Below are 138178 nucleotides of genomic sequence, written 5' to 3' on the forward strand. Positions count from 1 at the left end.
GAAGGCGCCCGCACACAAAGAAATAACAAAGTTAAGTTCCGGCGGCTCGACCAGCAGAGTTCGAAACGGGGCCCCCTTTCCCAGCTCGGGTGGAAACGCCTCCACCCTGTCACCCCGCCCATAGCAGGTCTTTTATCCGCTGGAGCCGCCTGGACAGTCCTCTCGGGGCACGCCCGAGGCTCCCCGGAGGAACTACAAGTCCCATGAAGTCCCGGGACGCGGGCGGTGATGACGAAGCCCTCGCGGATTGGCCGCACGGGGCGGGGCGCGCAGGCCTTCTCCGAGAGGAGGGGCGGGGCGCGGGGCGGGGCGAGCAGCGGCGGATTGGCGGGCACGCCCCCTCGCCCGCGTCCCCCTCTCCGCCTCTCTCCACCGCCTCCTCTGGCTCCCCGGTCAGAGGGCCGGAGCGAGAAGATGGCGAAGACGTACGATTATCTCTTCAAGCTCCTGCTGATCGGCGACTCGGGGGTAGGCAAGACCTGCCTCCTGTTCCGCTTCTCAGAGGACGCCTTCAACACCACCTTCATCTCCACCATCGGTGAGGGAGGGGCCGCGGCCCGGGACCGGGGAGAGAATTGGGGGGCGGGTACGAGGGGACAGGGAGAGGGCGGGGGCGCTTGGGAGCCCGGGAGAGGAGACCCCGGGGACTGCAAGGTGGCGGGGGCACTGAGAGGGGCGAGGGCGTGAGGGAGAGGGGCGAGCGGGAACGTGAGGCTAGGGCGAAGGGGGAACTTGGGGGAAAAGGAAGGGGAAGGGGAACAGAGGAACAAGGACTAGGGGTATTGGGGGAACGAGAGGGTTCGGAGACTGACAGGGAGGGGTCTTTGAGGGACAAAATGTGTTGGGGGGAAGACGCAGGAAATCTCATGTAGAGAGAAGGGGATAGTGGACGTGCCAATGATTAAAAGACAGGAGAGGAAGGAAATGTGAAGGGGGAAATGAGGGATGGGGGCAATGAGAGGGATGTGAAGTAAAGGGACAGAGGACACAAGGGACAGAGAGGTGAGAACCAGGCAACTGAAAGGGAATTCAGGGGAATGAGCGGTCAGGAGGTGAGGAAGAAGGGGACGGCTGGCCACAGGAGGTCTGTACTGAGATGTCGTAGGAGGGGGCAGAAGAAAATTGTAGGTGGAACAAGAGTTCAAGGGATCAGAGGGCGGAATGAGGATACTTGGTGGAGAAAGTAAAGGGATCTGGGTGTGAGACAGAAAGGAAAAGAGGAAGCAACATCATAGTAAAGGGAGGTTGAGCAGAGAAGACAGAGGAGATGGAAAAGAGAGAAAATGGAAAGTAGTGGGGCGCAGGACTTGCTATAGTAACTGATTACCATTTTCTCTTTACTTCCTTTGGATCAAGTGCAGGAGAAAGCAAAATGTGACTAATGATGGAATAATGTCTATAGAGCGTTAATTTGTTCTGTGAGTGTTAATGGATGTTAAGGGAATTGGTGACTTTTGGAAATGATGTGGTCAGGAAAATATGGTTCGCCTCTTTACTACCATCTCCTGAGAAGCAAGACTTCTCAGTATTTTAAATCCTTCGGTTTGAATGTTTAACAGCTTCTCAGCCAAGGAATTGATCTTACATTCTACCCGCCTCCCTGTATATTTTGCTTTAGTTCTAATTATTGTTAAATGAATCACAACATGTGATATACCTCTCAGTTACTTCCAATTGATTCAAGAGTTTTTCTGATCCTGGCTGGGAGCTGTCCTTTCTACTTTTGTACTGGAAGACACTGTGTTCAGGTAATAAGATCTCTTAACTTACCATAAACTGAAGACCAAGTCAAAGCTGGTTTTGAGCTGTCTTAGAAGTGATCACCTTAACATCATTTCTCCTGTTAAATAGTTGCAGGTTAATTAAGTACCTTAAGAATACCTCAGCTTTTGGTTGTGTTGGTGATGTTTCTGGCCTCTAATAGTGGCTTATTTAGTCATCTTTCGTATGATTCTTACAGCATATTTCACCATGAATTTCTGGGTTGGGAAATAATAGAGAGCTAGTGCTTTGGTAATACGTGTGTTTAAATATTTGTGTATTTTTAAGGATAATTTATCTTTTTTTAAAAAAAGAGTATTTGGTATAGAACACTCTTTAAGTATTAGAAAAGGCTATGGTTTGTTTGCTCATTCTGGCTTCTTTCATATAGATTGAATGGTCTAAAATCTCCTGGGTGTTATGATGTCTGGGCTTAGGGAAGTTTGAATTGCAAGTTCTTGGCAGTCAGTCTTGAGTGGGACTTTTTCTTTTCTGAAAAAGCAGATTTTAAATGTCATCTCTCAAGTATATTCCTAAGATTTGGTGGTAGCTGCTGGTACAGCAACTAAAGGGCTTTAATTTTTGACATTGGTATTAATTTCAAAGCCTCAAATAATGATTTTTCATTGTTGAATGCATACTGCAGTACAGATGGTAAAGGATAATTTCTAACAAGTTGAGTGGGTGTCCTTTTGTCCATTCTCTATTTGAGCCTCCCAGAAGTATCTCCTGCCTTGAAAGTAAGTGAATCTCACTGATGCTGTTTTTGTTAAGCTTCTTGGACGACTTGCTTGTTTGTAATAGTTTTATTCATTTTCTCTTTTTCCTTTAATTTTTGTCCCGTGTTTCCTGTAAGGGTATCTGCTTCCTTTTAAAATAGTAGCTTTTAAAAATTACTTTTCATTTTGAAGGGTTCAAGTCTATCAGTGTATTTCAAAAAATGATGGAAATGAGGTTCTTTGGAGGGTGACAGCTATGAAGGCATGAAAACCAGTGTCCCGAAACAGATTAGAATAGGAAGTGGACATGAAAAGGAGGTGAATCTCATGTGAGATCTTGGTATTTATATTTTCTGTGAGGTGGATGTGGTAAAAAGAGGCTGTGAGCTGTGTCTTCAGTTGACCTGGAGGAGGGGAAATCCCATACCTCTTATTTAGCCCCAGAGCTCCAACAGGAAGTGGTAGCACACTGCCTTCAAACTGCAGAATTTATATACCTGAAACCTAATGCTCTGCAGTCAAACTTAAGCTGGGAAAATAAGGTGAATGTTAGCACCATTCTGGTTCCACAGACTCTTCACTGATTGCAAGTATAGATTTTGAGTGTTGACATCTATAGCAGCCACTCCCTCCATGCCCCTCACTTCATTCCCAGGTGATCTGAAGTTACTGAGGTGACAGCCCATCTCCTCCTTAGTCATGAAGTACCTAAGTGTGTAAGTTCCTGTGCTTTTCTGACTGGGTTTTGATGAGGTCTGCCACAGCATTGCTGACAACACTTGATAAGCTCTGTGTCATACGGAAAAGATGTATTTCTCAACACCTGGGCTTTGTGTGTATGTGTTTTGGTAGATATGTATGGGTGTCTGTTTCTTCCCATGAAGATACATTTTAAGTCTTAATTTTTCTTTGTCAAAGTTTTAGTAGTTTTAAAAATGGGAATCTGCCATCTTTCTACACTGTTTTGTTAGGGGTTCTGTCATCACGAAGGGAAGGAGACAGTCATTTTGATTCCAGATACAGTTGTCTCAGAGATACTTTCTTCTTCTCACTTGTCTAAGGTCTTGCTATTGGCTGGTTGTGGTGGCTCACTCTTGTAACCCCAGCACTTTGGGAGACTGAGGTGAGAGGATCACTTGAAGCCAGGAGTTCAAGACCAGCCTGGGAAACATAGCGAGACTCTGTCTCTACAAAAATACAAAAATTCACCAAACGTGGTGGTGTGTGCCTGTATTTCTAGCTACTTGGGAGGCTGAGGCAGGAAGATCACTTGAGGCCGGGAGTTTGACACCAGTCTGGGCAACATAGCAAGACCCCATCTCTACAAAAAGTAAATTAAAAAATTAGCCAGGTGAAGTGGTGCACACCTTTAGTACTAGCTACTTGGGAGGCTGAGGCAGGAGGATAACTTGAGCCCAGGAGTTCAAGGTTATTACAGTAGCTATGATTGCACCACTGCTCTCCAGCCTGGGAGACGGCGAGATTCTGTCTCTAAAAAATAGATAAGTAAATAAATAAGGTTTTGCTATCTTTTCTGATATCTCAGGTCCCCTGATTTCCTTTTTGCTCTTTGAGGGGTGGTGGAAGGTAGATTTTCTTTTATCTGACTTTTTGAAGATCTTCTAGTATATCCGTCAATAATTTAGTTAACTGTGAGGAAAGGATGTTTTATCCATTTGAAATTATTGGTCAAGTGCCTAGGACCAACTCGCCTTTCACTCCAAATGTTTGAAAATTGAATTTTTTTTATTGGCTCTAAAAACCCTTATGTAATCATAATTAACATTTAATTGGCTGGGCGCAGTAGCTCATGCCTGTAATCCCAGCACTTTGGGAGGCCAAGGCAGGCGGATCACAAGGTCAGGAGATTGAGACCATCCTGGCTAACACGGTGAAACCCCGTCTCTACTAAAAAATACAAAAAATTAGCCGGGGGTGGTGGTGGGCACCTGTAGTCCCAGCTACTTGGGAGGCTGAGGCAGGAGAATGGTGTGAACCTGGGAGGCAGAGCTTGCAGTGAGCTGAGATCACGCCACTGCACTCCAGCCTGGGCAACAGAGCAAGACTCCATCTCAAAAAAACAACAACAACAACAACAACAAAGAACAACAACAAAATTTAATAAAGTGCCTATAAAATGTAACATAAAGACAACTAGGAATGATAATACAGTTAGCTATAGATTATATTTCCTATGGGAAATGGATGCATTTTAATATTGATATGAGGGCATACCAACATCTTGAAATGGCTCTGGTCAGAAAAAGGTGCTGGTTTAACAAAAAGAAATAACCCAGCCCTGTCCTCTTGACAGGACAATCAGAGCTTCTTCCCTTTGCCTTCTCTCTCCTGCCCTGCCCCCTTCTTCCTGTTAGGTATTTCCTGAGTGGTTTCACTATTTAGTATAGTCATAGTTTAACAGCAGAAAGAGTCTTACATATTACCTACTTTATTCCTGTCCCAATTTTATAAATAAAAAAATGAAAGTTTAATTGACACCCTCAAAATTACACAGCTGATTATAGCAGATCCTGTAGTGGAACCCCAAATTCAAGTCTGTGTCACTTTTCACAACTGAGTTGCTACTATTCCTAATCAGTATGATTATCCCCATTAATTCAAGTCATCACCTTTTCCAGGGAAGAATTAGAGTTTGCACATATGCCTTTATGTGAGGAAAGTTAAGACATTTCCATTTCGATTAGCCAAGTCTGTTCAGGTGAATAGCAAATGTTACTACAATGACTCTGAGTTCTATTGGAGTTTATACTGGAATAACTCAGCACATAGCTGTCCTTTGCCCTTTCTTTCTGTGTCTATAGTTTCACATCAGGAGATCAAAGTGTATCCCGTCATTGAAATTTCTTCCATACGTAAAGTAACTAATGAAATCATATTAATGGGGGTATGTTGGTAATTGTAGCTTAGTCTCATCAGAGTACTTTTAGACATTTTATTCTGTAACACTGGATATTTTTCTTGGGTTCACTTTCCTTAAAATCGGGTTAGCACACTGTAGCCCATGAGCTAAGTGTGACCTGCAGCCTGTTTTTGTGTAGATCACAGGCTAAGAATGGTTTTTATATTTTAAAGGTTATTAAAAAATAAAGCAATATGCAAAAGAGACCATATGTATCCCACAAAGCTTAAAAATATTTACTAACTGGTTCTTTGTAGAAAGTTTGCTGACCCTTGCTTAAAATTAAAAACTGTTTTTGGTTGGTAGCATTTCAAAGCTTTTATCAAGACTTATTGACTGAAAAACAAACTTTGTCATATTTACATTTTTATCCAAGATGATATCAACATTTGGCTGAGCATAATCCAGATATGTAGAGCAAGTTGATTTTCATTTTCATAGTTGTTTTCCTTGGTTTCAACTTCTCAAACAAAAATATGCAAGGAACATGCAAGTTCATATCGAACATTTTGTACATAAGGCCTTATTTTAATGTCATTGTGTTCTTTCAAAGCTGCCAGTGGATTTCCCATCTAAGTGATAGCATCGATAACGACTCTGGTTCAGAAAAAGTAGAATTTAATACTTGATCATGAAGGGTTAAACTCATCTCTTAAATCAATGTTCTAGTGAGTGAAAAAAGCCTTCCTACATATAAAGGATGGGCATGGGGAAACTGAGTCTTGGGTACAAATATGGATCTGTCTGAAGAATGTGTACTTTAATGAAGAGCTTCACCAGCTGTTCTGCAGGCAGCAAGTCAGGGAGGAGGTTCTCTTGGCAACAGCAGCGAGATTGTTTGGATCCACTGAGAAAAGCTGGAGGGAAATAGGTTTAGATATTGTTTTAGAGGTAAATAAGTCTAGTCTTTGAGGACAAAGAAAAATTTAGCAGTATATTTTTGAATTGAATCCAATAACTGAATCTGAAAAGAACCATAGATCCTGAAGTGGACGAGCAGGGAGCTGCCGGCCTCAGGCCAGCTCTAGTCTAGGTCTGCCTGTCTGCACCCAGCTCTGGACATCAGCTCTCCTGTGTGTGTTAGAACTGTTACTTGAGAATATTTTGCAAGAATAGAGTTTTCATAGCATGAGAAGAGGGTTGGGGTGATGATGGGGAAGTAGATTTTAGGTGGCGAGTAATGTGGAGTATGATATTACTAAGCTTCGGAAATGCAAGTAGCCACGGAAACATAAAAAGGGAAATTCGAGGTAAGATTGTAGATTCCTACTACCTAGGTTAGGGGTTGCAAACTCACATGGTTCTGGTGGGAACTATGAATAAGGGGAGTGGACCCAGAATGGGAAGCAGCAGGGTGTGATGTGGACCCTGGATTGTATGTATTCCCTCTCTGAGGGTGTGGCTTTTTATTTGCAGCTTTACCATTGCCATGCTGGAAAATCATCACATATTTCAGGATTTGCTGAAAATTTCTCATAAAAACTCAACTTTATGGGCAATTAATAAAAACAAACAAAAAAAACAATGTGAGGGCCATTACAGTAAGGGCCAAACAGACATGTCTGTGGGCTAGATGAGGCCTGTGAGCTACCAGCTTGCAAAGCAGGCATGGCCATCAAGGATGTATGGTGGTTACAGTACTTTAAAATAGATCCTTTATCAGAGCTGGTATTGACATGAAAAAGCCTTAAATTATTTTCATTTTCCAGGCAGATGAAGTGGACTAGTATATTTGGCATTATGGAGATAGCGTGTTGAATTAAGAGCAATAGGCATCTGCCGTTCTAGCTTTGTGGGCTTTGGGGAGTCAGTTATCCTTCTAGGGCCTTAGTTCCTTATAACAGAGTGTAAGAATACCACGTCTACCTTTCAGAGTTGCTGTGAGCTCCTTAAGGCAAAAATCAAGTCATATTCACTTTTTAAATCTCCAAGGCCTGTATTAAATGCCTGCACATTGGATGAATGAATAGATGAAGGGATGAATTGTGAAAGCCCTGTATAAGCTGTAAAGCATAGCTTGAATTTGTTACTATTCTCTTTCACAGTATTATAGATGATTAGATGATATTTGAGTTAAGATAAAAACTGTTTAATTTGGACTCTTAACACAGGAATGTTACTTCCCCCAGTATAAAATGCTGCATATCTTTCTATAATCAGTTTGAAAGGTTTGTTTTAGAATATCAAAGATATTTCACTTATCTTTCAGTCTCCATAATAAGCTGTTTTAACACCCAGCTTCCAACCCCCCACTAACATAAATACCAAATAGAAAATGAGTGAAATCACTGGGTTTGCATTATAAGAGCCATTTCAGCTTTGTCTCTGCCCATTAGCTTCAAACAATGCAACAGATGCCTGTTAACAGTTTCATGCCCATTTTTAATTAGCAGATGGAGCTGTGTTTGTGTCTGTGTTCTGCCCAGCACTCATTTGAGTGACAGGGTAGTGAGTGGATTAGACCTGGACTGGGCGTTTGGGTTGAATAAGGCCAAATTCTATTTAAAAAAAAATTTATATAAATATTTTTATATAGACCCCTTGTGTATCTTACTGAAATAGCATATGTCTATAGTACTGATGTTTATGGTTATGTTTTATTGTCATCTTACAGGAAAAAAATGATCATTTTATAGTTTAAATAAAGGGTTTTCTTTAGTCTTGAAACTGTCATGAAGTGGCTTTCTTTTCTTTTTCTTTCTTTCTTTTTTTTTTTTTTTTTTTTGAGACAGAGTCTTGTTCTTTTGCCCAGGCTGAAATGTGGTGGTGCAATCTCGGCTTGCTGCAACCTCCGCCTCCTGGTCTCAAGCAGTTCTCCTGCCTCAGCCTCTGGAGTAGCTGGGACCCCAGGTGCACACTACCATGCCTGGTTAATTTTTGTATTTTTTTATAGAGAGAAGGTTTCGCTGTGTTGTCCAGGCTGGTCTCAAACTCCTGAGCTCAAGTAATCTGTCTGCCTCGGCCTCCCAAAGTGTTAGCATTACATGTGTGAGCCACCACACCTGGCTAAAATGGCTTTCTTTAAATAGACCCATTTCAATATGTTGTATGTTGGCATAGTATGTTGAGGAATATGCAAAGCTGGGATGAAAAATGTCAATCCTGATGGATTGGTAGTGGCTGCCAGGAATGCTATGTTCTGTTGAGTTCTGAGGTCCTGTCTGAGCTCAGCAAGGCTGAGGGCTGTGATGGATTCCTAATGTCTGCCATGGACAGTAGGAAAAGAGAGGGAGGGTGGCAACTTCCTACACATTTGCTGTTTTCTAAAATGGATAGGTAGCTATTTGCTGTCCAACATGTTATGGCTAAATTTCAATATTAGTAATATTATTAGTAAATAATTATTGGATATAGTATGTCTGGAGAGGTGCCCTTTTCCTATGTTCAGTTTTGTGTTTGGGGATTTTTCTTGTTTCAAGTTAAATTAATAAGAACCTGAAAGGAGGTAGGTACCTGGTTGTCCTTAGAGGAAGAAATAAATCTGCTTTTCAAAAAAAGTTACTTAGTTGCTTGGGACTTCCTTTGGGAGGCCGCATAAAGTGGTGGAAACAGTTTGTTCTCTACAGCAGCTCAATTAGCTGTGATGAAAGTATTTTCTTGCTGTCCTACTTGTAGCATTTAGCATTAGTTTAACTAGGCATTTTGGTATTTACCTGTTTACTGCAACTTTGGACATTTTCCAGGGAGCTCTCATCTTCCTCGGCCCAGAATTTTAATTCTTGGCTCTCAGGGAAAATGCTAACACTCTGCTTGTTATCATGTTCATCGTATTTAGGCTTGCTACCACTGAGAAAGCCTGGATAATGGTACTTGTGGTCTCGTGACAGCATTGCAGGATTTCAAAGCACTTTGCAAAAGCTCAGTTAGGTATGGAATCCCACTTCATCATGATAAAAACCATCCACAGAGCTGTTAAGCAATGCGTAGTATTGCACGGCCTTCTACTGGCAGAGCTGGGACTGGCGTGGCTTTCCATATCACTTTATAATTTTGCATATTTTGGTGAAGAACTTGGCAGTAATTATTTTAATAAATCATAGATGTTATCCTGATGTATAAAGTGGAAGGACAACTCTGAAGATGTATGGTCAAGTTTTAATGTGAAGTATTGGATGATCTATTTAAAGTTGAATTGTAAATTTGTTTCTTATGCAATATTTGTTTATCTGGAATGGATATTGCAGGATACTCTAATCTCCTTATGCACACATACATATGAATACACTAAATCCATTACAAAAAAAAAGAGTTTGTGTTGGGAGATGTCAGTGACTAAGCCTTCTGTAATTTGTTTATTGCTTATGAATTTGGTTGTGATAACTTTATGGTTTTCAACAAGGAATCGTTTACTTTTTCTCTTTTAAATATCTCTGAGTAAAATCTTGATACAGCATGGAAAACAATTCTTTATTGAGAGTCAACTGTTCCCGTTTTGGAATGACTCCAACCACTTTCTTGTTTCACTGTCTATTAGCACCTCACCCATACCAAGATTTAGGGAGAGGGGATTGGGTTGGGAAGAGAAAAATGAAAACATTTCCCTTCCCCTATCTGTTTCTTTGGCTACTTGGTTCAGTCTCTTTTTTCTTTTGTTAGCAGTTGGAGTAAACTATTGGATGAAGAGTTAGAAATGTCTCTGTAAAATAGTTTGAAAATTAATAGTGACCTTTGACTTCTATTTTTCTCTTACATTGTTTAGAACTAGATAATTTTTTAAAAATTGGTGCCTCTCTCTGCCATAGCCACTAATGAACACAGACCAGGGTGTTATCCACAAACAAAATAATTTGAGTTGTTGCATTCCCTGTTTTGTCTACATCATTTTGAAAATTTCCAACCTTATAGAAGGATGAAAAATTTGTGAGAAAAGTGAAATAATTTCTTTAACATGCACAAAATTCCATTATAATTAAGTTGAAAAACATGCATATATAAATATATATAATATCATCAGAGTTATGTCTTCATTTTGGTCCTTCAGCCTTCAACTTTGGGTTTTTTTTGTTTGTTTGTTATTTGGGTTTTTTTTTTTTTTGAGACTTTGTCATCAGGCTGGAATTAGTGGCCTCCTGTGCACTACCACACCCAGCCAATTTTTGTATTTTTTGTAGAAACTCGGCTTCACCATGTTGCCCAGGTTGGTCTTGAACTCCTGAGCTCAAGTGATCTGCCCGCCTCGACCTCCCAAAGTGCTAGGATTACAGGTGTGAGCCACTGCCCCTGGCCAGCCTTCAACTTTGATAAGCACTATTACATTTTAAATTTATGTTGTGATCTTATTATATGATTTACCATTTTTTGTTCAAGTTATCTCTTAATTCTTATTTTAAAAAGTACGTAGGGCTGTGACAATTGGTTTGTGTTTTGAATTATTCATGGCACAAGCCCCTCCTGAAAATATCAGACTAGGCTGTTTTCTGGTCATGAAGGGTGAGTGCAGGCCTCGATGGTCTTCAAGTCTCTTCTGGCTACAGCATTCTGTGAGTCTGTGAAATCAAACAGTGTCTATAAAAGGGTTTGTCCTTTTCTTTCTTCAGTTAATGATTGTGGATGAGGATTCTTTGCACTGGTAGACACTAGTGTTTTGACGACATGAAGACGGAAAAAGAAGTAGCATTAGTTAATTCAAACAAGCCTGTATTGATCTTCTAAATTGGCTAAAATCTTTGTTGTACTAAAGAGATTGCTTAATGTTGTTGAATCCTATTCTTTAAAATGCTTTGGTTTGAGTAATAAAGCTAAATATCACCAGAAAAATAACTTATTGAAAATTGTAAAAGTATTTCTTTGAGAAGAAATGTATAAAGCATTTTCAAATAGTCTCATTTACTTCCTATAAAACATGGTGAGGCTAGGTGCAGTGGCTCACGCATGCAATCCCAGCACTTTAGGAGGCCAAGGAGGCCCCTTGTACCAAGGAGTATCCCTTGTACCCAGGAGTTCAAGACCAGCCTAGGCAACATAGTGAGATACTCATCACCACAAAAAGAAAAAGCATGACAAGACAAAAAAAAAAAACCTCATGGTGAGGTAGGTGAAAAATAGTCTAAAGTAATAGGAAGCCCTTTGTTGGTGCTAAATTTCCATTTGACAGATGGTGGGCCTGAGGCCTAGAGGCATTGGGGTTGCCCAAGGTCACACAAAGCCTGACATTGAGCATTTGTTTTTTAATTTCAAATCTATTTTCTCTTACACTCCATCTGCCTTCATTTCTCTTGCTATGAAAAGACACTGATGGTTTGGCATACAGTCTGGGCGTAGTCAACATTTTGTGGGAGAAAAGGAAGGAATTGGACTAGGAGATCTGGGATGCAAGTACATATTCGTCCGTTGATTAGCCTTTTGCTTTGGGGTTAAAAGGGAGTGGCTGGGGGTGGGTGAGGTTGTAACCAGATCTCCAAGAACCTGTTTCCTCCTTGCTTATGAAGTTGGGGGTGGGGGTACTCTATTGGTTTGCAGTCAGCTACTCATGCCAAACATTAGGTCATTATCATTTTCACTAAATTCACTCATTCAACAGTTTTTGGTCTGCAAAATTTTGAAAGGGGAAAGAGTTAATGAGTATCCAGGCAATTTTAACACAATGATGAAAAAGGCTACAAAGGAGTAAATCTATGTGTTATGAAAGCATGCAGAGGAGAGGTCGAGGAAAGATTCTAGGAGGGAATTACATCTCAGCTCAGATTGGACCCCGAAGGAGGAGTTAGTTGGGTAGAATGGAAGAGAGTAAGGAAGGGAGGCTCTCAGGGCAGAGCCACTCCTGCCCTCCAGAGAGATAGCATGGCCCTTGAAGGAGGAACTTGAAGACATCTTGTTTGGCTGAAGCCTCAGGTAAATGGGGGATGTGGCAAGAGGTGAAGTTGGGTCATTAGAAGGCAGAAGGGCTTCTAACCTTATTCAAGAGTGTGGACTTTATCCTGGAGCAGTAGGGAGCCACTGTAGGATCATATATGGGGAGGCCAATTAGGACGTTAAGAGACAACATCATTTGCCTATTCCCTTCACTTGGACCTTTGCCGTTTACAAAGTACTTTCACTTATGTTATTACTTTACGTAAACTACCCAATAATCATATAAGGTAGAAGGAGATAGATATCTCCTTGTTGTAGACAAGGAATCTAAAGTTCTGAGAGGGTAGTTCACTTGATTAATCAAGTAAGAAGCTAGAGGGGCCAACACATGAGCCTCGCACTTCAGTTCTGGACTGTACTCTAGCTGCAACAACCTGTTCCTCTCAAAACAGGTACTGGAGTTTTCCACAGGACTCAGTGTGTTGGGCACTTAGCCATAGGACCAGTCCCTTTCAGTGGTCTATAATAATTATTGGCCGGGTGCGGTGGCTCACGCCTGTAATCCCAGCACTTTGGGAGGCCGAGGCAGGCGGATCCACGAGGTCAGGAGATCGAGACCATCCTGGCTAACACGGTGAAACCCCGTCTCTACTAAAAAAAAAAACAAAAAAAAACAAAAAAAAAAACAAAAAAAAAACCAAAAAATTAGCTGGGCGTGGTGGCAGGCGCCTGTAGTCCCAGCTACTTGGGAGGCTGAGGCAGGAGAATGGCGTGAACCTGGGAGGCGGAGCTTGCAGTGAGCCAAGATTGCGCCACTGCACTCCAGCCTGGGCGACAGAGCAAGAATCCATCTCAAAAAAAAAAAAAAAAAAAAAAAAAAAAAGAACTATTAAAACTGACCAACAAACCCTTGAAAAGTATGTTGAGTTGGAAGATGAAATCAACCTCTCCTTGGACAAGCCTGAGTAATAGCTAATGCAAACATGCATCAAGTTCCCTCTTGGCCCCTGGAGGTCAGTGGACTTGTGGTTTGGGTCTCCTGGTTTCTAACTCAGGCCCTTAGGAAGCAGTCAAATATGTGTACAGCAGAATGGGAACGGGAAGGGACAGAGTTTAATTATGAATCTGACTCTTTCGTGAAAAGGAAACCAATTATATCAGAAATCTCAGTGTTGTCTCTCCACATGGGGACTGTTGGTTTGTTATGCTTGTATGCTGTTGGCCTTAGACTACTAAGTGCTAGGAACAGCTACCTTAATTGTGAGCTTCCTTCCTTTGGCAATTTAAGTTTAAACTTCATGTCAGCCTGTCCTTTTATTTGAGAGTGAAATTGTATCTACTCTAGCTTTTGTTTGTAAAAACTTTGTTTGGCAAAGTTTTCCTCACAGACACAGTAGCATTGTAAACTAGATGAACACCTGATTTGTTTAAGTCTCCATAATGCCACTGTGATCCAGAAAGCAGAGAAGCCCAAGCAACTCAACTTTTTATGTAACAAGGTCCACTTGCTAAAACGCATGAGCTTGCCTCATAGGGAAGGCTCTGAGCCCTCTCTTAGCCTTTATACTCTTGATTTATGCAGTGGTCATTGGTTTCTCTATGGCCCAAAAAGATTAGGAGCAGGGCTGAGGGGCTCTGGAGGCAGGCCACCAACATCGGAGAGGAAAAAGTGGCAATGTGGGACTATGGAAGACATTCATTATATGACTTCAGACATGTCAACAGTAAACTTCCTGGGCTTTTATTTCTTCATGTATGAAAAGGAAATGTTGTGCTAGATACACTGTAAAGTCTCTGTCCAAACTCTGATCCTAAGTTATAACCAATGGACTCACTGACAAAATGGAAAAAGTAGACATAAGAACTCAAAATAATGGTGTAGCTAAAAGAACTTGGGCTTTTGAGATAGAAACTCCAAAGTTCAAATTCCTATTTGAAAGCCTTGGGCAAATTATTCAGCTATTTTCTTTATTATGAGAAGGATAGTAACTCCCTTGTAGGACTTTTATTTTATTTTTTGAGAATTGAATGCTGTTACTGTGTGTATGATATGTTTGTCACATGGAAAGCACACACAAAAAGTGTGTAAATGCATATGAATGAAATCAGTCCCTAGTTCACTGAGGGTAGGTCAGACAGCTGTAAGAACCTTGGTAATCTTTGGGGGCTTCATTGTTATAGCACTTGATTTTAATCAGAGCTAACATTTATTGAGTGCTTACTGTATACCAAATTCTAGGCATTAACATTATTCATGGATTGACCCATTTAATTCTTGCAACAGCGTCTTAGTTGTGTTCTGTTATCCCTATTTTCCAAATGAGGTAATTGAGGCACAGAATGGTTGAATAACCTTTCAAGGTCATATAGCTAGTAAACGGCAGTCTAGTTCCAGAATCCATTTTTAACCGCCATGTTGTTTTTCTATCCCAACAGTGACTCAGAAGTATTTTTCTTGATTCATTATCTTTAGGGAGGTGGTATGGTGCAGGGTGAACTGTGGGTGCCACTCCTTACCAGCTGGGTGACCTCAATGAGGTTTTTAACCTGCATAGTCCCTTAGTTCCTCTTCTCTGCAGAGGATTGTCGTGGGGTAGTTGAATGAAGTGCTGTGGTAAAGCATTAATGAAGCACAGGGCCTATCACGCAGTCAGGCTCAGTATAAGGTGAGGGTTTTTTTTTTTTAATCCAGGTAACATAAGAAGCACCTGTTAGTATGAGTTCCATACAAAATATGAGCGGGAGCATTCATTTTGGTTACTTAAAGGAATGTATGTCAGTTTTCTAGAAAATTACTTCTTAATAAAGTTTAGGACTACATGCATTTTACAAAGCTAGAATTGGAAATATTTGTCTTTAAACTCATCCCCAGAGTGATTGTGATTATCCCCTACATCAGCGGGCATAAGGAGGCATTGAAAAATCAGCCCTTGACCTTGGGTGCAGCATGTTAGTGTAGTATCAGGAGCAAGTTCTTCCAATTGCTGCAGACTCTCAGGGCATCTTGAATTCCTACTTTGGGTGAAAACATAAACAAAAAACAGCATAGAACACCCTGTCTAGAAGGGACAAATGTTTCCATTTAAATATTCTAGTTCAATACCCTCTGTTAGGGCCCTGAATTTTAAGTACAGTGAGTTTCTGAGTGAAATCTCCTGAATTTCAATGAGTTTGTTTGCGTACATGAATTCGAACAATACATTAAATCTTAAAACACGGTAGCTGATTTTAATGGAGTAAATTACCCAACTTGAAAGTTAGTTAATAGATTTTTCTTTCCCTAATAATCAAAATGCTGCTTCCATCTCAAAAAAGTCATTAATTATACTTTTACAGTATCAATACATGCTGTTAGTTTCTTTTTCATCTTTAAACGGTCTCAAGAGATTTAGAAAAAGAAATGTGCATAAGTGAGCATAAAGTGTGATTTCCTCCGTTTAACACTTTTTCTCATACAAGGATGAGGGCTGGGTGCAGTGGCACATGCCTATAATCCAAGCACTTTGGGAGGCTGAGGCAGGAGGCTTGCTTGAGCTCAGGAGTTAGAGACCAGCCTAGGCAACATAGGGAGACCTCATCTCTACAAAAAAAAATAAGAAAATTGGCTGGGTACGGTGGCTCATGCCTGTAATCCCAGCACTTTGGGAGGCCGAGGCAGGCGGATCACCTGAGATCAGGAGTTTGAGACCAGCCTGGTCAACATGGTGAAACCCTGTCTCTACAAAAATACAAAAAAAATTAGCTGGGCATGATGGCGGGCGCCTGAAATCCCAGCTACTCGGGAGGCTGAGGCGGGAGAATCACTTGAACCCGGGAGACGGAGGTTGCAGTGAGCCAAGATCGTGCCACTGCACTCCAGCCTGGGTGACAGAGTGAAACTCCATCTCTAAATAAATAAGTAAATGTAAATAAATAAATAAATAAATAAATAAATAAATAAATAAATACAATTTAAAAATTAGCCAGGTGTGATCATGCGCCTGTAGTCCCAGCTATTCAGGAGGCTGAAGTGAGAGGATTACTTGAGCCCAGGAGGTTGAGGCTACAGTGAGCTATGATGGCACGATTGTACTCCAGCCTGGGCAACAAAGTGAGACCCTGTATCAAAAAAAAAAAAAAAAATACGCACACACAGGGGATGATATTTGGTAGGGACAAGGGCATGAAGGGCCTCAAGGCAGTGTAAGGAGGATAGATTTTATTCTGACTATAGTTACGTTCAGGGAGGTGACACATTTTATTTTATTTCTTTGCTCTGAAAACATGTCAGGTTCATAAGAAGTGACACATTTGATTTATAATTTTAAAAGCAGTTTTAAGAGAGTTCATTTTGAAGTTTAATGGCACTGAAAAACCATGCCATGAAACTCTCAGGTCCAGTCTGTTCCCTAAAATTTTGATGTACCCAGAAAAGCATATTGTAAAAGATGTTCAGATGGTAAGAGTTTTACTTTCTAATAAAGCATACAGATTTGTGATGGGGAGTTCAGTTCATGGGCAGTAAAAGCAGTGAAATGTGCCTCCAGGTGGAAGAGCAGGAGCTTTCAGGGCCTGTCATACCCAGTTGGAAGCTCCTGGAGGACAGGAACTATAACTGGCCTCTTCAGAGCTCTTTTATCTGGTGCTTAGGCACACAGTATCTGTTTGTGGAATAAATGAACTAACACCATGTATTTCCTTCTGAGGAATGACTCTTGGGCCCCTGCAATAGTGCTATCTCCTCCATTAGCACATACATACGTTTCAAAGGATGTGTAATTATCACCTATTATTGCCTATGGTCTTTTTCTAGATGTGAGAGCAATAAAATCAGCCCATTTCTTTTTTTACCCAGAGTATTTATCTATAGTAATAAATGCCTGCTAACTTCATTTGTGCCACACATAAATATGTACAGTTCCTGGTGCAGAGAAGGCCCTGAGTAAATGTTTTTTTTTTTTTTAATGACTGTGCAGTTGATAGCCCATAGCAATCTCCTTAAGTCCCAGCTGTTGGTGTCTGTCTCACTGAAATCATAGCAGAAGACTCCCCTCTCCCCCTCATTTTCCTGAAAAGATCCCCTATTCTCTAACAAGTGCTTCCCCAGCATCCTTTCTTACCATCTCTAATTTCTGGATATTTTTACCTTTCCTTGTTTCTTTCGCCCTTCTCTCCAAGGAGCCAGTGCTAACCTGTTGGTTGGTATGCTTGATGAAATAATACCTTCCCACTCTCCTGGGACCTGGCCCTGACAGTCATTCCCCTCCTCACCTCCATCGTCTGTCTTCTCTGTCTAGTTCTCTGCTTGCCCTTTCTGCTCTACTTTCAACCCTATTGAAATCATCCTCATTCTACATAGGATATCCCATAAACTCGCTACTTTCTCAAGTCACCCATCTTCCCTTTCTCCTTCCTTGTTCCTTAATTTCTTGAAAGAGAGAAGTCTTGTCCCCCATCTCCTCACTCATTAACCCCTTAAAGTCCTGCTCTGCCCCTTTCAAAACTGCACTCAGATCATCATGACCTCCTTGTTAACAACTGTCCAGTGGTCCTTTCTCAGTCTTTGTCATCCTTGGCCTCTCAGCAGCATTTCACACTGTTTATTATCTGCTCCTTGAAACTCATTCTTCCTTCGGCTTCCAGGAATTGTCTGCTCCAGCATACTTCCTACTCTTCTAACTGCGCCTCCCCTTTCCGTGGTAGTCTCATTTTGCCTTTTAATGGAAGTCACTTCCAAGTGTCTGTTCTCTAGGTTTTCCTTTTTTTCTCTTTTAGAAATTGGACACTTCAATAAAATTTGTAATTACGCCCGTCTGTGTGATTATTGCATTAATGTCTGTCTCTCCTGCCAGATTGTAAACTCCGCGAGTGCACATACCAGATCTATTAGGGTTCTCATCATATCCGTAGCTCCTGGCACAGTGTGGGGCATGTATAAGTGCTCAAAAGCTCCCACGTGGTGATGGAGCTAAGCTTGCCCCCTTCCATGTGTGACTACCCAACTTTCTGTCTCCTCCTCTTCCCAGCCTCTCTCAGACTCCTCTGTGTGCATCCCACCCCACGGTTGGTTCATTTCCTCTTTTTATCTAGTACCCTTTCATGAATTGTCATATATTTTTTAACCCTTCCATGTTTTTTTTTTCAGGTATTTAGGCTCAAAACCTGGAAGTCATCTTTGACTCTTTCCTTTTCCTCAGTTTTTTTTTTTTTTTTTTGGAGAAGGAATCTTGCTCTGTCACCAGGCTGGAGTGCAGTGGCGCGATCTCGGCTCACTGCAACCTCCGCCTCCCGGGTTCAAGCGATTCCCTTGCCTCAGCCTCTTGAGTAGCTGGGACTATAGGTACATGCCACCACACCCGGCTAATTTTCTTTTTTGGTATTTTATTAGAGACGGGGTTTCACCACGTTGGCCAGGATGGTCTCGATCCCCTGACTTCATGATCTGCCCACCTTGGCCTTCCAAAGTGCTGGGATTACAGGCATGAGCCACCGCGCCTGGCCCCTTTTCCTCAATTCTTATGTACAATTTGTTGCCAAGTCCTTTCCATTCTTTCTTCTGCCACCCTAATTTAGGCCCTCAATACCTCTCTCCTGGACTTTGCCGTATCCTCCTAAGTGACCCGAGCACTTCCAGTCTCATTTGGGCAGTATCCTTCCCGAATTCCATTCTATACACTTCAAGCAAATTAGTTTTAGAGCGTAGCTCTGATTATCATATTAATCCCTTATCCCTCCCTTAAAAGGGTATTCCACTGGAATACATCATCGTTGGCCTATCATTCCAAACTCCCTACAGTGTGGCTTCAGCTATATCTCTCTCTGTTTTTTACAGGATCCTAAACTGTAACCCAGGGACCCTCAACATCTGTGCTGGGTGGACTGTGGCCACATTTTCAGCTGGCCAGTATAAGGGTTTTAGAGGCCCTTACATGAGAAGAAATACCATTTTTAAGTCTCTGAGATGATGTGCTTCTTACATTTTTGGAATTAAAATACTCCTTTACTTATAAAATGCTGGTAGTAATAGATGATCATTATCTCACTGTCATTTGTGAAAGAAAAAGCGATTGTAATAGAATTCTTGCTATTTTGTTTCTCTAAGGGAGGTAAGTTTTCTCCCTAAGCAAACTTTATGGAATACACAGTGCCTGGCTTTCACCTTCTTTTATTCTCACTACCACCACCTTTTATTCTCCCCTGCACATTTTACTATTCACAAAATTAAAAAGTGTGAGATTAACTGCTCTACTGCTCTGCCCAGAATGGCAGGTTCCAAGAACACACCTCATTTCGGCCTGCTGACATCTGTCTTTCCTGATGTTCCTCATATGTCACTTTCTTTATGAGGTCATGTCAAAATTGTCTCCCTTCACCCCCAACCCAACCACCAAGATGTTTTCTCTTTCCTCAGTGGGACTTTGTACTCTGTAGTACTTTGATCTTTCATGTGGCACTTACCATGTTCCTATAAGTAGAACCGTCTTCCTTTGCTTCCCCAATCCTCCGTTCCCACGATAATTTTTTTTTTGAGGGGGAGTCTCCCTCTGTTGCCCAGGCTGGGTTGCAGTGATGGAATCTCAGCTCACTGCAGTCTCCGCCTCCTGGGTTCAAGCGATTCTGCCTCAGCCTCTCGAGTAGCTGGGATTATAGGTGCCCGCCACCACACCTGGCTAATTTTTTGTATTTTTAGTAGAGACAGGGTTTCGCCATGTTGCCCAGGCTGGTTTTGAACTCCTGAGCTCATGCAGTCTACCTGCCTCGGCCTCCCAAAGTGCTGGGACCCATGATAAATTTCTTTAGGACAGAAACATGTTTTGTCTTTGTGTTCTTTGCATTGCCGAATACTGTACTTGGTACCTATTTGGTGCTTGAAAAAACTGTCATTGAACTGAAATTTCAGGATGATATTATGAAATAATTTGATGAGGCTGGGTGCAGTGGCTCACGCCTGTAATCCCAGCACTTTAGGAGGCCAAGGCAGGTGGATCACCTGAAGTCAGGAGTTTGAGACCAGACTGGCCAACATGGTGAAACCCTATCTCTACTAAAAATACAAAAATTAGCCAAGCGTAGTGGCAGGCGCCTGTAATCCCAGCTACTCAGAAGGCTGAGGCAGGAGAATCGCTTGAACCCGGGAGGCGGAGGTTGCAGTGAGCCGAGATCACACCGCTGCACTCCAGCCTGGGAGACAAAAAGCGAAAAAAAAAAAAAAAAAAAAAAAGAAATAATTTGATGAATAAAACCGTCATTTTCTGGGGAAGGGAGCCTTTAAAGGTACCAGCTTAGAATTTTTTTTCTGATGATTCTGAAATTAGAGTTATAGTTGCTTACTGAAACATGTTAGGAATGATTGCTCGTTTATCTTTTTTTTTTTTTAAATTAAAGTTCTGGGATACATGTGCAGAACGTGCAGGTTTGTTACACAGGTATACATGTGCCATGGTGGTTTGCTGTACCCATCAACCCGTCATCTACATTAGGTATTTCTCCTAATGCTCTCCCTCCCCTTGCCCCTCACTCCCCAACAGGCCCCGGTGTGTGATATTCCCCTCCCTGTGTCCATGTGTTCTCATTGTTGAACTCCCACTTATGAGAGAGAACATGCAGTGTTTGGTTTTCTGTTCCTGTGTTAGTTTGCTGAGAATGACCATTTATCTTTTAAAGATAAAATAATCTTAGACTGCAATCCTAGACATCTCAGAGTAGGATTCAGGCCTACTGTGGTTGTGGTGAAGTGGAGAAGTTGGCATGTTTGATTGGCTTTCTTTTGTGAAAAGTTGATTTTTATTTTATTTTGACAGAAGAGGCTCTAAAAATCTTCTTTTTCCCCAGGTAAGAGGCTACAGTTTCTTTGCCTCTGGCCATCTCTAGAGCTGTCAGTGCCCTGTGAACATTGGCCTGATTTAGACAATGAGGCTTTCTCTGTGTCTTTGAGAAAGCCATCTTTGTGCTGCGCACAGTTACTTTCATTCTTCATTACAAAATGTTTCCTTAATGAATTTCTTTTTTCTTCCTGCTTTGTCTACCTCTACTGTCTCCCCTAAAATCTTTTGTTACTGAGATTGAATTGTGTGAAAGCAAACCTGGGTAAGAGATAGGTAGTGCCACAGCTAGGCCTCCTGCTGTCTGCACAAGGGAACCTTTGGTGCTATCCAGGTACCTTCTACCTCCAGCTTCCCAACCTTCTGTGGATCATTTTTCAATTTTTTCCCACCAAAGCACTGAGATAATTTTGGATGTGGGGAATGTGGCAGGGTTTCTGACATGGAAGACCCTGAAAGGAGTAGGAAGTGTGTGCCGTGGCCTCCCCCTGTCTTTTCTATTGAGAAAGGGGTGGGCAAGTAGTGGGTGGTAGCTGCAGCTGTGGGCAAGGCCCATTCTTGGCCTTTTTTTTACTAGGCTGTAGGCTGGTGTTTATTGAGTGGCTGGTATGCAAATAAAAGATGAGAAATGTAATTGTCTTCTGAAGAGAACAAAGAGAAATTTAATTGTCTCTCCTTAACATCACACCACAGGCATTTTCTAGCAGCATACTCAAGATACTGTGTGGTGTGGTTCTAATTAGCTTTGAAGAGCCAGAGCTCAACTCAACCTGAGGAAACCTCTTTTGCCAAAAGATACCACTACACAAGGGACCCATCAGAGCTCTTGCAATATCAAAAGATAAACAGCAGGGAAAGAGTTTGGGGAAGGATTCTATGGTTGGTTTGAGATGTGCGTCTTACCTGCAAAAACCCAAATAAAAGTGAAAGACCAGCTCTGCTTTTATTAGCTTAAGTGTTTTGTGTTAAAATCTCTTTTGGCCTAACTTTTCTTTTTTGACAAGAGAACAAATAGTAGAATATCCTTTGTAGATCGGAAGTATAGAAATTACTGAGAATACTGGGAAATGCTTCACAGATGTTCCTGAAACTACAGCCAGATTGAGTGAACTCTTGTCCCTTTCTGTGTCGGGAGGTTGGGAGATTATTGTCTCACGTACTGGGATATTATAACTGTGTTCTACCCCACGCTGTATATGTTCACCATCTCTCTGATTGAGATTCTTGTTTAACCCTATTATATCCTTAACTGTGATGGCCATTAGAATAGGAAAGAATGTTTAAGCAAGACTTTAGAGAGAGCCATAGTTTGGTATTTCCTTTATAAAGCTTCCTGATACTGTGTTTAGTATTTACTTTCTTTAAATGTATCTTCTTAAAAGTACAGGTAGTGTGGTAGAGTTCAAAATTAACTTCCAGTTAAATCCAGTCATAGTTTTGGTAGATTTTTTTGCCAAGCACTGCATTTTTCTTAGTATTGTCACATATTGACTGACACTAGTCAATTGCGACTAGTGACTGGTCATGATAGACATTGATAGACATCTCATACCTGTCATGGCTGAAGGGGAGTTGCCCCTAGTTGATCATTGAACATCATGAAGAGCCTTGTATTTTTTTCTTTGTTTTAGAGACAGGATTTCACTCTGTCATTTAGGCTGGAGTGCAGTGGCGCAATCGCGGCTCACTGCAGCCTCAACTTCCCAGGCTCAGGTGATTCTCCCGCCTCAGCTTCCCAAGTAGCTGGGACTACAGGTGCGTCCCACCATGCCCAGCTCATTTTATTTTATTTTTTAAGAGAGAGAGTCTCTCTATGTTGCCGGGGCTGGTCTTGAACTCCTGGGCTCAAGCTGTCCTCCTGCCTCAGCATCCCAAAGTGCTGGGATTACAGGCATGAGCCACAGTGCCTGGCCTAAAAGCCCCATCTTCCTACACAGTGCATGGTAGTCTTTCCTTCTGAGTTGATGTAGAGGCATCCTTGGTGTATAACAAGCAGAGCATGCTGAACTAGTTCGCAGCAAAAAACGAACAACGAAAACTTGATATCCGGGTTGTTCTTGGATAGGTCGCCATGTTTATCATTTTTAAACATCTGGGGTTGTGAGATAAAGTTATTAAGGGAGGGATTGCACCAACACATTTTTCTGTTTCAGTTCATGTTCATCTGACTCATATTTATTCTAGTCTAACCTCATTTTGCGTGAAAATTTTTGTACTAGAAAATGTCACTTTCAATTAGGGGAGGGGAAATTCTGATTGGGGATCAGAAGAGTCAAGATGTATTAGTGATAATTTGGCATCAAGGTAAAAACACAGAATCCCTAAAAATGTTGTAAAGTAAAAAGTGATTCACATAACTAGATAGGGGAAAGGAAATGTCACTGCTGAGCTTTGCTGTGGGAAGAGGGGGAGGTGAAGGAAATTATTACAACATTTTTGTATGTGATGAAGAGACAGCCTCTGGACTTCCCCACATATTTCCGTATTCCCTAAAACAGCTCTAGTGAATTGCTTCATGATTGGTGTATGAATAGAAAGACACTAGAACTCTTAAACTTGATCTTGAAAGGCCCATCTTTGTATATAATCATCCACAGATGTCCGTATGTGATTATATATTCCCATAGTGAGGCAATGATAAATGTAAATGAGGACCATGATATAATTTTGCCTTGCTTGCATGCACATTTTCAGAATATAATTAAAAGCACATGCCACTGTCAGTACTTAACTATGAGGTTTGTCTTAGTTTTTTATAAGACTTTGGCAGAGGCCTAAAGCGTGTTTTACTGTCTAAGTCCTCCCTCCCTCCCTCTCTTCCTCCCTTCTTTCCTCCCTTCCCTCCCTCTTTGGAGTCCAAAAGGAACTCTCTAGATTCTGACTGTTCTTTTTTCAGAACTAGGGACAATTTCAGCTTGTACACGGATTAATTTTCATTTTTTGGCTTCTCTGCTGGTACCTGAAATTGTAACTAAGTTATTACTAGATAATTCCTTTCTGACTTCTTCTTTCAAATAAAATCCGATGAGGACAAGTGTCTTCTAGGTACTGTTTCACTACCAAAACCAGGTGGATATGTGTGGAGGGGGACGTGGGGCAAAGCAGAGGATAGGCTAGGGGTGCTATTATAATGTAACTTAGGTCAGTTGCTTGGTGCTTAGTAAATCATAGTTTTCTGTATGGTGCCAACTGCTCAGAAAATCTGTACTGGATAAAGAATTTCTTGTTCAAGTCTATTTAGCTACTGTACTTATGCCTAAAACTGGAATGTGCGCCTCTTTTAAATTCAGTAGGCTGTGCATTTATGACTATAGATGATACCGCTTTCATTTTTAAAATAATGATAAAAGCTTAAGTTGTAAATTTAAGTTGTAATATGGACACTTAAAAAACACCCAAACCAAAACAATCTTCCTTCTGGTTATGGGGAATTCCTACGTGAGTTCTTTCCAACTGCTTTTGTTTATATGAGTGTTGAAACTTAAATGAGTAAATTCTGTCTTCCAAATAATTTTCTACATTTTCCATTTATTTCCATTGCTTATATCTGCTCTCAAGAACAAAACAAAAGTGGTTTCCAGGCCAGGCACGGTAGCTCACGACTGTAATCCCAGCACTTTGGGAGGCCGAGGTGGGCGGATCACGAGGTCAGGAGTTCGAGACCAGCCTGGGCAACACGGTGAAACTCCTACTCTACTAAAAATACAAAAATTAGCTGCGCGTCGTGGCATGTGTCTGTAATCCCAGCTACTCGGGAGGCTGAGGCAGGAGAATTGCTTGAACCTGGGAGGTGGAGGTTGCGGTGAGCCAAGATTGTGCCACTGCACTCCAGCCTGGGTGACAGAGCGAGACTCTGTCTCAGGAAAAAAAAAAAAAAAAGTGGTTTCCTTCTCTATACCAACGTGTACAATGTAGACGTTTCCAGTGTTTAAAAATTCTGATTGGCTATTCCTTTCAAGGTATTACAGTGTGGGAGGTAAAGGATCTAATGCAGTTATCTAAGAGTTTAATTTCACTTTGAAAAAGAATTCACCAATGGTGTTGAATTCCTTGGAAATGGGTATGCTCAGTTTCTTTCTTTCTTTTTTTTTTTTTGAGACGGAGTCTCACTCTGTCACCCAGGCTGGAGTGCAGGACCATGATCTTGGCTCACTGTAGCCTCTACCTCCCGGGTTGCAGCGATTCTCCTGCCTCAGCCTCCTGGGAAGCTGGGATTACAGGCAGGTACCACCACGCCTGGCTAATTTTTGTATTTTTAGTAGAGACGGGGTTTCACCATGTTGGCCAGGCTGGTCTTGAACTCCTGACCTCAGGTGATCCACCCACCACAGCTTCTCACTTGATCTTAGCCAAAAGGCCGAGAAGCCATCCACCACGGCTTCTCAAAGTGCTAGGATTACAGGTGTGAGCCACCACGCCCAGCCCAGTTTCTAACACTTCACAAAGCTTTTGCATCTGACAGTGGATGTGACCAGGGGGGTTCTCTTGCTTCTAATTTCAGCAGCAGTTCATTTCTCTTTTTTAATGTAACCCTTGAGCTGTGGGGGTTAAAATCTGCTTCTGAGAATTCATGTTTCTTATCTTTTCCTCCTAAAACTGCATATAGTGGTGTTCTCCCCACCAAAAGAAACAATAAAAATAATTTCCCATGGAATACACACAGAGTATTTAATTTTATTTTTCTTGTTTACTAAGGTCTTTAAAATTGAATAGGGCATCTAGAGCTCTCTGTCCTCAGACCTTCCACCTCATTCTTATGGAGTCAGGAGTTTGCAATCTCCATAGGATTCTGAGCTCCTTTCCCATTCCAGACACAAGAGATACCTGCTGTTGCTATTTGTGACCAAATACCATATTTGTCAATAACTACCAACAGGGGCTTTGGGAATCTGGAAGCAGAAGACATCACTCTTGATAATTCAGTCCAAGGGCCCTTTCTCCCTCATACCCATCCCTTCTCTACTGGGATTTAGACTTTTGCCTTTCTGCATCTGATCATAGTCTCATCGTGAAATGTGAGTACTTTCACATTAGATCTTATTCATTGATGCATTGATTTTATTTTAAAATTCATTTGTATACTTCTATACTTCTGATTAAAGTGTTCCAAAAATTGTCTTGGTATTTTTTACTTAACTGCTGATTTTTCAAAGATATTAAATGAAAAACTGCCCTCTGGTCAATAACAAGTTTGTAAAGAGTAGGAAGTAATTTTTATGCTTCTGTAAAAATTTAACCAATTAACAGTGTATCTTTGTCATACTGTATTTCTTTGTAGTCTTCGAAGGAATTGAGAATCCCTGTATGATAGACTTCGCTACTTGTAAATGGACTATCAAAAGGAAAGTTCTTTCTAGTTTACTTTGAAAAATGCCTGAGGTCCTCATAATTTTCATTTTTATTTTAGTCAGTTTTAGAATTGTCAACTCAGTCTTATTTTCACAACCCTTTACTTTTTACTGAAAGTTGAAGTGGGAATTGGCAGAAGATTCAGAAGAAAGAGGAACTATATCACATTTGCCCTTAAAATTTTACCCTATAGACCAGGCACAGCTGCTCATGCCTATAATTCCAGCACTTTGAGAGGCTGAGGCAGGATGATTGTTTGAGCCCAGGTGTTTGAGACCAGCCTGGGCAACATGGCGAGACCCCATCTCTGTAAAAAATTTTAAAAATTAGCCAGGTGTGGTGACATGCACCTGTGGTCCCAGCTACTCTGGTGGCTGAGGTGGGAGGATCACTTGAACCCAGGAGGTTGAGGCTGCCGTGAGCCTTGTTTGTGTCACTGCACTCCAGTCTGGGCAACAGAAAGAGACTGTCTCAAAAAAAAGAAAAATTAAAGAAAATTACCCTATTCAAGAGTCCATAATTAGCATCTTAGCACCATATGATGTGTTTTTATTCTCTATAATTTTTCATATATATTATCTACTGTGATTTCTCCTCTCTTTTAACGTCCATATAAATGTTTCAATCCAACTGTTACTTCAATTAATTAATTTATTTATTTATTTTTTGGAGACAGAGTCTTGCTCTGTCTCCCCCACTGGAGTGCAGTGGCACAATCTCAGCTCACTGCAACCTCCGCCTCCTGGTTTCATGCAGTTCTCCTGCCTCAGCCTCCTGAGCAGCTGGGACTACAGGCGCACACCACCACACCAGGCTAATTTTTTGTATTTTAGTAGAACTGGGGTTTCACCATGTTGCCCAGGCTGGTCTTGAACTCGTGAGCTGGAGCAGTCCACCTGTCTTGGCCTGCCAAAGTGCTGGGATTACAGGCATGAGCCACCGTGCCTGGCCTCAATCCAACTTTTAAATGTTCACTACCACTGATTTAAAAGTTCTGACTTGTGGCTGGTCTCGGTGGCTCACGCCTGTAATCCCAGCACTTTGGGAGGCCGAGGCGGGCAGATCACGAGGCAGGAGTTCGAGACCAGCCTGGCCAATATGATGAAACCCCGTCTCTACTAAAAATACAAAAATTAGTCGGGCATGGTGGTGTGCGCCTGCAGTCCCAGCTACTTGGGAGGCTGAGGCAGGAGAATCGCTTGAACCTGGGAGGCAGAGGTTGCAGTGAGCTGAGATCATGCCACTGCACTCTAGCCTGGGTGACAGAGTGAGACTCCGTCTCAAAAAAAAAAAAAAAGTTTTGACTTGTAAAGTATTCCTCCTTTTTTAGTCATAAAGTGGTATCAGTGCCGTAGTCTCTGTTGCTAACACACTGGGGGACTTTTGCCAGAGAGAAGTTGACCTCTGATTAGATGCACATGGGTTAATTACATCTATGTTTCTCTTAGTTCCACTGAATCTAATTTTCTTTCATTTCATTTCCTTATATCCTCTGAGCTCATGGTAGTTTCCTTCATCTTTAGAAAGAATAATCACATATCTCATTAGATAAATCATATATGATTAATGTATGATTAGTCAGATAAAAGGAATTCAAATGTACTTCAAAGAGACTAATGAAAAGATGGTACATATGGGGGCCTAATGGTTTGAGTAATAAGCATAATGGAGTTAGGATTGTTCTATATGATTACTTTCTTTTTGTGTAAAAGATGTAAAAATAAACATCCTTTACATTTAAAAATACTGAGTGGAATATGGGGTTTTTCCATCGGAACTTTCTAATCTTTTCCAGTATTTATTCCAGCAGCAATTTAGACATTTAAGGAAAATGTTTTTCACTATGTGCCATGTTTTTGGGTCAGTGAGAAAGCCTTAACCAAGACGGTTGTTGGGTGGTACTGTGTATAATAACTCCAGATCCTTGACCAAGTTTGGAGAGTCACTTTTGGCCATTTGAAACCAAATGAAGGATCAAAGGACTGATTATTTTGAATACCTCTGAGTGTTTTCCCCAAGCTTGAGAAGAGTTTCATTCAGCTATAAAATGCTCATTGTGCAAATGAGTGGTTTCCCTGCTGTATAATTAAAGCATTGCCTTTAATAATATTTTATTACCTTTACTTTAGCTTGTCTTTTTAATTTGAGGAAAATCTCAACAATTTAAAGTAAAATGTGATAAAGACAGTTTTTCGGAAGAGAGAAGGGTAGATTGCTATGTTTATTCCACTTAGTATCTATATCAAATATTTGTATCAAAAGCAGACTCTCACTTTAAAATTACTCTTCTAGTGGCAAGATTCTTTTCCCTAGATGGAGAGTACAGAGCCCACATCGTAATAACTGCTGTTAAAACGGACACTTAGAACTATAGAGCTAAAGCTTAGGTTCCAAACTAAGAGAAGCTGCCGTTTTCTGAAATAATGTGTCTTTCTTATTTAAAAGGACCAGTTCCTTTTTGCCTCTTTTCCCCTTCCTCGTGTCCTTCCTATTGCTCCATGTATGTTGTACATGTGGTTATCTGTTCTTTTTTTTTTATGCTTCTACCCTTATGTTGGCAAAAGAAATGTACCAATGGGAGGTGAAGGTTTAAAATATAACAGTTGAGTTCATTATCCCAGTTTTATCACTTTGTACAAGTCTAAGCAAGTTACTTATCTGGATCTCTGTTTCCTCTTATGTTAAATGGGGATTAAAGCCCCTTTGCAGACTTGTTATGAGAACAGTGATAAGGAATATTCAGTACCTATCACAGTGCCTGGCCTTAAGTGGGCCCTTAAGAAGTGGTAGCTATTTTTATTAATGATAGCCTATCCCATTATAGCTGTCAGCATCATTATCTGTTAAGCAGGGATCTCAGGAGAGTATCTTGAAGAATATTGTTGGACTCCACTGTATGGGATTATCTAATCTGAAGCTCATTTTGTTTGGCTGCATTTTGTTCTAAGAGTTTGTGCTTTAGACATTCTGGATTGTTTTAAGCTGGAGTCATTGATTTTGCAGGCAATTATTTCCTCATTTAAAGGGCGTAGTCCCACTTCATTCATTTGAAATGAGGTCGGTTGCCAAACTGCTGAACTCTTCTGGCCTTTTGAAATGGGCCTTTCTCTCTTTTGTTTCTTGGCCTTAGGCTGATAAATCAAAGCATCTCAGGTGATAGAGGAATTCCTGGCAATGTCATACTCAAAATATTGGGCATGTTGCTCAAGCAGTATTTCCATTATTGGAATTCTCCTTTTTTCCTTTAAATCTTAGCCTCCCTGCTCCTTAATATGTTACTTTACTCACAAAATAGGAAGAAAAAAAACACTTTAGAATAGCCTCTTAAGTTTAACAAATATTTTAGGGGCAACTATATACAAGACCCTGAAGTTGTCATTTTTCTCTCTCTCACTAAAAAGTGAAACTAAAATGATCTTTTCTTCCACCAGTGGATTTTTTTTTTTTTTTTTTTTTTTTTTAGAAGGAAAGAGATCACCGGGTGTGGGGAGGCTGAGGTGGGTAGATCACGAGGTCAGAAGATCGAGGCCATCCTGGGCAACACGGTGAAACCCCATCTCTACTAAAATACAAAAATTTAGCCAGGGGTGGTGGCACGTGCCTGTAGTCCCAGTTACTCAGGAGGCTGAGGCAGGGGAATCGCCTGAACCTGGGAGGCAGAGATTGTAGTGAGCCGAGATCACACCACTGCACTCCAGCCTGGAGAAAGAGTGAGACTCCATCCAAAAAAAAAGAGAGAAAGAGATCGAGAGAGAGAATGTGACCTTTACTTGACTTCCAGAATGTTCTTTAAGCCAGTGTTTTCAATATGGGTTGCAACCCATTACTGGGTCATGAAGTCAATTTACTGTGTCCAGACCAACTTTTTTTTTTTTTTTTTTAAATGGAGGGAAGGAGAACAGACAAGAACATGAAAATAGATAAGAGAACACAGAGTCCACTGCACATGTAAGAGTAACAGGGAGTAAGGGTCAAGTGCTATTTCATAAAACTTTTGTTTCAGTTAGTAAGTATGTATATATGTGGAATGTGTTGTTATATAAAAATTATTTCTTACCAGGGGGTTAAAAAAGGCAGAAAGCCACTGCTGTGGGGCAGTTTGCCACTGAAGACTTTTCTCATTTTTTAGAAAAACCAATTCTATGGAGGCTGTATTTGATCAGACAGATCCCTTTCTTTCCATGAAAGAAAACTGGGTCTTTTACTGTTGAGCCTATGTTGATGGAAGGCTTCCACTGCTGGCTTAACTGGCTGTGTTTTTGAGAGGGTCACTTGGGTAATGAGTCTATTGTCTCTCTTCTTTTTTGGTTTTCTGCTTTCTACTCTTTCTATGTGGACTCTGGGAGCCATTCTAGTTGTTGGAACAATGGGAGAAGTTCCCACACACCGTAGAGACATCCACAACATTTGGTTTTGTGATTGTTGTCCAAGTGTTAAGAAAACTATGGTTTCTGAAGAAAGTAAGACTTTCTAACCAATATGAAATATCCAATTATTTCCCCCCACTTCAGTGGTAGCCCTTATATCAAGCCTTTTAATATAATTACAAAATTGGTATTTATTTCAGTGTGTTGAATTTTAAAAAATCACCCGAACCCCTAAACCTGTCTAAATTAACATGTGATTAGAATTGAGACAATGGTAGCAGAACCTATTTCATTTCTCTAGAAGAGACTGCATTGTTGCCTTTTCTTCATTCTAAAATGAAGACATCTACTTTATGTATGCTTAGTACTGTTTTGTCATTTGTACTTTTCTTAATAATTTAAGAAAATTATTCTAGAATGTTCTTTAGGCCAGCGTTTTTAATATGGATTGCAACCCTTTATTGGGTCATGAAGTCAATTTATTGTGTACAGACCAACTTTTTTTTTTTAATGGAAGGAAAGACAATAGGACAAGAACATGAGAATAGAAGAGAGAGTACAGTGTCCACTGCACATATAAGAGTAAGGAGGAGTAAGAGTCAAGTGCTATTTTTTGAAACTTTCAGTGGTTTCATATTTTATTTTTTTGTGTGTTTCACTTTTTTGTTTTATCACTTAAAGTTACCCAAATATGTAACTTAATTTGCCAGCCATTAAGATGCATTCCAGTAGGATCAATCTAGACATATGTAAACCTGATTGTATTCCACAGTAATTGATCAGTGTCAAGAAGTGTTTATTGAGTGCCTGTTACTTGCTTGGCAAACAGGAGGGAGGTTCCAAATGAAGTGCTGTAAGTAAAAGATGAGGCTCCTGCTTTTTTTTAAAAGGGTTTATCTTTCATTTATCCCTTTAAACATTTATCAGGCACTTACTCAATCAGCCATATACAGTGCTAAATCGTCTGTTCAAGTATAATTAGGAAGGTAAAACTTACATGAAACAACAAAAATGATTAAATGCCACATGCATAATGATATGCATTCTAAATTCTGTAGGAGTTTAGGGTAGAGAGTGAGCAGAGTTGGCTGGGAAAACTGGAGGACAGAGGAGGTAGAGTTTCTGAATCTTGAGGCACTTTCAGGATTCAGATGGAAAGGATGGAGAATTTTCCAGACAATGGGGAGATCTTGAAAAATGCTTAGAGGCAGGGAATACCACAGAGCATGAAAGAGGCATTTCTGAGGTTGTATGCTGAGGAATTGTGAAAAATAATGTTGGATATGTTGGTTGGGGCCATTTATTTTAAGATGGGTAATTGTAGAGTTACATAAGCTAAAAAGGTATCCAGTATCCTGTGGTGCATACAGTCTACTTTGGGAGAAGGGAGGGATTATAAATAACTAATGAAACTATACTGTATGTATTATGATGGAAGCTAGTACTGTGCTGGAAGTATTATAAGCAAAAAGCTTGAATGGCCATGTCAGTGGTTACCTTTGAGCTATATTAGTTCTGCTCTGGCTTAGGGCTTGGCAACATCGCTGACTCAGTGACAAACTTCCTTTTTGGAAGTCCTGACTCCTCACTTGCCAGCATATGACACTCCCAGTTCGCCAGGTCATCCTGTCCCAAACTGCCCAGTTAATTGTGAAGCTATAAGACGGTACTGCCCAGGGCTCATCTCCACCGCTAGCTGGGGATCCCACCACATTGCTAGACAGGTTCCTGAATGGACTTCTCCTTCAGGACCGGGGCATGGTTGGGGGTCTGTACATGTGCTTGCCTTCTACCCTGGGCTCACAAATTAATAGTGGAAGTGTCTTCAAAGCAATTATTAAAAGTAATTATTGCTATGATTTCACTTTTGATTCTCCATTTATTTCACTTCTGTCTGCTTATTTATTTACCTACTTGATGTTTGTGGAGGTATGTATCAGTCAGCTTTTGCACTTATACAACCCCAAAATCTCAGTTGCTTGTAACAGTCACATATTTGATTATTGCAGCTGAGGATTAACTGTAGCCCTTGGTCAGTTTTCTCTAAGATTCATTCTTCCCTCTTTCTCCACCCAGGCTCCTAGGTCAGCTAGCTTCAGACTGGGCTCAGCCGATTAGAGAAACTGGCAGGAAATAATGCAAGAGGAGAAAGGGAGAAACCAAGATATTTCTCTTTTTCCCCTTCTTGCCTTGAGTGGCTTCTCTAGCAGAGACTGTTACTCTCTGGCTTTAGCTCTCACTGGACAGGACCACCATGGTTCTTGTCCAGTGACCCTATGTCTTCAGTTCCCATAACACCATCTCCTCCTTTTGTCTCTCCGGCTAAGGGGTGGTAGTGGCTTCCTGCTGTTGTTAAACCTTTTACCATCCCCAATATGGTTTGCAGCAATTTAATGGCTTATATAGCCAGTTCCCTCTATTAAATTCCTTCTGTTGTAAATACAGTCATGCACCACATAACAACATTTTGGTGAATGATGGATCATGTATACGATGGTTGTCCCATAAGTTGATGATGATGATGATGATGATGATGATGATGATGATTCTTATTATTATTTGAGACGGAGTCTCACTCTGTTGCCCAGGCTGGAGTGCAGTGGCACAATCTTGGCTCACTGCAACCTCCGCTTTCTGGGCGCAAGCAGTTCTCCTGCCTCAGCCTCCCGAGTAACTGGGACTACAGGCATACGCCACGACAGCCGACTAATTTTTTTTGTATTTTTAGTAGAGATGGGGTTTCACCATGTTGGTCAGGCTGGTCTCGAACTCCTGACCTCAAGTGATCCTCCCGCCTTGGCCTCCCAAAGTGCTGGGATTACAAGTGTGAGCCACCATGCCCGGCCCACATAAGATTATAATGGAGCCAAAACATTTCTGTTGCCTAGTGACGTCATAACTATTGTAACATTGTACTATAGTTACCTTATTTTTTAAATATAATTTTGGTGTAGCTTAGGTGCATAGTGTTTATAGAGTCTACAGTAGTGTACAGTAATGTCCTAGGCCTTCACATTCACTCACCACTCACTCACTGATTCCTTCAGAGAAACTTCCAGTCCTGTAAGCTCCTTTCATGGTAAGTACCCTATATAGATATACCATTTTTATTTTACTTTTGTTTTTTTTTGAGACGGAGTCTTGCTCTGTCACCCAGGCTGGTATGCAGTGGCGTGATCTTGGCTCACTGCAACCTCCACCTCCCGGGTTCAAGCGATTCTCCTGCCTCAGCCTCCCAAGTAGCTGGTATTACAGGTGCCTGCCACCATGCCCGGCTAATTTTTGTATTTTTAGTAGAGATGGGGTTTCACTATATTGGCCAGGCTGGTCTCGAACTCCTGACCTCAGGTGATCCACTTGCCTTGGCTTCCCAAAGTGCTGGGATTACAGGCATGAGCCACTGGGCCCAGCCACCATTTTTTATCTTTTATACCATGTTTTTACTGTACTTTTTCTATGTTTAAGTACACAAATACTTACCATTGTGTTACAGTTGCCTACAGTATTTGGTACAGTAGCATACTACATAGGTTTGTAGCCTAGGAGCAATAAACAGACTATGCTACGTAGACTAGGTGTGTCGTACACGCTATGATGTTTGCACAAAGACGAAACCACCTAACACTGCATTTCCCAGACGTCTGGTTGTTAAGTGACACATGACTGTACTTGGTTGCTAAGTGTCACACGACTGTATTTGATTTCTTTTTTCTGACCAGACCCTGAGTGATACACTGTTCCAAAAAAGGAGTTTTTCTTTTGTCTTTATATTGTTTTCTTCTATAGTGCGGCCTCACATAGAGGAATAAAAACAACCCATTTTATTATCCCACAAAATGTCTCCTAATGAAGCAGTGTGATGTAGTGGACAGAGTATTGGATTTGGAATCACTGTCACTTATAGCACTGTGGTGCTGGGTAAGTCACTCATTCTCTCCGTGTGGAGGTACTTATGATTCCCGTTATACCTACATCTTCAGGGTTGTCTGTGATGATCAAAACAAGAAAATGCTTATAAAAACTATCACGCTTTATTCAAGTGATGCAGGGAGCCTCAATGATGTTGTAGAACAGTCTGCCAGCTGGCCATATTTTATTTTATTTATTTTTATCATTTGTAGTTGTTTCCAACATAGTTTCTTTCTCATTATAAACTCAGAATTGGAAGATGCAACTATAATTAGATAGAGAAAAGTTATAGAAAATACTCATCCCATGTTGGAAGATATTTATGTATATTTAAAAGGTATTCTTCAAATGGCCAAGTACATTTGACCACTGATAATACCCCAGGTATCCAAACTTTTTTAGTTCTTCCTTGCCTTACTGTAGAACCAAGGTCATGTTTCCTGGAGCAGCATGAGTGTCACAGTCCCTGTCACATAGGCTAACATGGGATGGATTTCAATCATATGAGTGGAAAATTACCTGTTGTCCCATCTCCTTAACATCTCTTATTTTGAACCTCGCCTTGGGAGATAGCTTCATTCTGATTCAAAACAGACCTACATAGATGGGGTCTTCTCTAGTTTGCCAGGATGATCAGATCTATTTCAGATTAATCTAGAAATAAGGATTTCATAATAAAATGGCTATGCTAAGCATACTCGAGGCTCAAAGAACTAATTCCTAATATTCAGGTCCACCACGAATGGACCAATTTTCCTTTTGTGATCGCGACATAATCTGGAGTTAGGTTCAGCTTTAAGGGATGTATTGGAAACAGATTCCTCCCAAGTCTTCCATAATCTGAGCTAGTACCTCCTCCAGGGTGGACTCTAAAGGGTGATTCTCCTGTTAGTGTCACTTGAGACACAGAATTCTCATCCTTAGCCCAACGAGGGGAGATCACATATCAGAGATGGGCAGACATGGGTTGAAACCCCAGCTCTGCCACTTTCTTGTTTTGTGCAAGTTACTTAACCTCTTAGAGCTGCAGGTTCTTTATCAGTGAAATGAGGGTTAGGAATGGATATTTCCTATAGTTCTACCTGGCACATAGTAGGTACACAATAAATATAATATCGTCTTTAACGTAATATCATCATGCTTATCAGACAAGGGACTTTGGAGTCAGGATTCAAGACTGCAGCTGCACTACTGAAGTTTGCTGAGCCCCCTTAGCCTTTGTTAATGTAACTTAACTGTGATGGAGTTTTTAGTATTACCATTCCTTATAAATATGTTTGACAATTTTTATTTTTAGCTAGTCATCAAAGCTCTTACAAGTCAGAATTTCACACTTGACCAGGACTATAGTTTATATACTGGAGTGGTAGGAGAGAATGCAAAAGTGATGGTATATTGAGTACTTTTAATTTTTATTGCTGTCGTGTATTTTAAGCCGAATTTGTTTCTAAACAACATGAAAAGTTACTATTAACATTTTTGCCATTTGTGAGAGACAAATGCTGCTTGCTTACCCTCAGCCTTTTGGGTGATAAATGTATACTTGCTTCTGGAAATGACAAAATTAAAGCAGTTTCATATCTTAGGAAATCATGGTTTTGTTAGTTCATCATCTGTTGTTAGTTCCTGCTCCTGAAGAGCGAACCTTAGAATATTGTCTTTAGCAAATACACCAGTATGGAGTAGGATTTTCACATTATGAAATTTTAATGACTATTAGCCTAGGAGCTCCTTGAGACTCATAACTTTTCATTGTTGTATTCCTCAGTGCCTAGCGTAGTGTCAGGCTCATGGAGGTGCCCACTAATTCTTTTTCTTTTTTCTTGTTTAGCTCATTGGCAAGAATAATTCAATATTTTTTTCCTTCTCTGTTTTATTTTTTTCTTTCTGAGAGAGGGTCGTGCTCTGTCACCCAGGATGGAGTGCAGTGGCGTGATCATAGCTCACTGCAGCCTCGATCTCCTGGGCTCGAGCGATCATCCCACCTCAGCCCCGTCAGTAGCTGTGACTACAGGTGCTTGCCACCATGCCTGGCCCATTTTTGTATTTTTTGTAGAGACGGGATTTTGCCATGTTCCCAGGCTGGTCTTGAACTCCTGGGCTCAAGTGATCCTCTCGCCTACGCCTCCCAAAGTGCTGAGATTACAGGTGTGAGCCACTGTGCCCAGCCACTAATTCTTTGTCAAATTAAATCTTGAAATTTTCCCTTTCCTTAGTCAATTTGATTTTTGCTAAATTTGACTTCATTTGACTAAGGTCCCCCATAAACCTTATTGTATCTATCATGTGTGGTTGAGCACTCTTTAGCCATATCTGTTACATAGCTAAAATGAAGCAGCCTCTGTCAGTTTTCTGTTCTACAATTTGATAAATGGATTATACTCACACGTAGGATAAGGAATTGGTTGTAAATCAGATAAGGGGCCAAATCTCCCACTTTTCTGACTTCAGTATCATAATCTCCAAATATGGACGTCAGCCTTCAACTTTGAGTCCTGCAAAGGTATATTAGCTATGCAAAATAGATTAAATGTCAGTTTTTCAGAAGGCACACTTTTTTCTGCTTTCTTCTCTCACCCTCAGAAATTCATGCCAAGATCTGCCGTCTATGGTTGTGATCTGTTCCTAAAATGGCCAGTGACATTTTCCTTCACACTTCTCATTCTGCTGATAGACCATTCGAGGTTAAAAATACATAGTCATTGTGTTTTCACATTTCTTAACTTCTTTGTGTTACAGGAAAGGAGTTCTGATCCAGACCCCAAGAGAGGGTCCTTGGATCTGATGCAAGAAAGAATTCAGGGCGAGTCTGCAGTGCAAAGTGAAAGCAAGTTTATTAAGAAAGTAAATGAGTAAAAGAATGGCTACTCCATAGACAGAGCAGCCGGAGGGCAGCTGGTTGCCCATTTTTATGGGTTTTTTTTATGATATGCTAAACAAGGGGTGAATTATTCTTGCTTCCCCTTTTTAGGCCATATAGGGTAACTTCTTGACGTTGCCATGACATTTGTAAACTGTCATGGTGCTGGTGGGAGTGTAGCAGTGAGGATGACCAGAGGCCACTCTTGTGGCCATTTTGGTTTTGGTGGCTTTGGGCTGGTTCCTTTAGGGCAACCTGTTTTATCAGCAAGGTCTTTATGACCTTTATTTTGTGCTGACCTCCTGTCTCATCCTGTGACTTAGAATGCCTTAGCCATCTGGGAATGCAGCCCAGTGGGTTTCAGCCTCATTTTACCCAGCTGCTGTTTAAGATGGAGTTGCTCTGGTTCACACGCCTCTGACATTTGCATCCACTGTTGTATGTATTTCCTGACCTAATGACAATGAGGACCAAACTGAGAACACCAAAACTGTGACCACCAGATACGGAAATCCTGCCCCAGGCTTGCCTGAGGACATCTTTGAAATAACACTGTGTCTGTAAAGTTATCTGTGAGTGAAAAGTTCTGTTTTTGTTTTTCACGTTAGTAACTTAGGGTTACTGTTAGGGTGCTGCAAAAGTACTTTTGGATCAGTCAGAAACTGGGTAAATGAAGTTAACATTGTAAAATACTAACTTTTCAATTGCAGAGGTAAATTTACAACTTGACGTTCAATTTTGTTTTATTTAGTTTTGGTTGTTTTCCTCAACTGTTTATGTATGGAAACATTCTGGCTCTGTCCACCCAGGAACCCAGAATTCTTCACCCTCTGAACCCCTGGATTTGTTTTTAAAATAATCTGTACATACCTGCTGTTTGTTTTGTTCTTAACTTCATTGTATTATGGGGCTTTATAAACAGAAAGATGAGTTAAAAATATAACAAATCAAATTGTTCACCAAGGCTGCTTTTGCCCTTTATCTGTGTGGAAATTCACCATGATCCTCAGCTGAGCAGCTTTTAAAATCCAGTGAGCACCCTCTTTTCTTTTCCTTTCTTTTCTTTTTTCTTTTCTTTTCCTTTCTTTTCTTTTCTTTTTTCTTTTCTCTTTGCCTTTCCTTCCCTTTCTTTTCTTTTCTTCCTTTTCTTTCTCTTTCATAGGGTCTCACTTTGTCACCCACGCTGGAGTGTAGTCACCCAGGCTGGAGACACAAACATGGCTCACTGCAGCCTCGACCTCCTAGGCTCAAGCGATTCTCCCACCTTAGCCTCCTAAGTAGTTGGGACTACAGGCACACACCACCACACCCAGCTAATTGTTTTTTTTTTTTGTAGAGGTGGGGTCTCCTATGTTGCCCAAGCTGGTCTCAAACTCCTGGGCTCAAGCGATCCTCCTGCCTTGGTCTCCCAAACTGCTGGGATTATAGGTGTGAGTTACCGAACCCTGCCCCAGTAAGCTCACTTTATTAAAACTTGTACTGTTGCCCTCTCCTGTTTTACAGCTGATTAGATTAATTGAATATGGCTAATAAATTATGATATGGCAAACTCAGAATTATCTGTGTTAATTAGGGACAGGGATAGCCTGGAAAAATGAATCCTGCAAATGATGCCTTTCCTCCTGGATTTGTTTCTGCAGATGGTCATAAAACACAGCATGTGAAAGCAAGTTCACATCTTGATCCCTTTCTTTGTCTCCCACATGCTGTCTTGCAGGTGACAAGGAATAAACCGGAACTGCAGTATTAGAGAAAGAGGAACAAATTTGTCTGGGCTCTTTGGTGGATAATGATTGCAGTTCCCACTTCACACTAGCTCTTTCAGATGGAGTGTGTGAATTAATTGTTTGGTGCCCTTTTTTGTGCTTTTTTTTCCCATAGAAACAACATTATACTAAATGCTAAGATTTTGCAAGGGCAGCCCCTAAAAGCTTCTTTAATTCAGAATTTGAAGTATACTTACAGTGAGTACTATTTTCACTATTGTATGTATAATATTTTCTTCAAAAATTATTAATGCAAAAATAATATGAGTAAGTGAAAACTTTAGTTTGTAATTTTGAAAATCATCTCACATTAATATACTTAGCCTAACATAGCTACATAATTGTTTTACATGTTGCTTTTCATATGTACATGTATTTTCTACATGGTTGCAGACAGTGCATTTTATATTTTGCCATGTTTATAACATGATAACATAAATATTTTTGAGATCTCTATATAACCTTGGTAACAATCAAGGATCACTTTTAATAGCTGCAACCTATTCTTTCATGGTAAATAAGACACAAAGCCTTCAGTGGCTACCCCAGCATTGGGAAATAAGGGGTCGGGGAGAGGAGGAAAGCTATTTCCCAGGAAGTATTTCTATGCATGCCTAAGAGAAGGCATATCTTTTGGTTGCTCACTCCCAGGTATTCTGCTATTGAAATAAAGGTCATTGCCCTTCAGGGCTCAAGGTTAGGCTAGAGATTTCCAAATGAGTCTTCAGTATCTTACGTGTCAGTCATTTGGGGTGACTGCCTGATAATGACCTGTTTAAAAAGCATTTTGTAACTTTGAAAAATATGCCTGAGGAAGATAGGTGCTCACAGACATTCAGTGATCCTTAATGTATTTCTCCAGTATTTGAAAAGAAGGCATGGTGGCTCACGCCTGTAATCCCAGCACTTTGGGAGACCAAGGCGGGCAGATTGCCTGAGGTCAGGAGTTCAAGCCATTCTGGCCAACATGGTGAAACCATGTCTTTACTAAAAATCCAAAAATTAGCCGGGCGTGGTGGCACGTGCCTGTAATTCCAGCTACTCGGGAGGCTGAGGCACAAGAATCTCTTGAACCCTGGGGGCAGAGGTTGCAGTGAGCCGAGATCACACCAGGGCACTCCAGCCTAGGTGACAGAGCAAGACTGTCTCAAAAAAAAAAAAAAAAAGAAGAAGCCAAACCAAGGAAGTAATAGAGGACAGAATCCTTTGGCACCCTATAAAGTTAGAAGAGTGTCTTTATTTTAAGGTGAATGGCTACATATATAGATAAGTGTAAGTGGCCATGAAGGTTATAGAGTGTTGTCACCTTCAAACTTTTGTATCATAGAGGATTGTGCTTACAAATCAGGAGGATGTAGTCACTGGTAGTTTTTCATTATTGATTGGGAAAAATATGCCATTTGTGCCAAAATGTTGATTTTTTTACTCATCCTCTTACCTGCATTACTCTGTTGGTTGTAACGTTACTCATCAGCAATAGCTTATTATAATTATCCTTCCATCACACCAGCTACAGTGAGCTGTAAGTGCTGCTTAATTTTCGTACACTTTTGTGGCATTGATGTTGGTTTTGATCAAGGAAAGGCTCTTGTTAACTAGATTCAGAACACTGGAAGTTTGCAGTTAAGTTTGTTTATTTTATAATCTCTTATCACTTTTTTTGTTGTTGTTGTTGTTGTTGCTGAGACAGAGTCTTGCTCTTGTCACCCAGGCTGGAGTGCAATGGCTTGATCTCGGCTCACTGCAACCTCTGCCTCCTGGGTTCAAGGAATTCTCCTGCCTCAGCCTCCCTAGTAGCTGGGATTACAGGCGCCCACCACCACACCTGGCTAATTTTTGTATTTTTAGTAGAGACAGGGTTTTGCCATGTTGGCCAGGCTGGTTTCAAACTCCTGACCTCAGGTGATCTGCCAGCCCGGACCTCCCAAAGTGCTGGGATTACAGGCGTGAGCCATCACGCCTGGCCTCTTATCACTTTTTATTTAGAGAAAAGTCAGTGGGATAAGAGGATGAGAGAAGGAAGAGGCAGGCCTGCAGGAGAGAGTATGATTTTACTATTTATTATTATTATTATTTTAGAGACAGGGCCTTGCTCCGTTTCCCAGGTAGGAGTGCAGTGGCACAATCAAAGCTCACTGTAACCTTGAATTCCTAGGCTCAAATGATCCTCCTGCCTCTGTCTCCCGAGTAGCTAGGACTACAACATGTGCCACCATGCCCAGCTAATTTTTAATTTAATTTAATTTAATTTGTAGAGATGGGCTCTCACTATGTTGCCCAGGCTGGGCGAGTATGACTTTAGATTTTTCTCTACTGCCTCTAGTAATTTGGTAAAGACCCTTACTCCTCCCCTCTCTGCTAAAATGTTTATTTGTATTAATTGGGTGGGAAAATTACCAAATTTTACAGTTCATACCAATATAAGCTGAAATATTTCTGAACAAAGTGACTTGGGAATTTTCCTGGGAAGTAAAAATATACATATAGCTAAAATTTGTTTTAACCCTGGTTATTATCTGATATATTACATGGATAACGTTCTTTTTAATTTTTTCTTTTTAAGAATTCATTCTAAAAGGGAAAAGATATCATTTGTTTTTAGTTAGTTGTACTATGTAGTGTTATTACTTAGTTCTATTAGTTTATTTTTTTAGTTTTCATTTACCTCTAAATGAATGGAAAATATGATACATGGTCAATACTCGGAAAGAGCCAAATAATCAGTTTCACTGCATTTTTGGTGCAGCATCATTGGAATGTAGTTGTAATTTTTTCCAGTGATAATTCCAGTGATTTGGCAATACGGTCTTCCCATAGCAATAGCGCCTTAGTACCTAAAATCAGGGATTTGCTTCTTTTTTTTTTTTTTAACTTCAGTTTTTGAATGTCTTCAGAGTATTCACCTCACCCTTAAATGAAACAGACCTAACTGTGAGTTGTCAGAATTCAAACAAGGAAATTCTAGGTTTAGGAAATAATAGAGATTCATACTAGAGGGGTTTTCCTGCTACAAAGGTACACTTTATTGGAAACAATGGATGGAGCAAGAGAGACGCAACCGGTTTTGTTTTGGAGCAGTTTGGTTCTTGAGATAATGATGAATTAATAGTGGGAAAAGAAATGGAAGCTCAGAGGCATTCTGAACTTTTATTCTTTAAGAAGGATTAGCTCATCAGTTAGCCCCTTTATGAAACGAGACTTTATTGAAGGTAAAACATCTATTCACTGAGAATCTCTGAAATCCACATTTTGACATCTTCGAGCTTATTGCTACTTCTAGATTGAGTAACACTTGAAACACATTTCCTTTTCAAAGTGCAAGATTTGCAAAAGAGACTTGTCATGAAGTCTTCTGGCCTGGCTCAAATGGTGAGCTGAATGCTGGATAATCTCTGCTGGCTCCTTAATCAGATTTAAAATTCTCAATGTTTCCTAATTGTTTCTGCATACTTTATCTGAGTTGTAGCTGTGTTATTATACTTTATTTGCTATTTCTGTCTTTCTTGACTTTTGGTAGTTCTAGCATTTAGAAACCTTTTATTTATGATTCAACACATAGTTATATTTTAGTAGTTATCACTTGATATATAATTATTTATTTTGCTCATTTGTTTCCCAGAGATATATTAAGGGTTAATTAGATCATTATATTTTAATCTTACAAATTAAAGCCCTTCGAGACTCAAACAGAGACATTATTTAAAACTATTCTTAATTGTACTATTTGTATATCGGTAATGCATGTTTATGGCTCAAAGAGAAATTAGTAAATTCTTCCTAATTTCTGGAATTAGTTTATCAGTTTGTTATATTTTGTTGGTATGATTAGATCTTATGGGTACAGCTGTCATATGAAGAATGCCAAGAATTGAATTTAATTTAGTAACAAATAGAAAATTCTGAAACAGTGTAAAGCCGTTCAGCTTTTTTAGCAGGAAGTGGTAATGTGTGTCACTGTTGACTTATATATAACTGCCATTTAATTTGCCACTTCCTATTCATAGGATGGAAGAACCAAACATGTCAGAAAATTCTAGTCCATCTTCTTAGTTTATCAGGTTTTTTTTTAAGGGGAAGTTATATTTGCTGACCATTTGTCCCCCTTAAAAAAATGCCCCCTTTTCCTCTGTTGGGTTGAACAAAGCTAAAATAAACATATTTGGCTGCCAGTGATCATTTCACACTGTTGTTAAATGTTTCCTAAACTTACTTTTATTGTGTTTTTCCTCCTAAACTTTAGACCTCCTAATTTTCAAGCAAGAAAACAATTTTAATACAAATAAACAAAAATTTAAATAGTTCTAAATATATCCAGCAAAATAACTTATACTTGGTGAAAATAGCTTTATAACTTGTGTGACGTATATTTATGAAAGAACAATACCTTGACCTCTTTTTTTTCAATCTAAGTAGCATTCTTTTTTTTTTTTTCTTTTTCGTTGAGAACAGTCTCATGGCATGCCAGGGCTGGGGAGTGGTGGCGCAATGATCATAGCTCACTGCAGCCTTTAACCCCTGGCCTCAAGCTATCCTCTCACTTCAGCCTCCCAAGTAGCTAGGACCACAGGCACGTGCCACCACATCCAGATAATTTTTAATTTTTTTAATTTTTTTTTTTTAGAGATGGAAAACTCCTTTTCCTCGAGGTGGAGAAGAAAAGTCCCCAAACCCCCTGCTTGAAATCAGAGTAGCTAGCATTCCTTGCCACCCCACTTCCCTACTCTGCCCCTCACTTTCTGAACTTGATCCAATCTGAACTTGATCCAGTATTAGTTATCTGGAAATCTGACATTTGAAGGCATGCATTCATTAATGGTAGTGGAAAAATCAACCAAAATTTCAGAGATAAAATGTACCCTAGAAGATTTAGTCAGGGAAAAAGCAGGCACTACCATACCATCCTTGTTTGATATAAAGAAGGACTGTAAGCCATTGGTGACCAGGCATGGATGGGGTGGGCTACCAAGGGTTCACAGGACCTCTTTATACTCTTTTGAATAAGAGCGATAGAGCCTGTTTTTCCCCTGACTAAATCTTCTAAGGTACCCCTCATCTCTAAAATTTGGTTTGGTTTTTTAGAGATGGGGTCTCACCATGTTGCCCAGGCTGGTCTCCAACTCCTGGCCTCAAGTGATCCTCCCACCTCAGCCTCCCTAAATGCTGGGATTACAGGCATTAGCCACTGTTCCTAGCCTCAATCTAAGTAACATTCTAAATTTATTTCTACCTTTACATTTTCTCCAAGTCCTTTATTTTGAGAAAAAAAATATATTTTAAAGCTTCAGTTTATGACTCATTTTTTATTTCAGTAGTCCATTTTTCTAATTAGAGATTTCAACTAATTATCCTAAAATCAGCTACCGTAAAATTTCATTAATCTAAATTCACACCAAAAAAGCATAAGCAAAATTTGATTGTCAAAGAAAGTTTCAAAACTGGCAAGAACAGTATCTTTATTGTTAATCAAAATCTTAAAGAGGTGAATGTAGCATTTCTTTAAAGTAGACTTCAATATTTGGGAAACTATTTTTCTATTTCTGGAAGATCTCTGAAATGTAAATAGACAAACCACATAGCCCATATTCAGATAGCCTGGGATCACACATGTTTCCAAATGTACCTTTGGAACAAAGTCCTGTTTTTTTTTTTCCTTTTTAATTGTAAAAGCACAGTACTTAACTTCTGCTTCTTAAAGTGGGTCAAAGGGGATAGATAACCTTTGTAGAAAAATGTGCAGTGCTGTGAGTAAACCCGGCATTGAAATCTTGCATTGTTATGATTCATTGAAAGGCTGAATGACCCAGAAGTCTGAATTTTTTTTTAAGGTTCTCATGACTTCAGCCAAATTAGTCTTTTAAAAGAAATTCAGTGGGAACCAGGTATAGAAAACCTTAGTTGAAGGTCCCTGATGTTTTTCTACCCCTGATTTTTCTGGACCAGGCAGCAGACTTCCCCAGGGGACCCAAGATAGTACTCAAAGCAGGAGAGCTGTGTGTGTTCTAAGCTGCAACACCCACCAGCCAAAATGCATCAAGTCACAGCTTATGCTGAAAGTCAGGAGAACTAGCTGGCCCTAGAGAGAGAGTTCCGAAGGCCAAGAAAACTACTCTTTCCCACACTCCAGCAATGGTATTCTTTCACCCATTCACAAACCCAGGGGCAACCTCCCTATTCTCTTGAAACAGAAAAGATTATGTTATTAATATCTGTTGACTGACTAATTTAACTTTGGTGTAAAAGAGTCTTGTCAATCTGTCCCTTTCCCATGTTCAATTATATCTAATTTGTGGAATGAAAAGTGACCCAGTACTGCTCGTTCCAAGTTCCTTTTCCCTGTTAGATCTGTTAACTATGGACTTGGGCCAGGTTGAAAGTTTCCTTCGTTCTGTTTTGCTGGCCAAGCCCTTCCCCTCAGCTGCCTCCAGCGACATCACTGGTTGCTGAGAAATATCTGGTAAGCAGTACTCTGGGTAAGTGCTTGCTCCTTACCCCTCACTGGTGCCACGTGGTGAGGTATCTGCAAGCTCTGGTGCCCTGTGGGTTGCCCTGGACAATGCAGAAACCTCAAATACCACACTGCCTTCTCCTCAGAGGTGCAGGAAAGAGCCTCCTGGCCCAAACCTCCACCCCGAGGGTGGGGCAGTGGCTCTCCGCCTTCTCCCATTGAATGGAAAATTAGAACTCCTTTGTTCTTCCTGCCAGAGTGCCACTCCCAACAGTGACCCAAATGTGTATTCTTCACTTGTCCTTGATCCAAGTCAAAACTCCTTTTCCTCGAGGTGGAGAAGAAAAGTCCCCAAACCCCCTGCTTGAAATCAGAGTAGCTAGCATTCCTTGCCACCCCACTTCCCTACTCTGCCCCTCACTTTCTGAACTTGATCCAATCTGAACTTGATCCAGTATTAGTTATCTGGAAATCTGACATTTGAAGGCATGCATTCATTAATGGTAGTGGAAAAATCAACCAAAATTTCAGAGATAAAATGTACCCTAGAAGATTTAGTCAGGGAAAAAGCAGGCACTACCATACCATCCTTGTTTGATATAAAGAAGGACTGTAAGCCATTGGTGACCAGGCATGGATGGGGTGGGCTACCAAGGGTTCACAGGACCTCTTTATACTCTTTTGAATAAGAGCGATAGAGCCTGTTTTTCCCCTGACTAAATCTTCTAAGGTACCCCTCATCTCTAAAATTTGGTTTGTTTTTTTACTGCCATTAATGAACATACCTCCGTATATGTCTTCCAGGTTACTAATATTTGCTTTTTAAAAGAATTTCAAAAACTTTTAGACCTATTAAAGTATAGCTAATATAAAACATTCTCATGTCCATGTACCCACCACTCAATTTTAGAAATAATAAATTACAGAGTCAAAGTCCCCTATGAATCCCTCCTCTTCCATTTCTCTCTAGAGGTAACATTGAGTATTATCCTTAATTTGTTAATAATCATTCCTATCCATCTTTTATACTGTAATTATACATGGAGATATATATATATAAATATACTATATATATTTTATATAGATGAATGATAATACTGTTGTTTTGGCATTTTAAATATTTTTTCAGACATATACAAATTGGTTTGACTATATTTCTGCAACTTGTTCTTTTCATTTACCATCATCTTTTTTAGATTAATCTATGTTGATAAGCATGGCTTTCGTTCACTGCTCGAGTATTCCTTCTCTACTTGTATACCAAGGCATTCTCCAGTTGGTGGACATTTCACTTGTTGCCTGTGTTCTGTACTATGACCCTTAAAAAGAGGAGGTTTCCCCACCAAGATGCGGACGTTCTTGTACGTATCCCTTTGGGAAGGCCTGATCTTTAAAAGCCAAAACTTGATTTTAACCTAACCTTTTTTTATTGGTCTTCTGAATCTGAGTAAATTGCTGCATCTCTCTTGGCCTCAGTTTTCTTAGCCACACAGACAGGACTGAACTAAATGATCTCTAAGGTACTTCTCAAGTCTATAATTGTGTGATGCTCTTTCATACTTACTTCCCTGCCTCCTTATGTTATAAGCAACCATTTAGCATAAGAGTCAATTCAGGAAAGCAAAATCTATTAGAGAGAGAGAGTTTTTAAATTCAAAATGAAAATGCCTTTGAGTCATTCCCTTGGGAATGTTTTCTTACAATTTATATTTCCTATTGTATTGACTAGATAAATATTAATGAGGAAACTGGGACTACTTTAAAACCATCAAAAAATGAATGTTGAGGTATATTTGAGCAACATGGAAATACCTTTGGAATCTTGCTTCCTAAACTCAGATGTTGGATTATGTTTCCAGCTGGGTGGGCTGCATGCCTCCTGGTGGGGCATGGATTGCTCATGAGTCAGGATGACTCAGGGTCATCATTTTGAACATGAATTATTATATTATGTGCTGCCAAAAAATGATGTTCTCAAAAAGACTTTTGAAATACAAAAAGGCTTTTAAAAAAATTGCGGGTACATAGTAGATGTATATATTTATGGGTTACATGAGATATTTTGATACAGGCATGCAATGAGTAATAATAATCACATCAGGGTAAATGGAGTATCCATTACCTCAAGCATTTTTATCCTTTGTGTTACAAACAGTCCAATTATACTTGTAGTTATTTTAAAATGTATAATTGGCCGGGCACGGTGGCTCACGCTTGTAATCCCAGCACTTTGGGAGGCCGAGGCGGGCGGATCACGAGGTCAGGAGATCGAGACCACGGTGAAACCCCGTCTCTACTAAAAATACAAAAAAATTAGCCGGGCGTGGTGGCGGGCGCCTGTAGTCCCAGCTACTCAGAGAGGCTGAGGCAGGAGAATGGCGTGAACCCGGGAGGCGGAGCTTGCAGTGAGCCGAGATCGCGCCACTGCACTCCAGCCTGGGCGACAGAGCGAGACTCCGTCTCAAAAAAAAAAAAAAAAAATGTATAATTAAATTATTTTTTATTGTAGTCACCCTGTTGTCCTAGCAAATACTAGGTCTTATTCTATTGTTTTTACCCATTAACCATTACCACTTTCCCCTACCCCCCACTACCCTTCCCAGCCTAACCATTCTTCTACTCTGTATCTCCATGAATTAAATCATTTTAATTTTTAGCTCCCACAAATAAATTAGAACATGAGAATTTTGTCTTTCTGTACCTGGCTTATTTCACTTAATATTAATGACCTCCAGTTCCATCTATGTTGATGCAAATGACAGGATCTCATTCTTTTTATGGCTGAATAGTACTCCATTGTGTATATGTACCACATTTTCTTTGTCCATTCATCTGTTGATGGATGCTTAGATTGCTTCCAAATCTTGGCTATTTTGAATAGTGCTGCAATAAACATGGGAGTGCAGTTATTTCTTTGACATACTCATTTCCTTCCTTTTGGAGCAGGATTGCTGGATCATATGATAGCTCTATATTTGATTTTGTGAGGAACCTTCAAACTGTTCTCTATAGTGGCTGTACTAATTTGAATTCCCACCCACAGTATACAGGGGTTCCCTTTTCTCCACATCCCTGCCAGTGTTTGTTATTGCCTATCTTTTGGATAAAAGCCCTTTTAAATGGGGTGAGATGATATCTCATTGTAGTTTTCATTTGCATTTCTCTGATGATCACTGATGTTGAGCACCTTTTCATGTATCTGTTTGCCATTTGTATGTCTTCTTTTGAAAAATGTCTGCTTAGGTCTTCTGCTCATTTTAAAATCAGATTATAAGATTTTTTCCTGTAGAGCTGTTTGAGCTCCTTATATATTCTGATTATTAATAGCTTGTCAGATGGGTAGTTTGCAAATATTTTTTCCCATTCTGTGGGTTGTCTCTTCACTTTGCTCATTGTTTCCTTTGCTGTACAGAAGCTTTTTAACTTGATGTGATCCTGTTTGTTCATTTTTGCATTGGTTGACTGTGCTTGCAGGGTATTACTCTAGAAACATTTGCCCACTCCAATGTCCTGGAGAGTTTCCCCAATGTTTTCTTTCAGTAGTTTCATAGTTTGACGTCTTATATTTAAGTCTTTAATCCATTTTGATTTGATTTTTGTATATGGCAAGAAATAGGGGTCTAGTTTCATTCTTCGGCATACAGATACCCAGTTTTCCCAGCACCATTTATTGAAGAGACTGTCCTTTCCCCCAGTGTATGTACTTGGCACCTTTGTCTTTTTTTTTTTTTTTTTTTTTTTTTTGAGACGGAGTCTCGCTCTGTCGCCCAGGCTGGAGTGCAGTGGCGCAATCTCAGCTCACTGCAAGCTCCGCCTCCCGGGTTTACACCATTCTCCTGCCTCAGCCTCTCCAAGTAGCTGGGACTACAGGCGCCCGCCACCACGCCCGGCTAATTTCTTGTATTTTTTAGTAGAGACGGGGTTTCACCGTGGTCTCGATCTCCTGACCTCATGATCCGCCTGCCTCGGCCTCCCAAAGTGCTGGGATTACAAGCGTGAGCCACCGCGCCCGGCCGGCACCTTTGTCAAAATGAGTTCACTGTAGATGTATAGATTTATCTCTGGGTTCTCTGTTCTGTTCCACTGGTATATGTGTCTATTTTTATGCTAGTACCATGCCATTTTGGTTACTATAGCTCTGTAGTATAATTTAAACAAAGGACTTTTTGACCTGAAGGATAATGCCCTTCAAAAACTATGTTTTTTGAGATTGTATAGTCCTTTTAAATTAAAAAAAAAAAACAGTTGCTCCCTTACTGCCAGGATGACCTCTGGTTCTTGCTGCTGTTGCTGTGATAGCCCCCTCCTTCTTTCTAGTCTCCAGTCATCTGGGGCTAGGGGATAAGCCAAGTCTTTGGAGTTGTGGGCTCAAGGACTCTCCTAGCAGCTGTGGTCACAGTTCAGCACAAAGATGTTGTGGCAGCTACTTGGGCTGCTCATTGTCCCCTTTTTCTTTCTTATTTTCTAGTGCGTAGCCAAACACTACATGAAATTGCCTTCAGAGAAGTACTACAGTGTCTCATTAAATGTAGTAACATTCATGACAGGGTAGTAGTGCAGCTCTTTCATATAGATATGAATATAAAATTTGTCCTTTCATATAGCTATGAATATAAAATTTTATTAATGAGATAGGTTTGAGTATTATATAGAGGATATATAACATGTATATAATATAGAGGATATTATGATTTTTCTCAATAGCCTTTCTATTCTATTTTTAGCAGCCTATGAATTCTAGGAGTGACCCAGCTCCAGGGATAGGCCTTGATTAATCTAAATTTAGAGAATGGATTTAGATTAATCCAATCTTGGCAATTCCCCGTGGCAGTGATTAGTTCAGGAATTCAGCCTTAGCCTGCCAGAACATGACATTCCCATGGTTATAAGTCCAGAAATGAGACATGAAGGAAAACTCGTTGGAGGCTTTGGGGAAACGCTTTCTCACTTTTGAGAGGAAGAGGAAAATAATCTCTTTTCTTCTGGTATTGCTGTTGTAGTCAGGAACTGCTATCAGTCAAGAGTGTGAAATTGATACTCCCTGGAGGGCAGAGCCCAGGGAGGTGCAGAGAAATGAGCTGGAGCCCTAGATTGAGCCATCTCTGAACCCCATCTCACCATTGGACTTGTTGTAGATGAGTCAACAAATTACCTTAAGCTAGTTTGATTTGGGGTTTCTGCTATTTGCAGCTGAAAGCATCCTAATTATATTATCATTTTACAGCTAATTATTCTTTTAATCCCTGGAGTAGCATCAGGAAATTATCTTTGCTTTAAATTTTAACATGAATGTTAATCCACTACTGATATTATCGTCAAGCTAATTGTAATGTGTCTTCATTTTCTTATTGGAATAAGATTTCTCAGCATCCTAACTATTGTAACTGTAATATATTAAGAAATTTCCAGGCCGGGCACGGTGGCTCACGCTTGTAATCCCAGCACTTTGGGAGGCCGAGGCGGGCAGATCACGAGGTCGGGAGATCGAGACCACGGTGAAACCCCGTCTCTACTAAAAATACAAAAAAATTAGCCGGGCGTGGTGGCGGGCGCCTCTAGTCCCAGCTGCTCGGAGAGGCTGAGGCAGGAGAATGGCGTGAACCCGGGAGGCGGAGCTTGCAGTGAGCCGAGATTGCGCCACTGCACTCCAGCCTGGGCGACAGAGCGAGACTCTGTCTCAAAAAAAAAAAAAAAAAAAAAAAGAAATTTCCAAAGTTTTTAAAGCCATCTTCACCCTTAGTAGTATATAATGTTTACTTAAATATGTAAGAGTACCTACCCTTTAATTTAGTTACTTTACACATGTTTCTGTGCACAACTTAACTGGCAAACAGATGATCGAGTCTTTGCATGATCTGAGAGCAATTGCAGGGCACTATGTTAATAAAACCCAATAACACAGGATTAAATCACTGTGCAAAAACCAGGCTTTGAGGCAGAGCTGAGGAGAGAAGAGAGAGAACTACATGGGTGAAATTGCATCCTCAGAGAAGGCTGCAAAGTGAGGTGGTCACGCAGGAGTGGAGGAAAGGAGGTATGGGGCCCACTGAGAGAAGCAAAAGGCCTCATTTGGAGAAACTCTGAGGTTTGCAGTGTCAGGAGAGCGGTGCATCTGGTGGGAAAGGCTATATCACCAGGCTGAAGAAGTTGGCTCCACGGCTTCTTAAATAGTGCAGTGACATTACCACAGGGATTGTTGCAAGTTATTCTAGAAGTGACATGTAGGGGAATTAGACCAGGGAGAGATGTTGGCACAGTATCCTAGAAAGCTATTACAAATAACCCATGCATGAAGTGACAAGAGCTGTAGGGTTATAGACTCTGAATAGTCTATAGACGGGACAATCACTTGAACCTGGGAGGCGGAGGTTCCAGTGAGCCAAGATTGCCCCACTGCACTCCAGCCTGGCAACAGAGTGAGACTCCGTCTCAAAAAAACAAAACAAAACAAAACTGGAGTTAATGTTTAAGTTAATTTAGAGGATATGTAATTTACATGTTTTCCTGAAATTTCTTGGAAACCACTTTAAGGGGTTCTGTATAGCAGAAGTCCCCAATCTTTTTGGCACCAGGGACCAGTTTCATGGAAGACAGTTTTTCCTCCAGGGACTGGAGGTGGTGGTGGTGTGGGGATGGGGGTGGTTTAGGAATGATTCAAGCACATTACATTTGTTATGCACTTATATTCTATTTTTATTACATTGTAATATATAATGAAATTATTATACAACTCACCAATGTAGAATCAGTGGGAGCTGTGAGCATGTTTTCTTGCAACAAGATGGTCCTATCTGGGGGTGATAGAAGACAGTGACAGATCATCAGGCATTAGATTCTCATAGGAGTGCACAACCTAGATCCCCCTATGCTCAGTTCACAATGGGGTTTGCACACCTATGAGAATCTAATGCCACTGCTGATCTGACAGGAGGCTGAGCTTAGGCGGCAATGCAAGTAATGGGGAGCAGCTGTAAATATAGGTGAAGCTTCTCTCACTTGCCTGCCACTTACCTCCTGCTGTGCAGCCCGGTACTGGTCCGTGGCCCAGGGGTTGAGAAACCCTGCTGGACGGAATGCAAAAGAATAGAAAAATCTAAACAAAGCTGAGTAGCCAGATGATGAGGATTTAGTAAATTGCAACTAAGTTGTATTCACTAACTGGTCTCCTCAGAAAGCTTATTGCTGATATATGATAGAGCTTGCTGACATTTGTCAAGGGCTTTGTGGTTCCTTGTCGTTGAAATTGATAAATAAGTTTTGAGCTACCATAGTGGGGGGAAATATGTGAGGGAAGGGTTGAACTTTTGAAGTGCCAGAGCCCTTCAAAAGGTATAGCTCTTTGAAAGCCAAAACTTTTGGCTTCAGGTTAGAATCATCTGGGAAACTTTAAAAATTACCAGTGCCCAGGTCCCACCCTTGACTAATTAAGTCACAATCTCAGAATTTGGGGAAGGGGCAGGCCTAATCATGAGTATTTTTTTTTAACATTTCTCAGTCATCTTAGTCCACTTTCTGCTGCTATGACAGAATACCTGAAACTGCATAGTTTATAATGAACAGAAATTTATTTAGCTCATGGTTCTGGAGGCTGGGAACTCCAAGGGTATGGCATCAGCATCTGGTGAGGACCTTCATGCTTTATTATCTCATGCTGGAAGACTGGAAGGGGAAGTGCACTCATGCAGAAGAGAATGTAGGAGGAGCAGGACTCACTTTTATAAAAACCCACTCTCAAGATAACTAACTCACTCCTGTGATGACATTCCATTCATACAGGCTCCACATGAATCAGCAGTGGAAGGTCCCACCTCTTAGTACTTATTATCTCTAAGGTCCCACAGTGGCAATCTAATTTCAGTGTGAGTTTTGGAGGGGACTTTCAGATCATAGTACCAGGCAATTCTAGAGTACAGTCAGGCCTGAAATCCATTCTTCCTGTTTCAGCTCTAGCAAGTAATCTGTGGGGAACATTTATTAAAATGTGTATAAAATACTTGCTAACTGTTTAAAATAGATATGCAGGCTTTCCCTCCCTTACTGTCAAATAGGCAGATTTTTTTTTTCCTTAGTCAATTGCAGAATCGGAAGAAAAATGTGGAAGGAGATGGAGGAATATTCTTTAAAGAGGTCCTGTAGCCTTCTTTAGGGAAGGATTGGGGTTGAGGAGTAGGTAGGAAGCATTGTTTATATGTACTTCAGGAAGTAGGAAATATGGCATGTTCTCAATCTATCTAAATTATATAACTTTGCAGGATGTGATCCATTTGTGTCAGAATAATGAGGCATATAATACGTTGCATTTAACACGTGTGGGAATTCTTTGCTGAGTAATTAGCATTCCTTTCTCCAGCCTGTATTCAGAGGAAACATACCATTCACACCCTCTCTGTGTTCACATTTTCCAGTGCGTTGGAGAGCTTTTTTTCAATAGAAATCTTTGTCCTCCTAATGAGACTTGGATTATATCTGAGGAAACTTAACATATCTTTCTTTGTTTTTCTGGCAGGAATTGATTTTAAAATCAGAACGATAGAACTAGATGGCAAGAAAATTAAGCTTCAGATATGGTAAGTAAACACACACACAGAGTTTCTGGTTTAATAGGGAATTGAAAGTAGGAATTAAATGTGAATTGTAATAAGTTAGAGGCATCTTGTGATAGCTAAAACATCTTTTCTTTATCGGAACCAAGGGGAAATAAGTAAGCACTGGGAATCCTTCAAAGGTATCTCCACCAAGAGTTGGGAAGGTGAGAGAGGGTACTAACTGTTGAAGCCAGAAGAGATCCGATAGCTCATCTTTCCAAAACTATAATTTTTGAGGGGAGGAAACTAAATTCTAAGGAACGCAAATTACTTCTTCATCACAGTTTGTTGTAGTTTTGAAATCTGATAAGACAGAGTAGTCACGTCGCAGGAACCCTTGGCAGGAAGTACAGATCTAGGTTCTAGCCACGATGCCTCCAAATTGAGGGCTTTCAGCCAGTTATTTCCCTTCTCAGGGTCTCACCTTTTCCTCGCTTGTAAATTGGTTGGATTGATGACATTGGAGTTCCCCTCCAGCCATGATATTTTATGATTTATTTGCATATTTCTTATTAAATAGAAAAATGAAGACTGAGAAAAAAAATCATGTCATAGTTCAGACTGCTCTGTAAGATATTTTTAAACATACTTTTTTTCTCATACATAGCACAGTACTTCTGACACCAGATATCAGGGGGTTCCCACCACCACCACCAGGTAATTCTCCAGCAGATGCCAGTTGGGTGTCCTATACTTTTTTCTTCTTCTTTTTTAAATTTTCTTTTTCTTTCTGGGTGTCCTATAATTTAAGTGAGTTCTGATGCTGTCTACCTGGAGATAGCATCAGATCCCATAGGTTGAGGGCTGGGTCCCGCAGTGTCCCCACTTCAGCTGCCAGTCACAAGTACAGGTTAAGTATCCCTTATCCAAAATGCTTGGGAACAGAAGTGTTTCCAATTTTGGATTTTCTTGGATTTTGGAATATGTGCATATACATAATGAGATATCTTGGGGATGGGACCCAAGTCTAAACACGAAATTCATTTATGTTTCATATACAGCTGGTACACATGAAGCTAAATATAACTTTATACAATATTTTAATAATTTTTTTTTTTTTTTTGAGATGGAGTTTCGCTCTTGTTGCCCAAGCTGGGGTGCAATGGCGTGAGCTCGGCTCACTGCACCCTCCACCTCCTGGGTTCAAGCGATTCTCCTGCCTCAGCTTCCTGAGTCGCTGGGATTACAGGCGTGCGCCACCACACCTTGCTATTTTTTTGTATTTTTAGTAGAAACGGGGTTTCTCCATGTTAGCCAGCTGGTCTTGGACTCCTGACCTTAGGTAATCTGCCCGCCTCGGCCTCCCAAAGTGCTGGGATTACAGGCGTGAGCCACTGCCCCCGGCCAATAAAATTTTTTAAATAAACTGTGTTGTGTGTCTACATTTTGACTGTGATCCATCACATGAGCTCAGGTGTAGAATATTCCACTATGGCATCATGTTGGCACTCAAAAAGTTTTGGATTTGGGAGCCTTTTAGATTTTGGATTTTCAGATTAGGGATACTCAACTGTAGTAGGTTGTCACCTCTACTTCTGACCAACTGGCTATAAATTGGGGTTCTGATGACCCCCCTCCTCTTATTCCTTTAATTTACTAGACAGCTCACAGAACTCAGGGAAACACTTTATTTATGTTTACTCATTTATTATAAAGGATATTGCAAAGAATACAGATGAACAGCCAGATGGAAGAGATGCACAGGGCAAGCCATGTGGGAAGGAGTGAGGAACTTCCACACTTCCTTCCTTGTGGGAGGGGTCATCTACTCTCCAAGCACATCCAGCACCTCCATGTGTCCCACTGTCCTGAGGCTCTCCAAACCCAGTCCTTTTGAGTTTTTATGGAAGCTTCCTTATATAGCTATGATTGATTACATCGTGGGCCATTGGTGATTAAGTCAACCTTTAGCCCCTCTCCCTTCTCCAGAGGGTTGAGTGGTAGGACTGAAAGTTCCAGCCCACTTATCACTTGGTTGGTTCTCCTGGCAACCAGCCTCCTATCCTGGGGCTGGACAGGAGCCCCAGCCACCAGTTATTTCATTAGCACACAAAAAGAACTTAAACACTTTGTTGGAGATTCCAAGAATTTTAGTATCTGTGTGCCAAGAATCAGGAGCAGAGACCAAATATGTTTCTTATTATATGTGTTTCTTACTGTATCACACTATCACAGCTGCTATAACAAAAATACCATAGACTGGGTGTCTTAAACAATAAACATTTATTTCTCACAGTTCTGGAGGCTGGGAAATCCAAGATCAGGGTGCCATCAGATCCAGTGTCTAGTGAAGGCTTGCTTCCTGGTTTGTAGAGAGCTATCTCACTTGTATCCTCACATGGCCCAGAGAGAGATCATCTCTATGGTGTCTCTTAGAAGAGCACTAATCCCTTTCACAACGGCTCCACCCTCATGACCTAATTACCTCCCCAAATCCCCCTATCTAAATACCATCACACTGAGGATTAGGCTTCAACATATAAATGTTGGAGGAACACAAACTATTAGTCCTTAGGATGTTTCCCAACTCTAATGTTGCAATATGCAAGGCAAAGATCTTATGATTACCCAACTCTGGTTCATAAACTCCTGGAGAATCTGTCCAACTACAGTGAATAAATATGGTTCCTCCAGATTGCTAGGTTGAATATTTTTGATTTGAACTCAGAAGCTCTTCTTAGATTTTTTTTTAACCTCCTAGAAGCTGGTTTAATTTCTTTCAGTTCAGTGCCTTGCATGGAGCCATATAGATTTGGAGCTTTTGAAAGGTTGTTGGTGATGTTTGCTGATCTAATGTGTATTGATGACAGCAGTAGACAAAACGTAGAATTCAGAGCAGCACTGACTAAGAACGAGGCAGGGCTAAAGAGTAAAGTTATACATATTAGCTTTTGCCTTAGGCTCTATTTCTTTTTTGAATCTCAGAACTGGGATAGAAGAAGAATATCCCCCAGCCCTTCTTTTATAGAGAAGGAAACAGGGACTGAGAGTGGTTAGGTCCACTTGAGGGCATATATGATGAAGCTGGGACAACTACTCAGCTGCCCTGGAACATAGTGATTGGCTTCCTAGTGGTTTCCAGTGTACTTCACTGGCAAATGTTATGAAGGTTACTATAGGCTGCTCTTTCCATCCACTGGTATTGAACAAGATGCCAAATATTTTACAGATTTAAAAAATTACATCTTTTCTCATGATCCCCTCCTTGGGTTTCTCAGAGAAATATGGTTAGTCTGCCAAAAAGTGCTTGCCTTCCATTTCCCCATGATTTGTTAGCTGTGCATCAAGCAAGTGCCCCACGCATCTAATGCTGATCAAAGAAAATGACAGGATAAGATGGCTTTTTTGTAAGGCCTGGCCCAGAGCTGAACAGCTGAGACCTGAGATGCTTGTCTCCTTCAAGAGTATGAGCTGGGCTGGTGCAGTGGCTCACACCTGTAATCCCAGCACGTTGGGAGGCCGAGGTGGGTAGATCACAAGGTCAGGAGTTTTGAGACCAGCCTGCTTAATATGGTGAAACCCCGTCTCTACTAAAAACACAAAAATTAGCCGGGCGTGGTGGCGGGCTTCTGTAGTCCCCGCTACTTGGGAGGCTGAGGCAGGAGAATCGCTTGAACCCAGGAGGCAGAGGTTGCAGTGAGCCAAGATTGTGCCGCTGCACCCCAGCCTGGGTGACAGAGCGAGACTCCATCTCAAAAACAAACAAATAAAGAAAGAAAGAAAGAATATGAGCTGTTTAGTGGCAGAGCTGGGGCCATAGTTCCTCTGAGCCTGTTTCCTCATATGCAGAACTTGGATGCTGGTAACACCCCCAGCCAGTGGCCCACCCTAATGGTCTGTGGTAGACATCACGTGAGTGCAGTGTGAAAGTATTTTGTAAGGTGTATGTCTATGTTAAGGTGCTTATTGCTTTTTAACTTATGATATTCCCATGGGCCTTCATCTTTTATTAGGATTTGGTATATACTAGATTTCTAGTATATTTCCACAAATGCCTGTTTCTCTCCTGCAATTAAATTGTCTTAGTAGCACAGGGAATGAATTAGTTCTGGCTGGAAGTGGAAAATTTGAGAATATTGATTTTCTCAAGTATCAAGGAAATTTAACTTCCTTTATAGGATTGCTTCTATAAATGAAATCAGAAACTCTTGTATTTTTCAGAATGCATTTTAATGGTATGCCATCAGCTAAAAAGCAAAAATATATGAAAGTTTGTATAGTTTTGACATGTTGTTTATGTTTAAAAGTCTTTGAAAACATTGTCAAGATTTATGTGTTGAACTCCAGGTCCCCATGAAATCATGGGCTCCATAGCTGAACAAGTTCTTGAGGAGATCTATTTTATTGTGCTCTGCTGAGCAGAATGCACACAGTAATAAGTCCAGCTCGATTGCTTGCTTTATACAGAAATCAGACATTCAGGCAAGAAAGCAAAAGTGCTTTAATTATTAAGCACTTACAAAAAGGATTATAACTATCTCGGGGAGTCCAAGAATTTAGAACTATTCTCTATTCCCTCCCACGTGTGTTTGACTAATATAACACACCAGTTCCTAGCAGGATTTTTCTGTGTATTTTTCTGTTGCTGCTTTTATCAAGGTCTGAGTTTTTCACCCAGGTCATTGTGAGCTCTTGACAGGCTCCTGTGGCCCCACCACCTCCAGCTTGCAGATGTGCAAAGGGCTCCCTTTGTGTCTCATTCTCCTTTCCCCTGTGACCACTGCACCCTGAGCAGACTAGAATTACATCTCCTACAGCAGGGTTTCTCCTCAGTGATGCTGGTGATGACTTTAGAAACCACTCTCCTTTGTTTCATATTTTAGGGACACAGCGGGTCAGGAAAGATTCCGAACAATCACGACAGCGTACTACAGAGGAGCCATGGTGAGTGTGTTGTAGGGTTCTGTAACGCTTCAGGTAGAAGTAAAGCATGAATGTTTGTTTGCCAAGATTATAGGATTCAAGCTGGAGTCTAGTATGGAGAAAAATAAATTTTCTGATGGGGAAACAAGACATTTAAAAGGTTTTTTGGTTGTGTTTAGCAACTGTATACTTTGCCAGTGGTCTTCATCGTAATAATCAGGTGATTAACTTATAGATGTTCTAGAACTCCTCCACACATTCTGATGTGATTGTATATTTTCATTATTTTTCCTTTTATTAATACCTTATGGCAGTCGTAACAAACCACAAGTCCTATGACTAAGTATTCCTTTCTTATACTCTCTTGTCATTCAGCCCTGCCACCATTATCTCTTACCTCACCACCTCCACAACATCCACTGCTGTGGCTCATCTCCCTGTCATCCCCCTGACCACCATTCTGCCAGCTGGCTGGAAAGAATCTGGTGAATCTTGACTACCAAGTTCTTTGCTGAATCCAGGCATTTTCCTTGCTGTCACAACTTCATCATTTGTTATGTTCTATCCTAAGATGCTTCATCTATTCAGTACACTTTCATTGCTTTTTGGCTCTGGGCAGTGTGATGCTGGGAGTACAGTGGTGAGTAAGTGGTGAGTAAGGCAGCTTGGAAGCTGCCTTACTTCCATGAGCTGTGCTTAACCATGCCTAGAATGCCAGGCCCAGACCACGGCTTTGTCTCTGGTGTTTAGGCCTAAGCCAAGCACAAGTTGGAGTCTTGAATTATGATGAAATCCAGTATGCTCAGAGAGTCTTTGAAGGTTGAACAACTGAGGTCATGAACCCCAACCTGGTAGATCGTAGGGTACCAGCTGTCATCATTCCCAACTCATTGCTTAAAAGATTCTTGTATTCCTGGAAGTGGTGCTAGGATGACAGAGCTGAAGGGGTGATAGCTGTCCCCACACCTCCAGGAAGATGTGGTCTGAACCCACAGATCCCCTCACTGACATGCTGCCCTTCCTCCTCCACCACCACTTGCTCTCCAGTGTTGGAGAGTAGCATCATAACTCATCCCCACAAAAAGATTAGGGATTCCTTTTTAAGGCTGAAGTGTACCACTGACCATTTTATGTGTATTTGTTCCCCACACTCCATCCTGTAATACTTTTAAGATTGTGAAGGGTCATCATTTTAATAAAAATAGCTGCCAGCCACTTTCTATTTTGCTTAGACTGGAATCAAAGGGAAGGGGCTTATTATATGTGCCAGGAAGACATTTGTTTGTTGTTTGTTTGTTTCCCCCAGGAAGGAATTTTAGGGATAAAAAGAACATCATAACAGGGATGATTTGGAATAGTTTACAGGTAATTCTGATTAGAGGCATCTTAGACACACATGCCTTTCTGTTAAGCAGTTTTTTGCATGCTAGGAATGATGTGCTGACACCATTTGCATGCTCATTTTCACTGGAGGGTGGGCAGGGGCACTTAGAATATGAGAGTAAATGTTTCACTTGGATGTCTGGCTCTAGTTCATTGTATGAAGAAAGAGGGCATGGAAATGTATTAAATAATACATTTAGATTTGAGGATTGTCTTAATTTATTTACTGCCTAGTCTTTCCTCACATTCCTTCAGATAATTAGCAATTGTTGCTATTCTAAATAGTATTACCTTCCACATTTTGAAGGTAGAGATTTCTGTCTTTGTTCTGCTGTATACAATGCCAGCGTCTGACACATAGTAGAGGCTCAATAAATGCTGGCCGGGCGCGGCGGCTCACGCTTGTAATCCCTGCACTTTGGGAGGCCGAGGCGGGCGGATCACGAGGTCAGGAGATCGAGACCACGGTGAAACGCCGTCTCTACTAAAAAAAAAAATACAAAAAATTAGCCGGGCATGGTGGCGGGCGCCTGTAGTCCCCAGCTACTCGGAGAGGCTGAGGCAGGAGAATGGTGTGAACCCGGGAGGCGGAGCTTGCAGTGAGCCGAGATCGCACCACTGCACTCCAGCCTGGGCGACAGCAAGACTCCGTCTCAAAAAAAAAAAAAAAAAAAAATGCTTGCTGAAGGGATGAATCAGGGGGAAATTTTAGACCTAGACACCATCTTGGATAAATCTTCAGGAAATCCTGCTGTGCCTGACTCTTGGATCTCTCAAGTCATCTATTCCAGTGGGTTGCCGGGCCCACCATTTTCAGCAAGTGGTGGTTATGGCAGGTTTAGTTTGGTTGATTCAGGTATGTGGCATGTTGACAAGCACTACACTGGAGTCTGTCACCATGGCATTTCAAACACATCAGCAGCATTCATAGGCATAGCAGTGATCCTGATGGACATTTAGGCTTCGGGGAAAAACAGGACCATATCATTACATTATTAATGTTTCTCATAGACCAACACCATCTTCTGAATTCTTAGGAAGCTATTCTTCTTGTAGATATATACTAGATACATAAAGTTTTAACTGATACACTTGAATTTGTATTTCTAACCAATTCATAGTATTGATTAGCTTAAAAACATAAGAAGTAGGTGAATGATTTCTGCTATTGAAACTGAAGATATAAATTAATAATAGCTGCCATTTATTGAGTCCAAGCTATGTCCCAGGCTCTAGGTGAAGTAGTTTACAAATATCTCAGTAGATCCTCAAAACGATCAAGCGTGGAAGATGTATTGTCCTCATTCTGTAAAGGAGGACATGGAGACTGAGAGGAATAAAACAATGTCTCCAGGATCTCCCAGTTAATATGTGGTGGAGCCTTAAGTTAGAAGCCTCAGACTCTAGCTTGTGTTCTTAACACCACACCATGTTCACACTTTCTGTGCTAACCAGTGAAATGAAACTTCATGATGACATGGCATGTAAATGATCTGGGTTGTTCATACAGTCCAAAGGATGGTAGAGCTAGGGCAGTTATTTGGGTGATTTTAATATTGTAGGCAGCCAAACACATTGCATCAGGAATTATGCAGAATCCACTTTGAATTGTTTTTATTGTGTTTTAAAATATACATAATAGAATATTTACCATTTTAACCATTTTAAAATGTATAGTTCTTTACTTTGAACTTTTTTTTTTTTTTTGAGATGGAGTTTCACTCTTGTTGCCCAGGCTGGAGTGCAATGGCATGATCTCGGCTCACTGCAACCTCCACCTCCTGGGTTCAAGCGATTCTCCTGCCTCAGCCTCCCGAGTAGCTGGGATTACAGGCATGCATCACCATGCTCAGCTAATTTTGTATTTTTAATAGAGCTGGGGTTTCCCCTTGTTGGCCAGGCTGGTCTCAAACTCCTGACCTCAGGTGATCCACCTGCCTCGGCCTCCCAAAGTGCTGGGATTACAGGCGTGAGCCACCATTCCCGGGCTGACCTTTATAAAATAAAATTATTTACATTGAGACAATTGTAAAATTGCCTTTACAGCGTGTAGCCAAAGTGAAGCATTTGTATTTGAGGCTGGAAGAAGGGAGGATAGAGGAGTTGTTTGTCATTTAAACAATAATGTATGTTTTTCTGCAAAGGATACATATACTATAGGAAACTTTGAAAATCCCAAGAAATCATCTAAAATCCCACTACTCGGAGAGATATATTCTGTTAACATTTTGTTTCATGTATTCTTTGTCTATGTGTATATGTATGTTTTATATGATTTATATTTATTTATATTTTATATGTACTTACAAAGTTGGAAGCCAGACCTGGAAGGACTTCCCCTACCATACTAAGGAACTTTAATTTAATTCTGAGTATAAAGGAGAGGTGCTAAAGGATTTTGATCAATGAAGTGATAGCTCTAGTGCCCTTACGGAAAGTGGATTAGAGGAGGCTAAGAATGAAAGCAGGGAAGCTGGATGTGGTGGCTCATGCTCGTAATCTCAGCAGCTTGGGAGGTGGAGGTGGGAGGACTGCTTGAGTTCAGGAGTTTGAGGCCAGTCTGGGCAACATAGCGAGACCTCGTCTCTAAAAAAAAGAAAGAAAGAAAAAAAAGAATGAAATTAATCAGGGAGATCAATTAAAGATGATGGGAATCCAGGTAAAGACTAATTTGTGAGAATCAATAAGGCCGTGTGTGTGGTAGGTAAGATTCTGGAATATTTAGGACATTGAGTCTCCAGGACTTAGTGACTGATTGGCTATAGAGAAGAAGATAACTCCCACATGTGTGCTTGGGCTGGCTGACTGGGTTGTATTACTTTCACCAAAATGGTAATACAAGGACAAATAGAAGATTCAGAGGAGACAAGACAATCTCATGTTTTACTTTGTTGAATTTGCCGTGATCACAGGGGATATCTATTGGCCAATGTCCAGACAGTGGTCTCCCGAGTACCCCAGCGTAGCCCTTCGGCCTCGTCTTGTGCCCTCCGCCCATTAGATCTGTGCAGCCTTGCCAAGCTGACTTTCATTCACTCAATCCAGTGGTCTCTGGTTCAACATCAGCAAGAGATTTACAATGTTTCTGCTATTTGCCAGGTGCCTGGGCTTCCCCTCTTCACCCCAGCTCCTAGCCCTTTGCCTAGTTTAAGTCTACTAAGTTCCCAGGCTTTGGCTTTAATGTCATTTCCTCAGGGAAGCCTCCCCTGCCCACTCCAGCCCCTCAACCAGATTCAGTTACACCCCTAGCATATGAGTTCCCCATGCATCTTCATAGCAATTGTCAAAATTACAATTAGTTGTATAGATAATGGTTTATTGTCTGTTGTCTTTGTTAGCCATCTACAAGAGGAAGAGACCTTTTCTATCTTGTTCACTGCTAGTAGGATCTAGTATAGTATCAGGCACACAGTCGGTGCTCACTAAATATTTGTGTAGTAGATGGACAGATGAGTAGTTCTAGCAATTAGTACAGAAGTGTGGTCTGGGGATATAGATTTTGCAGTAGCATACAGGTGTTAGTTTAAACATGTGGAAGGTAAACCTTTTAGAAATACCAGACATGGGCTGAGCGCAGTGGCTCACACCTGTAATCCCAGCACTTTAGGAGGCCAAGGCGGGCGGATCACGAGGTCAGGAGATCGAAACCATCCTGGCTAATATGGTGAAACCCTGTCTGTACTAAAAATACAAAAAATTAGCTGGGTGTGGTGGCAGGCGCCTGTAGTCCCAGCTACTCGGGAGGCTGAGGCAGGAGAATGGCGTGAACCCGGGAAGTGGAGCTTGCAGTGAGTGGAGATCGTGCCACTGCACTCCAGCCTGGGTGACAGAGCGAGACTCCGTCTCAAAAAAAGAAATACCAGACGTGGAGTCTTTAAAAATATGGCGAGAATGGCTTTCATTAAACCAGTATGACAAATGCATTGGATTTTAAGTGTCTGTGATGTACTTAGATAGTGACAACTATTTTTTGATCAACCTATATAAAAAATAATTTTAAAGCAGTGTGGTCTCAATCTTAGTAGAAGAGTAGAAAGCAAGATAGTTTCTACTTGGAATAAACAAGTGCACAGTGGAAGTGATTAACTCTTACTCTGAATGTTATCGCTGTTTTGACTTAACACTCAGCCCCAGTTGGGGCTGATTGTTATCATGTGAGGTCAGGTAGAAAGAGTGTATCACCTTTACCACAATCACTAATTCATTAAAGGTTAACAGTGAAAATGTTAAAAGGGTTTTTATTTACATGGTGAGACCAGTGGAATAAGTATTTATTGATTTTTATTTCTCTGTACTTTTCAAATTTATTATGAACCCTTTTTTAAAGGGAAAAAATGGACAAACAAAAGGTTTCTGGAGGGTAGGATTACATTGACATTATGTACTATAACTTTAAATATATAAAGTACTAAATAAAGGTATTTTTCCCCCTTATAGGGCATTATGCTGGTCTATGACATCACAAATGAAAAATCCTTTGACAATATTAAAAATTGGATCAGAAACATTGAAGAGGTATGTGTGGAAAGAGAATGGTGACATTGGAGAAGAGTCCTGCTGGGTGCTTGTAAAAGGCTCCTCTGTCTCTGCAAGGCAGCTGAGCAGGGCATGGGCAGGTTGGGCCCTCTCTCTCTGAAGAGCTCCATAAATCTCTGGTGCTGCCAGTCTGACTACTGGGGGTTAGGGGGACAGAGAAGTAACGTCACAAGATTTTAAGCTTGGGCCAGATATGGGAAATAATTTAATCCTAAATCACATTTTACACATGAATAACAGAACAGAAAGAAGTGATTTGCCTGTGCTCATACAGCCTTTAAAAAGAAGAGCCAGGATTAAAACACCTGGTTCCCAGCTTCTATCCCACCATGCTGTTTGGCTAGCAACAATTATCTCTTTACCCTGGCAACTTTTTGCCCTTCTGACATTTTCCCCATCTTAGATATTTGAAGATTGTTTTAATTCCAGGATAATTGGTATTAAGATTTTTTAATGTCTTTGTCACTTAAGAAAGAAATCTGACTCTGAAATAATTTTGTACACGTTTCTATTAACTTAGTTGAATTTCTTTTTTAAATAGTACAGAATCCAGAATGCCTTCTCCACTGGTTCACTCAGTACCAAGTTTTTGTCCTTCTTTGCCCCAAATCTTTGGAAATTTTGTCATTAGATCACTGTAAGCTTTATTTGTGTTTGTTCCACCTTCTTTCCAAACCTCGGGAAGAAGGTTTGCACAGGCCCTGTGAGGGCTCTTGTACCGTAGCTTTGCCCCTCTTCCCATCTTTAAACTTTTCTCTGAATTAGGCCTTGTGTGAGTAAAAGATTATTTGTCTTATTAAATTCATGTGTTTCTGACAGGTTGGATTTGTCCATTAAGTATGGGTTTTTCTCAGGCTGTTTTTATAGCATGCTGTTTTCTCCCTGCAGCATGCCTCTTCCGATGTTGAAAGAATGATCCTGGGTAACAAATGTGATATGAATGACAAAAGACAAGTGTCAAAAGAAAGAGGGGAGAAGGTAAATGTGAATGGAATGGATAAAGGTTGGAATCTACTCATATTAAGTATTTCTTTTCTTCATATTATTTATTGATTTAAGTTTTTTTTAATCTGTGTTTTAATCCTTTTAAATTGGATATCAACAACAAAGAGATGTAATCCATACTTGAATGGTGTGAATTAGTATTCGAGATCCAGCTCCCTATACTGTGTGGTCATGACTCATTCCTAAAGAATTTGCTAACGTTTTCTGGGAGATACAAATTGGTCCTTTCTCAGATTCCTGCAGCTTAGAGTTCAGACTGTTTCTTCCAGATCTGTGTGAAAATGCCCAGTTTTGAAGTTATTCATTCTTTTTGAAAAAAAAGTTATAGGATAGGTGAAGTTTCAACAGGAATCATTTTCCAATTCATTTTTTTCCCTAAGAATATTTTACTACACATTAGCTTTAGGTTTTATGGATAAATTCCTTGTAACTGATCAAGCTATGGATGTCATTTATACGTTGTTTATGGGCATTTCTCTCTTTTGTGTCCTGTAAAGCAAAGGAATATTTTGTGCACATATTTACTTCTGTGACAGATTCTAAATTGACTTAGAAGCTTCACTTTTTAAGTCTTGGAATTTTGCTTTAGCCTTTAAAAAATTTATATATGCAAAATGCATTTTCTTTTTTTTTTTTTGAGACAGAGTCTTGCTCTGTCTCCCAGGCTGGATTGCAGTGGCATAATTTCAGTTTACTGCAACCTCTGCCTCCTGGGTTCAAGCAATTCTCGTGCCTCAGTCTCCAAGAAGCTGGGATTATAGGCATGTGCCACCACACCCAGCTAATTTTTGTATTTTTAGTAGAGATGGGGTTTTGCCATGCTGGCCAGGCTGGTCTTGAACTCCCGGCCTCAAGCAATCCACCTGCCTCGGCCTCCCAAAGTGCTGGGATTACAGGTGTGAGGCACCATGCCCCGCCACATTTTGTTTTTCAATCTGACTGTGAACTTTTGCTGCAAACTTTTTTCCCCTAAAAACATTTACTTAATTTTAGCATTGTAAATGAACTAGGAACTTTTTGAGGAATATGTAAGAGTTCGCAATTTGTCTCAATCAATAGAAATCAAAGCATGAATACTTTAGTATTTAAGTTTTTGTTCAATTCTGGACTCATTTATTAAAATTAATTAAGGCCTGGCACGGTGGCTCATACCTGTCATCCCAGCACTTTGGGAGGCCGAGGTGGGCGGATCACGAGGTCAGGAGTTTGAGACCAGCCTGACCAACATGGTGAAACCCTGTCTCTACTCAAAATACAAAAATTAGCCGGGCATGGTGGCGTGCGTGCGTCTGTAGTCCCAGCTACTCAGGAGGCTGAGGCAGGAGAATCACTTGAACCCAGGAGGCAGAGGTTGCAGTGAGCTGAGATAGTGCCACTGCACTCCTCCAGCCTGGGCAACAGAGCGAGACTCTGTCTCAAAAAAAAAAAAAAAAAATAATGAAAAGTCAGTATAGTTTTTTTTTTTTAATTTGAGATGGAGTTTCACTCTTGTCACCCAGGCTGGAGTGCAATTGCGTGATTTCAGCTCACTACAACCTCTGGCTCCCTGGTTCAAGCGATTCTCCTGTCTCAGCCTCCCAAGTAGCTGGGATTATAGACGTCCGCCACCACACCAGGCTAATTTTTGTATTTTTAGTAGAGACGGGGTTTCGCCATGTTGGCCAAGCTGGTCTCTTAACTCCTGACCTCAGGTGATCCGCCTGCCTCGACCTCCCAAAGTGCTGGGATTACAGGCGTGAGCCACCACACCCGGCCTAAAAGTCAGTACAGTAACTGTTGGAGAATTATACTTTGGGAGCAGATAAAAGGAGTGAATGAATCCTAAGATAATGGTAGTTTTACCAGTGGAGGGTCTTGACTACAAGTCAGCCAGATTCTTGGCATTTTGAGCAAAGAATTGGACAAAATGCACACACACACACACACACATACACACACACACACAAAACAATGAAAGGATGAAGCCAAAAAAAGCACAAATTTATCGAAATGAAAGTACACTCCACAGAGTGGGAGTGGGCTCGAGCAAGCAGCTCGAGCACTGGTTACAGAATTTTCTGGGGTTTAAATACCCTCTAGAAATTACCCATGGGTTACTTGGTTTACACTCTGTAAATGAAGTAGTGGCCCATGGCCAGTCTGATTGGTTGCAGAAGGTGACCAATCAGAGGATGAAATGAAGTTACAAAGTTATACCCTGCGCAGACATCTGATTGGTTGTGGGAGGGGACCAATCGGAGGTACTTGCCATTTTTAATCTGTGAGTCAGAAAAGGGGAGGAGGTTGCAAAGGGAGTAACCCCTGTACTTTTGTTACTTGGGTGTGGAAGGCTGGGGTTTTTCTTTTGATTTAGTTCTAGGAAGTCAGTGTGAATTGGCCTTAGGTTCCCTGCCTCCAGACCCTATTCTCCTACCTCAGGAGGGTGGGTATTTATCCCATCTTAGAGAACTAAAAGTACAAAAACAGAAAAAAAGAGAAGTACTTAAATTATTATTATTATTTTATTTATTTATTTATTTTGAGACAGAGTCTCGCTCTGTCACCTGGGCTGGAGTACAGTGGTGCGATCTTGGCTTACTCCAACCTCCGCCTCCTGGGTTCAAGTAATTCTCGTGCCTCAGCCTCCCAGGTAGCTGGGACTACAGGCGGGTGCCACCACGCCCGGCTAATTTTTTGTATGTTTAGTAGAGACGGGGTTTCATTGTGTTAGCGAGGAGGCTCTCGATCTCCTGACCTCGTGATCCATCTGCCTTGGCCTCCCAAAGTGCGTGAGCCACCATGCCTGGCCTTAAATTATGTTTTAAATGGAAGTTGTGCCATCCTTCTTATGATGATTAAGTTAAATTATTAAATTCCGAATACAGTAGAAGAAAACAAAGAAATTTGAGAGGAGTTCTGAAATAGATACCCTACCTTTGAGACTTTGAAAAACCTAAGAAATATAAATGCATTATATGTTCAAGTATCTTTTGTTAAATTTAAATATTTCTGTTTACTTTTCAGCTAGCAATTGACTATGGGATTAAATTCTTGGAAACAAGTGCAAAATCCAGTGCAAATGTAGAAGAGGTAAGAAGGAAACGTTTGGTGACTTGTTACGGAGCAGCACCAGTGCTTAGGGGCCTGTGTTCAAACAGCTCTCAAAGCTTTGGTATTTTCTGACATAATGAATGCCTTTTGTTGACCCAACTCCACTTTGTACACTTTTGTGCTTCTGATTTTTTTTTTTTTTTTTTGAGATGGAGTCTCACTCTGTCGCCAGGCTGGAATGCAGTGGCATGATCTCGGCTCACTGCAACCTCTGCCTCCCAGGTTCAAGCGATTCTCCTGCCTCAGCCTCCCGAGTAGCTGGTACTACAGGTGTGCATCACCACGCCCAGCTAATTTTTGTATTTTTAGTAGAAACGGGGTTTCACCATGTTGGCCAGGATGGTCTGGATCTCTTGACCTCGTGATCCACTCGATTGGCCTCCCAAAGTGCTGGGATTACAGGCCTGAGCCACCGCACCCAACTGCTTCTGATTTTTATGTAGACGCTGGTTGTTGAATTTCTAGCATCTAGCCTCCACCTGGGTTATATTAGATTGCTCAGTTAAGATTCACAGAATAGAATATGGAAGTTCAGTTTTGCCGTTTTTTTGGGTAGCTGGAAATCCTGGACTAGAAGACCAACCAGTGTCCTGTGCTCATTCATGTCACCCTGTATGCCTGCAGCAGAAGAGTTAAATAACTTTCAAGGCTGTACTCTCTCAAGGGAGAATTAAGCTGTTAGTTTATTGGACACATTCCTTTAGTGTACACATTTGAGGTAGATTAAGCACAATAAATTGTAGCAGTGGCATTTAGTGGAAATAAGAAAGTGTGTTTATCAGGGAGTTGCTTTAATAAATTTTCATTAAGTTAGCTGTTAAGGAAAACCAAACCATCTAAAGTCTTATGAGAATAGGTTTTCTTCAATACCTAACGTAGATGACCAGTTGATGGTTGCAGAAAACCACCATGGCATGTGTATATCTATGTAACAAACCTGCACGTTCTATACATGTATCCCAGAACTTAAAGTGTAAAAAAAAAAAAAAAAAAAAGGTTTTCTTCACCAAGAGAACTGTTGATATTTTCTTTTTTAAAAAACATTTTTTCAACTGATCATAAAAATAATACATGTAATTTACATGTGATATGTGTTAATACATGTAATTCTTTTAATAATACTGATAGTTTCGTAAACATTTAATTTCCTAGGTTATTCATTGTTCGTCATAACATGATGGTTAAAAATCGAGACCTACATGACTTTATTAGCCAGTGGACACTGATCAGAACTTTTTCTTTGTTTTAAATAACGTAACAGTTATTTGTTTAGGTTGGCTGATAGGTGTTAGGAAACAGGAAGCCTCTACTGATTTATTTACACAAGCTTAGATAAGCAGAAAAATGCTTCCCTCTGCTTGATACAAAAGGATTTCCCGCCATCAGAAATAATCCAAGTTAAAAATGGACAAAAGATCTGAATAGACATTTCTCAAAAGAAGACAAATGGCCAACAGGTATATGAAAAAATTCCCGACATCAGTAGTGATCAGGGCAATGCATATCAAAAGTACAGTGAGCTGTCATCTCACCCCAATTAAAATGGCTTTTATCAAAGAGATAGGCAATAACAAATGCTGGAAAGGATGTAGAGAAAGGGGAACCCTCATATACTGTGGGTAGGAATGTAAATTAGTACAGCCACTATGGAGAACAATAAAAAAACTAAAAATAGAACTACCTTATGATCCAGCAGTCTCACTACTGGGTATTTACCCAAAAGAAAGGGAATCAGTATATCCACCTAAGTGTCCATCAGTGGATGAATGGATAAAGAAAATGTGGTATGTATACACAATGGAATACTATTCAGCCATAAAAAGAATGAAATCCCATAATTTGCAACAGTATGGATATAACTCCCTGAACTGGGAGTTGCCTGAGCTGCTTATTCTAGCCAGGCATACAGATGGTAACAACTTTGCCAGAGCTTTAAATCAGTGTGGTTAAGCTCATAGGTGACGAGTTTGACAGTGAGACACTGACAATGAGTAATAATAGTAGTCATATTGTTTTTATTTGATTGGATTGGAAATAATCCTTTTCCTGAACAGTTTTTGGGAATCAGGAGTGTTGGGAACAAAGAGGCTGATTTAACAATAGGTTTAGCATGGTGACAAATGAAGAATCTTTAACAGTTCTTGGCTTCATAGAAAAAGTGATGATGGGTTTAAAAAATATTTGGTTTGTATCAAGAGACATTATGGATAAATTATCACAAAGATTAATCAGATTTGCCCTGCTTCTATTTGAACTGACTTCCACGGTGGGGAATTTAGCCAAGAGCTCCAGGAACTGGTGGGATTTTGGAGTAAGACACGGAAGATTATACATATTCAGCTATAAGAGTGAGAGCAATTTGAAAGAAAAGGTCAGAAATAAAAAGTAGAGATTTTTGTGAAGACAGATTTTAGAGCTATAGGGTAATACATAATTATTTATTCACTCACTAAACCAGATATTCAGCATTTCCTAGATCAGCACTGTGCCCTGCTCTAGGGAAGTGCGGTAGCTTAGACAGAGCTTCTGTCCTGTTCTTGGTGTACTGAAGAAGTTACTCGTGACTCAACAAGGGTGTTATTGTGATATTATATCACATGAAGAAAATATTTGATGAATGAATGATAGTTTGATAACATTGGAAAATGTTTATGATACAATCTCAAAAGAGTAAACACTCACATGCATACTATGATTACAGTTATTACTTTCTTAATGTAAAACTTTAAAGTGGTATATTTATATTGAAATAATGAAAAATTCTATATTTCTATTTTAAAATAAGTCAGGCATGGTGGCTCACACCTGTAGTCCCAGCTACTCAGGAGACAGGTGGGAGGATTGCCTGAGCCCAGGAGTTCCAATTCAGCCAGGGCAACATAGCAAGACCCCATCTCTGAGGCAGGGGGAATATATATATGTGTGTGTGTGTATATATATATATATATATATATATATATATATAGTGAATATATAATAATGAAAATGTTTTGTTTTACCTATAGGCATTTTTTACACTTGCACGAGATATAATGACAAAACTCAACAGAAAAATGGTTTGTATCACTTATAATTTTTATTTCCATTATGCTGTCTGTTTGGCATTTGATGAAAAGAATAGGTCTAATTATAAGATACTCAAATTAAACTCATTTTTTTCCTGACTCAGATACTCATTTGGTTCAACTCTGATTCTTAGTTCTGTTTGTTTAGGATTCTTATTTCTGAACTGCCACTGTTTCAGTTCTTTCATCTGGCTCTTTAAGTGATCTTTAATTGAATTTTGATCAGAATAATGAAAATAATAATGGCACAAATTAGATTTTTACCATAAAATTATCCAGTTTTCATGTGACAGGTATTTATATCTACATAACTATGATTTTGAAGTTGCTAAAGTTTGCTTAAATTTGAAATCATTAAGACAACCTTGAAAGTTTGTTTTATCCTGAGTCCTGAGTATAATTGCATACCTTATACTACTAACTCTTCTTACCTCTAACAGAATTGTCTATGCCAGTATCTTAACATTGTTTCCATCATTACCTTTGAAACTTTACACTCCATTGGAACAAGAAATAGAAGCTTCTTATCGAATACATTATTGATATAAAAGCTGCTATCGTGAGGGCATTTTCCTCTTTTCAATTTACCATTTCCAAAGAAAAAGACAACATTGGTGCTTAACTAGTTCCCGTTCTAATAAAATACTCTAGTGAATACACATTTCACTAGAATACACATTTCACATGGTGTGGTTAGTTATTTTTATTTTTTAGGTAACTGAGGTCAAACTATGAAACTTTTATTTCCTTGGTAACTTCATCTTCTATTTTTTAGAATGACAGCAATTCAGCAGGAGCAGGTGGACCAGTGAAAATAACAGAAAATCGATCAAAGAAGACCAGTTTCTTTCGTTGCTCACTACTTTGATGAACTCTTTCTGAGAGACTGCAGCACACCTAGAGGGCCCTTTCCTGCTTCTCTGAAAGCACAGGTCACCCAGCCTCAGAATCACACCTCCCGGCTGCTGCTGAGAGCACCACTGAACTTAGACCTCTCAACACAGAATGCCAAGTGGATTCCAGCCTCATGGCCTAGCAAAAGAACAGGCTCCTTTTTTCAAACATGGAAGCAATGAAGTGGAGACACATGCAGGACCTAACTCGTTTTTTCCTTGTTTTATTACCTGTTGCAGAAGCTGTTATCTTTCTTTTTTACTTTGCACATCAGTGTTAGCCTTTCCCTATTTCAGCACAATCTTAGACTCATATTTGCACACTTTTGTGTCATGAAGTTCTAGACAAATTTGTACATGTGGCAATGTTAAAAGAGCATTTACAGCAGAGGTTAATATACTAAAATTAAAGGGTATTTGGTCTGGTTCATATGGTCAAATATTACTGCCTTGGTGGCATTTATTTAAGGGCTTTTTCTTAAATAAGAATCATTAAAGTCATTTAAAAATTTACTGAAATGCCCATCTTGTCATCAAAGGCCACAATTTCTTTATTTCTTCAGATTAAGAGCTTTGCCTCATCCCTGACCTGTTTGCCAGAGTTTGGGTAGCTGAATGAATCACTTTTTAAAATGATTACCTCTGCCTAATCTATAGAAACTGCTTTTGGAAATCACCATAATCTCATTTTTCCCTGGGGTTTGTATTTGCTATTCTTTCCCATGTTTGACTTAACTGTAATCACTCAGTTACCTAAAACTAATAACATATTTGAACATTATTATCTGTTTCTATCTGTGAACTTCTTGAGCTGAAATTTTGCGTGGGCTGAGAGATATACCATTTAGGGTTTTAGTGCAGCATCTAACTGTGATTCTGTCAAGAAGGATATGTAATACATTTTTTCTTAGGTTCACTCCTTAGCTGGCTGGTTTAGTTGTAATACCAAATTCCTACCATAATCCCTGTCTACAAAAGTTAGGTTTAGATTTTAGTTTGTGGAAACCTTCCCTATATAGAGACAGATTAACTTGTTGATATAAATTTAATAGAGCTAGTTCTTGGTAATGGTGAAAATAATGATTTTTGGTTGGTTTTATTTGGGAGATATTTTTAGAAATAAAAGTACTTAGACCTAGTGCAGCCTCTAGGACAAGTCTTGCCTTTTCATTAGAGAAAACAGGACCAAGGTTTCAGTTTTCAAACAGCTGTTGTTGAATGTGTGGAACCCAGTTCCATCTGTTTTGGTTCATTGTTACAGAACTTAGTCCAGTCATTTGGGCTAAAGCCAACCAAAAGCTTAGTTGCCTTTCTCAACAAACACTGGTACTGGTATACTTTTGTAGATGAAACCATCACAAGGTATTTAGTGTTAACTTCTGTGCCAAATTCAGATCACTATGTCATTGCTGTTGCTCTAGCCTTCAGTGTCATAACACAGAGGGGGAATGAGGGAAATGAATTCTGTTAATAGTTATTCTCCCTGGTATGCCTGTTTTGCTTCACAAAGGCTACTATCATGCTGGATAGTTAAGAACAGGAGATGGCAGTGGAAAGGGATTGCTTGTTACCACAGAGAATTCTCTTCAAATTAAGATATGTCATTAGAATGCTTGGACCAGTCAATCTTTTGTACTTATTTGAAAATATAGGAACAATTTAGCAGCTGCAAATATGCCCAAGCTATTTTTAATAGATATACTAAACTTATTGTTGACAAATTTCAGCCTCCTTAATTTTTTTTTTTGGTAATTACCTATAGGCTTAAAAGTCATTCATTGCTGTTCTAGTATAATTAGTAGTTCCATGATTGAAAGTTTATTGTAATTCTACTATCTTCAAATTAGATACATTTTCAAAAGGAAAAGATGATTTTTTAGAAACATCTTATATTCACTATTTCCTGAAAAAAATCCAAGCAGTTAAGCTTTCTGGATGGTAACAAAGTACCTTCTAAAAGATAAGTGCTATGACACCATGTATGAATGTAATTCTCTTAGTAATTTACCTCTGACTATTTGGTGTCTTAACGCTTTGGTTTATATAATCTCAGGGGTTGTCTGTAAACCAAAACTGACATATTCTGTGGTTAGCTTTTATTACTTTTTTTTTTAACAGAATGCTTTGCTCTGGTTATATTTCTTCTTTCTTTCTTTGTCTTATATGGATTAATAACTAGTCTCCGTGAACTTCACTTGAAAGAGCCTGTGAAAGTTAGATGAGCCCAAAAGTGCTCTTTGAAGTAGCAGCAAATTGGGAGTATATGCTCTGTTATATAGAAATAAATTGTCCTTGCTATTTTCTTACATTTAGCTTTGCTAGATTGTATATACATTGAGCTAAGACCTTAGGAAATTCACTTTCTGCATGATAAAATGACCCAATAAATGTTCCACTTTGCTTAATAATGTACATACAGTGCATTATTTTTTCTATTTGTAGATGAATTTAATGACAGATAATTGTCTGTTCCCTGCTGAAACTGAAGAAATCTAGTTTTTTTGTGAACATTTTTGTGGTCTTATGGATAAGGTACATGAAGATTTTTGCAGCAGTATTAGTTGTTCAGTGGCTGCACTTTATTATCAGTGTGTTAATTTTTGACAATGATTGGACTAGACCTTTTCAAATAGAGTCTGAGGGTATCAGACAGTGAAAATGTGCTGTAACTAAGTAGCATGTAAATCAGTTGATTGTAAAACGTTTCGCTGGGAACTTATTTTAGCTATATTTTACTTCAGACAGATTATGATACAATAATCTACCTGTGCATCAGTTAGTAGGTGCTGCAGGGTTTCTTACTATTTACAGAAACATTTTGTGCCGTCTTCGTTATACTAATTTTCAGAAGACTATACTCTTTACTTTGAAGGTCTATTTTTTAATTATACCTCATTTAGCTAACTTAGTATTCTAATACCTGGTAGAAAAACAGTGAGCCAGCCTTTAAGCATCTAACAAAATTTAGACGCTTTGTTTTGTTTTGAACTGAAGACATCACTGGGAAAGGTAGGAAATATTAGTTTAGAATAGAGCATACATGTCATATCCAGTAGCATAAGAAAGGTATTATCTCCCTGTCTCCATTAATAAATTTAGCTGTGCAATATAGGTGCGTTTTTGCAGAAGTTTCTAAGTAAGAGATTGTAACTCCATTTTACAGGTTCTGAATGCTCAGAGTCTATATTAAGGCTTATAAAGTTTTTCCTGTGATCAGTAAGTGATACATTTAAGCAGACATTCTTTTCAAGTTCATGACTTAGATTCCTTTACAAATTTAGTTCTCAATCTTTAAAGATGAGCTTCTAAGCTTAAAATTTAAAAACCACATTTCATTATGTTGGTTTACTTATTGTAAATTTTAAGCACTCATTTCTGCAATCAGGTTTCTTAGAATTTTTTTTTTTTTAAACAGAAGAGACATTCCTTTTTCCTTGTTACATCCAAGGGGGGCACAGGGGTAGGTGGAAAGGAATGTCTAAAAATGAAATCCCTTGATACAGAGGGACCTAGACGGACAGGATATGCTAAAAGAATTTCAAATTCTAGCACAGTTTTAGAGCAGAATAAGTCATTTTTTAGACTAATAAAATTAATGGCTGTCATGTTCACTCTGAAAAAAATCTAAATGACTGAAATGTACAGAAATAAAAATTAGCAAACAATTATTCTAGGGATATTTTCAGATTTTATTTCATTTCTTGAAATGCGTGTGCCATATGCAATTGCATTTCTTGTGCCAAGAAACTAATAGAACTTATTTCCCTTTCTTACCTTTTTTTAAAATGTGAATTTAGTTATTATAGTTCAATGTTATGGCCTTACAGATGGGTTTTATTTTGTTTGCAGCTGACACTGCAGTTCCTTTCATGCAAAATACCATAAACTGTTTGATGAAAATCATGCCCCAATGGAAACTCTCTAGTTTTTCCATATAATTATCCTACTGTACATGTTTAAACATATTTTATTTTTGCCCCAATGGCTTAATGTGAAAAGCTCCTGCAGATAAGTGGACCTGTCATGTGGTTAATCTTGTTTAAGCCAATTCATTAACTGTGTACTGATACCGATGCTATGTTTTTTTTTAATGGATTTTATTCCAGGTGAACTTTTTTTTTATAATAATGTTCGTCTAAAATAAAAACTACATAATGAAAATGAAAATGTTAATGGCTCTCTGAAATGGACTGCATATTTTAAAAATGTTTCTGCAAATTTGGGCCAGACGCAGTGGCTCACGCCTGTGGTCCCAGCACTTTGGGAGGCTGGGGTGGGTGGATCACTTGAGGTCGGGAATTCAAAACCAGCCCGGCCGGCATGGTGAGACACCCATCTCTACTACAAAATTACAAAATACAAAAATTAGCCCAGCATGGCAGGGCATGCCTGTGGTCCCGGCTGCCCAGGAGGCTGAGGTGGGAGAATCGCTTGGACTTGGGAGGTGGAGGTTGCCGTGAGCTGGGATCGGGCCACTGCACTCCAGCCTGCACAATGGAGGGAGACCCTGTTTCACAAAAATAAATAAATAAAATAAATTAAAAATGTTTCTGCAAATTTGATAGGTATATGATTCAAACCATGGCAGACTTAAGATATTTTAGCAAACTTTATAGCTGACCCAGAGTTGTTCAAAGATCTAGAAAAATAGCCAGCTCCCCTGTTCATCATACTTAGCTCAGCATACATTGAGGTCATTCTGTTGTAGAACCTGTAGCTTTATACTGATCACCCTTCCTTTCTTTGTTCTTGCAAGTTTAGTTTCTGTTGTTTTGTTTTCACTTGAAAATAATTTCTTTTGTGGATTTTTTTTTTTTTTTTTTTTTTTTTTTTTTTTTTTAGACAGAGCCCCACTCTGTTGCCCAGGCTGCAGTGTTGTGGTGCAATCTCGACTCACTGCAACCTCTGCCTCCTAGGTTCAAGCGATTCTCTTGCCTCAGCCTCCCAAGTAGCTGGGATTACAGGCACACACCACCATGCCTGGCTAATTTTGTATTTTTAGTAGAGATGGGGTTTTGCCATGTTGGCTAGGCTGGTCTTGAACTCCTGACCTCAGGTGATCTGCCCACCTCGGCCTCCCAAAGTGCTGGGATTACAGGTGTGAGCCACCATGCCCGGCCTTGTAGTGTTTTCTGAGACAAGGTCTACTCTGTCACCCAGGCTGGAGTGCAGTGGTGTGATCATGGCTCACTGTGGCCTCTACTTTCCGGGTTCAAGCGATCCTCCCACCTCAGCCTCCTGAGTAGGTAGGACTACAGGCACTACCCAACCCAGCCAATTTTTTTTTTTTCTTTTTTGGTAGAGACAGGGTTTCACTATGTTGCCCAGGCTGATCTCCAACTCCTGGGCTCAAGTGATCCTCTCACTTTGGCCTCCCAAAGTACTGGGATTACAGGCATGAGCCACCGCGCCCAGACGGAAAGAACCAATTTGATGGCACCAGCACTGTCGATACTCTCCTCCATTGCACATATTCCCAGTCTCAGCCTTTCCCATTCATCCCACAGCCATTTCAAACCTTCACTATTCTTCTCAAGCTTCCTACCTCTTCCCTGTCCGTCTTCATGGACTGATCTTTCACCTCCCTCCTTCCAGAGAAAAGCATCAGTCACAAACCACATTAGCCTCCTCTCCCTCCCTAACCTATAGGCCACCTTCATCCTCACCTCCTTCCTCTTGGTCTCAGAGGCATTCTTAACCCAGGCTCTTCTCTCTGCCCGTTATCTGAATTCATCCTCCCACTGCTATCCTGCTTTTCAGGGAACTCACAGCCCTTTCTCTTGTACCTTCAAACCCTTATCCTTTCTTAGCCCTTTCCTTCAGCCTCTGAGCATCCTCAACCCTCCTACCCTGTGACTTGTGGCCCTCTATCAGCTGTTCTTTTTCCTCTTCTTTCTGTTATGCTGAAGGCATCTGTTTTCAAAGAGGTACCTATAGTTACTATCCTCACTTTTTCATTTTCCATTTATTCCTTAACCTACTCTGGTTTGTCTTCTACCTCCCCGCAACCACCACCACTTCGCTGACATTGTGCTTACGACAGCCTAGCTGTTAAAGTAGTAGAGAGTTTTTCAGTTCTGTTCCTAGCTAACTTCTTGGCAGCATTTCACCGGTATATTTCTCCCCCACCTGAGAAATGTTCCTTCCTTGGCTTCTGTGACAATATTCTCATGATTCCGACTTGTGCACAATAATTTCACCCTTTTTCGTGGCTCTTTAAACGCTCATGACTTATGTGGTAAGGCTGAATAATGCCCCTCCCCCCCTTCCCTTACCCCCTCAAGGATGGTCATGTCTTATTCCCTGGAACCTCTGAATGTTACTTTATATGGCAAAAAGGACTTTGCAGAGGGGATCGAGTTAAGGATCATGAGATGGGAGATTATCTTGATCCAAGTGGACCCAGTGTAATCCTAGGGGTCCTCATGCGAGGACAGGAAGAGTCAGAATTAGAAGAAAGCCACGTGATGATGGACACAGAGGGAGAAAAGGTGCTGTGATGCTGTGCACAGCCATGAGCCAAGGAATGTGGGCAGCCTCCAGGATCTGGAAAAGGATTCTCCCCTACAGCCTCCAGAAGGAACCAGCCTGCTCTGACACCTTGATTTTAGCCCCAGGTCAGACCCGTTTTGTACTTAAGACCTCCAGAACTGTAAGACTAAATTTGTGCTGCTTTATGTCACTGAGTTTGTGGTAATTGAGCACAGCAGCAATAGAAAGCTAAAACAGTTTTCAAACGTGTATCTCCAGCCATAACCACTTTCCAGAGGGCCAGACCTCAAAGTTACCTGCCTACCGGACATCCACCTTGGATCTACTACAGGGACATCACACACCATGTCAGACTCGACTCTGTCTTTTCCTTCTCCCCAAGCAAACCCCACTTCCGAAGTGGGGGAGCAGCCTGTCCTTTTTCCATCATAATAAGTAGCACCATCATCTGTGTTGATCCTTAGTCAACCTCCAGATTTTATGGGTCCTACCCCTATCTACTTGTCAATGATTACTGCCACTGTCTTTGTTGAGGCCCCCTCAGCTTCCGCCTAGATCACTGTAATCTCTCCGAATCAGTCTCCCCACCTCTAATTTTATTTTCCTCCAATCCAGTTTTCACAGTGCTGAGTTTTACAGGTGGCATCTTATCCTGTCCCTGCCACATATAATGCTTTAGTGGTACTGCCTAACCTTGGGATAAAAACTCCTTTGCATGGCAAACAAAGTCCTCTGCCATCCCCACATCTTTCTCCCCAGCCTTAAATCTCGTCACGCCTTAACTCATACTCTTCCTTTGAACCTCATGAGTAATTGCAGTTCCCCAGCACATCATATCATTTTATTCCTTTGCTTACATTGCTCCTTCTGCCGACTTCCTGCTTCTTTACTTGGCTGGCCTCCGCTTACTTTCAAGACTCACTGCTCAGGGCAGGGCACGGTGGCTCATACCTGTAATCCCAGCACTTTGGGAGGCCGAGGTGGGCAGATCACTTGAGGTCAGGAGTTCGAGACCAGCCTGACCAACATGGTGAAACCCCGTCTCTACTAAAAATACAAAAATAGCCCGGCATGGTGGTGGGCGCCTGTAATCCTAGCTACTGAAGAGGCTGAGGCAGGAGAATCACTTGTACCCGGGAGATGGAGTTTGCAATGAGCCAAGATCACGCCACTGCACTCCAGGCTGGGCAAAAGAGCAACACTCTGTCTCAAATAAAAAAAAAAAAAAAAAAAAAGAGTCACTGAGGGTTTCTCTGGCAAGATTTTAGCTACAACCCACCCCTGCTTAGAAGCCTCTGTGTATACCCAAAGTGTCACTCACCACATGGATTTGAGTTGACTATTTACTTTCCTTCTCTACTAGATAGACTTTAGGCTCCTGAAGGGTGGGAGTTGTGTCTTTAGTTTTTGTATCTACCATACCCAGTAAGGGGCTTGGCACATGGTAGGTGTTTAATAAAAGAAAGAATCGCCTGGCACAGTGGCTCACGCCTGTAATCCCAAAACTCCAGGAGGCTGAGGCAGGTGGATCACTTGAGCTCAGGAGTTGGAGACCAGCCTGGGCAACATGGAGAAACCCTCTCTCTACAAAAAAATACAAAAATTATCCAGGCGTCGTGGCACGCACCCATAGTCCCAGCTACTCAGGAGGTTGAAGTGGGAGGATCGCTTGTGCCCAGGAGGTTAGGCTGCAGTGAGCTGTGATAGTGCCACTGCACTCCAGCCTGGGCGACAGAAGTGAGATTCTGTGTCAAAATAATAATACATAAATGAAAGAATCAGTACTTCAGTCATCAAAATTAACATGCCCATGAAGTAAGTGAAGTGTAATTTGGGAGCTAAGTGTAATTTAGAAGTTTTGTTCTCCATTTACCTTCAGACAGTTTCACTCTGTCATCCAGACTGAAGTGCAGTGGTGCAATCTTAGCTCACTGCAGCCTCGACCTCCTGGGCTCAAGCAATCCTCCCACCGCAGCCTCCTGAGTAGCTGGGACTGTAGGCATGGGCCAGCACGCCGGGCTAATTTTTTTTTTTTTTTTTTTTTGAGACAGAGTTTTGCTTTGTCACCCAGGCTGGAGTGCAGTGGCGCGATCTTGGCTCACTGCAACCTCCGCCTCCCGGGTTCAAGCAGTTCTCCTGCCTCAGCCTCCTGAGTAGCTGGGATTACAAGCGTGCGCCACCAGGGCCGGCTAATCTTTTTGTTTCTTGGTTTTGTTTTTTGTTTTTGTTTTTGAGACGGAGTCTCGCTCTGTTGCCCAGGCCGGAGTGCAGTGGGGTGATCTCAGCTCACTGCCACCTCCACCTCCTCAGTTCAAGCGATTCTCCTCCTCAGCCTCTGGAGTAGCTGGGACTACAGGTGCCTGCCACCACGCCCAGCTAATTTTTTGTATTTTAGTAGAGACGCGGTTTCACCACGTTGCGCAGGCTGGTTGCGAACTCCTGAGCTCAGGCAGTCCGCTCACCTCAGCCTCCCCAAGTGCTGAGATTACAGGCATGAACCACTGCATCCAGCCAATTTTTGTATTTTTAGTAGATGGGTTTTCCCCATGTTGGCCAGGCTGGTCTCAAACTTCTGACCTCAGGTGATCTGCCTGCCTTAGCCTCCCAAAGTGCTGGGATTACAGGTATGAGTCACTGCACCTGGCCTGATTTTTGTATTTTTTTGTAGAAATGGGGTTTCACCATGTTGCCTAGGCTGGTCTTGAAGTCCTGGGCTCAAGCAATCCTCCCACCTTGGCCTTATATGATCTTTATTCTGGTTCTTATCTTTTAATCTTTGTTAAATACCTTACAGGGGTCCCCAGTTCCAGGGACATGGATAGGTACTGGTCTCTGGTTTTTAGGAACTGGGCCACACAGCAGGAGGTGAGCGGCAGGCCAGTAAGCATTACTGCCTGAACTCTGCCTCCTGCCAGATCAATGGCAGCATTAGATTCTCACAGGAGTGTGAACCCTATCGTGAATTGTGCATATGAGGGATCTAGGTTTTGTGCTCCTTATGAGAATCTAATGCCTGATGATCTGAGGTGGAACGGTTTCATCCTGAAACCATCTCCATCACCCCAACCCACAGTCCATGGAAAAATTGTCTTCCACGAAACCAGTCCCTGCTACCAAAAAGGTTGGGGACTACTGCCTTATACTATCTTCATCTGTGTTGTGTCTTACACTATATTAATCTTTATTAAGTATAGAAGGATTTGCTTTTAATAAGATCACCCAGAATGTTGTTTAGGTATTGATAAATTCAGTAAACCTACTCTCCCACTTCATGATTCCAACCCTCAAGATTGGTGTTCCGATATTTGTTCCAGGGATATACGAGAACGCACCATAGCAAATAAAATAAATAAATAATAAACTAAAATAAATAAATATACATTTGCCTAAGGTGAAAGTAGTTGGGTGATGACATGAAAGAAAAACAGAAATTGCTGTGGTTAAGAATAGCAACTGCTAAATACATGAAATGAGTTTTTGTTCCTTATGAGTAAATATTGCAATGAAATTTTAGGGAAATATTTCAAATAGGTAGTCACATTAGTCAATAAATTATCAAAATGTCTCAGGCTTCAACTGAGGCAGCTGGGTCTAGCAAAAAGAGGCCTGAACTAGAAATCAAGACTTCCAAGTTCCAAACGGGTTCTGCTGCTCAGTAATGGAGTTATTTTCTAGGCTTGTTGTATCCTGTTTGCTTTTTTAAAAAAAATTACATTGGATAATCTCTATGTCCTTTCCTAGCTCTAAAATTCTAAGAAAACACTGGTAATTTCTCTAATACAGATCATTTGATACTCTACCATCATTGCAATTTTCTCTCTGATATCTCAATGAAGGTATTTAGTTTTATGGTTTATAAATTTGGAATATAAATTAAATCAACTTGGCATTATAAACATGGACACTTAGTATAAACTAGGTAGTAATTCTTTATCTGATTTCTTATGACCAGTATTTGCCCTCCTTGTTTTTGTTTCTTAAGGTTTCTTCCTCTTGCATTGCCCTTATTTATTTATTTACTTATTTACTTTTGAGTTGGAGTCTCGCTCTGTCACCCAGGCTGGAGTGCAGTGGCATGATCTTGGCTCACGGCAACCTCTGCCTCCGGGGTTCAAGCAATTCTAGTGCCTTCACCTCCTGAGTAGCTGGGACTACAAGTGTATGCCACCACGCCCAGTTAATTTTTGTATTTTTAGTAGAGACAGGGTTTCACCATATTGGCTAGACTGGTCTCAGACTCCTGACCTCAAGTGATCCACCCGCCTCAGCCTCCCAAAGTGCTAGGATTACAGGCGTGAGCCACTGTGCCCAGCCACTTCCTCTTGCATTGTCTTTAAAAAAATTTACTTGTGAATATTGTTTGCAAGCTGAAGTTGAAAAAACTCTTAAGAGAATGTAGTTAAGACTCTCATCTTGTACCATCAACAAAACCAATGCTGCTTGAAAGTTGGGTCCTAGGGTTGACTCTTTTAGGGCTGGTAACTTCACTCTGACCTTCAGCATCACAGCAGGATCAAAATTGCATCACTTGTTACCAAGAAAACTGGGTGGAATACTCTGAGGATCCCTCCATTTCCTGTCTTCCTTCAGCTGGTGTCCTGTCTCCTCTAAAGCTAAATTTCTCCATTTTCTCCTCTTTCCTTTTTTTCTTACCACACATTCATGTAAGAAGATTTTACAGACTGCCTTTTACCCCTTTGTCTGGGTCACTGATGACCTCTGTAAGGCTAAATCCAGTGGACATAATTCTCTGGTAGCTTGTTTTTTTGTTGTTGTTGTTTCGTTTTTTGTTTGTTTTGAGATGGAGGAGTCTCACTCTGTGGCCCAGGCTGGAGTGCAGTGGCACAGTCTTGGTTCACTGCGACCTCCGCCTCCCAGGTTCAAGTGATTCTTCTGTCTCAGCCTCCTGGGTAGCTGGGATTACAGGTGCCTGCCACCACGCCCAGCTAATTTTTGTACTTTTAGTAGAGGCAGGGTTTCACCATGTTGGCCAGGCTGGTCTCAAACTCCCGACCTCAAGTGATCCACCCGCCTCGGCCTCCCAAAGTGCTGGGATTACAGGCGTGAGCCACTGTGCATGGCCACTTGTTTAACCTCTCGACAGCCCTTCTTTCTGAAATGTTTTCCCCTTGGCTTCCACAGCACCACATTCCCCCAGTTTTCTTACTACCCTCTTGGCCACTCCTTTTCAGTTTCCTATGAGGTTCCTCTTCTCCTCATACCTTTAATGTTGGTGTTCTGGCATAGGCCTTGTTCTGGCTTTACTAGCTATCTAGGTGATTCTATGTACTCTCACGGCTTCAGGTATTCTGGTCTCAGCTCTGATGTTCAGTCCATTTCTCTCCTGATCCTGTATATGTAGTTGCCTACTGAACACCTCCATTTGGAGTGCTACAAGTATCTCAATCTCAAGGCATCCAAAATGAAGGCCGGGCATGGTGGCTCATGCCTGTAATCCCAGCACTCTGGGAGGCCGAGGTGGGCAAGTCACTTGAGGCCAGGAGTTTGAGACTGGCCTGGCCAACATTGTGAAACACTGTCTCTACTAAAATACAAAAATAACCCAGGCATGGTGGTGTGTGCCTATAGTCCCAGCTACTCGGGAGGCTGAGGCAGAATTGCTTGAACCCGGGAGGCGGAGGTTGCAGTGAGCTGAGATCACGCCACTGCACTCCAGCCTGGGCGACAGAGTGAGACTCCGTCTCCAAAACAATAACAACAAAATAACAAAATGGTACTCATTATCGTGTCTACTTTGCCATATTCTCTCCTCCTCCTGTCTCCACAGCATCCACTTAAGCCCAAACCCTCTAGAAGCCCTCATCCTTGACTCTTCCCCCATCTCACTCTATGTAGCTCATTAGTCACTAAATTCTGTTTGTACAATTCCTAAACTTCTATTAAATTTGTCTGCTTCCCTCCAGAGTCCTGCTAATTCCCTGATTCAGGCCACTGCCATCTCATGCCTGCATTGCGCCGAGGACCTCCAGTCTGGAATCTCATTTTCCATATCTTTACAAAGCAGATGTATCACTCTGAACTGTTGTCTCGACCTGAGTTTTGATAGGTATTGTGCTGGGATCTGACCATTCAAAATACAGTCACTGGAATCTGAAGAAGTATTCTGTGGGAGTGAATGGAAATATATATGACTTTTAAATGGGCAAAGGTAATGTTTTTCTGTAGGAATTAAATACCTGCAGTTGTATTATTTGAAGGTCCATTTTCAGGTGCGAGCTGCAAAATATCTGTCAGGTCCCAACACTTGTCTACTGGTGTTTTTTTAAATGTGGATTGCCAAAATCTTTATTCATGATGGGCATTATGTAGGAGTGGTTAACACTTACATAGCACTTACTTGTGTTAGGCACACTGATCAGAATAACCGACGAAGTAATTATTATTCAACATAAAGAAAAATCTAACTTGGATGTGATCAGAGAACTTAAGTTTTAATTTTTAAACCTTTCAGAAATGGTTAATATAGATGTTTATAACTTCCACTTTTTAAATTATTTCACGTATTGAACAGATATTAGTGAACTTCTAGATGCTGAGGGAACAACAAAGGGCAAAGCAAAGTCCCTGTCCCCCAGGAGTTCGCATTTTAACGGGGACGAAAAATAAGCAAGTGAAATGGACGACTGTGAGAAGACGGAGCAGGGAGATGTTACTATTGCTTGTAGGGTGGTCACAGAATGCCTGCAAAAACAACTTTTTTGAAGAATTGAGAAGAAAATAAAAACCATTTGGCTAAAACAGCCCTGAGAAGGGCAGCTTCTTCCACCACTCTTTCATCATTTTACCATCTGTGGGTTATCCGGGGTCACTGCTATCCCAGCCTAGGTTTTATACAGGATGGAGTACCAAGTTCCCGCAACTATCCAAACGGTAAAATGTGCTTAAAAAAAAAAAAAAAAAAACTATTTAAAAAGGAATCCTGCTTGTGCCTGCGCTACATTTTTCTTCAGTCTCTTTAGTTGACTTGGAATCTCTGCCTGTTCTCGGTGCATGCGGCTCGAAGGTGGGCTAGGGAGCTCCCCTTCTCTTAGCCACCTCGCGGCCGGCACTGGAACCCGATCGGAGTGTATCTGTGGGGGTGCGGCGATGGCTCGGGCCCTAACGTTGCCGAGGACGCCCGCCTTGAGAGCAGGAGCTGCGGCGCGGCCCTGGCGCTTCCGGACACCCGGTAGGGCGGAGGGCCCAACGGTGGGGTCCGCCCCTGCGCCCGGCGCCCTCAGCCCACGCCCCGCCCAGTCCCCACGACCCTAGCGTTTACCCCCCACGCCCCGCCTCGCCCGCAACCCACGTGCCCCGCCTCCGAGCCTCGCCCCCGCCCCCACGTGCCCCACCCCCAAGCCCCGCTCAGCCCCGCCTCCGAGCACCGCCCCCGCCCCCACGTGCCCCACCCCCAAGCCCCGCTCAGCCCCGCCTGCGTCCCCGTGCCTGCCCCCGAGCCCCGCCCCGCCCCCCGCGTCCCGGTTAGCCCCCCACCCCGAGCCCCACCCACCGAACCCCGCCCGCGCCGGGAGCATCTCGCGTCCCCAGCGGGCCCCCGAGTCGGTTTCCGCGGTGGCCATGACTGCGGCCGTATTCTTCGGCTGCGCCTTCATTGCCTTCGGGCCTGCGCTCGCCCTTTATGTCTTCACCATCGCCACCGAGCCGTTGCGTATCATCTTCCTCATCGCCGGGTGAGGCGGTCGCGTCGGGAAACCCGGACGCCGGGGCTCCCCTCCCCCGCCGGGGTTACCTGCGACCCTCGGCGCCCCCACCGCGCGGCTCGACCTTGTTGCGTTTCGGACGGGAGGAGGGTTGAGAGGGGGAGAGCAGAGATCCCGCTCCCCAAAGGCGCCTCCTCCTCTTAGGAAGAAGCGCACACTGGGGGTCAGGGCCTTTTCCCTGGGGCCCATGGGTGGGGTTTAGTGATCCGTGAAGCTACTAAAGTTGTATAAAAAAATTATGGATAAGTTCATATATGCATCCTTCATTTTCTGGAGGGGGAGTCCCTAATTTCCCTGATTCTCAAAGGCATCTGTAATCCCCAAAGGGTTAAGAGCCACTGGCGTCTAGGATAGTAGTGCGCGACCTCTGCCAATTAGAATCACCTGTGGCCAGGTGCTTTAAAACATGCCTATGCCCACCCCTACCCCGATCCGTTGAATCAGAATGTCTAGGGGATGGGATTCGGGCTTCAGAAAAAAAAATTTTTTTAAGCTCCCTTTGGATGGTTCCGTTGTGCGGCCGAAGGGTGGAGACCTGTAAAAACACCGAAGCACCTGACTGTGCATCTCCTTCTGGGAGCTTAATACCGGACTCTGGTGTCCCATCTCCCTGGCTCATACTTGGACATACCATATCCCCCGTCCCCTGATGAGTCTCTCTTGGCACCAGACTAGGCCAATGATTCCCGCTTTTCTGCGTTCCTTCACCTGCCACAAACGTATTGAAAGTGCTTCGTTGCATGTCATTTTAAAAATAATAGAGATTTGGGGAAAGGTCTGTAAAGCTTGCTATAATCATTAGAATCCCCAGGGGTGCTGTAAGACCTGGAGGGCTTGGATATTGATCCAGATCAGAACACAGGTTTTCAAGTTGAATTTTATACCAATCACCTTATTAATAGAGATGTAGATATTTTTCTGGAAGAGATACTCATCTTTGCAGATATCTGACCAGTAAATCCGTAATTTCTTGTAAGTTTTAAGAATATGAAAATTGCAGTAATCAGGATTGTGTATTTTCTTGTTTTGGCTCATCAATGGGTAGAGCATTGATTAGAAAGAGTAGCAAATAACCAAGTTTCTAGCTAGGCAGTCTTTGGCAGATAGAGTCTGCAGATGTACTTGCAAGTAGCAGGGTCACTGAACAAAGTAATTGTTGGGAAACCTCAGCCTTCCTCTTGGACACGTTTGTCTCACCAAGGAAAATGCACCGTTAAGAACAACTGATCAGAGTATGACTTTATGAGGACTTTTTTTTTCCTTACTAAAACGTCAAGAAATCTCTTCCTTCTCAAGCAGGTTTTTTTTTTTTTTTTTTTCTGCTTTTAAACATTATTAGTCCTGTACTGATGTTCACTTGTAACTTTTTTTCCTGTATTTTTCAGAGCTTTCTTCTGGTTGGTGTCTCTACTGATTTCGTCCCTCGTTTGGTTCATGGCAAGAGTCATTACTGACAACAAAGATGGACCAACACAGAAATATCTGCTGATCTTTGGAGCGTTTGTCTCCGTCTATATCCAAGAAATGTTCCGATTTGCATATTACAGACTCTTAAAGTAAGTTAAATACCTGCCTTACCTTTTTTTTCCCCAGTTAGATTTTAGTTATGATTTGGTCATTTGAAACATGGATATAGTATTGTATCTGTGCCTTCGTACATAGTACTAAGCCAAGACATTGGTATATTTCCAGCCTGAAAATATTGAGTGTTCTTTTATCTTGTAGAAATTTCTTATTTCCTTCCTTTCTTCCTTTATTCAAAAAAATATTTCTTGAGAATCAATCCCAGACACTATCCTAGGTACTGGGGATACATCAGTGATTAAAAGACAGAGTCTCTGGCTTCATGGAGCTTATATTATAGTAGAAAGAGACAGACAACAAATGAATGAACAAGAAATACACTGTTATAGTAGGTAAGTGTCATGGAGACAAACAAGCTAGGGAAGCATTAAAACAACTACAGAAATCATTCCAGCTTAGAATGTATATGTTCTCCTCTTTGCCACCACCTAAGATAATTCTTTTTTTTTTTTTCGTGACAGAGTTTTCGCTCCTGTTGCCCAGGCTGGAGTGCGATGGCGCAATCTTGGCTCATGGCAACCTCTGCCTCCTGGGTTCAAGCGATTCTCCTGCCTCAGTCTCCCAAGTAGCTGGGATTACAGGCGTGCACCACCACGCCTGGCTAATTTTTGTAATTTTAGTAGAGACGGGGTTTCACCATGTTCGCCAGGCTGGTTTTGAACTCCTGACCTCAAGTGATCCGCCCACCTTGGCCTCCCAAAGTGTTAGGATTATAGGCATGAGCCACCATACCCGGCGAAGATAAATAATTCTTACAGAGATCATGCCTTCCGTTATTTTGACTGTAGTAGGGGAAACAGGAGTTCATTTTGTGGTATTTCCTGTAATTTTAAATCTGTAATAGAAAATTACATTTTAAAAAAGCCTTAGGTTCCCTTGTTGGGCCAGAAAGTAGGTTTTCTCTAGGACTCATGAGGACCTCACATGAAACCACTGATTTGAAACATAGCTGGAACTTGGAACCATATTTCCTTTCAGGCAGTCATGAGATTGGCTTTGATTATGTAGTAAGACTTAGTAGAGTGATAAATGTGCTGTCTTTTTTCATTTCTACAAATGAAGTAATTAAGGCTGTCCATGAATTTCATGGATATAAACAAGAGGAACCTCAACAACAACTCTTTTCATAGGCTTCTGATAACTTGTTCTTGCCAATATGCTAGGTTTTCTGTATTTGTTACTCTTTGCTTTTAATACCAGATACTGAATTCCCTTTTCATAATGAAGTAATTTAAATTAGAAATTGAAATCCAGGAAGCCATTGCTTAGAAGCAAAAATCATATCTTAGAAAAGTTTCAAAAATGAAATTCCCATTAGTACCTAGAAATATTACATGGGAACAAATAAATATCAAAGGTCGCATTGAAATTTCCACGGTAATACAATGTCCCTAACAGATGGACATCTAGCTGTGTTTGAATGTTTCTGGTATGTGGCAGTTACTACCATTCTACAATTTTAAGCTTTAACTGTAGAATATCATTAAGGTAATCACATCTACCTCCGCTGGGCTTCGTGGCTCATGCCTATAACCCTAACACTTTGGGAAAGCAAGGTGGGCCAGTTGCTTGAGCTGAGGATTTCGAGACCAGCCTGGGCAACATGGCAAAACCCTGTCTCTACAACAAATACAAAAAGTAACTGGGCACAGTGGTCCCAGCTCCTCGGGAGGTTGAGATGGGAGGATCACTTGAACCTAGGAGGCGGAGGTTGCAGTGAGCCGTGACTGCACCACTGTGCTCCATTCTGGGCGACAGAGCCAGACCCTGTCAAAAAACAAAAACAAAAACCAAAACAAAAACTCCCTTCTGACCTCTGCCTTACTCAAGTACTAGGTAAATGAAGTCTCTGCTGCATGGTTATAATTATCTCCCTTTCAAGATTGAACAGTCCTCATTTCTTCACCTGGACCTCAACAGGCGTGGCTGTGGCTTCCAAACCTTTCCAAAAGAAAGGCTGTTTGTTCTTTTTGGTCAGTGGACATGACCCTTTTTGTCAGTGCCTGGTTTTTGCCTGTGCTCAGGACCCAGGACGGTATTCTGCAGTGCGGACTAAGTAGTGTCCCTGACTGGGCACTGTACTCTTCACAGCTCAGCCTCACGTTGCACTGGGTTTTCCTGTCAGTCTCATATGCATTTTCATATTATGGGTCTAATTTTGAAAAAAAAACAAAAACAAACAAAAAAAAAAACTTAATTACTAATACAGAATTTAAAGTTTAGGACTTGTGTGTTCTAAAACCTGAATTACCAGCATGACAAAATGAGTATGGGCTGTTCTTCACTGCTTTGCATCTTCATGGTTTCCACCTGAAATGGCAACATTTTCCTGGCACTAACTTAGGGCTCCAAAGGACTGTAGCTGAACACAGATCCACATTTTTGTTCCTCTTTTTTTTTTTTTTTAATTTTAATTTTTAAAATTTTCTTTTTACAGTGGGGAGCAAGGGTCCACTTTTTAAATGAGGGCAGGAAAGGAGTAGGGCCACATGAGGAAGAAATTACAGCCGTCAGTCTGTAGGCTCGAATGCCAGGAAGTTCAGAGAAGCCTCTTTAGGCTCCTAGGGAAACCATGTTTGCTTTTCTGAAAGGACCTTTGGAAATTTGCAAATGGTAGGACAGACTTGTACTAACAGATACCTTAGTTTGCATTTGCAAAATGCATCTTTTACAAGCCATTAGAATATTCAAAATTTTCCCAGCAAATTTGAGAAATGTTGGATGTTATGTAGTTGTATTAAAACAATTTAAGAATGATTATAATGCTTTATTTATGACTGATATTTATATGGATACATTTACATTGCTCTCTTATGCTATATTACATTCAAATATAGGGACTTTGGTTTAATCAATACTTTATCTCCACTGCCAAAGTAGGTCTTGAACTTTTAAAGTGCCACCTCAGACTTTTGCTATCAGAATTTGGTGCCAAGATTAAAATGTGGAGAGTTTATACTAGTTTTTATAAATATATGGAATTGGCTCAAAATAGTCATTGTAATCTAATAATAAATAATAATTTTATTTTATGAGTTAGGCCTTAGTCACTTAATCTTACTAACTTATTCTTACATGAATGAATAGTAACTTTCAGCCTGGCAAAGCCTTGCATGATGAGAAATTGGCATGTGTGGTAGCCCTTTCTACAGTAATTTTTTTAAAATCCAAGTTATATTGCTTAAAACATAATCATATTTTGCCAAAAACATACAGTTTAGGCAACTCTATGTTGCTTGAAACTCCTGTGTGTTGCCTAAAATAGACATTAGGATTTTTTTCTGTTTGGATGGAAACTTTTGTAATTTAATTCAATTTTGTCTTAAAATGTTGATACCATAAATATTTTGTAATTTTAGAAAATCTTCCATTTATAGAAAAAACATTAAGATAACCATTGCTACCACTTTTAAGAAGCGTGTCTATTTTTAAAAATTCCAAAAATGGTGTATTTAACTTGTATTCACACTCCTTTCTGTCTCTCATATGCGCATTCAAAAAAGGATAGAACAAAAGAGAAAGATGGTATGATTTAGCAGTAGTTTTTCAACGTTTATATTTTTGAAATTTGAATTGTTTCTTTTTTTGTTCTTGGGAACGTAATAATAAATGCAAACAAAGAATTTTCCACTTCAGTAAGATGGAAGTGAACCCAGAAACTGTGTTGTTTTGTACTTTCTCACTTCCTGATGTTGACATTGAGAACTCTTAGTGCTGTTACTTTTCCTCCCACATACTTCCATAATGTAGAATTAGGAAGCTTATTAAACTTTTGAATTTATTTATTTAATATATTTGTGATAGTAGTACTTTGCTATATCAAATAGCTAAAATCTTGGATTGATTCACTGATTGACACAGTCTCGCTCTGTCACCCAGCCTAGAGTGCAGTGGCGCAATCATGGCTCACTGCAACTTCCGCCTCCAGGGCTCAAGCAATCCTCCCACCCTCAGCCTCCTGAGTAGCTAAGACTATAAGTGCATGCCACCACACCCAGCTAACTGTTGTATTGTTTTGGTAGAGACATAGTCTCCCTATGTTGCCCAGGCTGGTCTCAAACTCCTGAACTCAAGCGACCTGCCCACCTTGGCCTCCCAAAATGCTGGTATTAACAGGTGTGAGCCACCATGCCCAGACAATTTATCTTTTAAATTGGATTATTTGTCTTTTTATTATTGAGTTGTAAGAGTTCTGTAGATATAAGTCCTTTTTCAAATATGATTTGCAAATATTTTCTCCCATCTGTGTTGTGTCTTCACTTTCTTGGTAGTGTCCTTTGTAGCATCAACGTTTTTAATTTTGATGAGGTTCATCTATTTACTTTTTCTTTAGTTGCTTGTGGTTTAGGTGTATGTATTTGAGAAACCATTACTCAACCCATGGTCATGAAGACTGGCACCTGTGTACTCTTCTGACAGTTTTATAGTTTTAGCTCTGATAGCTGGACTTTTCACTCATTTTAGTTTTTATATATGGTGTAAGGTAATGGTCCACCTTCATTCTTTTGTATGCGATTATCTAGTTGTTCTGTCACCATGTATTAAAAAGACCATCTGTCTTTCCTCGTTGAATCATCTTGCACTCTTATTGAAAATCAGTTGACTGTAAATATGAAGGTTTATTGCTGGACTGTCAATTTTATTCTGTTAATCTGTGTGTCTGCCCTTACACCAGTATCAGATGATCTTGAATACTTTACTTTTGCAGTAAGTTTTGAAATGGAGAAGTGTCTTTTAACTTTCTTGTTGTTTTTTATAAAAACCATTAACAGTTGTTTATTATCATTATGAAGTATTATATACTGTACATAATTGTATGTGCTATGCTTTTGTTTTTTTTTTTTTTCTGTTGTTGTTGTTTTTTAAACAGGGCCTCTCTGTTGCCCAGGCTAGAGTGCAGTGGTGCAATCTCAGCTCACTGCAGCCTCCACCTCCTTGGCTCAAGCCATCCTCCCACCTCAGCCTCCCAGGTAGCTGGGACTATAGGCACACACCACCACACCCGGCTCATTTTTGTATTTTCTATAGAGATGGGGATTCACCATGTTGCCCAAGCTGGTCTCAAACTCATGGGCTCAAGTGACTTGTTTGCCTTGACCTCCCAAAATGCTAGGATTATAGGCGTGGGCCACTGTGCCTGGCCAATGTGTGCTGTGCTTTTATATGACTGGCAGTGCAGTAGGTTTGTTTACACCAACATCACCACAAACACGGGGGTGATGCGTTATGCTACAACATTAGGACGTCACTAGGCAATAGGGATTTTTTAGCTCCATTATAGTAATGACTACCATCATATGTGCAGTCCATTGTTTTTTTTTTTTTTTTTTTTTTGAGACGGAGTCTCGCTCTGTCACCCAGGCTGGAGTGCAGTGGCGCGATCTCGGCTCACTGCAAGCTCCGCCTCCCGGGTTCACGCCATTCTCCTGCCTCAGCCTCTCCGAGTAGCTGGGACTACAGGCGCCCGCCACCACGCCCGGCTAATTTTTTTTGTATTTTTAGTAGAGACGGGGTTTCACCGTGGTCTCGATCTCCTGACCTGGTGATCCGCCCGCCTCGGCCTCCCAAAGTGCTAGGATTACAAGCGTGAGCCACCGCGCCCGGCCGTGCAGTCCATTGTTGACTGAAATGTTGCTATGCAACACATAACTGTATTTTATTTTATTAACTTTAGGTTCAAGGGTACACATGCAGGTTTGTTACCTGGGTAAATTGTGATCCTCTCCCTCCTCCCACTCTGGTCTCAACTAGGCCTGTTGTTCCCTTCCTTGTGTCCACATGGACACAAGTCTTTTATTTATTATTGAGGAATTTATAGAAAACAGAAATCCTCCCAAATTTTTTGATTCTAGTATATTGACATATGTGTTGACAGAGATTTTTATGTGTCCCATAAGCTTTAATTCACTTTTAACAATATCACTATGAGAGGTAAGTTTATTTTATTTAGGAAAATTGGACATTTTAGTTGGTTACTGCTTCAGAGAAAGAAGATGGTCATTTAAATATCTGGCTCATGTCCTCACTACCAAACGCTTCCAGATGGAGAGCACCAAAGTGGCAGATCGTTTCTTTTGAGTCTAGAAAAGCACCCCCTTCACTAGGCTTATCCCTATTTTGGTTGAATTCTACATTGCCTTAATTTAATATAATCAATGATATTTATATTTATGTAATGCATAAGCTGACTATAATGAATATCCATACCCTGAAATTTAAAATAACACAATGCCCAGAAAGTAAGTATGTTCTGGTTAATTTAATTGTCTATTCTTAGAGTTAACCTGTCTTGTTTCAACATTTGCTAAAAAATCATTTTTAAAATGTTTTGGTTCTTTTGTTGCCTTAATAAATATACTTTATGGTAAATATAATTTAAATATTCTTTGAGTGAGGATCTTACGTTATTGCAGAGTTTTCTGGCCAACAAGAATTGGTAATAGTGATGCTAGTAGAATTGACCAGCCACACCTATCATTCCTAACAGATCTGCGTGGCACTTACGGTAAGCTTATAAATTGGCCACAACAGAAGCATGCATAAGATCCCTCTGAAGGTCACTTATTTTATTTTATTTTATTTTATTTTATTTTATTTTTTTATAGAGACAGGATCTTGCTCTGTGGTCCAGGCTGGTCTCGAACTCCTGGATGCAAGTGATCCTCCTGCCTTGGCCTCCCAAAGTGCTGAGCCACCATGCTCAGCTGAAGATTATTTTCTCTTGAGCAGTATTCTATTCTTTCATTCAAGGGTTCATTTATCTCCTATTCTGAGGGTAGCATTTTATTCTGCAAGATACAACGAAAGTATCAGATCGCTTTCTCCCTTGAAGCCTTATTGGTGATATAAAACAAATATGTAAAACGTTTTAGAATCAGAAGATCATATGATTAAATACTCATGTGAGAGTTCAGACCATCAGTATTACGGGATTTAAGAATAAGGAGAGATTAGTGATTACAAACCATTGATAGGCAGCTTCTTTAACAAATCGCTGCCTGAAGTGGACTCTGAAGGATGAGTGTAGTTGAGGTTCTACAGAGTAGAAGGTACAAGGGAGGGTGACAGAGCAAGTATAGTCCTGGTGGAAGATAGAACAAAGTGCCGACAAAGCAGGAATAACGATACAGTACTTTGGGAAGGGGAAAAAAAATCAGAGTGGTAAATCCCATAGGATATTGAATTAAATATTTGCCAAGTTGAAAGTGTTGCGGTTTTTATCTTTTTAAATTCAATTCCTGATGGCTTGTTTACTTATATTTTTCTTATTCTTTTATGCGAATGTCAAAAGGTAAAAATTAGTTGGCAATTTTGGTTGATTTTAGTTCATTGAAAATTTGCTGGGTTTTGTTTAAGTAAATTATAGATTTAGAGTATAACCTGATGCAAAGCCTCAGTGAGTATCTGGGTTTGAAGTGTCTTGTTGGACTTTCCTGATATATTGCTCTTTTTTTTTTTGTCTTCTTAATTACATGTGTGGTTTCATTTTAGAAAAGCCAGTGAGGGTTTGAAGAGTATAAACCCAGGTGAGACAGCGCCCTCTATGCGACTGCTGGCCTATGGTAAGTTAGAACCACATGGTTTCATTAAGGAAAAAAATCAGACTTGGCATAAAAGTCATTTAGATCTTTTGTATCTTTGTAGGTGTCAAGTAGTTTTTTATTACTGCCTTGGCCTATTGGTGTACATATTTGCTTATTATCCCCGTCTTCCAGGTTCGTTTTGTAAATGAAAGTGATTGCAAGTGACCCTTACCTGTATGTCCATTGTATATTAACCAGGTTTGAAAGTTAGATTTTTAATGTGTATGTACCCTAGTTAACTAAGATTTTCTAAGTGATGAAACTGTTACTTTCTCCGAATCTTACTTTGGCTGTTCTAGGAGTACTCTTCATATTAAAGCAGTTCATATCTCTGCATACTATACTTTGAGAATTATGTTTAAGATTGGATCTAGGTTCCGCAGTTGGGCTCAGGAATACATAGTTCCCTTTTACACTCAATTTCAGTTCTAAGCCATCAAACTTAACTCTGTAGACTCTGTTATCATAAAGTAAGCCAGAGTTCTGGTGGTGTATCCTCTGTCTCACCTGTTTCTTCTGTGCCTTTCTAGACCCTTTTCTCCCCTTTTTCATTACTCTGCTGCATTCTGCCATTCATTTCCTTTCCTCTTCCCCCTTCCCTCTCTGATTCATCATTTAGCCAAGCACATGCCTCTCCAGAGCCAGCTGTCTGCTGCTTCAGGAAGAACATAAGCACCCTTTCCCCTCCAACACACTTTGTATTAACTAGTCCTTGGAAATTTGACTTGAAATCTTGGCAGGAAAAGAGTTAACAGTGTTTTTCTTCCTGTTTAGTTTCTGGCTTGGGCTTTGGAATCATGAGTGGAGTATTTTCCTTTGTGAATACCCTATCTGACTCCTTGGGGCCAGGCACGGTGGGCATTCATGGAGATTCTCCTCAATTCTTCCTTTATTCAGGTATGTGTCTCATAGCTGTCAACATTCAGGCTTCTAGTCTAAATGATCATTCTTATTGGAGTTCACTGGCTTAGAAATTCCAGTGAATAGGAATTTATGTTATGTCTTTTAAAGGCGAAATACTCTGAGGCACTGTGAAGTAAAACACTTAGGAAAATAAAAATTTTGGTTAGTTTTAGAATTTTAGAGTGGAATTCAGCTTGCATAAAATTTATTTTTATTTTGCTGTACTAACAATGTTGCTGCATAGTTGAAATGTTAGAAGTGAATTTTTAAAGGCCATGTGCTCTTTTTTTTTTTTTTTTTATTTTATGTTATCTTCAGTAGAAGCCCTAATCTGTAATTGTCATTGTGGTGCCTTTTGTGGGAATAGGCAGTATAATTTAATCTGAAATTGAGAGGAAAAATGGGATAATAGATGAGTTGATCATTTCATCCAAATGATGCAGCTAAAAGGACCAAGTCATCTCAAATTGCTTTTTCATCCATGAGCTAAAAATTGTCATCATGATGCAGTGATCACAAATTTGAGAGTTGGTAGTGTACATAATTAACATAGATTTCTTCTAAGTTCCACAAGAAGACTCTTTTAAAAATAGGGGGAGAATACCCACTGTATTTTTAGTCGTTTCCACAACAGTTATGCCATTGAAATAACTGAATTCACATCATGATTTGTATATTCTTTTAGTAACGTCTGTGTTAAAGCTCCTCAGGGAGCTTACCCTCTAATAAGGGAATAAAAGAAAAAAAAGTGAATAAGCATTCCAGTAATAGTTTAAGGTAATAATAGAAAAGATATAAAGAGGTATGACCAATTTTTAAAAATTTCTGCAGTAGTTTAGAGGCATGCTGAATGTCATAGTGATCCCCAAGCCCAGTGGACACTCATTCGCCATTCCCAGTAGACCCTTTGTTTCCATTTCAGTTCAGGCCTTGACATCTCCTCTCTGGCTTACCACCATCTGCCCTCAACTGGTTAGTCTTTCCTTGACACACTATCCATGTGAATCCTGTATGCAACTACCTAACTAATCTTCCCTGCTGCAAAAATGGTTTGGCTTTTCAGGGCCTACAGGATAAAGTCAAGGCGCTTTAAATCTGGCTGCAAGTTAGAGGACAAGAAAGTGTGTTAATGGGTCATGCTTATTTAATGATGCTTCCAACATAGCAAATTGTCTTTCTTTTGAACATTTCATCATTGGCATATTTCTGGCAAATGTGTTAATGATTGATTATACTGAGTGTTAGGTCTTTAAAACAAACGTAATATTAGTAAAGTCTGTTAGAACCCGATAAAAATTAATCAAACATAATTGTGAGGGGTGTTAGTGCTACAGTTTGTTTTCTGTTTTCATATACAGTTAACACAGCTCTCTCTCCCTGCTAGTTTTCTTTTGATATACAAGTTTTGCCAGCTTTTTTCACTAGATGGTGCTAATTCCCTTTAGTGACCTAGGCTGTTTTCATAAGATGTTTAAAATGATTCTTTTGGTAGTAAAAGAAAGATTTGGTACCAATTTGGGGATTGTATTTGTAATTTCCAGGAATTAAAGGAAAAATTCAATATTCAATAAGCTATCTTAATGTCTTTTTTTTTTTTTTGAGACGGAGTCTTGCTCTGTCGCCCAGGCCGGAGTACAGTGGCACAATCTCGGCTCACTGCAAGCTCCGCCTCCCGGGTTCACGCCATTCTCCTGCCTCAGCCTCTCCGAGTAGCTGGGACTACAGGCGCCCGCCACCACGCCCGGCTAATTTTTTGTATTTTTAGTAGAGACGGGGTTTCATTGTGGTCTCGATCTCCTGACCTCGTGATCCGCCTGCCTCGGCCTCCCAAAGTGCTGGGATTACAAGCATGAGCCACCGTGCCCGGCCAGCTATCTTAATGTCTTTAGCCAAGTTAGCATGGCAGACTGGCTATGTTATAAATTTGTATCTATAGAATGAAAGAACAGTGTTGTTTTATCATGTGCAAGTTTCTTACTGTTATAACATCATTCTTTGAAGCATAAACTTTGAATTACAAATTTAAGAAATTAATTTTTATTACATTTAAAAATAAGATCCCCAAATTTATATTTATTGTATTTATGTTATTTATAACTACTTGTAATTACCATTTATTTAGACACAACTCATTTTTGCCAGGTAAATCCGTAACTTTATATGTTTGTCATACTCCATTACAAATGCCTAAATAATAATCAGAATAAATAAGGAATGTAGGGTCACTAATTACAGATTGAGCATTTTTAATCCAAAAATCCAAAATCCAAAAATGCTCCAACATCCAAAACTTCCTTCACCGACATGACGCCACAAGTAGGAAATTTCACACCTGACCTTGTGTGATGGGTCACAGTCAGAACAAGAAAAAACTGTTTCATGCACAAAATTATTAAAAATAATGTGTAAAATTACCTTCAATCTGTGTGTATCAGATATATATGAAATGTAAATGAATTTCATGTTTTGGCCAGGTGTGGTGGCTCATGCCTGTAATCCCAGCACTTTGGGAAGCCAAGGCAGGAGAATCACTTGAGCTCAGGAGTTTGAGACCAGCCTGGGCAATATAGCGAGACCTCGTCTCTACTAAAAATTTAAAAATTCAGCTGGGTGTGGTGGTGCGCACCCATGGTCCCAGCTACTCAGGAGGCCGAGGTGGGAGAATCACTTGAGCCCGGGAGGTTGAGACTGCAGTGAGCTGTGGTCATCCCACTGCAATCCAGCCTGAGTAACAGAGGCATACCCTGTCTCAAGAGAAAAAAAAAAAGAATTTCATGTTTAAACTTGAGTCTTATCCCCTAAATATCTCGTTTTATATATATATGCACACAAATATCTCAAAATTTGAACACTTCTGGTCCCAAACATTTCAGATAAAGGATATTCAGCCTGTAGTGTATATCTGTCTATATTGGTATGTGTTAATAAGATCCATACTGTATGATACCTGTATGTACATAGGCTCTTATGTTACAAACAGGCATAGTTTATAAATAATGTTTATGTATAGGTTACTTCTTTTTTATTTGTGGTTATGTTGTAGGCTAGCATTAAATTTTACTAGAATCATTACTGTTTCTTGGTAATTTTGTATAGAGACAAAAGTATGGGAATTGGAATCCTAGGTTCGAATCTTATTCTGGCTCATTAATTTAGTATTTTGGGCAAGTCCATTTGATTATTGAATCACTCATTCCATACATAATTATTAAGTGTTTTTAGTCTAAAGGTGTTATACCAAGCTATGAAAATAGCTTACCATTTACCCAGTTACCATTCATAACTTCCATTCATAGTAGGGAATAGAGACAAACAGCTAATTACAATAAAGCATGATCAATGCTACAGTGAAATGAGGAAGAGCCATGGGGCACAAAGGACAGGCTCTAACCCATGCTCCCAGGCCACAGTACCTTGGCTTTGCAGCATTTATCACAGGCGTGATTAAGTAATGGTATAGTTATTTGTTGAATGTCTTTTCTCTCCAGTTGGGTGCTAAGCCATGCAAGTGCAAGGATGACATCTGTATTGTTCACTGCTGTGTCCTTGGCATCTTGTGGAGTCCTTTATTTCTAGATGGCACTCAATAAATAACTTACAGAAAAATGAAAGCCAGGCACAGCTTATGGAGGAAGTGCCATAACGAGCAGAGATTTACTTAAAGGGTGAATAATAGCTAGGCAGGCAAAGAAAGGAGTTGTCAGGGAAAGATGTTCCAGGCAGAGGAAAGAGGTCTCTTTCCTCCAGGCCTGGAGGTAAGAGCGGTATTGTTCACAGGGCAAAGGAAGTCTTGTCCTTCCATCTAATCTTCAATTTCCTGATCTTTCAGGAAGGGCAGAAATGCCTAGCTCAGAGTTGTTGAGAATTAAATGAAATTAATTTAGAGAATATGTATTTAAGTGCTTATAAGCTCTAAAGTAGCCTAAGAATATTATTAAGGTGGATAATTTAGCACTTGAGATGAGAAAACAGAACTCAGAAGATAATTTTTCTAGTATTATATAGAATCTGGGTTTTTCATTCTGAATTACCTCCCTTATGCTTTAGAAGAAAAAATGTCTTTAGCTAGTACCTAGTAAAAAAGAACAGCTGATCATTTTATTTTTAAAAATTCCCCAGACCATTTCATTTCTATTATATTTTCTAGACAGTGCACTTAAAACCTAGGCAAGCTTTTAAACTTTTTAGCCACTAAACGTTTCACAAGGGAAAACCAATATGGGTCAGACCACATGTGGAGTGCTGTATTGTTCCAAGCATTGTGATTTAACAGGAATACTGAAGAAGTAAAATTCATATAGAAAGAATGTTGTCAGTATAGTAGACGATCTAGAAGCCATGGCCTGTGGGGGTATGACTGAAGAAAGAAAAATACTGAGCTTGAAGAAAATAAAAGAGGAATGTGGGAGATTGGTTTTGTCCCAATTTGTCATTTCCTGTAATAAGTCTCATGGTGGCTGGAATGTTCTTTTCCACCCTTTGACTTTGAGCTCAGTCATGTGACTTGAATTGGCCAATTAATGGTTATGTTGTAAGTTAGAGGCTTAAAAAGTATTGGCATGATTGGACCTTCCTTCTTGGACTCTGGTGCCATGAGAAGAAGAAACCTTGGAAAGTTAATGCCCACTTAGCCTGGACCCTTGAATGAATATACCCAGAGCCACACAGAGCCCACCCCAGGAGCTTGCAGCAGAGTTTTCCAGCTGAGCCCAGCCTTTATCAGCAATGCACAGTCAGCCTTTAGACCTGTGAGCATGAGAATAAATTTTTGTTATTGTAACCCAATACATTTTTTATCTTTCATTCACTTTTCTATTTGTAATAGTTTAAGAATAATCTCTACAGTGTGGCAGTTTGTTAAAGTTTAGACTCTTGACTGAAAGCTCTTTGTAAGCAAGACTATCTCAATACCTACATTTCCAAATTCCAAAGTAGTAGAGAAAGTATAACATCTCCTAATGATACAGAAAAAATGATCAACAATAGATTGTAACCTGCAATTCTTATCCTTTTGTGATTTCATTAGAATCTTAATTTCTTGTAATAAGTTGTCACAACTAACTGCTACTGTTTATGATACAGTGATACTCTATATGCTGTATATATCATCGAATATGTATTTTTCATTATCTATTTTCTTTCTTTTCTCTCTCTCTTTTTTTTCCTAAGAGATAAGGTCTTGCTCTGTCACTCTGTCACTGGAATGCAGTGTTAATGATCTTAGCTCACTATAACCTTGAACTCCGGGGCTCAAGTGATCCTCCCACTCAGCCTCCTAAGTAGCTAGGACCACAGGCATGTGCTGCTATGCCCAGCTAATTTTTGCATTTTTTGTGGAGATGGGGGTCTCCTTATGTTGCCCAGGCTAGTCCCAAACTCCTGGCCTCAAGCAATCCTCCTGCCTCAGCCTCCCAAAGTGCTGGGATTATAAGGTGTGAGCCACCACGCCTGGCTTATTTTGTTTATGTCAATAGTGTAAGCCTTTCCTTTCAGCTACTCTAATAACTGAGAATAGAAAATTGTACTGTTTGGAATGCCCTTTCATTAAATAGATATGACCTATCACAGACTCTAGTAGCTTGTGACACACTATGAAATGTGCACATCACAGGCATCAGTCTTCAGGCAGTGTGTAAGCAGGCAGCTCAGTGTATTGCTTCATGGTCTCTAGCTCAAAGAATGACATGGGCTGGGGCTGTAAGACTTGATGGCTCTTGTAGGTATGTTTCAGGCCACCCTGAATCACTGGTGTCTCTTTCCTCACACAGATGAATGGCTAGGCTCTGCTGACTACCTTTCGGCGCAGTTGAATGACTTGCACTTCTCTGTTCTCTGTAGACCTTGTTTCTTCTTCATGGGTAAAACGGTCCTTATTTTCATCAGCCACTGCTGCCTTTATTTTTATTTATTTATTTAATCTTATTTTACTTTTCTTTTTTTTTTACTGAGACCGAGTCTCACTCTGTTGCCCAGGCTGGAGTGCAGTGGTGCGGTCTCGGCTCACTGCAACCTCTGCCACCCGAGTTCAAGCGATTCTCATGCCTCACCCTCCCCAGTAGCTGGGATTACAGGCGCCTGCCACCACGCCTGGCTGATTTTTTGTATTTTTAGTAGAGATGGGGGTTTCACCATGTAGGCCAGGCTGTTCTTGAACTCCTGACCTTAGGTGATCTGCCTTCCCCAGCCTCCCAAAGTGCTGGGATTACAGGCATAAGCCACCGCACCGGGCCTGTTTTTTTTCTTCTTCTTCTTCTTTTTTTTTTTTTTTTCTTGAGACAGAGTCTTGCTCTGTTGCCCAGGCTGGAGTGCAGTGGCGCGATCTTGGCTCACTGCAGCCTCCGCCTTCCAGGTTCAAGCGATTCTCCTGCCTCAGCCTTCTGAGTAGCTGGGATTACAGGAGCGCACCACCCTGTGCAGCTGATTTTTGTGTTTTTAGGAGAGACGGGGTTTCGCCATGTTGCTCAGGTTTTTTTCGAACTCCTGACCTCGTGATCTGTCCGCTTTGGCCTTCCAAAGTGCGGCCCATTTATTTATGTTTTGAGACAGGGTCTTGCTCTGTCACCTAGGCTGGAGTGGGGTGGTGTTATCATGGCTCACTGCATCCTTGACCTCTGAGACTCAAACAATCCTCCCACTTCAGCCTCAAGTAGCTGGGACCACAAGCACATGCCACTAAACTCAGCTATTTTTTTTTTTTTTCCTGTAATGATGGGGTCTCACTGTGTTGTCTAGGCTGGTCTTGAACTCCTGGGCTCAAGTGATCCTCCTGCCTCAACCTCCTGAAATGCTGTACCTAGCCACTGCTGCTTTTAATTCTCGGTGTTTTGGGGGTTTCGTTTCTTTTTCTTCAATGAATTTCACAGACATTGTTTTTTGTAGCCATGATGAGCAGGATACCATATTACAGGTTACTGTCCTATAGATATGATTGCATGAGACAAAAGTCACATTTTTAAAACATCATCCAGTATGGTGTCACTCTTCACTCAGCCCCATAGGAATATATATTTTATTAATTACATATAATATTTATAATTTGAGAGGGAAAAAAATCCCACTATTTCCAACTTTATTGCTCAGTCTAGCCCTCCCCAGCAACCTCAGCTTGATCCCATACAGCTGCATGGCTATGTTGGGAATTTGGCCTGGGAATCCTAGCATTTATCAACCTCCTCCATGCCCACTTCTTACCAAAGATGCTCTTCAGTGCTGGGACCACTTGTACCAGTTCACTTTTCTCCCTTTCCACAGCTCTGCTAAAGACAGTCGGAAGGTTCACGTCAGGGTTCCTGCATTGCCCCACTTCTCACTTCTAGGGGAATGGTTGATATTGTAACATGTTTCACTTACTGTGCAGTGTTCCAACACTACTTCCTGGAAACAAACTTGTTTGCATAAATGTTGGGAAATCTTTTGTTTCTTTGGAGGAATTAATCAGCCTTGAAGTTTACTTTAATGGGTAGATTTATTGGATTTTACTGCCTTTTATTGTTATTCGAAACCCTCACCAAAGACTTATACTTGAATATTTTTCGTGAGATCAAAGTCCTTTGTTTGAGGTGGTAAGCTACTTTTTCATCTCTAGTGAGGCTTTCTCCCTACATTCAATGGAACAACAATTTTAAATACTGCTGACTTCTTATCAGAAATTCTGGAAGGTGGCGGAACAAGGTCTTTAAAATGGTGCACTCCTGCAACCTTCCTCATCTCAGTTGATGGAATTCCATCCTTCCAGGTGCTCAGTTATTTCTTAGAATATTTCCTGATTCTTCCCTTTTTCTCTCATAACTCACATCCAATCCAACTGTAAACCTTACCCGCAATTTCCATCTAAATCTTCATCCAAGGTCTTATGGGCTTAGTTTTGCTTTGTAAATGGCATAGATCAGGTTTGAGAGCTTGTTTGGAGCGAACATTTAAAGAAATGGTAAATCTGATTTTGCTGAAACTATTCTAGGCCAGAGACAAACATAGAAATTAATTAGTTTTGTGAAGTCAGTAAAGCGTTAATAGAAAGTAATAGAATCCCGAGAGCCTGTATCCACTGCCTGCTTCCTGAAGGCAGGTCCCCCATTAGGGAGTTGTACCCCAGGCTGCCTTGGACCTCATGATCCCAACGGCAGCTCTAGCCAGTGAGTTTAGGCCTGTTTTTTGTTTTGTTTTGTTTTGCAGCATTTTTGTGACAGTAGCCGGCTGCTGCAGGGAGTTTCAAATGTTTTTTAATGTGCTACATGTAGAAAAAAAGAGTTGGCTTGTGTTTCTTCAAAGAGCCTTCTCAGGATCAGTGAGCAGGAGTTAGAGCAGGCTTTCTCAGCCTCACCACTATTGACATCTGGGGCCAGATAATTCTTGGTTGGGGGCTGACATGTGTGTTGTGGGGTGTTTAACAGCATCCGTGGACTCTGTCCACTAGATGTCAGAAGCACCCCTGTCCCCCAGTTGTGATAACCCAAAATGTCCACAGACATTGACATATTCCCCCTATGGGCCAAATCATCCCCGTTGAGAATCACTACTGAGTTAAAAGAAGGCAGATTTGGGTTCGGTTTGAGAAGGAACTTTCTCACAGTGGCCATTTAATGAAATGAAATTGGAAGTATTTGAAGTGGACCATGTGGGTTTTCTTCATTGCTTAGAGGACAGGATCAGATAAGTTCTAGCAAACCTCCCAATGCTGACTCCACAGTGATGAGCTAATTTGAGGAGAGTGTTTCATCATTCTTCAGCATTTTCTAGGGGGACTTTAAACGTTAAAATAATATCTTACAGAAGGTTATTTGATTAGCAGTCTATATCTATATTACAATAAATCAGGCCGCAGAATTCTCTTACATTCTTTAAAACAAAAATGTTAAGTTAAATCCCCATTAGGGAAAGTCATTTTCAAAAGCATTCATTCAGCTCTGGGGCCCGACTCCCACTTGTGCCAGCTGACTGGGGGATCTCTCAAGAGTCTGGAGAGTTTCTATGGCCAGGATGGATGGAGGAGCATCTCCTGCTTCACGGAACCCTGAGACCCCTGACCTTTCTACTACTTAGAAAAAGAAGCCAAAAGCCCATTGATCTTCACATCCTGCCTCTGGGCAGCTGCGGCTGAGCTTTGGCCTTGGGAAGTCCTCCTTTGTCTGTGGCTGCCACCACCCAGCAGCAGCCTTTGGCTTGCTCTGACCTAGTGAGAGATACCCTGCCCGTGTTAGGGGAAGCCAGGTGATGGCAATTTCTGTGCTGGCAGGAAGCCAGTATTAGATGCAATTGCTGTCTTAGGCCATTAGCTTTGCAAGGACAGAAAAATGGGTATCGGGAATGAGGGAAAGGAACACGTGTGAAAATGAGGGTGCTTATGAATCTCTCTGTTAGAGCATTTGGGGTATATTCAGGAAGGGTAAAGGAGCCAAATAGTAAATTTTTTTTTTTTTTTTTTTTTGAGACGGAGTCTCGCTCTGTCACCCAGGCTGGACTGTAGTGGTGCCATCTTGGCTCATTGCAACCTCTGCCTCCTGGGTTCAAGCGATTCTCCTGCGTCAGCCTCCCGAGTAGCCAGGACTACAGGCGTGTGCCACCACGCCTGGCTAATTTTTTGTGTTTTTTAGGAGAGATGGGGTTTCACCATGTAGGCCAGGATGGTCTTGATCTCCTGACCTGGTGATCTGCCTGGCTTGGCCTCCCAGGCGTGAGCCACCCCCCCCGGCCGTAAATGTTGTTTCTTGAAGATAACACTGAAACATTTTGCTTAGAAATAGGTTAGAAATATTCACTACCAAGTTACTTTGACTTCGAAGTTTATTAGAAGAGGAAGTCCATTATCGACTAGACAGTTACAGTGGTCACAAACTGATATACAGTACTTGTTAGAATTATTCTGCTTTCTGATTAATGTATTATAACATATAAAAATTATGGAAGCTCCTTTTATTAATCTGGGTTATAAACTAACGTTGATATTCTTATGGTTAACTTAGGGAAGTTTTTTTGGCTTAAGAATATTAGAACAGGCTGGGCATTGTGGCTCAAGCCTGTGATTCCAGCACTTTGGGTAGCTGAGGTGGGCAGATTGCCTGAACCCAGGAGTTCGAGACCAGCCTGGGCAGCATGGCAAAACCCTGTCTCCACTTAAAACAGAAAAAAATTAGTCGGGCCTGGTGGTGCACACCTGTAGTCCCAGCTACTCAGGAGACTGAGGTGGGAGGATTACCTGAGCCCCAGGAGGTCGAGGCTGTAGTGACCCATGATCGCACCACTGCACTCCAGTCTGGGGGACAGAGTTGAGACCCTGTCTCAGAAAAAAAAAAAGAATATTAGAACAAAGCAAATTTGGGGGTTAGATTTACTGAAGGACTTTTAGAATTTTATATTTAGGAACATTAACTGAGAAAGGTTTAGTAATTAAAAGGTTGTACTCTAGAGATACTTAGCAAATTTTCATTACTAGCTGGAATTTGTTCCTTTTACTAATGAGAAGGGTTTAAATAGGATGTATGTAGCTGTAGCCACATGTGTGTGGCAGAATAATGCAGATATCCGGGTCTGTTTCTGTTGGACCTCTTAACCAACTGCAGAGGGAAGAAAGAGTAAATCCCAGCATTCTAACATAGCACATCGTGATAGTGAAGGCTGTGATGACCATCAAAGCCACCCGGAAACGAGTGCTGCCTGCATAAATGAGCCGAGTATGAACGTAGCACAGTATTTTAATACATGTCCAAGGGATCTCCTCTAGATATTGTGTTAATAAAATGGTAAACTGAAAGGACGGGGAAAGGCTCTATGAGACTGTGTTTCATGTGTTGTAATAGTCCCAGTGGCTAGAAAGTGCCTGGTCCATACTGGCCACTGCAGACATACTTGCTACGTGGATTGATGAAAAAGGGGAGGAAGAAAATAAATGTAAGAGTAATACAAAGTCAGAGGAAGAAATAATCTACAAGAATGAAGAGAAATGCATTTTTGTTTTTGTTTTTTATTTATTTTTTTGAGACAGGGTCTAGCTCTGTCACCCAGGCTGGAGTGCAGTGGTGCGATCATGGCTCACTGTAGCCTCAACCTCCCTGGCCTCAGGTAATCCTCCCACGTCAGCCTCCTGAGTAGCTGAGACTACAGCCTCACACTACCACACCTAGCTAATTTTTGTATCTGTCGCAGAGACAGGGTCTCCTTGTGTTGCCTAAGTTGGTCTCGAGCTCCTGGGCTCAAGTGGTCTGCCCACCTCAGCCTCCCAAGTGCTGGAATTATAGGCATAAGCCACCTTGCCTGGCCGGGAATGCATTTTTAATACATAGTCAAGTACCCAGGAGACTTGGATACAAGTGGTCATTGCTGGCTGCTGTCTCACTTTCCCACCTGATAGTACAACTCACTGAGAACCCTGGCGTATTCGTCTTTGAATCCGTAGACCATAGCACATGGTAGCTACCACGTATTAGAAAGTTGTGGTTTGCCAAGCACTGTTTTTCCTTGTAACAGCCCTATGTGGTATTATCCCCATTTTAAAAATAAAGGAAATGGAAGCTCAGAGAGTTTAAATAGCTTGTCCAAAGCCACACAGTGGAGCTGGGATTCTAACTCAGAACCGTCTGACTCTAAAGATAATATATGTAATCTTCAGGCCAGGCTGTCTAGGTGCTCAGTAGATGTGTGTTGAATGTAAAAAAAAAAAAAAAAAAAAAAAAAAAAAAAAAAAAGGAGGGAAGGTGTTAGGAAATAATTTACTGAGGAGAGGTGGCATTTGAACTGGATCGTAAATAAAAGTAAGATTCGGATGTGGTGAAATGGAGAGGGGTGGTGCTGAGGGGCAGAGTCTTCAGACAAAAGGGATAATCTATTTAAAAATAAAAAAGAAAACCAGAGGTATAGACAGAGTGAAGAGTTCTGGTTTTTCTTCCGTAGGATGCAGTTGAAGATTAGTAGAGAATATGGTGTCAAGGTAATTGGGGTGTAGATTGTAGAGGTCCTCGAATGCTAGTCTGAGATGTATGGACTTGGACTTTGGAGGCAAAGTCAATCCATCAGACTTCTTAGTAAGAAGGACCAAGAAATATGGACCTAGAATTTGGAAGAAAGGTCAGGGCTAATGATGTCTTGAGGATGCTTGCCTAAAACTCACAGTAATGCTCTTTTGGACAAGAATAGACTGAAAATTCTGTGAGAGCATTTTTGTTGTTGTTGTTTTTGTTTTGTTTTGTTTTGTTTTTGAGATGGAGTCTCGCCGTGTCGCCCAGGCTGGAGTGCAGTGGCGGGATCTCGGCTCACTGCAAGCTCCGCCTCCCGGGTTCACGCCATTCTCCTGCCTCAGCCTCCCGAGCAGCTGGGACTATAGGCGCCCACCACCATGCCCAGCTAATTTTTTGTATTTTTAGTAGAGATGGGGTTTCACTGTGTTATCCAGGATGGTCTCGATCTCCTGACCTCGTGATCCACCCGCCTCGGCCTCCCAGAGTGCTGGGATCACAGGCGTGAGCCACCGCGCCCGGCCCGTGAGAGCATTTTTAAATGAACTGTAGGCCTTGACTATAGGAGCATAATTGTGTCTCAGTGTCACTGGTAAACACTTCTTTCCCCACTCAGTATTGGTCTCAAAGAAAGAACATCCAATTGGAAAAGGCGATCAGGTTTTATTCCCTGGCCAGAGAACGGAGGTGAGCTCTTGTGCTAAAGGTACTTTCTCCCCAAGCAGTAGAAGGCACAGGGGAACTAGGTGTGCGGCGGGAAAGGAATGTTAGCATGTGTGGGGTGGGACTCCAGACGTGAAGGTGCTATTCATGAACATATGCCTTCATATATTATATGTGCATGAAATGGCAGGGATTTTCTTTCGGGGAGGGAGTTTCAGCATTGTAAAGATATGCTGATGATCTAAAGGCAAACAGGAGTCACCTGTTCCAGTTTGTGCTGGTTTTGCGAGGTCTTCCTCTGGTATCTGGTCAGGGGTCAAGAAGCTCTGGTGCCATCTCGAGCCATCTGGTTTCTTTAAGCAGCTGTGCCTATAGATAAAGGAACTAAAGAAAAACAGTTAAAAACAAAAACAAGAACTAAGGACCTTTCCCGGTTATTTCATCAGGGCTGCCCTGGTAACATCAATATTCAGAAAGAATGGCAAACATAAGTGCTAAACAGATGACACCTTAATGGTGTCATTGCTTTCTCTTGACATTTGATTGTCATCTAGATTCTGAAAAACCCTTAGAGTATGAACACTATGATTTCTTTAAAAAATCAGTGTTTCCATTTGTGTCAGTTTCTGCCTTGATCTTTTCTGATACAAAAACTTTAAAACTTAAACTGCACTCCTGTGCATCTTCAGCGGTCTCAGCTCCCCGCCGTCACCAAGCATCTCTCTCCAGGGAGGTTTCCCTTTCCAGGGTTATCACTGGGGTTAAAATACATCACTTTAGCTTCATCCGCCATAGCGTCAAAACTTTGGAAACTGTTTCTCTTCTACTTTAGTTAAAATATCTACCACCGTTTACTGAAATGATTACACATTTACGCCAGATGTAACAGCTTTCTTTAATCACAACAGTTATGGCTTTTAGTTTTGCATGTTTTAGAATTAATATCAATGAAATAATATGCATTTTTTTCACAATACGGTTTTCTTTTCTACATAACATTAGATTCTTGAGATCACGTATATCGTAGACCATATAGTATTCCATTGTGTGAACACAGCATGATTTATTTATCCATTCTGGTAATGATGGCCATATTTCATCAAGTCACTTCATATATAAGTGACTTAAACTTATATATGCTCCTTGTGCAGATGTGTATGTTTGTCTAGAGCAGTGGCTCTGAAACTTGACTGTGCCTCAGAATCACCTGGAGGGCTGTTTAAACACGGATTGCTGGGCTCCCACCCCATTGTGTCTGATTCAGGAAGTGTGGGGTGGGTCCCCATAATTTGGAGTTCTAACAAGTTCCCAGGTGCAGGTGATCTATTAATTTCAGAACTAATTGCTTCAGAGTGTAGCTCTAGCTGCAGAATTGCTGGAGTGAAATAGAGAATGCAAATTCCTCTTTAATTTGTAATGCTAGGCTGTTTTCCTATCAGCAGTATGAAAGAGAGTTGTCAGACTTGAATTTTTGCCAGTCTGGTGGGTGTTAATGGTTTCTTATTATGTGGCTGAAAGGGGAAATCTAGATGCCTTTTTATTTTCCATGTTACCTTTGCAGAATATATAGGGCTTGCCCTCTTTAAATAAAGACTGTTATCCAGCACACAAGATACACAGACGACACACACACAGAGGTAGTATTCCCTAGAAAAAAACCTGGTGGTGCTGATCAAATTCAGTGCCAGTTGCTTAAGAAGCATTGTAGATAATTACTGTGACTTTAAATATTTTTCTTTTCTTTCTTCTTCTTCTTCTTCTTTTTTTTTTTGCTCTGTTGCCCAGGCTGGAGTACAGTGGCATGATCTCAGCTCACTGCAACCTCTGCCTCCTGGGTTCAAGTAATTCTCCTGCCTGAGCCTCCCAAATAGTTGGGATTACAGGCATGTGCCACCATGCCTGGCTAATTTTTGTATTTTTAGTAGAGCTGGGGTTTCACCATGTTGGCCAGGCTGGTCTCAAACTCCTGACCTCAGGTGATCCGCCCGCCTCGGCCTCCCAAAGTGCTGGGATTACAGGCATGAGCCGCAGCGCCTGGTCATGATTTTAATATTTTTCCACTGGTCTTTTTCAAAAGGATCCGAGGAAAAATTCCACTTTAGTGAGGAGCCTTGTTTAAACAGAAGATACTCCTTTTTATTGAAGTCTCTCTTTACTCGTGCAGAAGGCTCATTGGGAAAAAGCTGGCTGGACATCACAGTAATTTTATTGCATTCCTCAGGGAAGCTGCCTGAAAGCCAGATCTCAGGTGACCTTTTATTGAACAGGTTTGCATTCTAGACAAGAAGCTGTGGCAGTCAGTCCCCTGTTCCACAGTATTGCTTTTTGAGTGTGTCAAGGCCCTGTTTCTGTCAGGTGGTGTTAAACTCTCTCGCTGAGGTGTGGTGGACACCCCGAGAGCCTGTGCACAGTGCCAGGGCCTTCAGTGGCTCTGATGTCTGTAGGAGTGACACTAATGGTCGGCTGTCTTTCAGCTTTCATGACGCTGGTCATCATCTTGCTGCATGTGTTCTGGGGCATTATATTTTTTGATGGCTGTGAGAAGAAAAAGTGGGGCATCCTCCTTATCGTTCTCCTGACCCACCTGCTGGTGTCAGCCCAGGTGAGTGTTGCCGCCGTGCTCAGACTGTATTCTGGAACTCAAGTCTATGTATCTAAAATGGTAAATTCTACTCTAGATGAAATACACGCTCATGAGAACATGAGGAAATTCAGAAAAGCTATTTAAGTGAATGAATGAGTCATCTAAGTCTTACCACAGAAGGACCACCACTATTAATTTTTTGGTGTGTCTTATTAAATTATTTTTTTCCCTGCTGTTTATTTGCAGTGATTTGTCTCTTCCTAACCTAGGTCAGTTTGGAAAACTGTTCATTCTCTGTGACAACTGCGTGGAAAAGTTACGTATTCCAGACTTGGCACCATGACTGGACCTTATTCCTAGCTCTCGTATAACACATGTCCTTGGCTAGCATATTTTATTTAATATAGTTTTTCTCTGTCTCTCTTTCTAATTAGAGTTTGATAATCAAGGATGGAGCCTTATTTTCAATCTTCATATCCTCAATTCATGGCACATAGTAGGTGGCCAGTAAATGTTGGTGTATATTGAATAGTTGATACTATTCTTTTTAATGATTAAAAGAACCTAGGATGTTTGAAAAGTATATACCAAAATGTTCATAGTAGTTCTCTGCCAGTGGCAGATTTCAGAGAATGATTACATAATTGTTTTATTAAAATAACACACCTACAGAAAAGCACACAAATCAGAAGTATACATCTTGATGAATTTTCAGTGTGAACATACGTGTGTAACTAGCACCTAGATGAAAATCAAAACATTCTCAGCCCCCAGGAGCCTCCTTGTTCCACCAGTCACTGCCCCCACTGAAGGTGACCATGACGCTGACTTCCAACACCACAGCTTGGTGCTGCCTTTTGGTATTTCTGTCAGTGTAGTCACACAACATTTGCTCTTGTGTCTGGCTCCTCTTGCTCAGCATGTTTGTGGGATTCATCTTCGCATCACTATAGATGGCTCACTCATTGCTGTATAGTATTCTACCGTGTGTCTATACCATAATTTACCCATTTGACAGCAGAGAGGCTTTGATGTTGTTTCTAGTTTGAGATGGGGTCTTGCCCTGTTGCCCAGACTGGAGTGCAGTGGCACGATCACGGCTCATTGCAGCCTCCACCTCCTGGGCTCAAGTGATTCTCCCACTGCACCCTTCCAAGTAGCTGGGACTATGGGCATGTGCCATCATGCCTGGCTAACTTTTAAATTTTTTTGTAGAGATGAGCTCTATGTTGCTCAGGCTGGCTTCGAACTCCTGGGCTCAAGCGATCCTCCTACCTCAGCCCCTCAAAGTGTTGGGATTACAGGCATGAGCCACCACACCTGGCTTTCTCATTTTTAACTATTGTGAATGGTACTACTGTGAACATTCTAATGTATATCTCTTGGTGAACACACACACACACACACACACACACTTCTTTTGGGTATATGCCTAGGAGTGGGACTGCTGGGTCATGGGGTGTACATGTGTCGACTGTTCATTCCACTCCATTTTCAGAGTGATTGTATCATCTTACACTCTACCATCAGTTTACAAGTTGTGGTTCCTCCACCTCCTCACTGCATTCTCTTTATTGTTAGTCATCCTGCTGGGTATGTCATAGTATCATAAATACATAAATTGATAAATTATAGTAAAAGTTTTCATTTACATTTCCCTGATGATTAATAGGTTGAGCCGCATGTTGTGTGGCTCCGTTGACAGAAATACCAAAAGGCAACACCGAGCTGTGGCGTTGGAAGTCAGCATCGTGGTCACCCTTAGTGGGGGCAGTGACTGGTGGAACAGGGAGGCTCCTGGGGGCTGAGAATGTTTTGATTTTCATCTAGGTGCTAGTTACACAGGTGTGTTCACGCCGGGAAAATAAGATTGAGCAAGTCTTCAGATGTTTATTGGCCATTCGGATAATTCTTTTTGAAGTGCCTGTTCGAATCTTATGCCTATCTATTGGGTTATCTTTTTCTTTTTGATTTTTAGGAGTTCTTTATGTTTTCTGTAAAAAAAAATCTTTTGTCAGATGTGTGTATTGCAAATAATTTCTATGGCATAGTTTGTCTTTACATTCTCTTAATGTCTTTTGATGAACAAAAGTTCTTAATTTTATATAGTCTAATCAATTTTTCTCTTTATGGTTTCACTTTTTGAGCTTTTAAATAAATATTAACCTAGTTGAATTTTAAGTTTTTAAATTTGTTCTATTTTTCTCATTTTTGGTTTGTAATTTTCTACAACAGTCATGTATTGCTTTTGTAATTGTTTAAAAGAGGAAAAATGTTTTTTAAAGAAGAAAAGAACAATACTGAAGAGTGTAGCACTCTGTAAAGTGAGTTAAAATTCAGTGGACTTGAGGTACAGAATTAATTGTGAAGAATAATCTAGAAAATGCTCAATGCCTGCCATGCCCACAGAGGCCTCTTGAGAAGAGCAGTCTTTCTGCATAAGGTGCTACCTGTAAAATCTACCACTTTCTTCAGGCCTTCTTTGACAGCCCTAAGGAGATCACCTTGTTTTTACCCATCCTAGCCTCATCGCAATTATAATTATGCTGTCCTAGCATTCATCACAATTTGTAACTAATTGTTTCTTCATTCATTACCTGCCTCCTTTACTAGTACAGAACCTCCATTAGGATAGAGACTTTGCTCTCACCAAGGTGACACAGTACCTCTCAGCATTCCATTAGTGTTCTTTAAATGAATACACTTTTGGAACCCACAGCAATTGTGCAACTGAAAAAGACTCTATTCCCTCATGTTCCCTTGAGTACTAAGGATTTATACTAAAGTAATTTGGACTTGTCTCACTTTCTTGCAAATTCTAAGAACCAATTGAACACAGAAGTGAATAGAAACTAGTTTCATGACATGCATCTTGTATTGTATATTCCATTAGGTTCTGCCTAATGACTGCCTTCTAGGGTTACCATCTGGATACAGCAAAGCACGGGACCCACAGTATCTGTTGACCAGCTTAGTTCTACATGCCTCGGGGCCTTAACGCATGACACACATCATATGTTTGGTGAAACACACCCAAGTTCTTGAAAGTATTCCATGCTTCCCTTTATCTTTGGTTATTCCACGTGTTTAATAAGCTTGCTGTTATTACCCAAGCTGATTTATTTTTCCTTTGCAGACCTTCATAAGTTCTTATTATGGAATAAACCTGGTGTCAGCATTTATAATCCTGGTGCTCATGGGCTCCTGGGCATTCTTTGTTGCGGGAGGCAGCTGCCGAAGCCTGAAACTCTGCCTACTCTGCCAAGACAAGGACTTTCTTCTTTACAACCAGCGCTCCAGATAACCTCTGGGAACCAGCACTTCCCAAACCGCAGACTACATCTTTAGAGGAAGCACAACTGTGCCTTTTTCTGAAAATCCCTTTTTCTGGTGGAATTGAGAAAGAAAGAAAACTATCCAGATATGAGTTCCATTCACTTGGCTTTCATGCAACTGCTCTCCGAAAGGGGTGCTCAGTGGTGTGCATCCTGGCTGCATGAGAATTACCTGGGGCAGTGTAAAGCCGACTGATTCTGGGCTCCACCTTCCAGGGCTAATTGGCCTGGGCACGTGGTGAGTTTTAAAAGCTTCCCAGGTGATTCTGATGTGCAGCCAGGTAGCGACCCACTGGTTTGGTATCCAAACAGGAGCTTCCTGAGAACACCGTAAGTGAATGAGAATCTGGTGTTTAACTGTCTCCTCACTCAACTTGTGCTGTGCAAGTAAGTATCTGAATGTCAAATCCTGGTTATCTTTTATCTTTCTAAGTTCCAAAGTCACAAAAGGCTAAAGGGCTATCATCCCTGTTCGCTGTTTTCGTGTACTTCACCATCTTAGAACACGGTAGGTTGGGCTTCTAAATGCAATAATAAATTACGCTGACTATGATAACTTAGCTAAAGTAAGATACTGATTAAGCCGTATTTTTCTGAAGTTCTTCCATTCTAGGTTTTGCTTTCTGAGGCATTACATTGTTTTTGAGTATAGATTACATTTTATTAACTAAAAATGATTTTCTGACTTCCTTGGGAAGGTATTTTAAAATCAGGAATTTTTATGCAATGTCTATAAGCCTGTTTAAAGCTTTCCATGGGCTCTGCCCCAAGGCCGTTGGCTGCAGCGTTCACCATCTGAGTGCCAGTTGCTGGACTAGTTGAGGTGAAGTGCATTGTTTTCTCTCTGAGCAGCTGTGCAGGGAGCTGAGTGATGTGCCCTGGGACAGGCTTCACTGGAGCTGGTGGAAGTATAACCAGAAGCACAAGGAAATGAGCCAAAAGGGTGTCATTGACGCTTTTCATTTGCTCCTGTGATACTAACAACACTTTCACCCAAATGGTTTAATGTAATATTGGAAATAGATCTTAAACTGCCAAATCTCACACTATTGCATAATCCATATGATCTTTAGATCTAGTCAGTGTCTCTGGGTTTTGGTAGCAGATACAGCGCTCCCTTTACAGGAATACCCAAGGTGTTCTTTCAGCTTCCAAACAGGCCCTTTGATTTCCTTTATAAAGGGAAAATGCCGGCAAATCGTGCCTTTACTATTAGAAATTGTTCCCAGTTGACGTCTTTTGGGGAGCTGGTGGCGTGAAATGCAAATGACCTATACATTAAAGTCATGTCTCAGTGAATACTGTACATGCAGTAGAACATTCAAAAGAGAGGAGCAGCAATCCTGAGGGGCTGGGGGAGTGACAGTGGCAGGACAGATGGGCGGGTTTGACAGATTATGGTGGGATGAAGAATGATCATGTTTAAAGCCAATATAGCCAGTGTTTTGGGCTAGCCACACATCATTCCAGAGACTAAACCCTTACTCATGAACTAGACCTTTATCGATATCAGTGAACCCCCATGTTTAAAATATTAGACTGTTTAGAGAGAAAATAGAGATAATAGAGATAAAAGAAGAGGAGGGCTTCTAACAATGCTGTAAACAGTCCGATAAGCGACTGTGGTTATTCCCCTAAAGTTTACTTCAGCACTAACACTAGTGCTTCCGCTGGAGTTGGCAGTTTTCCAGCTTTATACAAGATTTTCCTTTGACTGGAAGAGTCAAGGATAGAGAGACTCAACAGTGACATTTATTGTACATCAAGGGGAATAAGATACTCATCAAACTAGGATTGTGCTTATCCAAACATGGTCTTCTTTGAATAAGAAAAATACATAGTTGGTTATTATGGACTTAGAACTCTGTTAAATGGATACTCTGATAAAATATTTGCTGATCTGTAGAGTGTGGAAAATCTGAGAATATTAGCTTTACTCATCTTGAGCTTTGAGGATGTTCTCTGTACGCCGATGGTTTCATATTAACTAAAAAAGCTGCATATTGTAAAATCTCATTTATAAAAACTCAGATGAGAAGAAAATTTTCTTTGGTAGTGAGACTGTTGTCTTCGTTCAGGAAATTATTTAATAATCCTTTGTTACCTGTGAATGAAGGAACTTTGTAATTCTGATTTCTCCTAAAACATGAGTCTTTCCAGAGTCAGCTTAGACACTGTTGTTACAAATAGCCATGCTTTGCCTTATGCCAAGGAGGCCCAGAGGGAGGGCGTAGTCTTCCTCTGTTGCTGTGCATATATTGAAATGCTTTTTTTTTGCCTTTGTTATCTATAATGAGCTTTCTGAGCCCTGATAATATGTGAGACAAACAGGAGTTATTGATGCTATACACTCCCTTCCATTCAGGATTTTTTGCTTGGAGGGAAATATGTTGACCTTGGAGAATTGTGAATATTGTTGCAATTCTTGAATATATTACCATGTGAATAATAGAGACTGTGTTGCTCTCTAGTATAAGCTATATTTATTTTTGATTCATTCGAATTACTAGTTATAACTGGAGAAGTTTTGTTACCTCTATCCTGGCCTGCCTGAGAGCATCGTAATGAAAACATGGATGAAAGGAATCAGTGATGATATCTGCAGACTGCATAGAAAATGGCTTTTGTTCCCAGTGTTAACATTTTCTTCTCAATCACATTTCAATGTTTGTGGAGAGTGGCAGATTCACACCGGAAACTCTAGAGGTGTTCATATCCATAGCATGGATGCAGAATAAGCAGTTGGGACAGAAGCTTCTTCTACCTGGTACTCCCCCCATTCACCTCAGCCCAGCCCCAGACAGGTGTTAGCATTCAGTGTGGGCCCTTGGGCAGCCCTGAAGCCTGGCTGGGCCACCAGACACGGGGGCAGCCTGTGGCGGGCACCAGCGGCCTGATTCCAGGGAAGAGTTCCTGGAGGATGTTGGCTGTTTTTGTTAGCTCAGTTTTTTTCTGGGCTCCACCATTCCTTACTCCAGGTAGACAAGATAGACGTCACACACAACAATTTTAAAGCATTTTGCTTAGTGCGTTTTGTTTATGACTGCAATGTTTGTTGCTTATTTAATAGGCTTTTTACTTCATTCTATTAAATTGTAGTGTTTAGAAGAGGTGGGTCCTGTCACTGTGTAAAATATGTAATATTTTATATGTTATACCATGTCATATATACTTGCAATATCAGACCTTGCATTCAGTATACAATGCAGTTGACTCTTTGCAGACCTGCATTTTTCAGTGAACAATAAAAAGATTGTCTGGCGCTCCTCATTTCGAAATCTGTGTTTCCTGTTCTGTGGAATGGTGTATCCTTTAGTATCGCTTACTACCGTGTTTTGTCTCCTTATGAAACTTGGATGTACATTCTGTTGTTGATGACTGATCAGTTCAGAGGCTTTTTTCAAAGAGAAATTCTCAATCTGATTTGAAACTCCTGAGGCTTATTTCATATCCGTGTGTTTACGAGTCGTTTGGTGCAGAGCATTTCCCTGAGGTATCTTAAACCAAGCCCGGGGAATCCTCAAAGATCCCGGTAGCTTGTTTTGCAAAATATCCTAATTGTAAACTGGTGAATTTAAAGAATGTTGCATAATAGTGGCTGAGGATTGGAGTCCGGTGAAGAGGAGAGTACGATTTAGTTTTTACCTGGTGATTCTGAGTAGCCTATAGAGTCCTTTTCTCTTTCTTTCCCTTGGTGAGGAGACAGTGCAGCCAAAGGGTCGAGCTTGGCCCTCGCCATCAGACAGGATACATAGGGGATTAGGATACGAAACTCAAAACCATTTGATGCTGGTTCACTCTGGCTTGAAATGAGGCTGTTGCAGGCTATGTTGATGATGTTATTGGATGAAACATTCTCAGGTTCCAAGGGCTCTTTGCTTCTAACCTGTAAACCAGTGGAAGAGGTGGGCATTCCTCAGGTATCAGCCCAGATTCCTGTACAATTTCCTTGGCCCTTGAACGCTGAAGTTTGGTTCTAATTTAATTGTAACTTGTTTGGCATTTAGTTGGAATGGAGATTTCCCTGTGACCAGCCTCAACACATGAGCAACCTCTAATGGAACGAAGTGCATATTTTACTTTCACCTCTTTGAAAATGCTGAATAGAAGGAACCTCTGGACAGGTTATGGTCCCAGTCTCAGTAAAAAAATTAGATACATTCTAAGGTGACCATAATAGATTATGAGTCCCAAGCAGATCCTGGCTTTAATGCTCAATTAATTTATAAGTGGTACTTTTTGCCTCAGTGTGGATCACTGTAAATCCTTCTAGCTACTAGTAAAATTACACATTTTTTAGAGCTTGCACAAAATCAGATGGAGTTTACAGTGCTTATTCAGGGCTTACCATGCACAGAACACTGCTTAGGCACTTCAAAAGGATGGAAAAGAACGGGATGGTGGGGATCTTTGTCCTTGGAAAACATGTAATCTAACTGCACAGATTAAAACACCTAAGTATTATTTTAAGGCAACTACAAAATGCACTACAAATTATGGAATAATATAGAATAGCTCTACTACTAAGATGATGCTTAAAATTTAGAAGTGGATGAAGGGCATTGGGTAGTGGATATAGATAGGTGATAGCTGAGGACTGAACCTTGGGGGCAGTCAATTGGAAGGTTGAAAAGGAGAGAAGGAGGAAGGAAAACCAGAGGAGTGCAGTGTCTTGACAGCTGGTGGGGAAAGGATGTCAAATGCTGCTGGATAATGGGTAAGAAGAGGAGAGAGAATTGATTGTTGTGTATGGAGAGATGGAACTTGCTAGTGACCTTGATAAAAACAAGATGGAAATCAGAGTGAACATCTGAATAGAATGGATTGTACAGAACAGGAGATAAGGAAGTAGACACAGCATCGAGAACACAGGTATTGTAGAGCAATGGGATGATAACCTAAGGAGGATGTGGGGGAAAGAGAGTTTTTTTTTCTTTTTTTCCTTATGATGTAGACTGTAACTGTAACTGCATGTTTATATTAAGAATGACTCCATAGAAAAGAAAAAATTACGTAGGAGAGGGATAGGATAGTTGCCAAAGCAAAGACCTGAAAGAGGGAATAGAGAGGGAAATTCTTTTATTTATTTGTTTATTTATTTATTTGAGACAGAATCTTCTCTGTCATCAGGCTGGGGTGCAGTGGCACGATCTCGGCTCACTGCAACCTCTGCCTTCCAGGTTCAAGCGATTCTCCTGCCTCAGCCTCCCGAGTAGCTGGGACTACAGGTGCACACCACCATACCTATCTAATTTTTGTATTTTTAGTAGAGACGGGGTTTCACCATGTTGGCCAGGCTGGTCTTGAACTCCTGGCCTCAGGTGATCTGCCCACCTTGGCCTCCCAAAGTGCTGGGATTACAGGTGTGAGCCACCGTGCCAGGCCAAGAGAGGGAAATTCTTTTTTTTTTTTTTTTTTTTTTTTTAATTATACTTTAGGGTTTTAGGGTACATGTGCACAATGTGCAGGTTTGTTACATATGTATCCATGTGCCATGTTGATTTCCTGCACCCATTAACTCGTCATTTAGCATTAGGTGTATCTCCTAATGCTGTCCCTCCCCCCTCCCCCCACCCCACAACAGTCCCCGGAGTGTGATGTTCCCCTTCCTGTGTCCATGAGTTCTCATTGTTCAATTCCCACCTATGAGAGAGAACATGCGGTGTTTGGTTTTTTGTCCTTGCGATAGTTTACTGAGAATGATGTTTTCCAGTTTCATCCATGTCCCTACAAAGGACACGAACTCATCATTTTTTATGGCTGCATAGTATTCCATGGTGTATATGTGCCACATTTTCTTAATCCAGTCTATCGTTGTTGGACATTTGGGTTGGTTCCAACTCTTTGCTATTGTGAATAGTGCCGCAATAAACATACGTGTGCATGTGTCTTTATAGCAGCATGATTTATAGTCCTTTGGGTATATACCCAGTAATGGGATGGCTGGGTCAAATGGTATTTCTAGTTCTAGATCCCTGAGGAATCGCCACACTGACTTCCACAATGGTTGAACTAGTTTACAGTCCCACCAACAGTGTAAAAGTGTTCCTATTTCTCCACATCCTCTCCAGCACCTGTTGTTTCCTGATTTTTTAATGATGGCCATTCTAACTGGTGTGAGATGGTATCTCACTGTGGTTTTGATTTGCATTTCTCTGATGGCCAGTGATGATGAGCATTTCTTCATGTGTTTTCTGGCTGCATAAATGTCTTCTTTTGAGAAGTGTCTGTTCATGTCCTCTGCCCACTTTTTGATGGGGTTGTTTGTTTTTTTCTTGTAAATTTGTTTGAGTTCATTGTAGATTCTGGATATTAGCCCTTTGTCAGATGAGTAGGTTGCAAAAATTTTCTCCCATTCTGTAGGTTGCCTGTTCATTCTGATGATAGTTTCTTTTGCTGTGCAGAAGCTCTTTAGTTTAATGAGATCCCATTTGTTGATTTTGGCTTTTGTTGCCATTGCTTTTGGTGTTTTAGACATGAAGTCCTTGCCCACGCCTATGTCCTGAATGGTATTGCCTAGGTTTTCTTGTAGGATTTTAATGGTTTTAGGTCTAACATTTAAGTCTTTAATCCATCTTGAATTAATTTTTGTATAAGGTGTAAGGAAGGGATCCAGTTGCAGCTTTCTACATATGGCTAGCCAGTTTTCCCAGCACCATTTATTAAATAGGGAATCCTTTCCCCATTTCTTGTTTTTGTCAGGTTTGTCAAAGATCAGATAGTTGTAGCTATGCGGCATCATTTCTGAGGGCTCTGTTCTGTTCCATTGATCTATGTCTCTGTTGTGGTACCAGTACCATGCTGTTTTGGTTACTGTAGCCTTGTAGTATAGTTTAAAGTCAGGTAGCGTGATGCCTCCAGCTTTGTTCTTTTGGCTTAGGATTGACTTGGCGATGCGGGCTCTTTTTTGGTTCCATATGAACTTTAAAGTAGTTTTTTCCAATTCTGTGAAGAAAGTCATTGGTAGCTTGATGGGGATGGCATTGAATCTATAAATTACCTTGGGCAGTATGGCCATTTTCACGATATTGATTCTTCCAACCCATGAGCATGGAATGTTCTTCCATTTGTTTGTATCCTCTTTTATTTCATTGAGCAGTGGTTTGTAGTTCTCCTTGAAGAGGTCCTTCACATCCCTTGTAAGTTGGATTCCTAGGTATTTTATTCTCTTTGAAGCAATTGTGAATGGGAGTTCACTCATGATTTGGCTCTCTGTTTGTCTGTTATTGGTGTACAAGAATGCTTGTGATTTTTGTACATTAATTTTGTATCCTGAGACTTCGCTGAAGTTGCTAATCAGCTTAAGGAGATTTTGGGCTGAGACAATGGGGTTTTCTAGATATACAATCATGTCATCTGCAAACAGGGACAATTTGACTTCCTCTTTTCCTAATTGAATACCTTTTATTTCCTTCTCCTGCCTGATTGCTCTGGCCAGAACTTCCAGCACTATGTTGAATAGGAGCGGTGAGAGAGGGCATCCCTGTCTTGTGCCCGTTTTCAAAGGGAATGCTTCCAGTTTTTGCCCATTCAGTATGATATTGGCTGTGGGTTTGTCGTAGATAGCTCTTATTATTTTGAGATACGTCCCATCAATACCTAATTTATTGAGAGTTTTTAGCATGAAGGGTTGTTGAATTTTGTCAAAGGCCTTTTCTGCATCTATTGAGATAATCATGTGGTTTTTGTCTTTGGTTCTGTTTATATTCTGGATTACATTTATTGATTTGCGTATGTTGAACCAGCCTTGCATCCCAGGGATGAAGCCCACTTGATCATGGTGGATAAGCTTTTTGATGTGCTGCTGGATTCGGTTTGCCAGTATTTTATTGAGGATTTTTGCATCAATGTTCATCAAGGATATTGGTCTGAAATTCTCTTTTCTGGTTATGTCTCTGCCAGGTTTTGGTATCAGGACGATGCTGGCTTCATAAAATGTGTTAGGGAGGATTCCCTCTTTTTCTATCGATTGGAATAGTTTCAGAAGGAATGGTACCAGTTCCTCCTTGTACCTCTGGTAGAATTCAGCTGTGAATCCATCAGGTCCTGGACTCTTTTTGGTTGGTAAGCTATTGATTATTGCCACAATTTCAGAACCTGTTATTGGTCTATTCAGAGATTCAACTTCTTCCCGGTTTAGTCTTGGGAGGGTGTATTTGTCGAGGAATTTATCCATTTCTTCTAGATTTTCTAGTTGATTTGCATAGAGGTGTTTGTAGTATTCTCTGATGGTAGATTGTATTTCTGTGGGATCGGTGGTGATATCCCCTTTTTCGTTTTTTATTGCATCTATTTGATTCTTCTCTCTTTTCTTCTTTATTAGTCTTGCTAGCGGTCCATCAATTTTGTTGATCTTTTCAAAAAACCAGCTCCTGGATTCATTAATTTTTTGAAGGGTTTTTTGTGTCTCTATTTCCTTCAGTTCTGCTCTGATTTTAGTTATTTCTAGCCTTCTGCTAGCTTTTGAGTGTGTTTGCTCTTGCTTTTCTAGTTCTTTTAATTGTGATGTTAGGGAGTCAATTTTGGATCTTTCCTGCTTTCTCTTGTGGGCATTTAGTGCTATAAATTTCCCTCTACATACTGCTTTGAATGTGTCCCAGAGATTCTGGTATGTTGTGTCTTTGTTCTCGTTGGTTTCAAAGAACATCTTTATTTCTGCCTTCATTTCATTATGTACCCAATAGTCATTCAGGAGCAGGTTGTTCAGTTTCCATGTAGTAGAGCGGTTTTGAGTGAGTTTCTTAATCCTGAGTTCTAGTTTGATTGCACTGTGGTCTGAGAGACAGTTTGTTATAATTTCTGTTCTTTTACATTTGCTGAGGAGAGCTTTACTTCCAACTATGTGGTCAATTTTGGAATAGGTGTGGTGTGGTGCTGAAAAAAATGTATATTCTGTTGACTTGGGGTGGAGAGTTCTGTAGATGTCTATTAGGTCCACTTTATGTAGAGCTGAGTTCAATTCCTGGATATCCTTGTTAACTTTCTGTCTCGTTGATCTGTCTAATGCTGACAGTGGGGTGTTAAAATCTCCCATTATTATTGTGTGGGAGTTTAAGTCCCTTTGTAGGTCACTCAGGACTTGCTTTATGAATCTGGGTGCTCCTGTGTTGGGTGCATATATATTTAGGATAGTTAGCTCTTCTTGTTGAATTGATCCCTTTACCATTATGTCATGGCCTTCTTTGTCTCTTTTGATCTTTGTTGGTTTAAAGTCTATTTTATCAGAGACTAGGATTGCAACCCCTGCCTTTTTTTGTTTTCCAGTTGCTTGATAGATCTTCCTCCATCCTTTTATTTTGAGTCTATGTGTGTCTCTGCACGTGAGATGGGTTTCCTGAATACAGCACACTGATGGGTCCTGACTGCTTATCCAGTTTGCCAGTCTGTGTCTTTTGATTGGAGCATTTAGCCCATTTACATTTAACGTTAATATTGTTATGTGTGAATCTGATCCTGTCATTATGATGTTAGTTGGTTATTTTGCTCGTTAGTTGCTATAGTTTCTTCCTAGTCTCGATGGTCTTTACAATTTGGCATGTTTTTGCAGTGGCTGGTACCGGTTGTTCCTTTCCATGTTTAGTGCTTCCTTCAGGAGCTCTTTTAGGGCAGGCCTGGTGGTGACAAAATCACTCAGCGTTTGCTTGTCTGTAAAGTGTTTTATTTCTCCTTCACTTATGAAGCTTAGTTTGGCAGGATAGGAGATTCTGGGTTGAAAATTCTTTTCTTTAAGAATGTTGAATATCGGCCCCCATTCTCTTCTGGCTTGTAGAGTTTCTGCTGAGAGATCAGCTGTTAGTCTGATGGGCTTCCCTTTGTGGGTAACCCGACCTTTCTCTCTGGCTGCCCTTAACATTTTTTCTTTCATTTCAACTTTGGTGAATCTGACAATAATGTGTCTTGGAGTTGCCCTTCTCGAGGAGTATCTTTGTGGCGTTCTCTGTATTTCCTGAATCTGAATGCTGGCCTGCCTTGCTAGATTGGGGAAGTTCTCCTGGATAATATCTTGCAGAGTGTTTTCCAACTTGGTTCCATTCTCCCCATCATTTTCAGGTACACCAATCAGACATAGGTTTGGTCTTTTCACATAGTCCCAAATTTCTTGGAGGCTTTGTTCATTTCTTTTTATCCCTTTTTCTCTAAACTTCCCTTCTCTCTTCATTTCATTCATTTCATCTTCCATCAGCGATACCCTTTCTTCCAGTTGATCGCATCTGCTACTGAGGCTTCTGCAATCTTCGCGTAGTTCTCGAAACTTGGCTTTCAGCTCCATCGGCTCCTTGAAGCCCTTCTCTCCATTGGTTATTCTAGTTATCCATTCTTCTAATTTTTTTTCAAAGTTTTTAACTTCTTTGCTGTTGTTTTGAATTTCCTCTCGTAGCTCAGAGTAGTTTGATCGTCTGAAGCCTTCTTCTCTCAACTCATCAAAGTCATCCTCCATCCAGCTTTGTTCCGTTGCTGGTGAGGAACTGCGTTCCTTTGGAGGAGGAGAGGTGCTCTGTTTTTTAGAGTTTCCAGTTTTTTTGGTCTGTTTTTTCCCCATCTTTGTGGTTTTATCTACTTTTTGTCTTTGATGATGGTGATGTACAGATGGGTTTTTGGTGTGGATGTCCTTTCTGTTTGTTAGTTTTCCTTCTACCAGACAGGACCCTCAGCTGCAGGTCTGTTGGAGTTTACTAGAGGTGCACTCCAGACCCTGTTTGGCTGGGTGTCAGCAGCAGTGGCTGCAGAACAGCAGATTTTCGTGAGACCACAAATTCAGCTGTCTGATAGTTCCTCTGAAAGTTTTGTCTCAGAGAAGTACCGGGTTGAATGAGGTGTCAGTCTGTCCCTACTGGGGGGTGCCTCCCAGTTAGGCTGCTCAGGGGTGAGGGACCCACTTTAGGAGGCAGTCTGACCGTTCTCAGATCTCCAGCTGCATGCTGGGAGAACCACTACTCTCTTCAAAGCTGTCAGTCAGACAGGGACATTTAAGTCTGTGGAAGTTCTTGCAGAGTTTTTGTTTGTCTGTGCCCTGCCCCCAGAGGTGGAGCCTACAGAGGCAGGCAGGCCTCCTTGAGCTGTGGTGGGCTCCACCCAGTTCGAGCTTCCTGGCTGCTTTGTTTACCTAAGCAAGCCTGGGCAATGGCGGGCGCCCCTCCCCCAGCCTCGCTGCCGCCTTGCAGCTTGATCTCAGACTGCTGTGCTAGCAATTAGCGAGACTCCGTGGGCATAGGACCCTCCGAGCCAGGTGCGGGACACAATCTCCTAGTGTGCCGTTTTCCAGGCCCGTTGGAAAAGCGCAGTATTAGGATGGGACTGACCCGATATTCCAGGTGCCGTCTGCTTCCCCTTTCTTTGACTAGGAAAGGGAACTCCCTGACCCCTTGCGCTTCCCGAGTGAGGCAATGCCTCGCCCTGCTTCAGCTCGCGCACAGTGCGCTTCACCGACTGTCCTGCACCCACTGTTAGGCACTCCCTAGTGAGATGAAACCAGTACCTCAAGCAGAAATGCAGAAATCACCCGTCTTCTGTGTCGCTGGGGCTGGGAGCTGGAGACCGGAGCTGTTCCTATTCGGCCATCTTGGCTCCACCCCTCTTAAATGTCTAAGAGAGGGAAATTCTTAACATTAAATGCTTATATTAGGTAAGTAAAAATATTCAAAATCAATGACCTAAGCCTCTAAAGAAAGTCAATAAAGAAGAGCAAACTAAAGCTAATATAAGGAGAAGAAATGAAATCATAACAGAACAGGAACCAAAGAAATAGCAGTAAAACAATGAGGAAAAATGAAACAAAAATCTGGTTCTTTGAAAAAAACCAATAAAGCTGGTAAAGCTCTGACCAGATGGAAAAAAGAGAAGACACAAATATCAGTAATGACAGGAGACATCACTATAGGCCCTACGTTACTAAATAAATAAGGATATTATGGATAACTGTAATGCCAATAAATTTAAAAACTTAAATGGGCAAATTCCTTTTTTAAAAAACCCACAAAGTTCACTCAAGAAAGGCCAAGGTGGGTGGATCACCTGAGGTCAAGAGTTCAAAACCAGCCTGGCCAACATCTCTACTAAAAATACAAAAAATAAGCCAAGCGTGGTGATGGGCACCTGTAATCCCAGCTACTTGGGAGGCTGAGGCAGAAGAATCGCTTGAACCCGGAAGGCGGAGGTTGCGATGAGCTGAGATCACACCATTGCACTCCAGCCTGGGCAACAAGAGTGAAACTGTCTCAAAAAAAAAGAAAAAAAAAGAAAAGCTGCATATCCTTCTATGTCTTCAGACTTTGTTTTTTCTTGCCTCTTAATATGCCTTGTAATTATTTGTTGAAAGCTGGACATTGCCTCTTGGGTAATAGGAACTGAATTTTAAAAGCCTTGAGTGTAAATTTTATGTTAATCTAGGTAGGAGTTGGATTATATTTAATGTTTGCTGTGGCTGTTAGTGCCAGAGGCTTTGAGTTCCTCTAGTGGTGTTGTTTTTGTCTCCCCTTTTGACTGTGGAGTTCCCTCAGTGCCCCTTTTCAGAGAAAGCCTGTGTCTTGCAACTCGTTCAGCTGTAATCCACTGTAAATTACACTAGAGCCCTGTTGGTATGGCAGTGCGATGTGGAGGAGGGGACATGTATAATAATAAAATGATGATAATAAAATCTAAATCTCAGTATTTTCATGGGCCTGAATCCCTGGGCTGAGTGTTTCTTAACTTTTTCCCCCTTAGGTAAGACAGGAAGCTAGAAGGTGGCTGGAGAAGAAAGGTAACTTTCCCCAGCTGGGATAAGGCTTTGGTAAAGTCTTTTTCCTTGGAGAGAGCCTTTGTTGTGGAAAACACTCTGGATGTATTTTACAAGGAAGACAGTATTTCTCACCCTTACACTAGTCCATACTCAGACTCAGCAATTTGTCAACATTAGCATTTAAGTGTTACTACCAGTTTATGGCTTCAGCAGCTTGCACTCCAGATAAGCAAATCTCAGCTGTGACTCTGGATTCAACTCTCTCTCCAGATTTCAGAGTGGTGGTTTACCCTGAGACCTCAGTTCTCTGATGGGTTCAAAAGAATTGTTGATTTTTCCATTTGCTTAGCTTTTTCTTGTAAGGATGGGAGTGATGGCTTCCAAGCTCTTTATATGTTAGAGCTGACTGGACATCCTCTGTATCTATTAAATACGTTGAATTTGTAGTTTTAATAAAACAGTTATTAAAATGTACATGTGTATAGGCAATATAGAATCACTATTACACGTAACTTTTTGTTCTGTAACAACTAAACAATATCATGATTGAAATTTCAATTCTCCATATTAAATGGAGATTTATGCATCAAAGATTCTTTCATACACACTATGAAAGACTACCTGGTATGCCAGTATTTAAATTTTTTGATAATTTATCAAAGGGATAACTGAACTTGTGTCCTGTTAATTTACCTAATCTAGATCGGATTGATAACATTGCCACTCTCAGGAAATAAAATTGTGTGAAATGTTTCTGTTTATCCTACTAGATACCAACATATATCACAAATCTACAGTCATGGATATGAATGTAGAGTTTCAGAACAGGCCCAGGTATATATGGGAATTTCATACATGGTAAAATTGGCATTTTAAGTCAGTGGGGAAAGCATATGTTATTCAATAAATGGGTCTGTTTGATCATTTATTTGATTATATTTGGGAAAAAAAGCAAAGCTAAGTTTTTACTTTCACCTATTTAAACATATTAAAGATTCAAATGCAAAAAATAAAACCATAAAAGAATCTTTTAAAATTAGAATAGTATTGTAGTCTAAAGGAGGAGAGCTTTTCTCTACATTTCACTTAGGCTACAAACCACAAAGAGGAAAGAAAACAGATTTGACTACATACAACTTTAAAACTGCAGTGCAAAAGACATTCTAAACAAAGAAGACGGGGAGAAATATTTTTGACTTATATAGAATTGTCACCTATAATATATAAAAAGCTTCTATAATTAAAAAATAATGATACAGTATAAAGAGATCAAAGCATATAAACAGATAATTCACAGAAAAAATGCAAATGGTCAATAAACATAAAACAAAATGCTAAGCCACGAATAATAAAAGCAAAACAAGCAAATAATTTTGGACTATCAGATTATCAAGGGTGAAAAGGATTGATAATAACAAGGATTGTTGAGCATATGGTAGAAACGACATATTATGAAAAAGGAAATTAGTACAACCCTCTTGGGTGGTAATTTAGCAAAATCTGTTACATTTATGCAGTTTTGAGATGTGCATATTTTGAACCAGCAAATTCCTCTTCTAGGAATTTGTCCCATAGAAATGGTGTGTCAGAGGAAAAAGACCACAGACTCACAGTTTTTTCTATTCTTTCAACAAGCAAGCAATCAGTTCTGCTGCAGACACCGGCTGGGTGTCCTCTCATTCAATTCCAACACTGTCTGCCTGGAGATAGCATCAGATCCCACAGGTTCAGGGCTCAGTCCCCAAAACCACGCCCCCTTCAGACACCAGTTGCAAATCCAGGCCTCCTCAACTTCAGACTGACCAACTTCAAGTTGGGGTTCCCACAACCCCGTTTTGGGGTTCAATTAATTTGCTGGAGTGGCTCACAGAACTCAGGGAAACACATTTGCTGGTTTATTATAAAGTGTATTACAAAGGATACAGATGAAGAGATTCATAAGGTGAAGTGTGGTGGAAGTGACACAGAGCTTTCATGTCCTCCCTGGTGTGCCACTCTCCAAGAATCTCCACACATTCCCCTATTGAGAAGCTTCCCAAACTCTGTCCTCTTGAACCTTTTATGGAGACTTCATTACATAGGCATGATTGATTAAACCTTTGGCCATTGGCTATCGACTTAATCTTGAGCCTCCTCTCCTCCCCAGAGGTTAGGGGTAGTGCTCAAAGACCCAACCCTGTAATCCTGCCTTGGGCTTTCTGGAGACCAGCCCCATCCTGAAGCTGCCTAGGGACTGGTAGCTTTCAGTCAGTCATCACATACAAAAAGACATCACTTTGGAGATTCTAAGGTTTTAGGAATTGTTTGCCAGGAAACAGAGATGAAGATCAAATATATATTTCACAGTATCACAGAAATACATCCAAGTACACATGGATCTTGTAATAGTCTTGTAACAGTAAGGAATTTGCAGCAAGTGCCTATCAATAGGGCATCAAGCAGCAGAACATTGTATAGCCACTGAAAAGAATGAGGATATCCAGGATGTGCTAGAAAACAAAAGCAAGAATAAAACATCATTCTTTCATCCAACAAATATTTCTTATGCCAGACATTGTGCTAGATACTGAAAATTTACAATGAAAATCGGCATGTTGCTGGCCCTTATAGAGCATATAATATAGAATCCTATTAATCCATTTTATTAAAAATTTAAAAATGAGTATAAAAATACATATGAATATACGTAACGTCTGGAAAATAAATTGTTAGCTAAAGATAATTGTTTACCTAACACTAAATTGTTAAAAGTGACTATTTTGGGAGCTAGGATTATGGGGGACTTTCTGCTTTATACACAATTTAATTATTTGCATTTTTCAAAAAAAAATGGGCATGCATTATTTATGTAATCAGACAAAACCATAATCTAAGCACTTTCACAATTTCTCTTTGTCCTTGGTAGAAAGTGGATATTATTCAAGGTCTTTTGTAATCTGATCCCAACAACTTTTTTCTGTCTCCCACCTGTAAACCAAAGAAAAATTACGAAGGCAAGCCTCAATTGAGAGGTTTATTTTGTCAAGGTCGAGGATGCACCTGGGAAAAAGGAACACAAATCACAGGAATTCTGTGATCCATGCTTTTTCCAAAGAGGGTTTTAGGACTTCAAAATTTAAAGGGAAAGAAGAGACCATAGGGGAAAGAGGAAAGAAAAAAAAGGGAGGAGGGGGCCGGGCACGGTGGCTCATGCCTGTAATCCCAGCACTTTGGGAGGCTGAGGCGGGCAGATCACGAGGTCCGGAGATCGAGACCATCCTGGCTAACACGGTGAAACCCCATCTCCACTAAAAATACAAAGAATTAGCCGGGCGTGGTGGCGGGTGCCTGTAGTCCCAGCTACTCAGGAGGCTGAGGCAGGAGAATCGCTTGAACCCGGGAAGCGGAGGTTGCAGTGAGCCAAGATCGCACCACTGCACTCTAGCCTGGGTGACAGAGTGAGACTCTGTCTCAAAAAAAAAAAAAAAAGGAAAGGGAGGAGGGTAGATAAGAGAGGCAAGAGGTTACATTCTCTCAAGAGTTTGATTAGGCTCTGATTAGTGCTCACTAAATCCGCATTTTACTCATGAAAGTAGGGGGTAGAGGAACAGTCAATTATGCATTCATCTTGTGCTCAGAGAATCTGCATTTTTATGTAAGATAAACACCGAGTAGAGGAACCGGTCAAATATGCATTTGTCTCAGGTGAGTGAAGGGATGACTTGTGTCCTGTCTTTCTCCCATACCTTTGAAGATATGCTGTTAATTTACATCGTCAGGGGAAAGTCCAACGGAATTGTTTTAGGGTAAAGATCTTGGGGCCTACAAGGAATTTCCTTGTAAGCAAATTATGTGTGTGTGTGTGGGGGGGCTCTTCCTGGGGAGGTACGTGGCCTTCTATTTTTGCAGCTAGCTGTTTAGAAACAAAATGGAAGGCAGTTTTTACATGACTCAGTTCCCAAACTGAACTTTTCCCTTTGGCACAGTAAGTTTGAGGTCCCAAGATTTTGATTTTCCTTGGACACACCATTCCCAACCCTCCTTTCTCAGACATTCTCAAACACATCTGTGAAGTCTCCTCTACTGAGATGCACGTTGACTCTCATACCTCCACATTTGAGTTCTTGTTTTTAGCTCCAACCAGAAAATGTCCTATTCCTCCTTCAAGATCCTGCTCAAATGTCACTTCCTTTGGGAAGTCTTTCCTGATTAGGCCCAGAAAAGCAAATAGCTTTTTCCACTGTGATCTCTTTACACTTTCCTTTAAAATCAAGGAATAATTTACATATAATAAAATGCACAGATTCAAAGTGTACAGCTGGATGAATTTTGCCAAATGTGTACACCTGTGTAAGCCTCACCCCAATCAAGATATAAAACATTTCCTTCCCTGCCGGTTCCGTCTCCCAGACCATCCACAGGGGCAACCGCTAGTTCCCACTTCTATTGCCATGGATTAGTTTCATTTGTTTTTGTTGTTGTTGTGTTTATTTTTTGTTTTTTGTTTTTTTTTTTTAAACGGATCCTTTGTCACCCAGGCTGGAGTGCAGTGGCACAATCTCAGCTCACTGCAACCTCTGCCTCCCAGGTTCAGGCGATTCCTTGGCCTCAGCCTCCCAAGTAGCTGGGACTACGGGCATGTGCCATCGCACCTGGCTAATTTTTTTTATTTTTAGTAGAGACGGGGTTTCACCATGTTGGCCAGGCTGGTCTCAAACTCCTGACCTCAGGTGATCCGCCTGCCTCGACCTCCTAAAGTGCTGGCATTACAGGCATGAGCCACTGCGCCCAGCCAGTTTCACTTGTTTTTGAACTTCATATACGTAGAGTAACACAAAATGTACTCTTTTGTGTCTGGTGTCTTTCACTCAACATAATTTTCTGAGATACCCTCTGTATTTTTGTATATATCAAGAATTTGCGATTTTTATGGCTGAATAGTATTCTATTTTACAGAGATACTATAATTTGTTTAGTCACCCTTCTTTTGATGGACACATAGCATTCTGTACATACTGCTCTTCTGTATAGTGGGGCTGGCAATTTCTGTTTGTGTTTCAGGAAAAGCTCTCTCAAACTGTGTTTTTCCTCTGCTCTCATACCACCACGGTAATCATCAACGCAGAAGAAGACTTCCGTGACCAGAGATGTAGGTTTTTTCACCACACACCAAGCAGCAGACATGGGCTGGGTGCCCTCCAGTTCAATTCCAACATGGTCTACCTGGAGATAGTGTCAGATCCCACAGGTTGGGCGTTCAGTCACCTGAGTCTGTCTAACCTGCCCCCCCCTTTTTTTTTTCTTCTCTCTCTCTCTCTTTCTTTGTTTTGATGGAGTCTTGCTCTGTTGCCCAGGCTGGAGTGCAGTGGCACAATCTCAGCTCACAGCAACCTCCACCTCCCAGGTTCAAGCAATTCTGCCTCAGCCTCCCGAGTAGCTGGGACTACAGGCGCCCACCACCATGCCCGGCAAATTTTTGTATTTTTAGTAGAGATGGGATTTCACAATCTTTCCCAGGCTGGTCTCAAACTCCTGATCTCAGGTGATCCACCTGCCCTCCTGATCTCAGGTGATCCACCCGCCTAGGCCTCCCAGAGTGCTGGGATTACAGGCGTGAGCCACCACGCCCGGCCCCTGCCCCCTTTTTTTCTTTCCTCTTTTCCAGTAATTTAGTCCTTGTATCTAAATTATGCTTGAATCCCGACCACTTAATCTGTGTTTAGCAGACAGTAGTAGTTCATTAAATCTTTACTTTTGAATAAGGAGGTATGAGAAAAAAGTTAGTTGGAAATTAGTTTGCATAATAGAAGGGGGTTAATCCAGATTTCGCCCATTGATTAAAAAGGAATGATAAGCTCCTGGGCTGCGCTGCTTAGTGACTGTGTGCTCCTCTATGGAAAGGATGTACCATATTCAGGAACACTTTTCAAATGGTTATGTGTTGAATGGTTGAGGGGAGACACTAGATGCATGAGACCTGTTGTTGGATATCCAGGTAGCTTCGGAAACTACTTTCAGCAGATGAAGGAACTGGTTATGTTACCTATGTCACTAGAAAGTTCTTTGCTTCTTCCAGAGAAAGCCAGTTGACTATGTCATCATCAACAAAGTTGCTATAGGTCTCAGTCTGCCCTTGACCCCATGGGCCCTGTGTGTGTTGTCTTCATTGCTGGCCACTAAAAGTTAATATTTGAAATGAGTGAACCCAAGCAGAAATAATGACTTTGACTTACAATACTGAGAGGTCATAGCCATCCATGTGAATAGAGCATGCTCCTTTCTGGCCTCCCACCCACAGGGGGAGTCCAAGGGAAGTATAGACTCGCTCTATGGGTGGGAGCCCAGAAAGGTGCATTATACCAGTCTTTGCTGAGCTGCTTCTCTAGAGGGACCAGGAGGAGGTAAGCTCTCAGTGGAAATTCCAGGATGGGACTGAGTATCATTTGGCTGTGTGTGGGATGGAGGTGGTGGTGGGAGGGACTTCTTTTTTTTTTTTTTTAAACAGATTTATTGAGGTATAATTGATATAAGATAAATGACACATATTTAAAATATAACATTAGAATCGTGTTCACATATGTGGAGAAACCATCACTGCAATCAAGATAATGAACATATGGATCACCTTAGCCATTTCTTAGACACTTTCGTAATCCCTCCATTCCCCACTCCACCTCATCCCTAGGTGAGGCGATCTGCTTTCTGTCATTAGCACTGATCTGCTTTCTGTCATTAGACTGTACAGCATTAAGAAATTTGTATTAAATGGAATACAGTGATGTGCCACATAACATTTTAGTCAATGATGGATGGCATATACAACAGTGGTCTCATAGGTTATAATGAAGCTGAAAAATTCCTATTGCCTAGTTATGTCATAGCCATTATAAAATCCTAGTGCAGTGCATTACTCAGATGTTTGTGGTGATGCTGATGTAAACAAACCTACCACACTGCCAGTTATATAAAAGTATATAGCATATACAATTATGTTATATACTATAAATGTATATGCCGTACAATTATATAGCATAATTGTATATGCTGTATACTTTTATATGCTAAAACGACTCCTTTGGTTTATGAATTTACTACACTGTACTTTTTATTGGTATTTTAGAGTATATTCCTACTTAGAAAAAAAAAGTTAACCCTAAAACAGCCTCACGCAGGTCCTTCAGGAGGTATTCCAAAAGGCGTTGCTCTTCATAGGAGATGACAGCTCCATGCATGTTATTGTCCCTGAAGACCTTCCAGTGGGACAAGACGTGGAGGTGGAAGACAGTGATACTGATGATCCTGACCCTGTGTAGGCCTAGGCTAATGTGTATATTTGTGTCTTAGTTTTAAACAAAAAAGTTTTAAAATAAATTTAAAAGCCTATAGAAAAAGGATATAAAGACAGAAAATACTTTTGTACTGCTGTACAATATGTTTGTTTAAAGCTAAGTGCTATTATGAGTCCAAAAGTTAAAAAAATTGAAAGTTTATGAAGTAAAAATGTTAGAGTAAATTTATTATTGAAGAAAGAAAAATTTTCAATCAATGTAGTGTAGCATAAGTGTACAGCATTGTATAGAGTCTACAGTAGTGTACAGTAATGTCCTAGGCCTCATACTCCCTCCACTCACTCACTCACCCAGAGCAACTTCCAGTCCTGCAAGCTCCATTCATGGTGGACCATGTTTAATCTTTATAACATTTTTACTGTAATTTTTCTATGTTTAGATACACCAATACCATTGTGTTACAATGGCCTGTAGTATTCAGTACAGTAACATGTTGTACAGCTTTGTAGCCTAGGAGCAATAGGCTGTACCATCTAGCCTAGGTGTGTAGCAGGCTGTACTATGCAGGTTTGTTCACACAAGGACGAAATCTAATGATGAGTTTCCCAGAATGTATCCCTATTGTTAAGGGATACATTGTTAAGCCGTGCGTGACTATATATATATATGTATATATGCACTATATATACACACTGTATATAGAGAGACACACTATTTTGTGTGTGTCTCTGTGAGTGTGTGTGTGTGTATGTGTGTGTTTATTCCTTCTCTCCAGTTCAGCCTTGGGAAAAGGGAAAGCTTGTGAACGTGTCCTTGGGAACTTGGTTTGCTGAATTAACAGGTGAAGGTAACATCTCCAGAGCTCAGTAGACCCCTCTGCCCAAATGCAGTTGGCAGTCCTTGGTCAGGCTTGACCTGAGCAGAGGCCAGGGGTTAGAGCTACCAAGCAGATTGCAGATGGGAGTTTGTGGTTGACTTTTTGGAAGTCATTAGTACAAATGCTTTTAGTGCCTTTAGCCCCTGGGGTTTTACAAGGTCACCGCGTGATTGGGATAAGCACGGTAAACTCTACGACCAGAAGGTGTTTCCATTTCACTGGGGCTGTGGAGGGTGGCCCTAGCACTGTCACTAAAAATCCGAGGGCTGTGGGAGCTCTGGGAGCTTGGCTTAGCCAGAGCCACCTCCTCTTTCCCACTTGGAAGCTAGGGGCAATGCTGCGCCTGACCCTGGGTTGTGTGCAATGGAGTGAAGGGGACTTAGGGCGGTCAAGAGCAAGAGGCATTGCTGAATCCCTGGGTGAAGAGCGAGAGGCATTGCCGAATCCCTGGGTGGCTTGCAGTCATCATGATACGCTGACCTGGTTGCAATCATTTTTATGGTGAATTATTCAATACAGCAAAGTAATCTGGCCCTTATCTCTGTCCAGTCATTCTATAATGAAGAGGCACGGGGTGGAGCCCGGGGACACCCTTGGTGGCATTGTCGGGCCGCACACCTTTCCCCTCACATCCTGCGACAGCTGAATCCGAGCCCGAGGACCACGTGCGGGGCGGTCTCCAGTGTGGATGGCAGCCCGGCTGGAACGCACTGGCAGGTGGTCCCTGCGCCCCAGAGGCCCCGTTTCCTTCCGGAAGCGAGGCTGTAACTGCTCCAGATACCCAGCAGGAAGGCCACGTGACAACGGGAGGGGCGCTCCTGTGTGTGTGTGTGTGTGTGTGTAGGGGCGAGGGGGCAGCGGTGCCAGGGTCCTGCAGTTCACCAGGCGCCCACGTGCCTGCCACCCGAGCGCCATTCACTCCCGACCGCGGGGACCTGCGGCACGGCCGGGCCCCCTGCGGCGAGGCGAGGAGGTGTGGGGAGAGGAAGAGCGGCGTCCACGATGTGCTCATTTAGGCTTGATTTTCTCCTGCCCTCCTGTCTCCCTCCCTGGCTTCACCCACAAAGCTTTCTTCTCGGGCTGATTGCTGTGGGAGCTCTCTAGGCAGAACCCTCAGAGTCTCTGAAAGTCGGGTTCGTCGTCCCGGTCTGCGCAGGGCATGGATCTTGAGCGCTTGGAATGTGCCTCAACTGAGAAACGCTACTTTATTTTAATAAATTTACATCTAAAAGCCGATCATTGATTCCATTATTTGGAAAACAACTTTTAAGTGTGTTTGGAGCAACTCGGATATTGGAATCTTTTGAACTGTAAATTTTATGAAATCTAAATGACGACCAAATATCTGCAAGGAAAATCTAGCATCTGAATCGAGTGTGCTGTCAGTGTAAAACAC

General features: G+C 41.0%; 2 protein-coding genes across 2 annotated transcripts; both read left to right on the forward strand.

The window, feature by feature from the left end:
• Window positions 1–264: 264 nt before the first annotated feature.
• RAB8B (RAB8B, member RAS oncogene family) lies at window positions 265–77276 on the forward strand. The gene is made up of 8 exons (XM_003267078.3): window positions 265–538; window positions 54196–54256; window positions 59098–59158; window positions 64958–65035; window positions 65945–66034; window positions 69065–69130; window positions 72157–72207; window positions 72992–77276. The coding sequence occupies exons 1-8, from the start codon at window positions 415–417 to the stop codon at window positions 73082–73084; spliced, it is 624 nt and encodes a 207-aa protein (XP_003267126.1). The 5' UTR covers window positions 265–414; the 3' UTR covers window positions 73085–77276.
• A 9804-nt stretch (window positions 77277–87080) lies between these two features.
• On the forward strand, window positions 87081–116021 carry APH1B (aph-1 homolog B, gamma-secretase subunit). Its single transcript, XM_003267080.3, has 6 exons — window positions 87081–87292; window positions 88708–88878; window positions 96398–96468; window positions 97264–97386; window positions 112475–112602; window positions 115721–116021. The coding sequence occupies exons 1-6, from the start codon at window positions 87180–87182 to the stop codon at window positions 115886–115888; spliced, it is 774 nt and encodes a 257-aa protein (XP_003267128.1). The 5' UTR covers window positions 87081–87179; the 3' UTR covers window positions 115889–116021.
• Window positions 116022–138178: the final 22157 nt, after the last annotated feature.

Source organism: Nomascus leucogenys, chromosome 6, assembly GCF_006542625.1.
Source record: "Nomascus leucogenys isolate Asia chromosome 6, Asia_NLE_v1, whole genome shotgun sequence".
Taxonomy (NCBI): Eukaryota; Metazoa; Chordata; class Mammalia; order Primates; family Hylobatidae; genus Nomascus; species Nomascus leucogenys.

Coding starts and splice junctions, on each gene's coding strand:
- APH1B (XM_003267080.3), top strand. CDS start 87,180: ATGACTGCGGCCGTATTCTTCGGCTGCGCCTTCATTGCCTTCGGGCCT. Junction 88,879..96,397: donor GCATATTACAGACTCTTAAA/GTAAGTTAAATA, acceptor GTTTCATTTTAG/AAAAGCCAGTGAGGGTTTGA. Junction 96,469..97,263: donor TATGCGACTGCTGGCCTATG/GTAAGTTAGAAC, acceptor CTTCCTGTTTAG/TTTCTGGCTTGGGCTTTGGA.
- RAB8B (XM_003267078.3), top strand. CDS start 415: ATGGCGAAGACGTACGATTATCTCTTCAAGCTCCTGCTGATCGGCGAC. Junction 59,159..64,957: donor CGTACTACAGAGGAGCCATG/GTGAGTGTGTTG, acceptor TCCCCCTTATAG/GGCATTATGCTGGTCTATGA. Junction 72,208..72,991: donor CAAAACTCAACAGAAAAATG/GTTTGTATCACT, acceptor TCTATTTTTTAG/AATGACAGCAATTCAGCAGG.